The sequence below is a fragment of the Amblyomma americanum genome, chromosome 3 (assembly GCF_052857255.1).
Source record: "Amblyomma americanum isolate KBUSLIRL-KWMA chromosome 3, ASM5285725v1, whole genome shotgun sequence".
Classification (NCBI taxonomy): Eukaryota; Metazoa; Arthropoda; class Arachnida; order Ixodida; family Ixodidae; genus Amblyomma; species Amblyomma americanum.
In genome coordinates, this window is record NC_135499.1 from 21,224,647 (window position 1) to 21,368,825 (window position 144,179).

At 47.0% G+C, this 144,179-nt stretch overlaps 2 protein-coding genes and 1 pseudogene across 9 annotated transcripts; all 3 read left to right on the plus strand.

Moving 5' to 3' along the window:
• The first annotated feature begins 18,630 nt into the window (after positions 1 to 18,630).
• Positions 18,631 to 71,771, plus strand: LOC144122885 (dermonecrotic toxin StSicTox-betaIB1i-like). Of its 6 annotated transcripts, none has more exons than XM_077655857.1 (9): positions 22,086 to 22,221; positions 25,289 to 25,392; positions 40,197 to 40,317; positions 44,583 to 44,672; positions 47,133 to 47,370; positions 49,058 to 49,186; positions 55,933 to 56,058; positions 70,361 to 70,601; positions 70,862 to 71,771. In XM_077655857.1, exons 3-9 carry the CDS (start codon positions 40,246 to 40,248, stop codon positions 71,058 to 71,060), a joined length of 1,095 nt encoding a protein of 364 aa, XP_077511983.1. In that variant the 5' UTR covers positions 22,086 to 22,221; positions 25,289 to 25,392; positions 40,197 to 40,245; the 3' UTR covers positions 71,061 to 71,771. The 6 variants fall into 6 exon arrangements, with proteins under 6 accessions (XP_077511986.1, XP_077511983.1, XP_077511984.1 ...); XM_077655858.1 differs by having other exon boundaries at positions 25,289 to 25,338; XM_077655860.1 differs by lacking the exons at positions 22,086 to 22,221; positions 25,289 to 25,392 and adding an exon at positions 18,631 to 18,815.
• Positions 71,772 to 80,704: 8,933 nt separating this feature from the next.
• LOC144124474 (monocarboxylate transporter 4-like) lies at positions 80,705 to 92,833 on the plus strand. 3 transcript variants are annotated; one of them, XR_013313193.1, is made up of 4 exons: positions 89,307 to 89,445; positions 90,213 to 91,112; positions 91,200 to 91,350; positions 91,693 to 92,833. XR_013313193.1 is itself a non-coding variant. In XM_077657160.1 (3 exons), the coding sequence occupies exons 1-3, from the start codon at positions 81,068 to 81,070 to the stop codon at positions 90,302 to 90,304; spliced, it is 459 nt and encodes a 152-aa protein (XP_077513286.1). In that variant the 5' UTR covers positions 80,705 to 81,067; the 3' UTR covers positions 90,305 to 90,452. The 3 variants fall into 3 exon arrangements, 2 of the variants coding, with proteins under 2 accessions (XP_077513286.1, XP_077513285.1); XM_077657160.1 differs by lacking the exons at positions 91,200 to 91,350; positions 91,693 to 92,833 and adding an exon at positions 80,705 to 81,290 and having other exon boundaries at positions 89,302 to 89,445; positions 90,213 to 90,452; XM_077657159.1 differs by having other exon boundaries at positions 91,200 to 92,833.
• Positions 92,834 to 93,027: 194 nt separating this feature from the next.
• Positions 93,028 to 97,016, plus strand: LOC144124473 (uncharacterized; annotated as a pseudogene).
• Positions 97,017 to 144,179: the final 47,163 nt, after the last annotated feature.

Sequence of the window (144,179 nt, forward strand, 5' to 3'; positions counted from 1 at the left end):
TCTTTTTACAAAAATTTAGCAGACAGGCCCTCACCATGCAAATAACTGCTCTTGGCGCACCGCCCTGCTGTAATTGGCTGATACCTATTTGCGTCAAGCGGTGACGTCTCATAATTTTGTCATTTTGACGTCACTGTCAATAACTTTTGACAGAATTTGTGACAGTTGCGTAATACGGACCCAGATGTCCTCTGCTGGGGTAGAGAGAGAGGAGGTGCCTACCAGCGGCGGGTACATATATATACATGCGTTTCGCCTCAGTGTATTGTACGGTAGCTACCACCGTAACTATTTGACACCTGATTTAATATCTGTAGCGGGTCCTTGGACCCAAGATATTAAAATTATTTTTGAATATGGCGGAGTGCATGCCTTGAAGCACTCTGGCACGGGTCGGCCCGGTATTGCACTGCCTCTGGGATCGGTCCGAGGCATTTTAGCACGCGCCTTTTCTTTATGTCTGCACTCGCCTATCCTTTACTGTCCTGCTTTCAGCACGCGGCAGCTAGCGTGCATGGCCAGTAGGCAGGCCCATGCACTTTCCTTTCTATTAGCAGCAGCGGTAGTAGCAGTGTATTGTAGTAGTTATGGAGAGCGCGAAAGATACGCAAGAACGACAGTATGAAGCGACCCGCCGCGGTGGCTAAAGTGGTTAGGGCGCTCGGCTACTGAGCCGGAGTTCCCGGGTTCGAACCCGACCGCGGCGGCTGCGTTTTTATGAAGGCAAAACGGTAAGGCGCCCGTGTACTGTGCGATGTCAGTGCACATAAAAGATGCCCAGGTGGTCGAAATTATTCCGGAGCCCTCCACTACGGCGCCTCTCTCTTCCTTTCTTCTTTCCCTCTCTCCTTTCTCCCTTCCCTTACGGCGTCGTTCAGGTGTCCGCCAGTGGTGATGGGGGCGTCCAGACTCTCATTTGGGACTCCCGTGTACGAGATGGTGCTGGGAGGATGGGGGGCGCCGATGTATTTGGTTTTGAGGGCGGTGAGGAGGGCCGCGTCGTCTCCGGGGTACAGATGGGCGATTTTCTTGAGTGTACGGTTAGTGGCAGACCGCGATGTTTGCAGATCGACGAGTCTGCGGAGGATCGCCCAGGTGCGGGAGGTCCCCAGCGTGCCGCGTAGTGACTCGCAAAATTCCTGCCAATTCTGTTGAGAGAGATGTTGTGCATACTCTTGTGCTTCTGCCGTGATCTGTGATATGCGGAGTATCAAGGGACGATTGAGGCGTTGGCGTTTCCATCTGCGAACCAGAGTCCGTCGGGTCTGCCACAACTTCAGAGATGTTTACGCCGCGGCTCGATCTGCCACACGCAACACGGCAGCTGGCGCGGACAAGATCACAAATGGGATGATTAGAAACCTGGGCAAGTCGCAGATCGAGGTCCTCACTACCTACATAAATGACACCCTATGGGAGGCGGGAGAACTCCCTGCAGAGTGGAAACACTCTGAAATCGTGACTATCCCAAAACCAGGCAAACCACCAAGCCTGGAAGCATTACGACCCATCTCCCTCACCTCTTGCCTGGGCAAACTATACGAGCGCGTTATCCAGACCCGCCTCCAAAACTACATAGAGGACAACAACCTCTTTCCACCTACTATGATCGGCTTCAGGAAAGGTCTTTCTACGCAAGACGCTTTCCTCCTTCTCAAGGAAGAAGTACTCAGTAACATCCCGAGAGGCGGCGAGCACCTAATTATGGCACTTGATCTGAAAGGCGCTTTTGACAACGTTTCTCACGACGCCATATTGAAAGAGCTCAACGCCCTCGATTGCGGACCCAAGACCTTCAACTACATCAAAAACTTTCTCAGCAACCGCACGGCCACGATTGGCATGGGAGATGTCCGCTCCGGCACAGAGCAGACACCCAAAAAAGGCACTCCCCAAGGCTCTATCATTTCTCCTCTCCTCTTCAATATAGCTATGATTGGCATGGCAAAAGCACTCGAGGCTATTGAAGGCATCGGCTATACTATGTACGCTGATGATATTACTATCTGGTCCACCTGGGGTTCCCTTGCCGACAAAGAAAAAGCCCTACAAGAGGCAGTCAATTGCGTAGAAAGACAAGCAGCAAATTGCGGCCTCCGCTGCGCACCCGAAAAATCCGAAATTATCCGCATTCAGGGCTATACCTACAAATCTCCCGGCGACATCGAGGTTTACCTCGAAGGCACCAGAATAAAGTAAGTCCCTCTCATCCGCATCCTGGGCCTTTGGCTTCAGAGCGACAGGAAAGCCAACCACACGTTAGAGCGTCTCCGGACAACTGCCCTCCAGATCTCCGCATGATTCGGCGCATCACCCGCAAACGAAAAGGCGTGAGAGAGGAGTATACAATTCGACTGATACAGGCTCTAGTTATGAGCCGCCTGTCATACGGTCTCCCATTCCTACCACTTCTGGGGAATGAGCGAGACAAAGCAGATGCCATTATCCGTACCGCCTACAAACATGCGTTAGGCCTCCCGATGTACACGGCCAACTGCCACCTCGAGGACCTGGGACTGACCAACACAATAGAAGAAATTCGAGAAGCCGTCCTAGCATCGCAAAAGGAACGCCTCCTCACCACCAAAGCTGGACGCGCAACCTTGGAAAGAGTGGGTTCCCCGGCTGTCATACGCGCCGTCCAGGACAACCGAGACCTACCCTCAACTCTGCGAACTCACGTGTATGTAGCTCCACTCCCGAAGAACATGCACTCGGACAAAAAGGGCCGCGTTTTCACCGAGGAATCACTTGGCAGCAGCAAGGGCAGCCTGACGAGACCATCTAAATCTTGTCCCCCATCAATGCAGGCTAGAACGTTTTCCAAACAGTGAATTGCCATTTCTGTCTGCTGCCAACGTCGTTGCTTGTGTGCACTGTTTTGTTGCATTTTAGATGGGTGAATCAGCTGAACTTAGGAAGTAAATGCGCGAATTTCAAGTTAAATTTGAACGGGATCTAAGAAAAGAGCTAAGGGAAGTAAAGGCAAGTCTCCAATTTTGCAATAAAGAGTTCGAGGACAGCAAACAAGAACATGATGAGCGTGCAAAAGTAAACAAATAGCTCAAAGCAGCTAATGAAAAGCTATTAGAAGAATGCCAAGCGCTCAAAACGCAAGTTTTAAAGCTGGAGGATCGAGTGCCTTTCTCGGAGAAGTATTCAAGGAATCGGAACCTTGAGATTAATGGGATACCTTTCTCTGAAGATGAAAACCTTCCTGATGCTCTTGATGAAATAGGGGAGGTTTTAAAGGAGCCTATTGCGAAAGGCGACATTGAAATTTGTCATCGCGTCCCTGCAAAAAACCCCAACACTGTACTGAATATTGTTGTGCAGTTCAAAAGCCGTCCAACGCGAGATGCTGTGCTCTGAAAAGCACGTAAAATGCGCTTGTCAACTGAGGACCTGGTTTTTTCACCGAGCTCGCCCCTGTTCATCAACGAACATCTTTGTCCAGCACTGAAACGAGTACTTGGCATGGCTATTGAACACAGGAAAACAAAAGGGTGGAAAAGGGTGGAACAATCATTTTCAAGAAAAGAACAGCACACTTAAGGGTATCAAACCTGATCACAAGACAAGAGAGAAAGACATTACTATAATGTTAAAAAAACAAAAACATGACATCGTTACGCCCGAACTGTCTAATCATAAATGCAACACAGATAATAACTAAAAAAACGAAAATAATTAGAAAATTTGATAACAGGCACTGGAGTATAAATATACAGACAAAAAAAAAGAATCAGTACCAACTAGACTCAAGTAATCGCAAAATTACAAAACAGGAAAGAGCAACTTCAATTTTTTCCTTAAAGGCAATAGAGCTCGTAGCTTCTTGAGCCATTGTCACTAAAGATGGGTGCGCATTACATAAGGCTGCAATTTGGTTAGTTACACTTTGTGTTCCATAATTCGTTACATAAGTGATCTGCGATCCCTTTTTACCCGGTCCTACCCACATCTATGATGAAAATAAAATAAACTTGAAACTTGAAGATCCAATATAATACTGAATTTTTAGATGCAATTTTGTGAAACGGCATTTTGAATTTAATAACACCTACTAGGCCTACAGCTACTTCTCCAAGTACCCATGGTCTTTTGATAGTGTACATCTCTTCTTGGTTCATCTGTGCTAGAACTGTAGAGTCTGATATTAGTGACCGCTGGCCAGTTTTTTACTCCCTTGTTTCTCAAGCTGCTGTAACTGCCATTTGTGATGCGACGACTTTCTTATCCATGTATTACTGAAGAATAACTTCACCGCTTTGGGTTATCGATATTGCCGCGAATATTTGCAGTGTTTATTCGTTTTTCAAATCTGCCGCGACACCACCTTATCGCTTCGTTTGCGACGCAAGACGCGACTAGATTTATCTCGATTGATCGCAGCCAGGCAAAGCTGATTCTACGTTGTTCCGGAATGTTCTAGTAACTTTGCGCCTTTTATCTCGAATGTTCGCTATCAGCTTTAAATTGAGCACGGCCGACAGCGGCGGGCATTCTGTTCGACGACCGCCGAGCACGCTTGTCGCTTCGCCGCCGCCGAGTGATTCAGTCCATTTTGGGTGCAAGTCAGCCCAATAAACAGTTCTTTTAGAAGATACTTTCGTCCGTCTTCATCGCTGCTTCGACTGCCGTCACCACTACGTGACATCTGGTGGAGGTGCGGGGTAGCCTTCCATGTTCCGGACGCCCCCTTCAAGTCGTGAAGCCAGCCCTGAGCGCTTCGCACCCGAGGACGAGCCAGCAGCTCAGCGAGCCAGCCGACGTCTCCAGGGAGAGGAGCCTGAGTTCGGGAAACTGCCGGACCGCACAAGACAGCGAAAAGACGCGGCTACGAGCACCGCAATCTCGCCGAATATGTCGACACCGATCATACTGCAGCAGCCGCGGGTGCCGCCAACTTTCAATGGATCCCTAGGCGAAGACCCTGAAGATTGGTTGGACCAATTTGAGCGCGTGGCGTCATTCAACAAGTGGGATGATGCGGCAAAGATTGGACACGTTTTTTTCTCATTGGATGGCTCCGCACGCACGTGGTACGAAAACTACGAGTCGTCCCTTACGACATGGGAGCTATTCAAGAGAGAACTATTGAAGGTATTTACCAGTGTCATGAGGAAAGAAAGAGCCGAACGACTCCTCGAGTCCAGGATCCAGCTTCCGAATGAGCCCGTCCGCAGTTACGTCGAGGAGATGAAGCGCCTATTTCGCCGCGCCGATCCCGGGATGACCGAGGAAAAGAAAGTTCAGTTCTTAATGCGCGGCGTAAAAGAACAACTCTTTGGCAGCCTCGTCCGTCAGCCGCCAAAAACGGTCGAGGAATTCATGCAGGAAGCCTGCACGATTGAGAAGACCCTCGACGTCCGAGCTCGGCAGTACAACCGCCCTTCCTCTGCCTATGCAATCCGTTCGGACACGCCGGCCACCACCAGCGACAGCTTGCGGGACGTTATCCGCGAAATCGTCCGAGAGGAGCTACGCCGATTACTGCCATCCTCCCCACAGCCACAAGCATCGACTCTGATGGACGTGGTACGGGAAGAAGTGCAACAGGCACTTGGCACCCCGACGGCCACAGAACCCCAGGTCATGACCTACGCCGCTGCTGTAAAGACTGCTCAGCCCCAAAGACAACCCCCACGTCCTCCCCGAGATGAGCCACTTGGTCCACAACGCCGCCTCCCAGCCCCCGCCCGCCCAGCCTATGACCGACCCTCAAGCCCCAGGAAATGCGACGCCTGGAGGACTTCCGACAACCGGCCGTTGTGCTTCCATTGCGGTGAGGCCGGCCATATTCTTCGTCACTGCCCGTACCGACGTATCGGTCTTCGAGGATTTGCCGTTAACGCCCCACGACCACGCTTCGGACAACGTCCGCACGAAATCGACGAGTACCTGCGTCGAGAAGAGTACACGCCGAACCGCTTTTCGCGCTCACCATCGCCGTCAACCTCGCGCTTTGCGTCGCCACGCCGCAGCTACGCAGCCGCGGTACGAGGAAGGTCGCCCAGCCCCCGTAGGGGAAACTAAAGGCAGCAACCTCTGGAGGTGAGGTTGCTCACGAGCTAAACGCCGAAGATCCTCCACCGACCACGCCCCATGAAGACGCTGCACCCGCGACGCCGCATGAAGAACCGACACTCGCTGCACCGACGCCGCACACAATGAGAACCTCGACCACGACGCAAGCTACCTTGAAATCGACGCCGCCACCCAGAGGAGCTTCGACCACACGCCCAACCCGTGACTCGCATACGCGACGAAGCCGTGACCCGACGCCGAGAGCGACATGCAATGCAAGAGCCAGGACCTCCGACCTAGAAGTGACTATCGACGGCCGGAAAGTTACCGCTCTAGTCGACACAGGAGCCGATTACTCGGTGATGAATGGAAGATTCGCTGCGCAGCTCAGAAAAGTCACAACGGCTTGGGACGGCCCACAAATTCGCACCGCTGGGGGCCACCTCATTACGCCATCAGGACAATGCACAGCGCGAGTGACTGTCAAAGGACATACCTATCCTGCGACCTTTGTTGTGCTACCGCAATGCTCCCGCGAAGTTATCTTGGGTATGGATTTCCTTAATGAGCATCAGGCGATCATCGACCTGCGATCCAAGCTGATCACGCTTTCGACGGACGAAGCCATCGCTTCGATGAAAACTTGGGAAAATCACGTTGCCCTAAGTGTCCTGGAGGAAGAAGTGAGCGTCCCACCCCGTTCAAGCGTTATCGTGACCGTAGGCGCCACGAAAGCCATAAACACTGAAGCCATCATCGAGGGGAACATGCAGTTGCTACTAGACCGAGGAATCAGCATCGCAAGAGGCATCGCACATTTCCGCAATGGCCAGGCCGAAGTACTGCTGACTAACTTCAGCGAAGAATACCGGCATATTAACAGAGGAACGACGATTGCTTTCTACGACGAAATATCTGACGTACGAGATTCCTTCGCCCTCTCCGACCCCTCCGCAGAAGATCCGCCTGACCAAGAGAACTCGCCCACTTTCGACATCAACCCAGCCCTGCACCGGAACAGACAAGACCAGATCCGCAATCTGCTTCAAAAATACAGTGAGTGCTTTTCGACATCGCCGAAGGTGCGACAGACGCCAATTGCCAAGCATCGCATTATAACGGATCAACACGTCCGACCTCTCCGTCAAAGCCCCTACCGTGTGTCTCCGCGAGAACGACAAGCCATCCGGGACCAAGTCGAAGAAATGCTTCGCGATGACGTCATCCAGCCTTCAAACAGCCCATGGGCGGCACCGGTTGTTCTAGTGAGAAAGAAAGACGGCGCACTTCGATTCTGCGTGGATTACCGCCGCTTGAACAACATAACAAAGAAGGACGTCTACCCCCTCCCCCGCATCGACGACACACTGGACCGCCTCTGCAACGCCAAATATTTCTCATCAATGGACCTCAAGAGCGGCTACTGGCAAATTGAGGTCGACGAAAGAGATCGCGAGAAGACAGCATTCATAACTCCGGATGGGCTGTTTGAGTTCAAGGTGATGCCATTTGGTCTCTGTTCCGCACCAGCGACGTTTCAGCGAGTAATGGATACAGTGCTGGCAGGCCTGAAGTGGAAAATTTGTCTGGTATATTTAGATGACGTCGTTGTCTTCGCCTCGAACTTTGAAGAGCACCTCAAAAGACTTCGAACAGTACTAGACGCAATCAAGTCGTCTGGCCTAACCTTGAAAGCAGAGAAATGCCACTTTGCCTACGAAGAGCTGCTGTTTCTAGGCCACATCGTTAGCAAGGAAGGAGTACGCCCAGACCCGCAGAAAACAGCCGCTATTGAACAGTTTCAACCGCCGGCCGATAAGAAAGCAGTGCGCAGATTTCTCGGACTATGCGCATATTACCGACGATTTGTGAAAAACTTTTCGCGCATCGCCGAGCCCCTGACCCAACTGACGAAGGCAGACGTGCCGTTTAAATGGGAAGCGCCGCAAGCAGAAGCCTTCAAAGAACTTCAGCGTCGTTTACAGTCCCCACCGATCCTTGCGCATTTTGATGAAAACGCCGATACTGAAGTTCATACCGACGCAAGCAGCGTGGGACTAGGCGCCGTTCTCGTTCAAAAAAGTGACGGGCTGGAGAAGGTCATCGCATACGCTAGCCGTTCCCTTTCTAAGGCCGAGGCTCACTATTCGACCACTGAGAAGGAGTGCCTTGCCATCATCTGGGCTACGTCGAAATTCCGCCCCTACCTCTACGGACGGCCGTTCAAGGTGGTCAGCGACCACCACGCGCTCTGCTGGCTTGCCAATTTGAAGGATCCCTCTGGCCGACTCGCTCGATGGAGTCTGCGTCTCCAGGAGTTTGACGTCACCGTCGTTTACAAGTCCGGACGCAAGCACACTGACGCCGATTGCCTCTCACGAGCCCCTGTAGATGCACCGCCGCTGGAAGACGATGAGGACGCCTTCCTGGGACCCATCAGCGCAAGCTCTTTTGCTCAGCAGCAACGCTCGGACCCCAACCTAAAAGGCCTCATCGAGTACCTGGAAGGCAAGGTTTCTTCACCCCCCGCTTCATTCAAGCGAGGACTGTCTTCTTTCTGTGTGCAGAATGATGTCCTTGTGAAGAAGAACTTTACAGCGAACAAAACAGCCTACCTCCTTGTTGTACCTACTTGTCTCCGCGAAGAAGTTCTACAGGCTTCACACGACGAGCCGACAGCTGGACATCTCGGGCTTAATCGCACCCTCCGCCGCATTCAAGACAAGTATTACTGGCCCCGACTGTCTGCCGATGTCGCACACTATGTGAAAACATGCCGAGATTGTCAGCGACGAAAGACTCCTCCCACACGACCAGCAGGATTTCTGAACCCCATTGAACCTCCCTCAAGACCCTTTCAGCAGATTGGCATGGACTTGCTTGGCCCTTTTCCAACGTCAACATCTGGAAATAAGTGGATCATCATAGCGACCGACTACCTGACCCGCTACGCCGAGGCGAAAGCCCTACCGAACGGAATAGCAGCAGAAGTGGCCAAATTTTTCGTGGAGTGCATTCTTCTTCGACACGGTGCCCCCGATGTGCTCATCACGGACAGAGGAACAGCATTTACGGCGGAACTCACGCAAGCCATCCTGCGCTACAGCCAAACCAGCCACCGGAGGACAACTGCATACCATCCGCAGACCAACGGACTGACCGAGCGCCTGAACAAAACCATCGCCGATATGCTCGCTATGTATGTCGATGCCAAACATAAAACATGGGATGTCATCCTGCCTTACGTCGTCTTCGCCTACAACACCGCAGTGCAGGAGACCACCCAGATGACGCCTTTTAGGCTCGTCCATGGCAGGGATGCCACGACCACGCTAGACGCCATGCTGCCCAACGTTACAGAAGAAGAGAACGTCGACGTTGCCGCCTACCTTCAACGCGCAGAAGAAGCTCGAAGGCTTGCCCGATTACGGATCAAAGATCAGCAGCGGTCCGACGCCAGACGCTACAACCTACGAAGACGCAACGCGGAATACAAGCCAGGAGACCAAGTCTGGGTGTGGACGCCCATTCGCCGCCGTGGATTGAGTGAAAAGCTTTTGCGCCGCTATTTCGGCCCGTACAAGGTTCTTCGTCGGCTGGGTGAACTGGATTATGAAGTCATCCCTGACGCAATGACTGCATCCCAGCGACGCCGCGTACGACCAGAAGTTGTCCATGTAGTCCGTCTGAAGCCGTATTATGCGCGCTAAAGGCCGCTGCATTTCCATGCTCTATTTTCGCAAGATCCGTTTTTTTCCCTTACTAGTCGCATTATTTGTCTTAATGCATCGGGTCGATGCTTCTTTGAGAGGGGAGTAATGCCGCGAATATTTGCAGTGTTTATTCGTTTTTCAAATCTGCCGCGACACCACCTTATCGCTTCGTTTGCGACGCAAGACGCGACTAGATTTATCTCGATTGATCGCAGCCAGGCAAAGCTGATTCTACGTTGTTCCGGAATGTTCTAGTAACTTTGCGCCTTTTATCTCGAATGTTCGCTATCAGCTTTAAATTGAGCACGGCCGACAGCGGCGGGCATTCTGTTCGACGACCGCCGAGCACGCTTGTCGCTTCGCCGCCGCCGAGTGATTCAGTCCATTTTGGGTGCAAGTCAGCCCAATAAACAGTTCTTTTAGAAGATACTTTCGTCCGTCTTCATCGCTGCTTCGACTGCCGTCACCACTACGTGACAATATTTTCTGAATATCGCACCTCAATTTTCTATTACTGTCAGCCGGGCGACTGTCATAATTATTTTCTGAACAAATTAAAAGTACGCTACGCATTATGCATCGAAGACGAAATCTAAAAAATCTATGACCCCAGAGCCTTTGGTAACTCTGCTTCATATTAAATAATGCAACAGAAAAGTAAGTTCTTTAAGCTTTTTACGCTCACTAAGGACCCTGCTGATTTAGCTTCATTCAAAACTTATCGTAATAATTTAAGAAATGAGCTAAGGGGTGCTAAGCAAGCCCAAAAACAGCGCCTACTTAGTACTAACAGGTACAATTCCCGAAGGCTAAGGAAAATTCTAAATTAATCTTTTGTTCACAGAAACATGATTAAAAATTAGGTGAACTATTTGTTGAAAATGAGCTATTATACTGGGCTTTACATTCAGAAAAAGTTGTTTCTTTACTGACTTTCCGCTGAGTGGTTTCCTGCAACTTATATAATGATTATTATTAAAAATAAATTTCTGTTCTTATATCGAACGGATTCGCCAGGAGTTTTTGCAGTATTAATGAGTTTGAAATCTGAGCGCTGTGTTGATTATGACGAGCTGCAAACAAAGCTCGTTATGTCTTGTGCGGACATAGTATCCCCGTATGTAGCTTTCATTTTTAATCTATCCCTTTCATCTCCTGTTTTTCTTAATCAAATGAAGAATGCCCAGCAAAGGTTATGTTTAAACGAGGTGACAAAGCCGTATTAGCCAGTTACCGTCCAATTTGTGGACTCGGCGGCATTGCGACGGCCAGGTTCGCTAATATGCCTCACCTATGGCTCGTGCAGCTGCTTATCCTGACATGCTCCTGGCCATCCGGATCCATCCCCAGTTGTGCTGCGGCCCGTACCGCTGCGACTTCGTGGTCACGGAAACCAACCACCATTGTGGAAGAGCAGTGGCAGCTGCGCCGCCCACCATCGTCCCAGGAATCCACCGCATCTGGTCCGAATTCATGCCCTGCAGCGCCGCCACCGGAACCGCCAAGCTGTCTACCGGAACCACCTACGCACCTTGCATCACCGACAACGTCACCGCATATAAGGCTCCCCGATATCAGCACCCACTTCAGTGGACTCGGCGGCACTGCGACGGCCAGGTTCTCTAATATGCCTCACCTTTGCCTCGTGCAGGTAAAAAAAAATTATTAAGCTCTTTTCGCCAAGCGATCACGTTACGCTAGTCTGATTGTGCTGCCGAGTCCACAGTGCCTTTCTGCTCTTGTTGCTGACTGTACACATGTTTGGCTAAATCTATTACTTCTGTGTGGTGATGTCGAGCTAAGTCCTGGGCCTTCCACCCGCGCTGGCGTCGCCGATAATACCAGTGATAGCAATAGTGAAATATGGTGGCACTGAACGATATCAAAGCTGGACAGGCATCTCTTCTGATCGAAATGAAAACAATTCGTGCAAAGTTGGCACATCAAGAAAAAAACCTTTGACGAAATTAAAACACACGACTCGCGAAAATTGAAGGCTATGCTTCATTAGGCTCCCTTAAAGCAGAATTTGATAACGTCCAGTGCCTTGCCGAAAATAATGCGAGTCAGGTTGCTGATATAGTCCAACGACTGGATGACTCGGAAGACGTGCTCGTCGTTGTAATTTGTTATTCTTTGGGCTCAAAGACACCTGCCAGGAAACGTGGGTGGAATCAGAAAAATTAATCACCTAACTCTGCAGTACTAACCTCAAGATTTCAATTCAACCAATGGACATCGAACGGGCACACCGCCTCGGCCGTTTTGACGAAAATAAGAACAGACCCATAATAGTAAAATTCGCGCATTTTAAAGTAAAAGAGCAAGTCATCACTAACGCAAAAAAATTAAAACGGACCAACTACAGCATCTCTGAAGACTATTCTCCCAACACTCGTATGGCCCGTAAGAGCGTCATCCAATTTGGAAAGAACTAGAAAGAAAAATTCACTCTCCGTCACAAAAAGATGACCATCGGAAATGCCACATATACTTTTGATCACGCGTCACAGCAGATAGTACCCCGTGCCTCGTAGCTGTCGGCTTGTCACTAGCATAAAGAGACTTCCAACCCAATTTCATTTCTGTACACTAACATCAGAAGCCTCCTACCGAAACGCGATGTATTGGCTAGTGTCATTGACACAACTGAATGCAACACAGTCATACTAACTGAAACCTGGCTAAATGAATCCGTACATAACAATGAAGTGCAGGCCATATTTCCTAACTACGATATTTTTCGTCGTGACCGCATAGGCAAACGAGGGGGTGGCGTCTTGATAGCCACTCATAGCAACCTTCAATGCTACAGCTTAAAAGTAGAGTCACCTTTAGAAATATTATTCATCTGCTCTAGTGCATCATTCCCTCCCACCGTAATCTGTGCTTGTTACCGTCCCACCGATTGCGACGCTTCCTTCATCTCTCTATTTCACAGCACCCTTCACACGGTAACCACAAAGCTTCCACATGCTACTATTTTCGTACTGGGTGACTTCAACTTCCCCGCAATAGATTGGTATAACCCGTCTGAGACGTCATCAAGTTCCCCTGAGTGCGATTTTCATCAACACGTGTCAAACCTACGCTTTAACCCAGCTGATATCCTCTCCAACAAGAGAAACAGTTCAATCATCTAGCATACTTGATCTAATTCTAACGTTGCAACCAGAAACCCTATCTTCACTTTCTTATTTGCCAGGACTTAGTGATCATTAAATAATCCATGCCACATTTTTCAGTCACTTGCCCAAACCAAAGAAAGTAACCAAAATAATCACACTTTACGATAAAGGCGATTACACTATCATTAACCAAGAACTCGAAGCTTTCTCTAGTTCGTTTCTAATACACGTTGAACAAGGCACTCCTGAGACTAACTGGGCACTCTTTGAAAACAAAATACACAGCCTCACTAAAAGATACATTCCTACAATTGCCGTAACTGGGCGCCTTACATAACTTTGGTTTATTAATTCACTAAAGCGCCTTAACAAGAAAAAAAAGGATTTTTCGATCCGCTACACGTTCTAAGAACCCGAACACATGGAATAAATATTATGAAGCTGAAAAATCTTATACCTCAGAAGTTCTCAAAGCCAAGCATTCATTTTTTTCATCTACACTGTCCAATATGCTATGCACAAACGCCCGTCAATTCTGGAAGTACATCAATCCTAAATCGAGCGGTACGATAACACTTTGCGACGATGACAATGATCCAATCGTGGAGCAAGACGTTGCAGAAATCTTAAATTTAACCTTTAGCTCTGTTTTCACTCGCGAACCAGATGGTGACCGTCCTGATTTCCCTTCCTTTGATTTCCCGTCCATGCCTGATATTACTTTTGACCATAAGGGTATTGTACAACTTATAGACTCTTTGAAAGTAACGTCATCTGCAGGTATCGACAGCATTAACACAAAAATACTCAAAAACACAAAGCATACTACTAGCGTCATACTGTCCCATATTTTTCGCCAGTCTCTTTCATCAGGTGTCATACCACATGACTGGAAAGTGGGCAGTCATTCCAGTTCCTAAAAAGGGCCCATCGTCTTCTCGTCATAATTACCGACCGATATCCATCACAAGCATTCATTCAAAGTTAATGGAGCATGTAATAAACTCGCATATTATGAAATTACTAGTTTCAGTTAATTTTTTTCAGCCTGCTCAACATCGTTTTCTAAACGTTTTATCGTGCGACATTCAACTAGCATTGTTTGTTAACGACTTAAGCTCCAACCTCGACCTTAACATTCCAGTTGACGCTCTGTTCCTTTATTTCGGAAAAGCCTTCGACAAAGTTCCTCATAAGCGGCTCTTTCTAAAACTTTCACGTCTAAATCTTAATGGCTTTGTCTTGGAATGGATTCGGAACTTCCTTACTAACCGACAGCAGTTTTTTTTTAGCTAATAAGCGTACATCTTATGCTTCTATTCTGTCTGGGGTGCCACAAGGCACCGTCCTGGGGCCCCTTCTCTTCCTAATATATATTAATGTCTCACCAGCTAACTTGTGTTCTAACGTGCGCATGTTTGCAGACGACTGCGTTATTTACCGCCCAATAACCAAACAGTAGTGACATCCATCTCCTACAATCCGACATTGACTGTGTAATAACCTGGTGTAACAAATTGCTTATGTTTTAAACGCGAAGAAAACATCTCTCCTATCCTTTCATCGACGTCGCTTCCAACCTGCTTCAAGCTACTCAATCTCCAATTCCGAAATCACTGCTGTAATGGAGTATAAATACTTGGGTGTTCATTTAACCCGCGATCTCAATTGGTCACATCACGTAACGAACCCTTCGCCTAGCTCCTCCATCAGTAAAGTTGTTAGCTTATTTAACATTCATTCGTCCCAAACTTGAATACGCATGAGCAGTTTCGGACCCCGATCAAAGTAACCTTTCTAACTTACTGGAAGCAACACAAAACCGCGCAGCAAGATTCATCCACTCGGCCTATTCCTATCTTGTGTCACTGAACTAAAACGTAATGCTCATCTTACAAACTTGGCAGGCCGCCGTACTATTGCAAGACTATGCCTTTTTCATAAATTTTACTGTCACCCCATGACCAAGTCTATTATCAGCCCTGCCCACCGCATCTCCAGCCGCACGAACCACCAGAAGGCTGTTTACCCTCCCCCTGCCCGGACTAGCGCTCACCTGTCATCATTTTTTGTCCTCACTGCAAAGGACTGGAATGACTTGCCCAACACCTTCGTACTTCACTCCGAGCCATCATCATTCAAAAAATCCATCGAATCAGCTATGTGCCCTGAATTCCACTCCCTCATGTAATACCCCTTTAATGGGGCCTTTGAGGTTGTATTAAATTAATAAATAAATACATTTCTGGACTTCTGGTTTTTTCATAGGTATATGAAAAGATAATGCTAAAAAGAATGGGCATCTATTTTGCAAAACACAGCTTGCTAACGGATTCACAGTTTGAGTTTCAAAGGGACGCTCTACTGAATCTGCTGTCCATCACAAAAAGAAGTTTGCTTGCAAAATTTTGTACGCAAATATCTAACTCTCGGCATCCTCCTTGACTTCAACAAGGCTTTTGACTTTCTGAACCGTGGTATTCTGCTTGCTAAACTAGAAAAATACGGTGTGCGAGGAATTTGTCTCCATCTTCTATGCTCTTGCCTCACTAATCGAAAGCAGGCCTCTGTCTTCCGTGATTGACATGGGCCCAGTCCTCAGGCCATTAACTGTGGTGCGCCCCAAGGTGGCCTTTTAGGCTTTCTTTTTAGCGTCTACCTAAATGACCTTGTAAACCGTGCCAGTAACGAGGAACTCATTTTCCGCGTAGACTATTTACTAATCGTGGCAACACTATTCTTGAAACACTGCGCGCGTGATCCGATTATGACAGGTTGTCTATTATTACCACTAAGTCAGAAGCTGTTTTTTTTCAGACCCTTTAGCCTCAAAATTGACTCAAGCCAATATATCCTAATTGAGAACCAGAAAATAGAAAGAGTGGACAGCTCCTAATCACCAGGCGTAGTATTTTACTCCTGTATGAGCCGAAGTGAGCATGCAAGACGTCTGGTTAAGAAAGTAGCACCTTCCGTTGGCTTTCTTGATCGCCACCGCACTGAACTTCCCCATGTGTAAAACTAATGATTTATCATACCCTATTTCAATCACACATTAAGTGCTGCCACCTAGTTTGAACCACCACAACTGAAACGAATATTCAGAAAACTACATCTTCAAAAGAGAGCTATCAAGCTTATCGCAGGTGCTAGTATTACTGCCCATACGGCTGGTTTGTTCAAACGGTATGAAGTACTTCGTGTAAATCGCTTTCTCGTGCATCGTCTCTTATAAAGCTAAATTTCATGCGCCATCAATTTGTGACTTTCTGCTTAATGTCGCAATGTTAAAGCTCAAGGAGAATTATACCCAAACCCGTTCCACTGACGAATGGTCACTTCCACGCACTAAAACAAATAACAGTAAAGAAACACTTAAATTTCCTATATATGATGTTCTTAACAAGTAGGAATCGAACCGAATTAGCGTGTGCAACCTTCCGCGACATTATTCCAAGTGGTACTTTGTACAAAAAGTCTTATAACCTCTGACTCTTACAGTGTGTATGTGCATCCTTTTGCCGTTCCCGTTATCATCACCCCACGAGTGCGTGACAATTAAAATGCATTTTATTTGCACCTAACGTGTTTTGTAAGGAGTTTAATCGTAATTTCCCCTCATTACTGTACTGTGTATGTTTTTTCATTGTTTCTTGTCATATTTGGCTCCCAATGTGCTCGTGTGTGACCTGTTTCGCTGCATGTTTCTTTTGTTCACGGGTATTTTATAGCGGCGTCAGGTATATTCAAGCGATTTACTAGCTTTTGGCCAGTCGCTTGTTTGGAATGCAAAACATTTATTTCTTCAGAAGGCAAAATGCAGATGATCCATGCTAGGTGGTGATCAGTCCACGGCTAACAGCGACCTGAGTAGTCCATTCAATGGCCCAGGTTTGAACGCCCAGATGTGAGCTGACCAACACGGCCTCCCATTGTTCGAGACTGGCGGCTACTCTTTAGAGTTCCACCGTCTGAACATGTACGCATATTTCAAAATAAAATAGTATTTCTTCTTCTTCTACACTGTCACCTGCGATGGGAGGCATAAATGTATTGCCCAGAACAGGAAGCGTTGCAAATAGTGGGACGATAGCAGTGGAGTTTTTTTGCGAATTTTTGGTTCACTAGTGTGGGATATTCGCTGTCAGAGACGCTTTGGCCATTTGAATCTGATGAAATGGCGGAGTACTCATTTGAATTAATAGAATTACGGATCTCAGTCATGCATCAAGCGTCCAGGGCACTTCGACAACATGGACTATTCTAAATGTTTCATACGCAAACGTAATGATCAATGGTTTCCAGGTTCCGCTGTGGCAGTAATGAGCAGTTGAAGATGCCCACTGCTTTGGACTTCATACCCACGCAATGAACCACAGTCCCCTCTCCTCATCCCAAGAAAAAAAACCGCAGAAATCTGATATATTCTAGACGCCTAGTATGCAAATTTATAAGTCTCTTCATTGATTTAACTCTGTAATGTAGACTAAAGTTCAGTATAACTTAACGAGGGCCTTGGTTCTGGCAGTGTTGATGGCATAAGTAGCATAAAAAGGTTCTCGCACAGTTTCTGCCTTCACCGTTTGATGACGTTCCACGTCACACTGGCGGTAATACAGGATGTCCTACGTTCGCCACTATGGACGAGGGTGGCGCTCGTGAACACTCTCAAGGTTCGCTTACACCCAATAAACATAAATACCCACGAGAGCAGCAGATTGGACAGCCGTCGCCGTATCAAAGTTGGTAGAGCACCGGACGCGATATTCGGAGGTCGTGGGTTCGGATTCAACCCGCGGCATGGTGGTTTTTCTGCTGCTTTATATTTATTGGTCTTTAAGCGACAGAGTAATACAAGTATTATTCTCCCATTTCAGCACTACAAACTGAAAAAAAAATAGAAACTTTCCCCTATGCACCTTGGTTTCGGTGACTGTTAGCTTCTTTCATGCTTGTCAAACGAGCCTCTAGTGTGTGTGTGCGTGTGCGTGTGTGTGTGTGTGTGTGCGTGTGCGTGTGTGTGTGCGTGTGCGTGTGTGTGTGTGTGTTGCACTTGCAATAAACATGTAGTTGAAGTTTGCACTTCTGTGTTACCTTTCTCGCCTATGTTTTTTTGTGTGCGCAAGATTTCCATCTACCGTAGGTGCCACGGATGCCAAGAACATGGAAGCTCTCATCGAGGGGAACGACTGTCGTACCCACAATTCTGCACAAAAGCATTTTTGAGCGGGAAACCGCTTATGTACAAAGTTTTTAATATAATATAACGTTTCACTTTAGCAATAAATATAATCGCACATCACCCGACAGCAGTCTTCTATTTTTTTTCTATTCAGGTTTTTTCTACCGTCAAAAGCCTGCTCCATTGGTTTTCTAAAGAGTCGTAACTGTTGATGCAATCGAATGGAAACACTTTAAAAGAAAGGTTTCGCCACATATCATAATAATGGACCATTTCTAGCAGTATTTCCACCACACTGTCTTACAATTTTCCAATTTTCAATATTTTTCTCCGAGAAAGCTGGACATGCCTTGGCGCCGCGGCGCGCCCGCTAGAAACTTTCCTTGGCTAACAACCTTGCGCCTTCGCACGGTCATTATTGTGACATCGCAGCAAGTCGACCAAGACGCCCACATATGTTAGTAAGTCGGTTAATACGCCCACGAGCCGGTCTTCGCGCCTGCGTAGGCAACGGCCGACCGAGCAGCGAGCGAGTGACAAGGCGGATGGCACGGACGGGAGGAAGCGAGCTCGTCCAGCGTTCTAGGAAAAAGTACGTGCTCTTGGGGCACGACTAACGTTGATAGACGCTCACGGATACAAGCATCGCCGTCAGTTACGTCTGTGCTCCTGGGGGACAGCATCGCTCAAGCGGCCACCGGTACCGCAGCCGCACGGAACGCCAACAGCAGCCCGAGCGGGAGAGCTCTTCGGAGAAAACTTGTGAGTAGCGAACTTCTGTATTGTTCCCAATCTGCCCGGGAACACGGAAAAGTACTTCTGCTTCAGACCCGCCACTTTTGTCTTCGAGTGTAACCTGCCCAATTTCCGGCCAGTGTAGTTTAACTCGTTATAGCCAATTACGACCAAGCAGTGCTGGTAACCGCCTTCCGTTCTCCCTTACAACAATGACAGGTAGCGTCATGCTCTGATTTTTGTACTGAACAGCCACGTCACACTGTCCTTTAAGTTGTATCTGCTGCCCAGTATACGTGCAAAGCGACATTTTATACAGCTCACATTTAGATGCTAAAAGTGAGACTGGTACACTTATTATGGAACAATTGTGACGGATGCCCCCGTGTCAGTTTGCATACTAAGTGTGTGCCCCTAAATTTTACCACCCACTTCATAACACGATTGGTCTGAGTTAACCAAATGATACAGTTGATTCTCACAGTCTTCCTCGGAACATTAGAGGGCATGCGTGCGTTTTGATTTTGCCGCAGAAGTCGAATACATATTTCTCAAGTGGCCCACTTTTGAATACTCGTCACACAGTTTTTGTACAACAAACTTCCGACGAGTGTCCCCTCCCGCACCTTTCACATTTCTCGCTCTTGCTGGCTTGACCTTTATTGTGCTTTGTTTGCCTCCAGTCTTGACGCGGTCTCTCCAGAGGAAACAGATCAGTAGCGAACTTCTGTACTTCTTTCAAGATGTCGTCAGTGGGGAAGATATCAGACTTCAACCCTACAACGCAAAACTTCGGATCATACTGCGAGCGGTTTTAGCGCTTTTTAACGGCAAATGGGATAGCCATCGAGAAGTGCCTCTCCGTTTTATTGACAGTGATAGGCCCAGAGGCTTATGAAGTACTTAGAAGTATCACGGTGCCGAAATCACCGGGAGAAAAGTCGTATGAAGAAGTTAAAGTCTTCAGAAAAAGCACTACAGACCCAGAACTTCCGTCATAGCGGAGCGGTGTTTGACAGACGCATGCTACAAGTGGGTGAAAGCGTCGAAGGGTTCATTGTGAAACTTAAATACTTGGCCACGAAGTGCGACTACGGCGACTTCTTAAATGATGCCCTCCGAGAGAGGCTGGTTGCCGGCATACGGGATGAAGAGACTCGGCGTGCTCTGCTCGCGGAACGAGACTTGACGTATAAACGCGCAAGCTAAATCGCTGGAGCAGGGGTGCGTGACCTGGGGTGTAAGAGTGGTAATCCCACAACAGCTGAGGGAACGCGTGCTAACTATTCTACATGAGGGGCACCCGGGCGTCAGCCGCATGAAAATGCTCGCGCGAAGCTTTGCCTGGTGGCCCGCGATCGATTTAACGATTGAACAGTACGTGCAGAGATACAAAATTCGCCAAGCAGTTGAACCTGTTTCCAGGCCGGTCCCTCTTCACCCCTGGCCATACCCCGTGCACAGCTGTTCACGCGTGCATGTGGATCTTGCACAGCAAGGAAGGAAGCAATTTGTTCCTCGTACTGGTAGACTCGTTCTCAAAATGGATTGAAGTATGGCCAATGCCATCAACGTCTGCATTAAAATCCATTGAGAATCTTAGGGGTGTTTTTGTCGCTTACGGCTTTCCTGAAGTATTGGTGAGCGACAACCGGCTACAGTTTGCCTCACCTGGGTTTATTGACTTCCTTAACACCACCGATGTAAAACACTTTCCTACCCCGCCTTATCATCCAGCATCCAATGGGGCTTCAGAACGAACAGTACAAACCGTGAAAAAGGTTTTGCTAAAGCACGTGGTTGAAAGTGAGGCATCCCATACGAAGCCGTCGTTTCAAGAAAGAATAGATAGCTTCCTCATTACTTATCGTACCACACCAAGTAGTGTAACGGGCAAATCAACCGATTAAGTTTTTTTCAAGCGTCAGCCACGCGTAAAACTTTCTTTACTCAAGCCTTATTTTGCAAAGGACATGCAACACAAACAGGAGCTGTTAAAGGCAACATTGTGATTTCGTTCATGGGCAAGAGCGCGTGTTTGTTGTGGGCGACCGTGTTTTTGTGAAAACCGTGCGCGGTGGAAGTGTAGCCTTGGAAGAAGGTGTTCTGTCTCAGAGTGCCAGTGTTGTGACATACATGGTGCAACTGCGCGATTAATTGCTCTTCACGCATGCCGATCACCTGCGTCCTCTGCACGACGACCTCAGCTCTACTCCTCCGCCCAAGAATGTGGGTGCTGAGACAGCCCGACCGGCGGAAGGGTCACCCATCCCTACCTGACACGGACCCGTCACTGTCGCCATCGGAGCCTATCAGCGCCGCAGCTCTAGCGCCTGCCGGATTAACCCAGCCGGCCACGGTGGAGCTTGCGCCGCAGGAGCTGACGGAGGCTCCCTTGCACAATGCGCCGCGCCAACACTGTCTACACCAGGGGAGGAGCCAGCGCTACGTTGAAGTGCTCGCGTGCGAAGGCAACCAGACTGGTTTCGACACGAGAACTACTGAGTGACGGCCTATAACCTAATTAAGCGGGAAAGAGTGTGATAGCGCAGCAAGTCGGCTAACACGCCCACATGTGTATCTAGCGCGACCATCGCGTGGCTTGAACCGTGTGACGTCACATATCAGTATATATATATGCCTGCTCAAAATAAAGATGATCTATTTTCCTGGCATGCCTTTGTCCTGATGTTACAACAGTTATTGTAGGTAGTAACCAGAAACTAAAACAATTCGTAGTTAATGAAAAGGGTAAACTGCGCGAAAGGGTTAAGACAAGAGAAAGGAACACAAGCGACACTTACTAACGCACGTGTGTGTTCCTTTCTCTTGTTTTAACCCTTTCACGCAGTTTACCCTTTACATTCAGATTCAGCCAACTAGCCCGACATATCCTATTGCAGCGTAGTTAATGTTCCTTCACTTGAGGATATTCGAAATAATACTAACAACGACACGCCAGAATTTTTGAAACAACGCTGAGCCTCACTAGGGCACCTATGAATGTCCTGTAGTCTTTCTGGAGGGAGCCGTGACGGGCAATGGGAGTTGAAAAGGTAACCGTTGAATGCATCCCTGCATTAAAAATCATCCGCTTCCATTTTATTGCCCGTGCCTGCACTACGCACTCTGTAACTACGCACTCCTCTATGGCGCTCGGCCCACTCATCTGGCACGCGTACTCTTCGCTGAGCGATGGCGGCGTCTTCCGCTGCTCTTTGCGCCATGCCTTTTCTTTTTTTTTACCCTTTCTCCGGTAGCCCTCATCGCCTGACGTACAGTACGCGTCGTCTCTTCATCGCGGTGGCGCTTCAATGAAGCGCGAAGCAACGCGATGATGTAGTTTCTATGGCACGGCCGAAGTAACGCATGGTTTCACCGCTCACAGTTTTGTGCTGTTCTGAGTGACAAATCTCACTCCGCTTCGGATGAGGTAAGGGCTTGCAAACGTTACTGCTAGCTCTGGCAGCTTTCAACAGCAGTTTGTTTGTGGAGAGTGAACATCAGTAGCCCATCCTGGACTGTAGCCTCGTGGTTACCTAATTTTTTTTATATAATGCCCTTCTATGTATGCCGATACAGTTAATACCAGGCATTCTTCAGTGCAGCGCGTAATAATCCGGCTCATGGCAGATGCACGGCGTGTGTTTGGCAACTAATACCGTTTTTTTCCACGCCAGTATAATTCCGTGGATATGCGGACACTGGGTGAGGGCGAGCTAAGAAAAACATACCAGGTAGGCGAACAAAGGACGAATACAACGTTACTTTGCAAGCGTGACGCCAAATGGCAAGTGCGCTCTTCTAAACAATTAAGCAACAAATCGGTGACAGCTGCAGAATTCGTTCAGTCCCGTTTGCTTCTTCCACTTGAATTGCTCCACACAAGGCATACTTTGCGTGTGTTTCTCAGATTAAAGATGTGTGCCGAAAACAGCGACAATTTCGAAAGCTACGAAAGTATCAACCCTGCGACAGCAATGCGCACACTGTGCAAGCTGCCGCTGCGTTAGGATCGGAGAATTCACCTTTCCGTTAATATTGCGTAAGTTTTTAAACATTGCGGTGTTTATTAGCGTCATGGCAAGCGTCTTAATACCCGCATATGTTATGAAAGGCAACAACTCGCTTAGTTCAGTATATAACGCCCCTACGGTAGAATGTCCTTGCTTCCTCTAGAGTTTCCATGTCGATCGTCGGTCGGCCTGAAGGCGCGGAATCTGTGTCTCTATCAAGATTTAGAAAAAAAAGTAACAGTCCCAAGTTGCTTGGGACGTTTTTTTTTTTTTTTTGCTCAGCCAAGTTCTAATACTTGTTTTTCCTCTCAAATCAGACACCCGTAGACCGCTCTAAAAGGATCACGATCATGTCCAGCAGCTAGTGCAATTTTCACACTTCGAGGCGCTGTTGGGGCGTTTTTTGAAAATTCAGAACCACCTTTAAATCGGATAAAGCAGAGTGCCACGCTGAGTGTTATACGGAAGAACACTGAGTGCACCCATTGCTATTACCACCACCTTCGGGTTACTTTGTTTCGTTATGAGCGTAAGTTTCCACAAATAAACTTAGTTTCAAATCGTATGCATTCGTGCCGTTTGTCTTCGACGATCTGCTAGTGCGGACGATTTAGCCGCTATAGGAAAACCCTATTCGCACTGGCAGCAGTGTCCATACAGACACGGGGAGAAGGCCAGACTAGGAAACATCGATTGAACGGCGCATCAATACGTGTTAAGGAAGTCGTACTAAGGTTTCAATTCACCGAAAATTTTGGTTTTAGAAAAGAAATAAAATCTAAGCACTAGCTAATCTACATACAAATAAATGTTAGTGGCCGTTTAGAAACATAGGAATATTGTGTACCCTGGTGCATATACGGTGTTTTAAGGCAAAAAAAATTGTAATAAGATTTGCTCAAACTAGAGCTCTTTGTTTCAAATGGTATATGTAATGAAATCATTACATTCGTTTTCATTTTGAGTGCACATGTGGCAACGATACTTGTGAAGATGAAGCGGGTGGTTACTTAAAAAAATTGCGTCCTTCACGAAGCGTGCCATGAACTTTTTCAAATGCTTGGTATTATACCTCTGATATCTATCGTTCTCACATAATAAAGTTTAAACCGTACCGTGGTTGTTTTCAGGGCCATGCTCTAAATTAATTTCGTCATTGCAGCATTATTATTTTTTCTCAGCCCTTCTGAATTACGTTTTATTTATACAATGTTTAATGCACAATTTCGTCTTTATTCCTGTTGTCTTAGGCAACTAACATGTCGGCTCTGGCTAATGACATTTTTTATGTAGACAGCGAAAAATTGTGTAATGCTCACTCTTGGCAATAAAGCAAAGTGGATTATACAATAATTCACCATATCTATACGAGTGCACCGAGCTCCTAAAGCTATTATATTCGCTAAGCTGGTTACTCACAGGAGTAGCCTCTATTAAACAAACATTAGAGAGCAAACAAACTTTTACCAACCTTATACAAGGTGCTTCAAGGAAGCCTGCAACAAATTTTTAAAAGCAGGGTTTCATGAAGTAAAAGAAGCTTTTTGCTGCATAGTAATACCAGTGTTGGTGGACATCAGATAAGAGCCCAATCACGTTAACTAGTAAAGTGTATAACTAAATTTTAATAGTTGTCTTTTTAACCACTACAGGAGCCTGATTGATGCTTATTATTTGTAGCCTGCCTTTAGTGATAGCCGTACATTTTATACAATTTTAAAAGCGCGATTACATTCTCTGCTGTAGCTCAACAAATTTGGGCAATTTCTTGCGCAATTCGAAAACCACCTAATGACACAAATTTGTTGACCCACAACTGCCAGGGTAACTGCGTGTTAGAAATTCCAAAAACGAATAAGGGTACTACTCATGGTCGGCTACAAACCTCTGTAATCGAGCGACAATCTGCAATATTTAAAAGACAAGAATGAAAATGTCGTTAATCACTCTCCTAGTAACATGGTTCACCTATTTTTTGACGTCCGCCAGCATAAGTATTAGTATGCCGAAAAAAGGTTCTGTTTACCTCAAAAACTCTGTTTTAAAAATTAGTGGTGGGATACCCAAAACACGGAGTATACAGAGAACGTCTTTTGTAAAAAATATACTACAGTGTGCAGTAGGAAATAAAAAAAGCCGCTTTAAAAGTGATCTTTGTGCGACTGCAACATTTACGACATTTTTTCAGATACAATGATCCTGCCCTAATATGATCTGTTCCATCCCTTAGAAGACTTTGAAAATTGTTATTTACAGGTATTTTAAGTGCATGTCAACTTAGATTCGAGTAATATGCATCAGCGAACTCAACAAACCGCTTTTTCTTGCTGGTGTGAGATGGCGGAAGGAAAAAAAAAACTAATCTTTTTGAATTACATCATTTGTAGATGGTCTATGCATTCAAATAACTTTTAAGTTAATTTTAATCAATTGTGATAAAAGAACTAAGCTTGAATATTGGCTGTAATTGTCTTCTTTTTCCAGAATCCAGTATTGCATTCACCTGGAGACAGCAAAGCAGAATACTACCCAGAGTGCGTAGACAACGAGCCGACTGAATTCATTGGTGGCGCATTGTTATCGCCAGTGTACGGCGTAGCATTGATTTTCATTGAAATACTTATACAAGTTTATTTGCACCCTCGTCGGTGGGGCTAAAAGAAAATGACGCACTCTACACGAATATCCATGCAGTGTGCATGAGCATGAACACGTAATCTATGTTATTTGCACTGCCAGAATAAATTACTCATTAAATAGCTCGATTTCTTCAGTACCCGATTGTATTTCATTAATGTTGCTCTCGTAGATAAAGTAAAGGAAGGTTTAGCATTACAGACTTTTTTGTAAACACCTTTTAAATTAAGCGTTTAATCAGCACTAGGAATTAGCGGTCATAGTGTCACGTATGGCGTTTTTCAGTTATTTAAACTGCGAAATTGCTCTTTGCTAGCAACATCTCGCATTCATAACCCCGAGTGGGCGTCCGCGTCACTTTTCGCAAGTTTTAGACGTTGCACAATTATTTTTTATTGTCATTTAAATGTAAGCACACTGAACATCCGTGCCGTCCTAACGGTTGCGTTACTACGAAATGTGAACTTGGAGTGATTTTGAGTATAGATATTCTGAATTGAAGAGGAATAGACTCATCTAAACGTTTCTATCTTACCTAATATTACCAGGCCTGTGAGGTTCTGCTATTCATTCTTTAAATATTTTGTTATCTGCTCAACAATTTCCTGTTTTAAGTTGTGTTTTTACTATCATCCAAGTAGAATGATTTATTAAGGTATAAAAAGTCGACAGGTGATCCCATAGGTCCGAATAATCCGTTTGGCTCGACACAAAATTTCGAGAACAAATCCCAAGATTTCGTGATGTTGCAAACACACATGTTTTATTATTTCTAAATACTGTTAGCCCTTGCGGGCTGTTACAGGGTGATAGCGTACAATCGATGAATACAACACAATTCCAGCTCTAACAAAGGGTGCAAGTGAACAAGTTTTGACTAATACGTGTCGGTAAAGGTTATCCCATTCTATATTTGTTTTAGGCAGAAACCAAAGCTTATAGACATACACTCTCGGCATGCATGACATAACTGCAAAAGGATGTTTGGTACGCGACGACAGTCTTCCGTGTGGCAGCAAGTAAAAGCTGGAATAAGGCTGAACATACTGTGATAAAGCTGATAAAAAAACTTTAGACTAGACATTTTTTTGCGAATAGCCAATGGTGGTAACTGTGCTCGTAAAAGAAGTTTTTATAGTGACTGCGTTCTTTCGTAAGACGAAAATATAAACCTTACTGCCTCAAACTACAAACCTTACTATGGTTTATACTGGTTTCAAAGTCGCAGTACACCATGCTGAGAGAAAACCACTTTGAGCATAGCGTTCTGCACGACGGTTTTATATAACCAATATTTCCCACACGAATTGAAAAGAAGCAAGGCTATCCCAGTGTTTAAGAAAGGCGACAAATGTTCGCTCTCTAATTGCCTACCTATTTGCTTTCTTCCTTTCTTCAGTGATGGTATTGGAAGGCTAATTCATTGAAAGTTGTCAAACTACTTAGAAAAGTTCCATGTTTTATATTCTAAACAATTTGGACTTCGAAATGGGTTTTCTATTAACCTTGCAGTAATATACTATAACGACTGGCATAAATTACATACTGTTAAAAGCAACTTTGTTGGTTCGGTATTCTTCATTTCTCAAAAGCCTTCGACACGATTAACTCTGATATTCTTTTCTCTAAGCTTGAATATTGCGGTATCTTTCGAACCCCTCTAAATCGGTTACGCAGCTACTTATCTAACCGGGAGCAAATTGTACGCTTCTCTGGCTTTCTGTTTTACAAAAAAAAATATTAACATCGGGGTCCTTCAAGGTTCAATTCTTGGTCCTCTTCGGTTTTTGATAATAATTAATCAACTCCCAAGTTGCCTCACTAAATCTAACTGCATATTACATGCGGATGATACCACTCTGTCATCATCTAATAAATGTTTTGTTTACCTAAGACCTTAATCAAGATCTTAATAACGTTTCTGCATGTTGTACTAAAAACAAGCTTCAGATTAATCTTCTCAAATCAAAATTTATGATATTTAGCTCCAAGGCCGTAATTAGAGAAGACATTTCTCCGCTGTATATTAACTACTATCCTATCCATCCAACTGATCAATGTGTGTTTCTTCGTATAGTTCTAGATTCTTGTTTAAAATTTGACCGGCACATGCAGATATTTCAGGAAATGACTTCCTCTGGAATTACACTATCACTAAAAGCTCGTCGCTTCTTTAACCTGCGTACTTAAATCACTCTGTACTATGCGTTCATAGATAGCCATCTAAATTATTGCAATACTACTTGGGGATGACATGCCGTTCCCATTTATCATCTCTCCCACTTGTTCAGAACCAAGCTGTCAGAATGCTAACATGGATTAACCGGTGGTTTCCTACATCCGCTTTGTATAACGAGCTTAACATACTCAATAATAATACTCTCATTAAATTAAATGTTGGTGTATTTGGTTTTAGAGTCATTAATGACCATAATCTTCGGCAATTCATACTCTCAAAGGACATCACGAACTCAAATGTTACACACTTTTCACATCAGAATAATTTTTTGCTTCCGAAAGTTTGCACTAACTTCGGAATTCATACAGTTGGACTTTCAATCATCAAGCTTTAGAATTCATTTCCTTATAATATTAAAATAGCTACATATTTGTCGTCATTTAAGCGCCAGCTTAATCTGTTTCTTTACAACTCGTAGGCTAATTGTTTTTTTTAATTGTGTTGTGTTTCCCCTATCGGTGATATCTCTGGTTTTGTGTTCCAAAATGCACTTTTACCTAATATGTCACAGTGTTTACCTGATATACTTTAACTCACTACTGTTCGCTGTTGCTATTGGAAAACGTTTTCATTAGTTTATCTGTTTTATTCTAAGAGGTCCCATTACAGCATATTGCTCTGAGACCTCTTCTGTATGATCAATCAATGTATGCCTGCATTGCTCATGTATCTTAAGAAATAAACTAAACTTCAAACTTCAAACTGCATGCGAACGGAAAAGCGGCTGCTGTAGCCAAACTTTTAGCATCAACGCCCTCTATTGTTTATCCGAACTTACTCATATCTGCGTGCCACAATGAAAGGGTAAATGGATACAGTCCTGCTCCGTATGAGTGCAACTTTGCAGAGCACTCTGCTCTCCACAGCTCCAGAGCGTACCTTTTCTGCCCTAAGTGTTCAGGTTTCGAAAGGGTGCACCGGCTCATACAACGGGTTATTGAAATATGCCCCTTTAGGGAATAAACATTTTTTAACTTTGTTCCGTCACCAAGGGACCCATTAAGTGAACACGAGAGAACAGTCGTGCCTTCTACATTATGACGCTGCACACTCCAACGCTGTGTAGCGCCGCGCACGGGGATGCACCCAGATTATGTTATCAGCGCCGGCCCATCAGCGCTTTTCTGCAACCACTTTTTTTTTGCCGGCAGGTGAAGGGAAATATTTTTCAATATGGTATTCGTCACAAATGGCGCTGGACTAGAACAAAGTTAAGTATTCACCTGTCAGCGTACGGCTTCGTCAGGTACAGTCCCAAAACGGCGAAATGCAGAACTCCAGTAACTAGACTAATCATGGCGCCTGTCTATGAGAAAGAGACGCGCATTCGACATCTTGACACGCAGGGAGCTGAACTGCTCTAATCGCAAGAATTTTGGCTCGTGCTAAGCACGACGGTGACGTCACGTCCACCAGGGAAGTGCCTGCTATAAAAAGGGCCGCGTTTTCACCGAGGAATCACTTGGCAGCAGCAAGGGCAGCCTGACGAGACCATCTAAATCTTGTCCCCTATCAATGCAGGTTAGAACGTTTTCCAAACAGTGAATTGCCATTTCTGTCTGCTGCCAACGTCTTTGCTTGTGTGCACTGTTTTGTTGCATTTTAGATGGGTGAATCAGCTGAACTTAGGAAGTAAATGCGCGAATTTCAAGCTAAACTTGAACGGGATCTAAGAAAAGAGCTAAGGGAAGTAAAGGCAAGTCTCCAATTTTGCAATAAAGAGTTCGAGGACAGCAAACAAGAACATTATGAGCTCGCAAAAGTAAACAAAGAGCTCAAAGCGGCTAATGAAAAGCTATTAGAAGAATGCCAAGCGCTCAAAACGGAAGTTTTACAGCTCGAGGATCGAGTGCCTTTCTCGGAGAAGTATTCAAGGAATCGGAACCTTGAGATTAATGGGATACCTTTCTCTGAAGATGAAAACCTTCCTGATGCTCTTGATGAAATAGGGGAGGTTTTAAAGGAGCCTATTGCGAAAGGCGACATTGAAATTTGTCATCGCGTCCCTGCAAAAAACCCCAACACTGTACCGAATATTGTTGTACAGTTCAAAAGCCGTCCAAAGCGAGATGTGCTCTAAAAAGAACGCAAAATGCGCTTGTCAACTGAGGACCTGGTTTTTTCACCGAGCTCGCCCCTGTTCATCAACGAGCATCTTTGTCCAGCACTAAAACGAGTACTTGGCATGGCTATTGAACACAGGAAAGCAAAAGGGTGGAAATTTGTCTGGACAAGCAATGCCAGGAAGGAAGAGTCTTGCCAGGAAGGAAGAGTCGTCATCGATTCTGTACCTTCGCAATGCTCAGGAGGTGGAAAAAATGGTTTAAGTGTCTTCATTTGTTTACATTTTGCATTTCGCCTGTAAAATGGCTGAGTCTCCGCACGACATAAACCCCACATTTAATACATCGAGAAAAATTGGCTTGAGTTCTTTTCATCTGAATATTAGATCAGCAAGGCATAAAGAATATGAGCTTACTATTCCTCTAAATGAATTTGTTCTTTATTTCGATGGACTGATGTTGACAGAAACGTGGTATTATCGGATACAGATGCTTACAGGCGGGACGGATATAACAGTTTCTTCCCAAACAAACCTAATAAACAATGTAGGGGGATTGAAATCCTTATCAAAAATAATCTAGAATGTGAAATAATTTTTGAACTGTCTCTGTTGACTGAAGATTTTGAATGGCTATGCTTGAAATCGAGAAAATACATCTACTGCGTGATCTACCGACAACCAAACGGTCAATTCAATAATTTCATTTTCCGCATTGAACTGCTATTCAACTACGTGAATGTAAATAATTTGGAATTTTTACTTGCGGGTGATTTCAACATTGATGTGCTAAAATCTTGCCTTGCGCAGGAGACCTTTCTTTTGACAGTAGAAGCAAATGGTCATGCTATCTTTACTAAAACTGCAACACGTGTTACAATCTACACAGAGACTTTGATAGACGTTTTTATCACCAAAATTGATGCAAAAAATGTAATTTCAGGAGCTGTACCTAATGAAATAATTGACCACTTTCCGATATACCATTTTGATGAATGTGAAGATAAAAGAACACATGCGCAAACTTCGACGACAGCAATTATCCAGAACATTACCCCTGAAACCATGGAATCTTTCTCCTCAAGTCTTGTGAATGAAAACTGGGAAGGTGCATTCCACTGTGGCACTGCAGATGAGGCGTATGAAACATTCATATCCATTTTTAAGCGAATTTACTGTGAACAATTTAGAGAAATTATTTTAAAGCCACATCATAGCAACTGAAAGCCCTGGATCAGCCGTGAATGTTTAAGACGAATAAAAAAGGCGGCTAGATTATATAAACATTTTGTCAAAACGAGGTCACTTTTAGATTTAAAAATATTTAAGCAATATAGAAATAAGCTGAATTCATTCCTGAGGAATAAAAAGCGGCGTTTCCTGCAGCATCAGTTCTAACAGCAATCCTGTAAAGATAGGGCAGACGTATGGAAGAAACTAAACAAGTTGCTAAACAGAACCCCATCGTCGCCAGTCATCAAAGATATCGTTTTTCAAGGCCGCCGCATACAGGGCACAGAACTTGCCGAAGAATTTAACAAATGTTTTAAAGATGTTGTCAGCAGTTCTCAAAACCCTCAATCACTCAGCAGCACAATTCCTAGGAATAACCGCAGCAGTTGTTTTGATCCGACAGATGAACGCGAGGTATGTAATATATTCAACTCGTTGAAAAATAGCAAATCACGCGATATTGATGGCATACAAATTATTCCTGTTAAATATCTGCTTAACGTTATTGCCCCCTACTGACTTATATATATATATATATATATATATATATATATATATATATATATATATATATATATATATATATTATCTGCCGTTATCAACAGGTTCCTTTCCCAAATTAATGCAGATCTCCAGAGTAATTGTACTTTTCAAGAGTGGTGATAAAAACGATATGTCCAACTGTCGACCGATTTCTATTCTGCCGATTTTTTCTAAGGGCCTAGAAAGAGTAATTCATAAACGCCTCATGAACTTCTGCAATAAACTTAACCTCACTAATTCGTCACAAAATGGATTCCGCCCTAACAGGTCCACTGAAACAGCCTTACTAATGCAAAAAGAGATAATCCTCGAGGCACTTGAAAACAGGGAGATGTGCATAGGTGTTATTGTGGATTTCTCGAAAGCTTTTGATCGCCTAAACCATCAAATACTACACAACAAGCTAGAGAGACATGGCATCCGTGGCACTGCAGCTTGTCTACTTAAGTCCTACCTACAGCATCGATATGAATGTGTAACAATAGATCAGCATGTTTCAACCCTTCAACCTATAACCACTGGAGTTCCACAAGGAAGTATCTTAGGACCGCTACTGTTTATTGTATATATAAACGACATAACAGATATCAGGAAGCTTCAAAAATATCTTCTGTATGCAGATGATACGAGTCTCTTATTTAGGGGCAATAACATTCCATTGCTCATTTCAAATATAAACAGTGTACTAGAAGAGTTGAAATCGTGGAGCGCAGCAAATTCCTTGATAATAAATAGTAAGAAAACAACAGCGGTACTTTTTCATTACCGGCAGAGTGTCGTTACATCAGATCTTAGGCTAAAAATAGACAACTCTATTATAGAGATGGTAGACACAGTAAAAATCTTTGGAATTCTCTTTAACAAGAACATGAGCTGGGACCGTCGCATTAGCTCCACTTTAACCAATTTATCAAAGTGCGTCGGAACGCTCGCGAAATTTCGCTCCTATCTACCCGTATACCGATTAAATTAATAATATACCACACATAAATTATGTCATATGTTAACTACTGTTTCCTTTTCTGGGGCACTACTACTCAAACTAACCTGCACAAGATATACATCCTGCAAAAAAAAGCAGTACGTTACATAACAAATGTTGACTGCCTCGCACATGTATACCGAAGAACTGTTTAAGCGATTTAAAATCATGCCCGTTCATAAGCTATACGAATTTTTCTTAGCCATAAGATATTAAAAATTCATTTCTCACAGTGACAACTTCTTGATAGCATTGTCATCCCTCGAATCAAACCCAACGCCATACTCGTTTCGAAAACACGAACGTTGGACCATTCCCTTTTGCCGTACAGAGCATGGCCTACAGATTATGCGTCATGCAGTTCCAAGGTTGCTAAATAAATCAATATTTGAACGTTTTTCTCTTGAGACATCTAGTACATAAACACTAAGAAGTCATTTTTTGTAAGCCGCTGTATTCCCTTTGCGTCAAAGTGTGACAAGTATGAGTTTTGCATCTCTGTTAACACCTATGTATTGCCTATTAATGAGCATGTAGCAAGAGTTTATAACGATTGTTCTCAATTTCTTGTATTATATTCTGTTATGGAGTGCGTTAATTTTGTATTTTTTTAAAATTTTGCCCTTGCTGTACGCCATATAGGGGGGCTCGTGCTCCCTCAAGCGAAAATGGTTCACTTTTTGCCCGAGCCTTCCCACATCATAATGGCGTAAATAAAATTGACTTGACTTGACAAAAGCCAAAGAAATATTTTTATTGTTGCCAACACGTCTGCTTTTAAGTACAAATGTTTGTTTGGACCCTTCAGACAAGGTCCCTGCCGGTGACTCTAAATCCGTCATGGTGTGTGCTTTCGCCGTAAATGGTTTTTTTTATACGTCTTTATTTCTGCATAAAATAGGCCTAGCCTTGCGGCAGAAATGAGGGGCTTCATGGGGGTGGAGGTGGGGGAGAGGGAGGAGGGCCGGTCTCCACTTCTTCTTCGAAGTGGGGTGGTCCTGTGGTCGGCTCTGCGAAGAAACGGCCAGGCCCTTCTTCCTTGAAGTATAGGAGAAAAGCCCGCCAGAGCCGGAGTGCGTCCGATGATCCGATGTGTAATGGTGGATCGACCCATTCCTGCAAGGGGCCAGGTCGGTGCCCGCCCAGGGACTGAAGTGCTCGCTCCCGCACCACGTCAAAAGCAGGGCAGCGCCACAAAAGGTGTTCGGCCGGGCCTCTGGCCGGGCATGCCGGGCATTGAGGGGTCGGGTGTGAGTGCGGGTTGATGAGGTTGAGCTCTGCTGGCGACAGAAGCTGGCCAGTCTGGGCGCGGCGGAGGAGTAACGCCTCTGCCCTTCGGAAAGTTCTAGGTGGGCGGCGGTATAATTGCTCAGGGTTCGCCACGTGCTGGAGGATACGGCGGCGATAGCATTGTGCACGATGCCATGTCTCGGCCCTATCCATAGGAGGTGACGACGGATGTGCAACGTCATCACGGGCCCAAGAAGCGGAAACGAGTGTGCATCCAGGCAAAGGTGCGGAAAGAGCTGCAGCGCGCGCTGCCTGGTGTGCCTTTTCGTTTCCAGTGATTCCTTCGTGTGCAGGAATCCATCTAACAACAATAGTCTAGCCCTCTTCTCGCAGGCGTCGGGCTTCAGTTCGAATTGCGCTAAGAACGGCATAGTCTGCTCCCCCCGCGCGGCATGCGGTGTACGCTGCTTGCGAATCAGTGTAAACATGGTAGGTGCATGGAGCCGGATCCTATCGATCTACTATTCGAATAATGGCAAGGCGTATGGCAATGAGTTCGAGATTAGTGACAGTGTGTTCTTCGGAGAGCCGTTCAACTATTGTGGTATCTGACTCAGAGTCGTGACAAGCTATTGCGGCGCCAAGTTGAAACTGAGTGGCATCTGTATATAGTTGGATAGCCCCTTCCTGGGCTAGCTTGTATGACATCTTCTCGTGACGTTTAGCGGCAGCTTTGCGCCTTTGGGGATTAGCTGAACTCATGTTCTTTGGTAGTGCCATACCCTCTACTAAATCGATTAGTTCCCATGGTGGGGCAGGAGACGACAGCAGCTCTAATTTGTCAGTGTTGTAGCCTAATGCCCGCAGGATCTGCCGGCCAGCCGCCGTTGTGGAGAGACGGACACGCTGGGCTTGCAAGTGCTGCTCTGCCACATCCTGTAGGGCATTGATTTTGCTGCATGCGTGTAGGTCCTCTACTGGGCAGAACTGTAGTAGGCCAGTAACAAGGCGCATCGCCTTCCGATTGATTCGCTCAAGCTGAAGGCGTTGGGCCGCGTTAAGCCGCATGTAGGAATATGCATACAGTATTTTTGATGTTATGAGTGCCAGGGCTATCTGACGGAGTCCCACCTCTTTGATTCCCCACCCATGAGCAGCGACGCGGCGCATAAGATGTAAAGCCTGATGGCAACTAAGCACCGTGTTATGAATCCAGCTTTTGGCTCCTCCATCCTCGTCAATAAGCATTCCGAGTATACAGATTGTTTGTTTCCGGCAGTTAACCGAGTCCCCTAAATGAAGAGAGATAAGATTTCGTTCAGCCTCGGCTCGCAGCCGCGGACCGTTTATGACAGCCACGTACTCGGTTTTTTCCGGAGAGGTTTTCATGCCACATTTCTTGATGTAGTCGTGGACGGCATTAAGGCCTGTCTGCAAGGCTAATTCCTGCTCCGCAGGGGACCCAGAATTGGTCAAGAGCATTATATCGTACGCATACACGGCAAAATTAAGGCCGGGTATCGACGTTAGAATTGGCGGAAGACCTGACATCGCGATATTAAAAAGAGCCGGAAATATGACGGTGCCTTGGGGTACGCCGGTTCGGTTAGGTTGCCGTGCACCCTGAGTATCCCCAACCATTACCGAGAAAGTTCTGTCCGCAAGAAACGCTTTCACGAAGCGGTAGAGGTTCCCGCGTATCCCCACTTCCTGGAGCCGTTGAAGTATGGTAGAGTGGGGCACGGAATCAAAAGCCTTTTTGACGTCAACCCCAACAACCACCCGGAGCTGTGCGCTGCTAGGGTATGCGAGAACGTCGTTATGAAGTCTTCTGAGAATATCTTGCGCGCAGAGTCCTCGTCGAAAACCTACTTGCATAGGATACAGGACGCTGAACTTGTCTAAGTACCATTCCAGTCTTCTCAGAGCCATACGTTCCATGACTTTACAAAGGTTGGACGTCAGCGATATCGGCCTGAGGTCTTGTAATGTCCGACTTGGCTTACCGGGTTTTGGAATTGGTATGACACCTGACTCCTTCCAGGCAGGGGGAAGAGCACCGATGGTCCAGCATTCGTTGAATACTTTCAACAGGGCAAGTTTATGTGATTTGGGAAGGTTAAGAAGTGTTGAATAGCGTACACCATCCGGTCCCGGGGCACTTTTATGGTTTGAGTCATACAAGGCTGCCTCCAGTTCGTCTAATGTGAAGGGAACGTCGTAATCATTCGATGTATCTGAGACGGGGTCCGCAGGCAAGGCATCCACCTTTTCAGGTTGGGGAAAAAAGACCTTCCCTGCTTGTATAGCTAGATCAGCCGGGGAGACGTTCAATTTCAGGGCCATGCATTGGGAAGGGGGAATCGGCCTTTTGCGTCCAAGGACAGCTCGAAATATGTGCCAGGCGTTCGACAAGTTAACTGTTCCATTGAGCGAGTGGCACAGCAGCTGTCAATCTTGGAGAGCGAGCTGCATAGTATACTGCTCGACCTTTTGAGTAATGCGGGTGAGGGCGCGCCTACGGTGGGATGTCCGACCAGAGCGGCGGTACGCCTTGAGAGCACGAAGCCTACGATTCCACAGACTTAAAAGGTGGGAGTCCGGCTTCGGGGCATCGTATTTAACTGAAAGCTTCGTTGTGGCTTTCTTCTTAGCACCGTTGATCTGAGTAATGAGTTCGTCTAATTCTGTGGGAACGTTCACCTCACCGAGCATTCTGCGAAAATCGTCCCATGAGACGTGCTCCTCTATTCGATGGCGTTGTTGCCGCTTTAGTGACTTTCGCCCTCGAGGGGCCCATGACACCACCACGGGATAGTGATCACTGCCCATGACATCATCAGCCCGTGACCATATGATCTCATTAGGATGGGAAACAAGTGTCAGGTCTGGAGAAGTGTCTTGTTGACCTTTGTGCTGGCCACAGCGACTGGACAGCGTAAGGTCGTTAACGATGGTCAGTTTGTCTTTGACAATGTGCTGCCATAGATGCCTTCCCCTAGCATCTGAGCGATGATATCCCCAGCTGGTGTGCATGGCATTAAAATCACCCCCAACTATAACGCGATCCTGAGGATATATCCTTAAGAAGTGTTCTATAAAAGATATATCTACTCGATATGTCGTAGTACCGAAGGATCTGGCATAAACCGAAACAAACCAATGCTTGTTGGTCCCCTTCTAATGTAAGGCTCATATTTGAACAGCGCAATAAAACAACGGGACACGACGAAGAAAGGACACCACAAGCGCTGACTCGCAATGTAAGGCGCACTCCCGCTACCTCTTGCGTCTGCGTGCACCACGCGGACGTATCAAGCTCGGTGTGGGCAGCGCGAGAGAGAACAAGTACGCATGCCTGCCCATAGGCTACTGGATTCGCGGATCGCGATCCTGGCCCCGGACGTCGGTGCTCTATGGAAGGGGTGCAGTAAGGTTTGTACCCTATTTGAGTGGGCCTATTAGTACCAGTCTCCTGAAGCAGGATAGCTAGAGGAAGCGTCGGCGTGATGGACAGTCTCCTTTGAAGTTATGCTTGTTTGCGACGGATTCCCCGGCAGTTCCATTGTAAGAACCATATAGGAGAGCCCGAAGCAAAAATGTCATGAGGTTTCGCGCTAGTGCCCGCCATTTTGAAGCTGGAAGGTGCGCGGAAGAGATGATGTGTGCCCAATTCCGGGCTCTTGATTCGGAGAAGCCTGCGACAGTCCGAAGAGTGGAAGCATGCGCTTGATCACCTCAGTAGTGACCATTTCGATAATGTGCTTGAGTTGGTCTTCATCTAAGTGCACCGTGCGTGAGCGATCTTGCGCCAGATGCGTTTCTGCACCACGCTGTGTAGCACGGAGAGTTTCAGCATAAGCACGGTGTATGCGTGCTTGCTTTGGCGCCGTCGCGGAATACTCAAGAGATCTCGTTAGGCATGGAGGTGTGGCATTCCTGACACTAGTGCTCTCAGTTTGTGTAGAGCGGCCGTGCGCATTTTTCCCTCTAGTTTTATGTTCACTGCCTCGTTCCTTTGGTAACGGCTGACTTTGTATTGGAGGGAAGTCCTCCTTAACAAGCACAATTTGCTCCGAGGGTGATCGCTGTGCGCTAGCAGGGCTCTTGTGCGCAGCCGTCGAAAACGTTTCGTTGCCATGTAGAAGCTCGGCTTGTTGCTAGCTCTCCTTTCGTCGCGATACTCGGATTCGGTGGACAATGCGGTTCCTCAGGGTTTTGGTAGCCTGTCGCCGAACAGGGCACTTCGGGTCTGTAGCTACGTGTTGACCTCCGCAATTACGGCATAGTGGTTCTGTCGGGCATACCTCGAGGTTGCCATGTGCGGGGCGACCGCAGAACGAGCATCGACGTTGGTCGACTAGTGGACACGAAATTGTCCTATGTCCGATTTTATGACAGGTCTCACATATGACAGATTTCGGGTGATAAGGTATGACCGGCAGGAGTATGCTGTATAGATAGATTTTGCGGGGAAGGCTGGAGCCCTCAAATGTTATGAGAGCTGCTCCGTTCTTGCCCATTGGTCTGGCACTGATTACCTTGCACGAGTAGCACGTGAGGTTGGCCATGAGCTGTTCGCTTGTTAGCCCCTTGGCCCGATATATGACCCCGCGGATCTGGCCGGAGCGAATGGTTTCATACGCTTGTATAGATGTATGCTTTCCAGAAATTAAGACAGACTGCAGTCCGAGAAGATGGTCCCTGGCATGCGTATGCGATACGTCGACCGCAAACTGATTGCTTCTTTCAAGAGGCCGTACTTGAAAGCCTGAGTGAAAATGGATTTTTTGAAGCTCATAGGCAATGGCTCTGTGCAGCCAGTGTGCGGGGAGTGAGCCTAGTTGTCCAGGTGAAGTTAGCTTCATTATCACAGTATGTTTAACACAGGTTGGATAGGCAGCTGTAGCTTTGTTCTTTCGCCTAACAGGCTGCCAGTCATCCTCTTCAGAGTCGTCATTATCAGCCGAGTGATCGGTTCTGCCGAATGTGGTGACCATGGGGGCCGAGGAAGGGCCCCGCGATTGAAAATGCGTATCCGCGTAGCAACCATTTATTGCTGTCTGCGAGCGGCCAAATTTTACGCCATGTCGTTTGTTCACCAAGCGAGCGTTTTCTTGAGTTATCTGAGAAGTGCCTAACCCCATCCTAGGCTGCTTGGCAAATTTCGAAAATGGAAAAGTGCAAGATCCTACCTGAGAATGGTTATTTCCAGGCATGTTTTTCGTGGAAAGAACAGAGAAGGGATTGGAGAAGGGATTGGAGACAGGTATCGCCGCAACCACTTGGCTGGATTCGTCGTCCGTCATGCTTGCGTCGGCGTCAAGCACAGCGACAGATTGCGCCGCGTTATCTGTGCTGCTACGAAGCGATGTTGCCTCGGCGGCTTGCTGCGGCTCCCCGGGAGCCATGTTGGCGGCATCGGCGGTGGGCGTATCGGATGTATCCGGATGGTTTCCTGTGGTAGTCTTCGACATGGAAGCGTTGAAACTGTTGTCCACAGGTGACAAGGAACACGATGGCACTGGCCCATCCATTTTTGGGAGCCTAGCCCAAAAACGTCTGGGCCAAAAAGCTTCGAAAAGTCGGAGCGATGCGAACGTGCGTCAGTTCGAGACGGCTGCTTGCAGCGCCCCCCCGTAAATGGTTTTGGCTCGCATTGGTGCCGCCACGCTCACGCGAAACCCCCTGACTGATCCGTGAGTTGCGAGGGTGGGCCTTGCAAATGCGAAACGGCAAAACAAACCAGTTGCTTCAGCAGCTTGCTGAGAAGACCGTAATTTTCCTTCGGAGCCACCACGGGATACGGAGTAGGCGTATCACGTCACGTCATTGAGCTCTGTACTAGTGCTTTGAAAGCTAAAGAATTGCAAAAATACATTTGCGCCGGTGTTCATTTGTTAATTTTTGCTTTCGCCTTGATCCTGGGAGCAGCAGGAAAAACTCTTTATTGAAAAGTGGCGCGTAGAATAAATCTAGCAAGTTACATACAATGCTCCAATTGTGGATTACTTAGTGGGATGACTCACTAAAGGTTGTGCATTCCTTCGGTAACGTTTCTGCGTCAGTAGCACAGCAATAATGAGGTACCGCTGCCACCTTTCAAGGTGGCAGTATTCACTATTCCGTTTGAAAACCTCTTTAGCCCCCCCCCCCCCCCCCCCCCGGATATGAAATCCGGAAGGAGAAAGGACAGCTGCATATATGCGACTATTGCGACTCATAAGAGGACATTGAGCAGGCGATGGTCGGTGAGTGAGAGCCCGCTACGTTCCGCCAGCGAGATCGTAAGGGCCCACGACGTCCGAATTTCGCGCACGGTGCTCTACCTTACGCGAGCAGCGTATGTGAAATTTCTGTGCATATAAAGGCGAAAGCATCACTCCACACAAAGCAGACGTTGCTTTCAGCTTGCATCACTTTCTTCTTTCGACCCGCGTACTTAAGCATTATTTTTACGTTATAGGTGGAAACCCAACCAAGCACATTTCTTTATCTGAGCCTGCAATTCAGTGATGTCTACAGTCTTTGAAACAAGTGGAAGCATGTTGCAGAGGACGACAATGTTTGTGCTGCTGGCTTATACGGTGAGTATACCGTTCTCTTGCAGGGATCTACTATATCGGAAGCATTACGCTGAAATTAATATGTGACATTTGTTTGCATCACCTCTTGTTTTTGTAAAAGATAAAATATTTTGTATAAAATATTATATCATTATGTTAAGGGTTATCGCCGTGTCTTGTACTGCAGCTGTGAAATGAAAGTTTGCAATCTGCAGCGATAAAAATATACCGAAAATGCTTTTACCTCAGCATAACCACCTTCCGAAGCACTATTTGCAATCTGCAGCGATAAAAATATACAGAAAATTGCTTTTACCTCAGCATAACCACCTTCCGAAGCACTAGAAAACATAGTGCCTGATCCGTATTGCAGTGTGAATGTACTACGAAATCATTCAAAGAATATGCTTTTCATGATTGTTGACCAAGCCCAGCATTCCCGAAACGCGGGTACTATCACTACCATCATGCGGATGCAGCAAATGGTATCGGAGGCATGAATAACCTGGCAGGAGTTGTAATAATACACTTGCCTAGAACCTAAATACAACTTGTAAATCCCTACTAGATATAAAACCAGGTGCTTAAACCGTAGCTGATAAGAAGCTATTCTTGGTCTACCTCAGGTAACAAAATGCTTAAGATATCCAAAATATCCTTATTTGAGGATTAAAACCTATATTTATAGTTTCTGGGCATTACTGAAGCAACTATAGGTCTTAGAAAAGCATCGATATGAAGAAACGGCCAGAAGCAGAGGTTCTCACCCTGCACTAATTATTCGTTGAAGAAGGCAGGCAAAAAAAACAGACAAGGAGGTTACAATTTGCGTCGAAAATCACACACTACACACCCTTCAAAACCTTGTCCGTTCACGCATTCAAAAGAAGTTACTTGTAATCCGGAGAGGCAACATCGGCTTCACACAGGGCTTTACGGGATGGCGAGTCATGTGCTTTCACTAATGAGTACTTACATACTCCCGTACTTTGTTAGAAAATGAGGCAAACAGCCAGAACCTTCACATCACGATTTGAAAACCCAAGCTTCGGTTTTTTGCGGCGAATGTTACTTTCCACGAATGAAATACTAACTTTTTTCCTTGTTTTAATGCAGCAATCTTGTATGGTGAAAAGTCAATTGAAGTCTATATCGGTGATATTTCGTCGTGAACAATTTATTTACTAGTAATTAGGTAAAATAACAGTACTTGGAGGTGAGCTGTAGAAGAAATAGCTACCCTCAGTAATAGAGTAACTCAAGTGAGTGTCCTGCATACAGTTGATTGAGCTACTTAAGTGACTAATTGCTCTAAGCAAGCCATCATATTGAACAGGGCTTAGCCAACAGGTGGCGAGGAGGTGGTGCTTCCCGGTCGTCAGAGGCGCCTACGCTAGCGAAGCAATGCTTAAATCGTGCAACTGCGCTGCTTATCCAACAACACCCATCGTCGTATCATGTCCCAAGCTTCCTGCTTGCTCGCTTTCAGTTTTGGCTGAGTGTAACTCGCATTCAACAGCCAATGGTGCCTGTGCCTTGTGTGCCAAGAATGTTGACCTTTTTTCGGCTAAACCCCAATTTCTAAAACTGAATTAGGCGTACACTAATTGGTTTCCTTCCGTTTCAACCGAAATGTGCAACCCCTAGACATAAGGTGCTCGCATCCGCATCATCACTTCACTACTGCCAATGCCATACAGCGCCACGTGTGTTCCTAAAAATAACGACAAAACTTCTAATTTAATCGCACAAATTACGTACCACAAATGCGCAGTAATAACGCACCATCGAATGCTGTATTCGGGGTGTGAAATCTCGATATCTTTTTAAATGCATACGCAACTGCAGAGCAAAACTTGTTAAAAACAGCGGTTAATAGTAGCACGCCTCTAATTTTTTAAAATCTTCATTCAGCATTGTACCCAAAGCGTTCTGACACTTTAAAAGCCTGTTCAAACGTGGCATCTCGTCGCCGCTGTATCCTGAGCTCGTGAAAGGTCGGGTATATATGAGGTGCAGTGATTTTTCGTCCCTCAAAAGCTAGTGCTAGTGCAACTGTAACCTAATATGCCTAATACATTCTTCTCTGCTTTCCTGGAGTCCTTCTTTGATGCACCAGTCTCCTCATGCCATGTTTTGTTATCCTTATTGCTAGCTTAGCTGATTACGTGTTTCGGCTACCATGCTTTACAAAACGGTCTGGAACAGTTGATGAAAAGTTTGTGTCGTAGAATGAACAAACGGCGTAGATAAAGGCCGCCAGAAACATCAGACAGCCAGCTGCCTTCTAGGGGCCTCAATATACCTGGTGTTTCAGAGAAGACTTTCAATAACTCTCAAAATTTGTATTTTTTAGGTAAAAATATGGATTTTTCCGCTTACTATTACCAGTTTTGGCGGACAACAGAAAACAGGTGAATCGTCTTAAGTAGCAAGCTCAATACCATTTTTTAACAATGACCTTTTTAACTAGTAGAGTTACGCGCCTATTTGTAATTAGAGAATTGTAGCCATATCAGTTTCTATAATTTTTAAATCTGGCTCGGCAATATTTGGCTCTTTTGACTAGTTACATTGCTTGGCCTGCGTGCTTTTAGAAAGCGCATGTATTTTTGCACAACGTAGCCAAAGTTTGTCGAGCAAGAGCGCCGAGGACAATCGCGTTTTCGAAATTCTAAACGCTGATGTGGCTATTACTAACCACTGGCTGCAAATCCCTAATAAAAACTAGGCGCCTAACTCTAATAGTTAAAAAGCTAATCATTCAAAATTCGCTAGCCAGCTTAGTACTTAGGACAATTCACCGACTTTCAGGTGTCCGCCAACACTGGTAATATGCTGAAAAAGCCAAATTTTTAACTCAAAAACCTTATTTTTGATAAATATTGATGTCTTCCCTGAAAAACCTGGTGTATCCCTTAAGGTGTTTGCAGACTAAGCAAGAAAATACAACGGGCATGCTCATACCAGCAGTTCTGGACAAAAGCATTTTTCAACAGGAACGAATTTATAGACGCAATTTTTCATACGTTTTTACAATTTCAGCACAAAAATCAATATACTGGCAGATCTGCCGTCAGAAGACTTGCATTATTTTGGTATTCACGTTTTTGCTTTCCTCAAGTACGTTCACCATCGGTTCTTTATGGCAGTCTTAACTGGTCGATGCGAGCCATGGAAAAATTTTAAAAGCAGGATTTTCCTACGCATCGGAAGGTTGGACCATTACCTTCAGTATTTGCACAAGAGTACCTTACAACATTCCAATATTTAAATTTTTTGTCCAAGGATGCTGGATGTTTAAGGTATTGGATTTCAAATATGTAGGCGTGCAAATTACCAGGGGCCTTTAACGAAAACGTCAAACCACACTAATTTTATTTATATAATGTTGCCTCTGTGATATGGCTTCAGAATTTTTTTTAAACACTAGACACCGGACTAGGTGGAATGCGTTAAAAGAGAAGCCACCCAGTCTTATCAAGCACATTTCACGGCATTCTTTAGAAAACAAGGTTTCAGTAAGAATAGGCATCACTGTACCTCCTTGCAACTCTATAATGCTCACTAAAATGTTGTGCAGCTTATATCGCAACGTTCTGCTGAAGATAAATTTAAAGAAGATTTGGGATGATGCTAAAAAGTATACCGCAGCCTCAGCTCCGGTAAATCATTGCCTTCAGAATGCAATTTCTAACTACTTCCCAGTGTGATTGCTTGCTATAGATAAGAAAATCTGCCCACAGCATGAACTGGTCTGCCCGAAGTTCGGCGAGATAGAGATTTTTGTATCCCATTGCGTTCTGCCAGTCCAAAAATGACTGTTGTTTTGAGAATGTTTGAAAAATATCTACTGTCAATTTGAACACTCCCTCTTAAGCGCACGAGGGTACAATCAGTTTGTGAATATTTGAAAAAAGTGTGAGGTAATGGTGTGCATCACTCTTCATGGCCGCGCGCGTCAGTTTCACACTGAGCACTTTAAACACAAAGAGCTTGTTCATGGACCTTCGTCGCTTCCAACATAAGACGACTATGCTTGTTTAGCACTTCTAACCCTATATTTCCTTGAAGCAATGTTTTAACCTAACCGCAAAGAAACATGTCAAGTTACTCTCAGTAGGTTTCCAAACCTAGAAATTCCCCTACAAAACAAAACGGTGACCTTTGCAATGTCGCGGTTTCAGTCCGGACATCAGAAGCTACACATTCGGCAAAGTATTTTGATTCATGAACATGGCAAGACGTGAAACTAACAGCAAACTTTTTTGCTATTCAAACTGTAGGTTGGAAACAGTACGCCGGGTCAAATCGAAGGATACCTAATTGACGTTCAAGAACCCCGGAGTCACCAAGACCCAGAACATTCCAGCCAGGTATCAAAAGCCCTTCTAAAGGGAAGCTGGGGCCACAGAAAAGCCGCCCAAAAGCCTCGACTGAACTCCAGCTTGATATTTAATTGAGTTATTTGCAAATACTCTTGGCCGTGGGGCCGTTATTGTGGTGGCACGTCACACTTGAGGAGTAACATGTTCCCTTGTGATTATACAAATATACGAAATTCATCTACACAATCACACTTCTTGCAGTGCAATGGTTTTATTTTACAGAAGCAGTGTTAAAGGCCGCCGCGATGGCTCGGTGGGAACGGCACTCGGCTGCTGACCCGAAAGACGCGGGTTCGATCCCGGCCGCGGAGGTGGAATTTAGATGGAGGCAAAATTCTAGATGTCCATGTACACTTCGATGTCAGTGCACGTTAAAGAGCGCCGGGTGGTAAAAATTTCCGGAGCCCTTCACTACGGCGTCCCTCATAGTCCGAGTCGCTTTGGAACGTTAAATCCACTAAATGAAATCAAATCAGAAGCAGTGTTGATGAATATTCACTTTTAAATCAGTTATATCACACAGAAAATAAAACAGAAAACCATTTGTAAATTTCCGGTCTTCACCTTAGGCGAGATGCAATCATCAAGCGGTTAGGCGTATGACAGTGATGAAACCTTTTAGTGGGAAGTAGAGACAGCTTTTTCAAACTTTATTAATGTACTGCACTGTAATAGAGACGCTGGTAAATGAATCCATTCTGCTATCGTCCGCGGAAAGTAAGAATTAGCGTACAGATTAATGCGTGTATTCGGGGTTTCGCAACAGCATTTATTGCTTGCTCTCAGGTGCGTAAGTTGCCTGGGGACCAACTAATGGGAACTATTGATATTGATGATGATGAATACTGATTTTTATGCCGCAAGGGCATTTATGGCCAGAATGCGGCATGAAACGAAGTATTTTCGTTTACTCAAGGTGGGGTCAAAGACCCATTTATCCAAGGAAATCACCCCTGATAAGCCGACCACCAGGCCAGGCGAAAGCTTGTTCCGATTGTAACGCTCGTGGGTACCTGGCGGCACTGGGGATCAAACACCGCACCTCCTGCATGCGAGGTGGATGCTCAACCACTTGGCCCCCGCTGCAGCAGCTATTGAACCAAAGGAATTTCTTGAGAGCTGAAATAAAAATTTTAATCCGGTCATTTGGCGACGTTCGGCTAGAGGTGGCAAATTGAGAAGATGCAGCATCTCTCTTACAGAATGAGTACGCGTATATCTGGGCATTATAAATCGAGCCGCTCTTCTTGGCACACTTTCAATTTTTTTTTATTAAACCACTTTCTCTCGGATCCATATAATCCGGGCATATCCTAATGTTGGCCGCACATAAGTTAAATAGGCAGCTAATTTGGCAGATTGTGAGGCCAGTTTTAATCTTCGAAGCAAAAACCGGAGTTTCTTCTTAGCGTCTGAACAAAATTTTAGTACGTGATCTTTCCAGCTTAGATGTCTAGAAATGAGGACTCCCAGATATTTAACTGTTTCTACTGTGGCAAGTGCGGTCGATGCTAGCATATAACAGTATTCATGGGCACGTTTGGTCCTGTTCGTGACACGCAGAATTACTGTTTTTTCTTCATTGATCTTCATTTTCCAGCCTTGGCACCAATTTTCAACCGCTACAAAAACATCATTAAGTGTATTTTCAATATCTCTACTATTTATACCACAGTAGAGCAGGCAGTCGTCAGTGAAATTTCTTACTGTGTATTCTTTATTAACATCAGAAGCAATGTTGTTAATATAGACTAAAAATAAAACGGGACTCAAGTCGGACCCGCCGCGGTGGCACAGTGGTTAGGGCGCTCGGCTACCGATCCGATGTTCCCGGGTTCGAACCCGACCGAGGCGTCTGCGTTTCGATTGGGGCGAAACGCTAAGGCGCCCGTGTGCTGTAATAAAGATCCCTAGTGGTCGATATTATTCCGGCGCCATCCACTGCAGCACCTCTTTCTTCCGTTCTTTTTTTCACTTCCTCCTTTATCCCTTCCCTTATGGCGCGGTTCAGGTGTCCGCCGATATCTGAGACAGATACTGCGCCATTTCGTTTTCCAAAAACCAATTTTCCATTTCATTTTTCAAGTCGGACTCCTGATGTGCACCAGAGGTTACGCTTCGTAATTCTGATTACTGCTCCTCACAAGAAGACTTCATGAAAATCCTTGCCAATCTCTAATATTCGTGCACATCCTACTTAAAAGAGATATCGGAGGCTCGAGCCAGATGCACACGTCTTCAAGTGCGAAACAAACGATTCCTTGACTTCTTCCCTCCAGGTACAGTGCATGCCTACGTTATCTGTGCCAATTAGCTGAGTCTGTTCAGAGGCCGCACGCTATGGTAAAGGTTTCAGTAGCCGTTAAGTGCCGCTCACGACCATCGTAAACAAGAAACTACACCCTTTCGACCTTACCAGCAAACTTGCGGGAGCGTTGACCTCTGCAGGTGCACGACGTAGCCCGTCGACCCGTGTATGTGATCGGGCACATGGCTAACAGCATTGCCTATCTGGACGCATTCCTGGCCCAAGGGGCGAATGCCATCGAGGCCGACCTGTCCTTTGCCGCCAACGGCTCGGCGACCAAGTTCTTTCACGGTGACCCCTGCGAGTCGCCACTGAACTGCTCGGCCCAAGAGGAAGTCGTGCACTACCTGACCTACGTTAGGGACACAGCGAGCGCTTGTGAGTAGCGTTGCGTTATGAAACCAGGCCGCAATATTTTAGATTTCGCAGTTACACAAACGTCGCTAAGCATAAGGATCCCTAAAATGTCGAGATAAAAGTGATTCAGAGTACATCTCTGGGAGCGTAATGTGCTGCAGTCTTGATCTGGAGCGCAGGGTTTAAGGGCTTTTCACGACGCTTCTGGCATTTGTGGGTACAAATCTCTCCGTATGAATCACCATGACAAAAAATAGCAGGAGATATTCAAACTCCGCATTAAGTGTGTAACACGATAGCGTTAAAGGGTCAGGGCTCTTATATGAGGAATTGGTCATTTCCTACTTAACATTCATAGATCCCTGGGAATCCTGATACCACTCCTGGCGCAGTGTAAGCGATGCGCCACTGCCATGCAATGACAGGTGCTGCCCCGGTGGGGCTTGTGCGACCCAGGTTCCTCTTCACAAGCAACCTCTCGCGGCAGATCATTAATTCAACTTTCGCCCACCGTGGTGGCCAGATTCCTATATATCCGGTGGGTAGGTTGTGCTGACAGCACAAGATCACGTGGCCTTGGTAGTCCACCTCTGTTGCCTAGAGATTTTTGCGACACGGGCTACTCAACGCTCTTTCGTTAAAAAGAAAGTGGGGTACGTGTTGAAAAATGGAAGTTAGTAAGAGGCTATGTGTGGAAATATTCACCACGATGTTCCAGCTCTAGATTTAGCGGTAGAAGTAGCCTTAAAGCGCTATAAACATTAAAGAAGGGAAGCGTGCGTATAGATTTCTTGTATAAAATAGAACTATAAAATTCCAAAGGCTCCCAACCATTTATATACAATAAACGTTATCTTAAACATACCACAGATATGGAAGAATCTGCATTATGCCAACCGCCTTGAAAGGTGATACCAAAGGCTACTGAGAACTGAAAACGACACTAGCAACTTGTATGCCGTTTATTCTTCGTGCATAGTGACCGAGGCACTTAGTAAGGTAACTGCCAATAGAACCAAGTCAACACTAGCTTTAACAAGCCTACAGATCATAGGATGAAAGGGTACCCGAAAAGATGTCTCATTCATTTCATCAACAGCAGGCGCCACGTCTCTATCCACGCAATTCATCGGGTATCAGCAGGTATTCAGAACGGTAAACTATATAGGTGTACGGTATGAGGCTCAACTGAAAAACCGCTAGGAAACCACCAATTCCAGACAATATATTCTTGCTAAGCAACTCGCGATTTTGTTTGTCGTGAATCAGTGAAGAACTAGGGATAGAAATTGTAATTTTTGGCATCAATATCAATCGAAATACACAAAAAGTCTTAACCTTGCACTGTCACGATAGTAGACAGCATGTCTGGCTCCGGAGTACTCTGGAGTGCACCTTGACGTCATGGTTTACCTGTCACCCTGGGCTACCATATTGCGGTGACATCGGCGTTGCTGAGAAGTAATGGTTGTTCCTATGAACAACCACTGGGTTTGATGACGTCACAAAGCTGGGGCAAGTGCACATTGACGTCACCGGTTCGGATTGAAAAACGCCCCTTGTGCCCATAAAAGAAATGGCAACCTTTTTTGCATTCGAAATTTTGTGCCTGTACCCCTTTCATGTGAATCCTACATTCCTTTAAACAGAGTAGCAACTGGTGTAAGTTCAGCTGATGGCTTCGCGTTCCTTTGCTTCCCGTTACAAGATGCGTCCAAGTACTATGGCAAGATGCTCCTTTTCATCATCGACGTCAAAACTGACGGAGCTCAAGGAAATCTAGGATCAGCTGGTGCTAGCCTCGCAAACAACCTGATCGACCACCTCTGGAATGGTAGTGAGTACGCATACTATTTTTCTCAAACTTAACCAGCACGAGAATGGTAATAGATAAGTATTGCGAATACCACTGTCCAGTTAGACTTGAAAAAAAAAATGTTCGCGTGTGTTGAACCTGTAGCACAACAGTCGGTAGCAAATGCGTGGCTTGAGACTAAGATGGTTTGCTGTTTTGTAATTTTTTATTACAATTACTCCTCCATTGATGAGATTTAGAAGTCCGAATATTCGATGGGCGTGCTTGTTAAACGTTCGCTTCACTTAATTTCAGCTACTTTAGTAAAGTTAATGGAAGCAATAAAAAGATTTTATAAGCGACTCACCTCACTGTCTATAGTGGAGAACATGGATCATGATTTCAAAGCGTGGCACTAAGGCACTGCTTACTACTGGCAATGCGGGCTCTAAACGAATAAGGTTGCCTGGCCAGCGCTTTCTTTTCCGTTTTTCGTACATTTCTGATGATCTCATGAGCGCAAACTGAAACATGCGCGCCGAAATGCCTCGATCTTTGACCGTGCAGCATTTTAGCGGCTCCCCTAATTCAGCCCATTCCATATCAAAATGAAAACCAACCAGCCTGCATCCCGTTTCACAATGACTTTATCATTGGTCTTAAGCGAATTCATCTGTAGTTTAAATCCCGAGTCTTCGGAAAAGCGCTGGTGTTCGTCGACTGCGAAAAAAATGGTGGAGATTTAGCATTGTTAAGCACGAAATATTCCGCGAAAGCCCTGTTTTTTCGAGGTGCACACCACCGCCACGTACCTGAAAGTGCGGTTTAGGTGTTCACTGACTCAGGAGGTCAGTTATGCGCGTCTCGAAGTGTTCATTGTCAATGCCAATTTACACAATGCACGTCGGCGGCCTGTGCTCCAGTGCTGCGTTTTTACATCAATGTTGCCAACGCCAACGCGTACTGCTCTAGTGCCGTTGTTTCTCCCACAACGATGTCCACACCAACGCATGCAGCGCTCATCTCTCTGTCACTACTGCCACATAGCTCAAAGCGCCAATATTAGCTTTATAGTAGTATTAGTTGACAAAGAAGACGATGCGCAATACACAGAGCGAGTGTGTGTTTAACACGATGCGTGTTCTGCTGCAGCTATAGCCTAGTGCTCTCGCGCACTGGCCAGCGGAGCTTATCCTTTCGCTCCGCCACGAGTTCGAATCCCAGTCGCGGATACTTATTTCAGCTATCTTTATTTCTTTCAATTGGCACAAACCCACAAACATGCCAAGTTCCTGCTAGGGGTTTACCCATCTGAATTGCGCTTTCTCATTATTAGATTGTAAAGTATGAGCTCAACGCACGCGAAATACAAAATGGAAAATCATGTAAATGAGCTTGTTTAGTTCCCCGGTCGCTAAAGATCCTCTGAATGGGATTCTACGCAGTGATATATATGGAGTTTTTTTTTTTAATCAGCCAAATCTACTTATACCGGAACTGAGCATAGCTCGCAAATTTCTGATCTGCATAAACCATAGTACTATCGAAGCTGTTATGTGACTTACTTTACATGTAAGTGAGAACAGCTGCACACCTCCGCGTACTGAACACATTATGCATATAATTTGGTGAATATCAGCACGTGAAATTTGGATTTGACGCTTTTTGGTTGGGGACTGTATTTGAACTATTTTTTGTCGAGAATTTTATTTCGATAGCAGTACTTCAATCTCTCTTTATAGAAATAATACTTAAAAATAGCTATGCTATGAATTGTACAGAAATCCATTTAGAGCATTAACTGCGTGCAATCAGCGCCACTGCTGCGCGTCAACATCGGCGAGTGAAAGTGGACAACAAGCTTGTGTCACAAGCGCTGTAGAGACAGCCTTCTGTTCTCGTGTTCGACAACAGGAAAGTACTCTATAGCTAGAAAGCATAAGGATATAGAATTTCTCTTACTTCTCTCTAGTATCTCAGATCCAGGAATACTAGCGGAATGGCAGACGCAGACAGGAGTGAAAACAACATAAAAAACCGCTAGTTCTGTCGCTTCCTGCCTACGTCTGCCATTTCGCTGCTAGTAATTAATATTAATGTCCAACATCCTTAGACTAAATTTTTGAATATTGCAATATATTAAAATAATTTTATGCAGTTATTGAAGGTAATGGTACAGTCTTCCGATGCGTAGCAAAATCTTTCTTTTAAAGTTTATCCCTCACTCGACGTGAGCATTTAAGACTCCCATAGAAACCCGATCAGGAAGGTTTTTGAGGATAGCAATAACTTTAACAGCAAAAAAATGCAAGTCTGCCGAGGGGAAATATGCAGATATAATAATTGTTATTCTGAAATCTTTAAATTGTGAATAAACTACGCTCATAAACTCTTTCCCTTTGAAAAATGCTTTTCTCCAGAATTGCTGGCTACATGTCACGTGGTGGTGACGGCAGTTCGGCAGTAAAGGAGGCAGTGAAAATGGCTACCAAAAGAAACTGTTTATTGGAGGGACTTGTGCCCACATATAACTGATTGACTCGGCAGCGGCAATAGCAAAAACGTGCTCGGCGGTCTTCGAACAGAGTGGCCACCACTCTCCGCCGCGCTCAATTTAAAGCTAGCAACGAACTATCGAGATACCCTAGTCTGGAAAAGAATATAGATGAGCCTGAAAGAAGGAGGACTCCCCGGACCACCAAAGTACCATGTAGAATCTGTTGCGCCTGGGTGCGATCCCTGGAGATGAATCTCTTTGCGACTTCCTCCAAGGCAGTGCACAGCTTTTTGATGACTTCTGGCCTGCACGATAGGCTGTGACTTTACTGAAAGCTGTGACATTGCGCAGTGACTTTAATTTACTGCAACTGTTTTTTCTCCTTCATCTTTTTCTCCCATAGCCCCTTTTCCCGCCGTTCAGGATAGCAAACGAGCTATTCTTCTGGTTAACCTCCCAGCTTTTCCTCCTCCTCCTCCTCCTCCTCCTCTTTGTGACTTGCATTAGAAACAAAGCGAAAAAGCCGCGCGCCGGCAGCTTTGAGGGATGAACAAAAAGCCGTTACAGAGCTTTACACGAATATAGGAAGCCAATGTCTACAAGCCCAAACTTTAAATTAGAATGCAGCAGAGACGCATGCTTGCTTCCTTGGCAAATGGCTCCTGATCCTTTTATTAATATGCTTTTTGGTTTCAGATCTTCCGTCCATCTCTACGCGGTCGATTCAGAAGTAGCGCTGGAAAAGGAATAAACAAAACCACGCTCGCGACAGTTCAAATTATGAATCTCAAGTAGACAAAGAATACTCTCCCGAGTGCATCAGGCTGACTGTGATCCGTACATGAGCAGGATATGGCTCGCTTTATTTTTTATTCAAAACAGAATTTGCGCTTGGGTTTGCTAGTCGTTACGAGAAAACGTTCGTATTCATTATTTTTTCAAAGAAAAGACGTACGGATATGCCTTTCATTCCAACGTACTTCCACTCAGCTTCGGTTTCTGAATTTCGCTCATTTCGAAAAAAAAACAGAACTCCTCGCATAGCCAAGGTGCAGATGCTGTGGCTTGCCAGGCGGAACCAGCTATTAGCGCCAAAGTATTACGGCAAGGTTTAAGTTGGTGTCCTACTAGTTGTCGTCTTCCCTGCCTTTGACGCCGCACCGGAGCCCCTCGCCCCTTTCTGTAAACGCCACCTACTCCGCACAGCGTCCGCACCTGATAATCACCAATGGAGCATAGTAAAAGCATTGCAAATACAAATAAGTTGTATTTTTTATAAATTTGAAATAAAAAAGTAAATGAAGGGGTTTTTAAAAAATCTATGTTCCTCTATCCATGCCTCTTGCTGGGCAGTGAACCTGCTGTGCCCGGTCACAAAATTATAATAAAAATTTAAACTAATTCAGCCGCTTACACGCCGTTTAGGACTTAATGAGATGGGCAACAACATTCTCTGGCCGAGGTGTACCTTTGTATATCAGTGCGGCCACCGAGGGCACACGGTACTTGCCACTCACACCCAACAATTTTGGGCAAAAGCATTCTTGAGCGGGAAACAGTGTATGGCAGCAATTTTTTTATATAATGTAAGATTTCACTAGAACAATCAATTTATCTGCAGATCATCTGACGACGCTGTTGTAGTTGTTTTCTTCTGTTAACGCTTTTGCTATCGTCAAAAGCGTTCCCCCGATTGTTTTTTGTTTATGGCAATGTTAACTGTTCGATGCGATCGATGCGACTCTTTAAAAGAAATATTTTGTTACATATCAGACGAACGGACAATTACCTTCAATATTTCGGTAACAGTACCTTACAATTTTCAAATTTTCATTTTTTTTGTCAGAGAATGTTGGACATGATCCTGATCCTTTCTCGATAACGGCCACAAAAATTACCTAAATCTTCACATCGCAATTTTCAAGCTTACCAACCGTAAATATACCCTCCTTATTTGAAACCTTTAGAGCTTAAGTCGCTCTGGTGCAATATATTCTAAAACTTCACCGTCATCATTGTTACCTTTGAATTTAGCTTCCTGTTCCTCCCATGTGCCATAGGAGTGCGCTCTGCTGCAACTGTACATGCTGCTCATTCTTAACGATTCCTCCGCTGCACCATCCGATAGATATCAAATTATTTGCAGTTGGTTTCGCCCGACTTCGTTCTTTCCGTGGACACAATTCCCGCCTGAAGTCTCAATAAATACAAACCGCATTAATGTGCAAATTGTGGAGGCAGCCTTCTCGGTTGCTCTGGTTAAATAGATATCATTATCCATTATCTTAGCAAACCATATGACAAGATCCCACATTCCGGTATACTGTTAAAGCTTGATGAGCTGTGCTTATCTCGGACTGTAGTTAGCTGCATATCGTCATATCTAGGCATGCGCCAATAATTGCTTGATTTCGAATGCCATCTTTGTGACGTCCTCTCTTGACAAATTGCATACATTAAAGTGTTAGTATTCATTTATTTGCAAATGACTGCTTACTCTTCAACGGCATTAATGCAAAAGTTAAGGTGGCTTAACATAACTCTCAATACTGCTTATAACTGGTGTGATCTCTAGGACATGAAACTTGATGCTGATTGAACTGTTCAAGATGCATCACAAGCAAAAGTCTCCTTTTCCTTTCCAGTATATTCTGAAGCCGACCCCGATTTCTCAAAGTGGCTATCTCGAAATATTTTGCCGTAACAATGACAAACCACCTGAGCTGGTTCGCCCAATTTCATAATATAATTCTCCTTCTACACGTGGTATGCTCAGTTAAGTAATGCACAGAATCAAATAGTGACCTTCCTGCGTAAAGCTGCTGGTCCACTTACTAATACGAATTCGCCTGCAGCACGCCTGCCACATTTGGTATCGTTTCACTAAAAAAGACATCACAGGCTTCAACAGGCTAAAAAATGACTAGTTCAGTTTATATGCAATCGCTACTATCGACATAATTCCCCATCTGAATTAATAAAAATTGATAACATCAACTTCTTAGTGATCTGGAGAACGCTAACCTGAATAAAATTCCTATTTCAAGAGAGGTGAGACTTTTTGTCAAAAAATTCAATGTTATATTTTGCACCCTGCTGATAAAGCAATAGAGGGTTTCTTTAGCTTTCAGGAAATATATTACACTAGATTATTAGCGACTTCGGAACTGCTTTTTTTATCTTTTTTAGCGGTCGCATCGAGCGGAAAGGTGTGGGTTTTCATGTGTTTCATCCGCATTGTATTCAACAAAGTATGCTTGAAAGTTGATGCACTTTTTAACACGAACTGTTTGTCATATGCGAGCAAAATATTTCCCAGATTTCACTCAATGTATTTTACTTGGCTGATACCAGAATCAAAAGCCCAAGTAAATTTATATTTCAATGATAAACAAAATTCATGTCAAAATTTTATAGCACGCATAAAGGAAAAAATGTTATAAACCTTTTTTATTCATTCCGCATGCTTCTGGTACCGGTTGAGTAGAACAAGAAATTCTAGTTTCATGCAATAATTTAAACATACTGCATTGTGTATATTTCAAGGAAAGGAAGGTGCTTTCGTAGAAAAAAAAAGAATAATACTAGAAGGAATTTCAATCCAGCTTTTCTCGCTAATAATATCTGCAACTATCTAGAAGATTGCTAGCAAAGTTCATAGCCCTAGCTTTTATTACAACTGTTCTAAAGCCAACTTTCGAAAACCTTCGTGGAAATCTCACCCCGCCTTAAACTCTACCATTTCCAATTCCATGTAAACCATGCAACATAACTGCAGTTTCTTTTATACGAAAGTAACGAAATATTGACAACTACAAACCCTACTTTCATTACTGGCCGGCGCAAATAAGTTTAGATGTTCTTCATTTCCTACGAATACAGCCGAAAACCCAGTGACATGTTTGCATCCGAACAAGTTCGTTCTTCGATGGAATGAATTTTTGACCGATAACCTTTGTCGCTCATTAGTCGCAATTTGCTTTCTGTTTTTCTTTTGTGTTTTCTTCACCGCTCGTATAGAACCGTACACTTGGCATCGTGTAATACTGATACTGACCTACTGTATGGTGTCCCACTGCTGATTGGGCCTCCACGGCCTGCAGTAAAATAAATAAAATCGAGATTTATGTCGAATAAATTCGATCCGCACGGATGGACAAACCGTGGTGCAGCCTTTTAAGATATTCATGACTGAGAATTTAGAATAACTGCCTTTCTTTATTCTACGCTCACACAATGCCATGAAGAATCACTTCGTTTCAAAAAATGCTACGTATTCTTTTTCTTTCAGTTGAACCAAAAGACATGATGAACGTGTCAATCTCGTGTTATTTTCCTGAAGACGTGGAACTGATTCGAAGTGCATATGATACAATTTTGCGGCATCAGTTGGCCCCGGTTCTTCTTGACCATCTGGGTGAGTGCTGTTTGTTGACCGCCCTAGAAGTATAGAGGAGAAGTGTTTCCACAAATTTTGCGGAATTTCTCATAGAGAATTTACATTGTAGATGTGCGTTATCATCTGCCCCTCCACTTCGGCTAGATGACACTTCGTATTGGACGGCTCCGCATTTGTTTCGATTACTTGAGGGTTTTTTTTAAGTTACGCTGAAATCGCTACACGCAGGAATATATCTGTCCCCAAATCGAAATCTGCTTGCCGTAGTCACGATTCGATCATTCCATCTTTAGCTTAATTAGCAGCATTATAACTCAGCCACTGCGTAACTAAGGCGAGCATACAATGCTCGGAAACACTAATAAATTTTACATGTACCATACAACAACAACTTGTCTAACTATCGTCCGGTTTTGCTGCTACTGATATTTTAAAATGGGCAAGAAAAAATTATTCACACTGGCATCACCAAATTTATTTAAAAGCACAACTTATGAGCATCGACACAACTCTGCTTCCGGAAATCGAAATCAACTGAGATAGCGCTATTAACACGGAAAAAAATTAATACTACAACATTTCATAAAAAGAAACTAGTAGTTGGTATATACACAGAATTTTAAAAAGTGTTTCATCATCCTAATATTCAAACATTGTTAAAGAAACTGAAATATACAGAGTGAGAATAAACGTTTTATCACTTCTAACACCATACCTTAAGCATTGAATGCAAAGCGTCTCAATAGATTACTACTTGTCATCATGCCGACAAGTTAATACTGGCGTACTACAGGGAGCATTCTTCACCCTTTATCTTTACGTAAATGACATAATTACGCTTACCCATATTCCATATTTTGTCTCATAGGGAGATTACACCACCATAATTAATAGCAACAGTAACTTCCAGTTATTAGAGGCTGAGATCAACAATCTCCTTTAAGGTCTACATAAGTGGAGTGCTTCAAAATTCTTAGAAACTAGCACTGAGAAAACAAAGGCTGTCATTTCTGCTCCCAGGCATTCCTAGATACCGAGCGCTTTATATATCACATTAGGATCAGAGTGAATAGAACTCGCCGATACAGTTAAAATACTGGGGTATATCCACACAAAAACATGTCAAGGAACAACCATGTTAATTATATTATACAACAATGTCGAATTCTGCTGAAATTTCCGACGAAATTCCACTCGTTCCTGCCACAACCTGTGAAGCTAAACAAACAAAATGAATTCATTTTTTTCTCATATCAGCTATTGCTTTCTGGCATGTGGGACAACAACCATAACCAATATAAATCGCATACATATACTACAAAAAAGTTTATTCGCCATATCATAGGGGCTGGCTCACAAGTTCACGCTTGCGTTCACACAGCCCTGCGGCCAACACGGACAAGGAGGAGGTGCCACAAAGCGCTGACTTCAACGAAGGTTTATTGCTGCGCGCAGCGTATACATATGCAGTACAGCGCGCATGAGCAGCAGCGAAAGGACATGCGAAGAGTCAGGCTTAGACTGGGCAGTAGCACCAAACTGCACGAGGACACACCCTTCATCGATACAAGGAACAAAGCAGGCAGCTAAAAAAACTAAAGAGCAAGCTATCACGAGGCAGAGAACAACAGAATCCCCATAGTCCGGACCCACTGCTAAGTTAGAATTCGCAATAAACGACGCTCTTTTTCACTCAAGCACACCGGTGGTGTGCTGACACAGTCGTCTGCTTTTCTCACGATTTCACCAGTCTCAGCTATCTCTCTGGCTGACTTGTTGACATACTTATGAAGTAATGCGGTTCTTCCCAAGTAGGGACAACGTCAATAAGCTTGACGCTGTCGGCATAACTGGGCCTGCAATTTCTCTAATTAGAAGCTATTTATTCAATAGAAAACAAGCCGTGGTCATCTCGGGAACATGCTCAAAATTCAAGACTACTAACGTTGGAGTTCCGCAAGGTTCCCTTCTTGGCCCTCTTCTATTTTTATTATATATCAATGACCTCCCTCGCTGTCTTTATAATTCCAAATGTTTTCTTTATGCTGACGACACAACAATCTTAACCTCAGATTCACAAATAAAGTGATCGATAAACTTAACATTGATGCACAGAATGTATTCGATTGGTGCAAAAATAATTTGCTGTTCATTAATGCATCCAAATCCAGCTTTATAGTTGTTAGGTCACCTCAAAAAATTCTTTGCGAAAACCCGTCTGTTAGCATAGGCTCAAACTCAATCCTTTCAGCTGACCACGCATCCTTTTTAGGCGTAGTACTGGACAAACATCTTAAATTTCAGACCCACATCTCATCTATTTCTTGAAAAATGGCGTATGGTATTAGAGTATTATTTAAAGTTCGCCCGTATTTCCATGTTCCTATTCTCATTTCCCTCTATTACTCATTCATCCACTCCTATATTCAGTATTGCACTTCATCTTGGGGAAACACGTATCATTCGCATTTATCTTCTCTGCAAACTATTCAAAATCAAGCAATTCGAATTATCACTTATAGTCACAACTATGCAAATTCCCCTCGTCTGCTCCTATTATACAATATTTTATCAGTGCCCAAAATAATCGAACACAAATTATGTACCCTTATGTACAAATCTGTTAGAAATCTACTTCCTTTTTCGTTAACTAGCAGTGATAAAAATCCGCGTAGCAACGACACGCGTTTTGCTAATAACATTTTTTTTACTCCCTAAACCTAACAATAATTATGGAAAGCAAACATTTCGTTTCACTACCAGTACAATGTGGAACCCAACCAGTTAGCATTAAGCAATCACCTAATATCTGCGCCTTTAAATCCACTCTCCGTCAGTTTTTACAACCCCCTAATAGTATTCTTGGTATATGGTACTAGTTTTGTCATTTATATTATTCAATGAGTTGTCTTTTGTATTGGTCTGTATGATATTAGGCGTGTAATCATTTTCATTCAAATAAGGGTTTGCATTATTTCTCGTATTTCACTCACTGCTCATTTATGACGCCAACAACTTAAATTTTTTTTGCATCTGCTGTCTGTAATTCATTTTTACAATTGTTCTCACAGGAGGTCCCGTCCACAGTCTCTGACTTTGGGACCTCCTTCTGTATACCAATGTTTTTCTCTAACCTTGTACCATAAACATGTAATAAACGAACCTTGAACCTTGAACCTTGAACCTTGAACGTTTTTTGCACTTTCCACAGTCACGGCAGCTTATGCCCAAATGCCCAGATAACATTATTGTTGTGTTCCAAGAGCCCCTGGTTCAGATATCTGCCCGTCTGGCCAATGTAAGTTCGGCCACAGTGCATATGTATCGAGTAGACCACGTTTCTTTGCGCCCTCTACAAACGTTTGCTGGTATCTAACAGTGCAGTTATTGTTCACAGTGACAGCGGAATTTACCTTCCTACAAAATTTGGATAGCTTATCTGGTGCAAGGAACACCACATGTACGCCTGTTTTTTTTAGATTGTGGCCGGCAGCGTGCATGTAAGATATCAGTCTGTGTCAGACCCACCGCTGTTTGAAACCATTTTTACTTCCTCTGAGCATGTCCTCTGCATCAGAAAACAAGAGCGTACACGGACAGCCGGAACCCCTCAACCGGATCACCTACCTGGCTAGAGAATGCAGATTCCAGTCAATTATTGCACGTTTTCGCGAGGACATTACAAAAACAAGACTTTACAAGTGCAAGTTTCACTAGTTTGGAGTGGGCTAAAGCAAATGGAAGTACGTGTTTGTCTCTTCGCGTTTCGTAAGCCCAGTACACATCGTCATTGGAAAAATAAATTCCCAGGTCAGGAAATCTGATGGGTTGTTCACGGCGACTTATTTGTCTATGCTAGTTGTTGAAGGCAGTCTGACAGCACTGACAAGACACTGCACATAGCTGCGGGATCGGACAGATCGCCCAGCTCAGCATGATCGGGCAACAATACAACAACGTCATCCGGGCATCTCGGCATACACTGCCGTGACTGCGAAAAGTGCAAAAAACGTGGTCCCTACGTGGGAAGAACCACAATACTTCATAAGAATGTCAACAAATCAACGAGAGAGGTAGCTGAGGCTGGTGAAATCGTGGGAAAGGAGACGACTGGGTCAGCACAACACAGGTGTGCTTGAGTGAAAAGGGGCAATGCTCTCGCGAAAATGTGATCAAATTGTCAGGCTCTCAACATCTAAGCCTGGCAGCAAAATATTACAGAAGCTGAGAATCAGTCCACCCCGGGAAGTCGCTGACAAGATCAACATGCCCATGCAGATGAGATCACACATTACGACTCACCCCATACCAAAACGCATGGATGAGGAATATAACAGAGGACGGAGACTAGCCAGAGCTAGACAGCTCTCTAAGCGCTGGGATGGAAACAAGGACACGATCTACGTCGATGCGGCTGGACCCGTTAACGGAGTCGCGGCAATTGCAGCAGTTTCACCCCGGGGGGATATCATTGCAAGCAGCCTTATCCAAGCGGTGGATACATCGGCTGAAGAAGCAGCTATCGCACTAGCGATATCAAAGAACAGCGAGGCAACGGTTATGTCCGACTCACAAGCAGCGGTACGCAATTACCTCAGAGGCCGCGTTGGCGCTCCGTGTTGGGAAATTTTGGAAAGGTCTAATCCTTCAAACATCCAGATCTTCTGGACGCCAGGGCACCTCTCAACGACGGGCAATGAGGCGGCCAACACAGCTGCTCGAGCTCTCCTCCTCCGAGCATCTGGCACGCAGCCTCTCTCTGACATAGTTGACAACCCCTCACCCTTACTAAGCTACGCAGAAATTACGGAGTACTATAAGATCACAAGAAGGGAATATCCTCTTCCTCACAAAACCCTAAGTAAATATGAAGAGCACATAATCAGGCGACTACAAACTAATACTCTGCCCAATCCTTACCTAATGAGTAAATGGTACCCAGAAACCTACAATTCGTCCTGCCCCTTCTGTGGAGCAGTTGGCACACTCTTTCACGCGGTTTGGGAATGTCAAGAAAACCCAGACTTGGACAGCAATCCCGATCCGACTCATGAGCGCTGGGAGGCAACCCTTCATAGCCACAGCCCACTCGACCAGAAATTGCTGGTTGAGAGGGGCCGCATTATGATGACGACCAATGGGTTCTCGTACTGAGCCCACACAGTTTTTGTGCTCTGAATAAATGTTTTTCCTCCTCCCTCCTCCTCGCGAAAATGTGGAAGCATCGACTGGAATCTGCATTGCATAGCCAGCTGGCCCGGTTGAGGGGCGCGGGCTATCCGTGTACGCCCTTGTGTGTTCTAGGGGGTGTGCTCAGAGAACCAAAAATGGTTCAAAACAGTGGTGGAGCTGACAAATATCTTGGAAAAAATTGATTAATACCTTACCTGCACGCTGTCACCCGCAATCTAAAAACAAAAACTGGCAGAAGAGCAGGTGTGCATCCGGTGCTCTCTGCACCAGATAAGCTGTCCAAAGCTATGCATCCTGGAAAATTTAGCGCAACAAATGGACGAGTACAAAGAAATAAGACACAGACGGACAGATACAGAAGCCCAGCACAAATGCTCATTAGAATAATAAATACCCAGGTCAGAAACGTGGTCCTACGTGAGAGAACCACAATACTTCATAATCTCAACAAATCAACGAGATAGAGAGAGAGAGAGAAGACGAAGTTGTTCCAGACCAGAACGCTATCTTTTTGCCGCTGAAGTTTTATCGTGCTTTTTCCACAATAAGGGAGGCGCCGCTCCCTCTTCGTGATGGCGATGGACGTGGTGGACGTCGGGCATCCTCTGGAAACCGGTGGGTCGGCGGCAGCCGCCCAGAGGAAGCGCTTCCACCAATCGAGCGAGGCAAGCAGCCAGGCCACCGTGCTGCACTCAGCCACAAGCGAGGACTCTTCGGCGGACGACGGGTTCGTCCCAGTGATGAGCAAGAAAGCCAAGAGAAGACTTCGTAAGAGTGAGGACTCATCCTCATCAAGCACATCTACCGTCATCACGATGCGTAGTGCATCGGCGCATACAGTCCTGTTTACACCTGAATCGCCCACCGACCACCTCAACCTGCTGGACAGGCAGGCTACGTCGGTGTTCCTCGAGGCTCGCGTCCCGGAGGTGCTCAATGACGTCAGGATGAACAGCCGAAGGAAACTCCTTGCCATCGATGTAACGGAGCGGAGCGCCTTGCAAAGTCTAGCCACCATCAAGATCGGAGACATCCTGGTCCGCTCTCTTGTTCTTGATAACAATGGCACAACCGCTGGCGTCATTTACGACATCGATGCGAACATCCCTGACTCCGACCTGCCGATACTCATTAAACCAGCGACGAACAACATCGAAATAACCAAGGGTCAGCGCCTCGGCAAGTCAAGGTGCGTCAAGCTCACTTTTAAACGATTGTATTCCATCACACGTGATGGTTGGCCACTTTCGACATGCAGTTCGCCCATTCGTCCCGAAGCTGCTTCAGTGTCAGAAGTGCATGAAAATTGGGCATGTAAGCGGCGTTTGTAATAACACTATAGCGTGGCCGCGCTGCTCTGAAGCACATAGCGGTGACAGTTGCCGCACTACTGCCTTGAAGTGCGCCAACTGCCGTAGCCCTCATGACGCTTCTTCGTCTGTCCCCGCCTGAAGAAAGAGGCGTCGTTGGCGTCGTCGACGATCTGCTAGACGAAAGGCCGACAGCGGCAGGGAAGCCCCCATCGCTCCTACTACTTGTCCTCTCCCTCCACCGAGTAATGTAAGCCCGGTGACTGGTGAAGCCGGAACGAGTGCTTCAGAGGTGAAATGGCCACCATTGCCGAAGCCACGCTCGAACTTGGTGTCTGAGCAGGCACCACGCCCCCACTGTCTCACGCCTACAGCTGACCGAGCCCAAGGCAGAGATCCAGCCCTGGGAGAGGAAGTGCAGGTGTTCGCCATCTTAAGATCTCTTATGAACGCCATGCGAGTGATGCTGTCTAGCGTTCACTCGCCAGCAGAACGGAATGCATTGCAGGTACTGGACGTGCTAAATCCAGTTCTTTCAGCTTTCCAGTAGCAGACACAATGGCTCTCCCAGCGTTACCATTTGAAAGCCAAGTCAGAGAAGCGTCAATTTTCCAGTGGAATGCCCGTGGACTCAATTCCCGCATTTCGGACATTCGCGAATATGTCTATAAACACAGATTTCTAATCCTTGTGATTTGTGAGCCCAATTTACAAAATTCCATCCGAATTTCTGGCTATGAAGCTTTTGCATCCTCCACGCACAGGAGAAATAGCAAGGTCATCCTCTACATTCGAAGGGAGCTTGCTTACGTGCACCATACGGTTCCCCCTCACGACCATAACCAGTACGTCTGTGTAACGGTGAAAAGCAGCACCCTGACGTTTACGCTTGTGGGCGCGTACTTATCTCCAACAACAAGGTTTGACGCCGACAGACTAAGGGACTTGTTGGCTGCAACACCTGGGCCTTGAATTGTCACTTCTGACTGTTATGCGCGTTACGCCATGTGGGGAGGCATCCGTATGAATTCGAAGTGAAGAAGTCTTGTCTGTTTCGCATCTGACAACGACCTACACAGCCTTAACGACGGTTCTCCGACGTACATTCGCGGACTGTATTACAGGAGTTGTCTGGACTTGGCGTTGTGTCTCGGTGTCTTGCGAGACGCATCCGGTGGTTTGTCGACGTGGAAAGGCATGGAAGTGACTACATCCCCACATATATTATTGTTCCTGGTCTCGCTGGATGCAGATCTGACAAACGTTTGCAACGAATAGACTGACCTATTTTTAAAACTTATATGGAAGAAGCGTGCAGAGAAGACATCACAACATGCATTGAAGAGCGCATCTAGGAGACTATGAAACACGCGAGATGCTTCTTCACTCCAATGCCAAAGTTCACAGACTTCGATGTGGAGCTGCAGCGCCTCCGATCAGTTCGACGAAGAGCAGAGAGAAGATACAGGCGCACAAAGTCGCTGCACGACTTAACGGATGCAAGGCGCACACAAAAGAAAATTCAGCGCAGAATTCAAATCTTGCAGGGTTTCCGTCGGAAAGAATTCTGTGAATCACTGGATCCACGAAAGCCTCTCTCACGCATCTGGAGTATGGTGCGTGGTTTGCGAACATCTCCTGAACAGCTCCAACCATTCAAGCCTCTCGCACTTCACCAAGGACGTAGCGAAGCGGAGATTGGTGAAGATTTTTGTGCAAGAATAGCATGTCCCAGGAACCAATCCACAACTCTGAATTGCTGCGAAGTGCCTAGATCTAGGGATTCACGAATGGACCTTCTTTTTTCCATGGAAGAACTAGACGCCGCCATGGCCAGTTGCAGACGTGCTTCATCGCCGGGGCCCGATGGAGTAACATACTCTGCACTTGCAAACCTTGGTCAGGAGGCTCGACATGTTCTTTTAGACCACTTGAACTCATCATGGAGTGCGGGTACAGTTCCGGACGTGTGGAAATCAAGTCGTCTGGTTCCAGTCCTTAAACCTGGAAAATCGCCGCTTGACCTAGCATCGTACCGCCCAATCGCATTGGCTACTTGCGTGGGCTAACCTATGGAAAGGATGGTGCTTACGTTAATTGAGTGGTATCTGGAGCGCTATCAAATATACCCAGATGTAATGTCCGGGTTTCGGCAGGGACGTTCTTCTATTGACAGTGTGATTGCCCTGGTTTCTACAGTTCAACATTAGAAGCACCTGAACCGCTTGACCGCGACGTTATTTCTGGATGTTAAAGGGGCGTATGATAACGTCACTCATCAAGATATTTTGGACTCTCTGGAAGCTGCAGAACTTGGTGGTTGCATGTTCTTCTGGATACGCAGTTATCTATCCAACCGATCACTATTTATGCAGACTGAGTACGGACCAACATCTTCACATTACACTTCCCGTGGGGTCCCACAAGGTGGAGTACTCAGTCAGCCCAACGCTTTTCAATCTTGCGCTTGTCGGCGTTGTCGATGTACTACCACAATTGGCGTGAGTCTCATTCTATGCAGACGATATTTGTATCTGGGCATCAGGAGTTACGCGACCAAAAGTTCGAGAAAGGCTTCAAAAAGCGGCAAGCATTCTTGCGGCCTACCTCCGCCTGGAAGGCCTGGAGATTTCTACTGAAAAATGTTCCGTTGTTGCCCTTACACGCAAGAGCATGTCCCATTACCCCGTAAGCATAAATGGGTCAACAATACCCTATGAAAGAAGCCATCGCTTTTTCGGAGTAATCATCGATCGTAATCTAACATGAAGTCCACATGTCTCGTACATGAAAAGGCGACTGACATCGATCGTTCACATTCTATTTTTTCTCGGAGGGAAGTCGTGGGGAGCATCAGTGCACTCGATGCTCCAGCTGTACACCGCATTATTCATGGGATTCATTCGGTACAGTATCCCTGAACTAGGAAACTTTAGGAAAACGAACATACGGTGTCTGCAAAGTGTACAGGCTCAAGTTCTGCGGACGTGCCTTGGACTGCCAAAATGAGCGTCTACAGTCGCAACAGTACTCATCGCTCAGGAGAATCCAGTGACTGCCTATGTCTCAATCGATGCCTTGAGATCGCATATTCGGCACCTCTCTCGGCTTCCCACGCACCATCTTGCCAGTCTTCCCGCTAACCGGCCGAGTACATCGTTTGCGAAAATTATTGATGCCCATCGCGACTTCCTACAAACCCAATTTACACCAGCCTCTAGACCGTCTTCTCCATTATGGAGTCTGCACCAACCTTGTGTGCTTCTTTCCATACCGGGCATCAAAAAGAAGGCTGATTTATCTACGGCAGGACTGAAACAGACAACCCTAGAATATTTTCATGAGAAACATGGACACCGACTGTACGTATACACCTATGGCTCAGTGACCCCTTCCAGTTGCTCGGACTCCGTAGTCACCCCCTAAGGACCATAGTTAAGAAAGTGAAAACATCACGCCGGACTTCATCGACTGGCGCAGAACTTACTGCTATTCGTGTCGCCATTGAGCATATCAGTGAAGAAACACCCCAGCAATGGTCTGTTTTCACTTATTCAAAGGCAGCCCTCCAAGCGTTACAATCTGCTCTTCGTCATGGGTCCTATGAACAACTTGTCACCGAAATCCGAGAGCTCCACCACACAGCCATCAACTAAGGGCACGAAATTGTTTACCAATGGCTGACAGGACACAGCGGCATCGCAGGCAACCAGCGCGAAGACGAGGCCGCACGAACTGCACACCATGAGGGTGATTGCGTGTCCATCCTTATCTCGAGAGCCGACGCAGCGGATAGGCTTAGACCACTGTCGCGTGGAATTCAGGCCAATTCTCGCATTCGCGTTCAAAAACTTTAATCCCAGAACTGAAGCTTCGGCTTCCATCCGGCCTACCACGACGTGAAGCAACTTTGTTGTGTCGCCTGTGGCTTGGTGTAGCTTTCACCAAGCACTACTCCTTCTTAATAGGTATGGCTGGCAGCCCTGCATGGGCCGTTTGCGGGTGTGATGAGACAATAGCCCACATCTTGTTGAATTCCCTGCCTACAGCGCCGACAACAGTCTCTCTGCCGTACACTGGAGCATCTCGACCTGCGCCCACTGACGGAAACGAAGATTCTCGGCCACTGGCCGCGGTGGTCGTCGGCGGTGAAGGCGTCCAAGGCACTGCTCCGCTTTTTGAAGACTTGTGGCCTGCACGATATGCTGTGATTTTACTGAACGCTGTAACTTTACATAGTGACTACTTTCCTGCAACTGCCTTTTTTCCTTCATCTTTTTCTCCCCTGACCCCTTTCCCCCGTGCATGGTAACAAACCGGCTATTCGTCTGGTTAACCTCCCTGCCTTTCCTCCTCCTCCTCCTCCTAACTTTGCAGTAGGTCCGGACGATGGGGATTTGTTGTTTTCTGCCTCGTGATAGCTTGCTCTTCAGTTTTTTAGCTGCCCGCTTTCTTGTATCGATGAAGGATGTGTCTCGTGCAGTCCGTTGCCGTTGCCCCAGTCTCAGCCTAACTTTTCGCATTTCCTTTCGTTGCTGCGCATGCGCGCTGTACTGCATATGTATACGCTGCGCGCAGGAATAAACCTTTGTTGAAATCAGCGCTTTGTTGAGTCTCCTCCGTGTCCGTGTTCGGCGTCGCGCTGTGTGAACAAAGGAAGAAAGACCAACTCGCCCAGCAACAATTTTACACAAGCTGATACTGGCAAATATTTTACGTGGCTTAAAATAATAAGAATGCATAGTTTATACGCATATTCATTGGCAAATACAAATAACTCTGCTATAACCAGCAAGAACTTAATGCAATAATAGAACAAGTAAACAAGTAAACAACCCTTCAGGACCCGCGTTTGTCACAACCTTGGAAAACTCTTTTGACGGACAAAGCTAGACAAAAAAAATGCTACGTCATTTTCTCCCAACATTACTAAACAATTTTCACTGCAGTCAAATTGATATTAACGACATTAACATCTCCGAGCCTAAGGTTTTTCTTTGGAAGCAATGTTCAGGTCATTGAATTTATCAACACTGTAAAAACACTACTGTTTGGTTTTGCCTGATCAGATTAACCTCACGTCCTTGTGTATGATGTGTTTTAGAAAAAAAAATGCTTTTTGTATAATTTTTTTTCGTACTTGCATATTCTACGTAGAATTGTTAACTGGAAAGATGGCACGATGTGCCTTATTTTTCTCGGTTCTTTCTGTACAACTTATACTTTTTGCTCTCTCGTTTAAAATGTAAATGTACTTGCATATTGTTAGAATAGAATTCTGCCGTCAGTGTATGACATGAAAAGGGGGCTTGCACGCAATCAAGTGAGCTTGGTCCACATTTCGTTTGAGCTTTCTTTGTTGCTTCTGACAGAAAAGAACTGATTCTGAATTTGAACATCTTGAGCAGAAGCCAGAAAGTGGGCATGCAGGGCATACATTATATTCAAGGTCCGTTGTCTTATACATTAAAGAGCGCATTGATGGTTTAACTATGTCTTGAGCAGTGCACGTATTCTAGTGATGCCGTTTCGCAACACAATCTGCGCTAGATCTACTGCACTGCGGTGAACTGCTGGCAGTGCCATTTATAACAACTTTTTCAACAGTGAAAAATGTTGTTGGGTTGAACGTGGTGGCTTTTAGTCGCTAGCGAATAAACGTTACTCAGCAAAGCGGAGCAGCAGGGCCTATTCTGCAATGAATGAGCGAGATTGGCTGAGTCGGGACCCTCTGGTCTGACAGCAGCAGTTTTCATAAAGTCGCTTTCCCAAGGCTGTCTCTTCTAAATTGACATTAGTCTCTCTCCGAAGCAGTGCCGAGCGCTGAAGTGCTTTGCTCGAATTCGGTCGTAAAAAAGCTGGCATCCAGAGCGTGTTTCACAATACAGGAAAGAACGTTTGCCCCGAGAAGAGGCTGTTTGCGTTCGAAGCGGCATACATGCATCCTGGATTTCCAAGTCTCTGATCTGGATTTCAGAAAGTATACAACTTCCATTATAAGTGAGCAGATTTAGGGCTGTAATATTTGTGTATCTACCCTTCTTAGCAACAAACTAGTTCCTCACGGAAACTTTCGGCCAGGTTGGGAATGATATTGCCCTGTAGAGAACCTTCCTTGAAATTATGCTTAAGGAGTGTTTGACATCTCAAAGCGACACAGGCTATGAGTGACACCGCAGTGGAGGGCTGTGGATAATTTCGACCACCTGGGGTTTGTGCTGTCACATCGCCCAGTATTCGGGGTTCTAGCATTTCGCCTCCACCAAAATGCGACCGCCACAGCAGGGATTGAACCTGCGCCTTTTGGGTCAGCAGCCGAGTATTATAACCACTGAGCCACCGCGGCAGCGGCGGCCATAGAGAACCTTGTCTAACTGGCAGCACGGCGGTTCTCCCCTATTTTAGTGGACCAGTTAAAACTGCCGATGGAACAGAATTCACTGGACGTTTACCCTTGTTGTAATTCGAATTTAAACGACAGCTCGGAGGGGGGGGGGGGGGGGGGGGGGGTTGAGGGGTGAAATGCTGATGTTAATCGGGATGCTTGGGAGCTACCGGAGGGGTGTGGGCTCTCGGTTGCAATTTTGCCTCAAAACTGTCATTAGCTTCCCGCGTAAGCTCCAGTGGATGCATTTTTGTCAAAGTGTTGAAGTAGCCGGGTACCGTAACCAGTCTTGAGGCACAGGGTAGGCGTTGCGCATGGTCACGCACACTGTGAAGGCAAGGCGTGAAGCGCTTGCCACCCCGCACGCGCGCCTTATCTAGCAATAGGCCATCCGCCGGGATTTGCCGGACGTCTCATATGCTGTAAAAGCGCGCACAAACGAGAAATCGCACATCCTTGTTGGCATCAGTCTTTCCTCTCTTTCACTACACGAAGCTGCAGGCTAATCGCCCGATGCGCTCCTTGAGACAAAAGTACAAAAAATTATTCCGGTTACTAAGCTATTAGAGTACAGGTTCGCCTGCTCTTATAAAAAAATCACGGCAGGAAATGACCCTTTAACAGCCGCATAGTTCCTCTTATACCATACGCCACACCCTATGCAACTAGTGGCCATGGAATGTTTGCAATACCCAGATGCAGAACAAACTACGGTTCTGCGATGTTAAAATATATTCTACCGAAATGTTTGAACACCCCTCTCTATAGCAATCTAACAAAAATGACTTCTTCTGCACTTAGGGCACTGTTCATTGATTAGGTTGTATTTTGTTACTGTGTTGAAATGTTTTTACTTGTCATTTCTATTTTTTTTTCGTTTTTCTCTTCTTTCTCTAACAATGCATAATGATTCCCCTGTGTAACTGTCTCTGCTAATGCTGCCGACTTCTACGGTTTACGAAGCTTGCCAAGCGGCCATTGCGAACCGCTTTTTTTTTGTCACCCACGGTTTTTGTACGACATAAATTGAAATAAACTTGTCCACATACAAGCGAAATACTTGTTCGCGTAATGCTCACTTCTCGGCCCTCCACCTCTGGTTCTTCAACGATGTCGCGAAGTACATCTACAGGGATTTCAGGCTAGCCGCCAGCTGTCAGCCGGTAACAAAACACGTATTACAATGATCCACAGTTTGGACGTCCTGCATATATGACATGGTAAGTCTGATGGTGATGGTAGTGATGGCGAAAGAGTGACCTTACCCACGTAGGGATGTGGCAGTTCATAGACTACCGTCAGCGCTGACAAGTAGGTGGCTGATGCTAAGCTGATGCTCGGCTAACAAATTCTGTGAGGCGCTGTGTAGACTGTGTATGCCGCAGCATGAACCAGTCTAGAGAAATTAAAGATGCACAATCTATCGTCGCAGGTTTTGCCGTCACCAACGGAGAGCTGTCAGTCATAGCAAATATCTTTCATCGACTTGGCATCAGACGTCATGTCTGGCAGGGATTCGCATTTCAGAATGAAAGCTGGAAGGAGGATAACTATTCAAGATATGTTCGCAGCGTCACCACCCTCAGAGCCCATCCCGCATCCGCGGAAAACTACGCGGACAAGGTCTATGTGTACACAGTCGACCGAGCACCTCCAGTACGACTGTTACTAAGGTAGGGGTAAACGCTCTTTATCGGACAACATACTCACGGTGTAAGCAACTCCATCTCTACTAACGGACATTTCGAAGTTTGTATTTGTTTTTACTTACCCTTGCTGAAAAGGTCAAACGAAGCGATTCGTAATTTTGTTTTCTGCTTTTATCTAAAAGTGAGACGTCAGCCTAAAGGCGAATCAGACGTACAGGTGCTGCGTTTTTAATCATAAGTTTCCAATTTTCAGGAATAGTCTAACTGGCCCCTCTCTCTCGCAGGCACCGGATCGACGGAGTAATTACCAACGTTCCACCGGTGGTTCTGCGTGTGCTGGCCGATCCAGGATTCACCGAATGCTGCAGACTGGCCACAAGCGACGACGACCCTTGGAAGAGGATTCCCTGCGAAACACCACATCAACCCCCAGATCACTGGCCATATCTGCAATTTTGGAATAAATCTCGTAGTCTTGTGTGACGCTAACGAAAACGAAAGAAGACATTAAGCAAATTGATCCCTTGCCAATTGGAGGTTAGCGATGTGCGGTGGAGACCAGTATCAGTGTGTGCAAGTTTCCTTACCGTCTAACTTGAGTAAGGGGGCTGCATTACTTGCTGCATAAGATAAATTCTTTGCAGCGTTAATAATGGGTCAAGATTGCGCGGCATTGTTCCCAATGCCTGGTCTCTGCGCACCTGCGTACTGCTCGCACATAGGAAAACAAGGTAGAGGCAGCTTCAGCAATTAAAACACCGCTGATTTGACGCCAAACACAAGTGAGCAAGAAAACAGGATGCTAGGAGTAGCTTTCCTGCATTATCCCAGCAGAAACTGCCTTCCGCTGAAACTCTGCATATCCAGGACCTCCCTTTGTTTCTTATAGAAATATCTTATATATGTGACCTTCCTTCCTACTTCCTCTCCCAAAAAATTAGCCCACTGAGCTATCCCATTTGAAATAAAGGGTTTCAATCAATCAATTATTTAGCCCTTAATAAAGCCACTTATTTCTTCTGCTATAAAAACCGTTAGTTATCCTGGGCTGGATGATGTTGGGAAGGAAGACAGACAAAAACAAGGAAAGAAGCTTTACTGTGCCATTTTTTAACTTCGGATCCTTTTGGTTCGAGTTCGTGATTCATGCAACTGTTTTCATGTTGACTGATTATCCAACTATGGAAACTGAATTCCCGCACGTCTTAACGCATTAAAATCACTGTTCTTGGTCGCTGCACTGCTAAATTATTTTTTCTCGTCTGCGTGTCTGTCACCAAGAAGCTAACATTATATGATGGTAGTAATAATAATAATAATAGTTTGTTACCAGGTAAGTGTACGCGATAGTAATCAGCCCGGTTAAGCATTAATGGTAGAGGGCACGGCTGGGCAGCGCAGCATTATTATCCCAGGACAAACCATGCACAAAATAAACGTTATATTGGAAGTACCCAGCTTCCAAAGAGAAATAAACACATATTATGAAGCAGAACACTCAAGGCAACGCATGCGCTTGGCGTCACACATAATAGTATCAGTTTGAGACCCGATTTCATGAAAGATTTTTGAGAAAGATTTTTTTCAGCCATAATAGCGTCGACTTCAACTTCAGCGCAGGCTTTGGAATCATATAGCGCTTCTCAAGGGAGAACGTCCATGTTCGAGTGCTGTGAAACAGAAACGTTCTCTTGGAGAGGCGCCTTCAAGAATGAACCCTGTGCAATCATTCGGCCAAAGTGTCCGAAGCTCGTATGAGTCTCGAAGGAGCCACTGTGATAAGATGGCGCGGGCTACGCAGTGTAACTACTGCTGAGTATTGCTCGCTTTGAATGAGGCTTCTAAGTCAAATATATCTCTTGAGCACAACATGCCGCGTATAGAATGTCACCAGTGCAGCGCATGCAGAATATGTCTAAACCAACGTTTACCCTTATTTTGGAGGTAAACTTAAGAGAATTGGGGCTTTCAAGCTAAGTGAGAATGCAGAACCGTAAACTCCCCATACACCGGTTTCCAACACCGAGAATACGAAGTGTGAATGCTCCCTATAGGCGGCGCGCAAAGCTACGGCCGCGCTGCAGGTGGCGGCTTTGCTCCCAACTTCCGGGAGAGACGCCCGCTGTTTGCCGGTCACTTCTCGTGTTGTTGCGCCGTGGCTTTTTCTTTCTCTGCTGTTTCTTCGATAAAATAAGGTTTGTCCGTCGCACCTTCATTCCGACAGGAGCCCGAAGGCATATCCAATAACAACTGTTGTGCGGTTGGTTGCTCTAAGACATATAAAAATTCGCCGGAGACGCGATTCTACTCGTTCCCAGAGCCGCCCTATGAGCGGGAGCGACGACAGCAATGGATCGCCGCTGTTCGGGGGCAGAAGTGAGGAACTGATTCTATTTACTTTAAAACGTCAATTTTTTTATTCACGCCTCTTCTTTTAATGATGCTAGGAAGTGTTTGGGGTAGTCGTCGTCCCATCATAAATCGCCACGCTGCTGCGTTGAAAGTACACATTGGTAAGCAGTCGTGCTGATTACTGCGCATCGCAGCTCAGGCATGTGCAGGGCGCTTCTGCTTTGGTGGTGGTATTTTGAAGGCACTCGTTGCGGGTATTGCCTGCACCATGTGTAATTTTCCCCCTGCATGAGTGCATTTTGGTGTCATGGTCGGGATAGTTTCGCTATCGCTCGAAAGTTGCGCATGTCGATTTTTATCGCGCCTCTGTGTTTTCGTGTTGAAACGTTTGCTTTTTTAATGGCGGTATTTTTAATGCACTCGTTGTGGGTATTGACTGCTCCGTGAAAATGTCCTTTATTTCTATTAGAGTACGCAGCATGCTGCGTATGTGGTCCCCTGCACAAATATGTCTCGGCGTCATGGATATAGTTTCGCTATCGCTATAATCTTGATATTCATTATCCGCATGTAGATGTTTTGGGAATGTGTGTTCGCGCATTGAAACTTCAAATTTCTACCGCGTGCAAGACCGGTGCTCATTTTGCAAGCATGCGGCCTGAGCTTCCTTTGTGACGTGATGACCGCATGCTTCCATTTATTTTGTGTCCATTTTTTGTAGTTAATTGGGTCTATAGGCAGGACAGCACATTGCATTATCATGTTTCTTCCACCGCGGTGGTTCAGTGGATTTGGCATTCGGGTGTTGATCCCTAGGACCCCGCCCGCAGAGGCGGCATTTCGATGCAGGCGAAATAAAAAAAAAAGTGCCCGTGGGCTGTACGATGTCAGCGCAAGACCCCTAGGTAACATCATAATCGCTTCATTTAGCGCAAAGCACAGTACAAAAGACGAACACGTTGTTCTATGCTGTTCAATTAGATAGATATGATGTCAAAGCACCTACTAGCCCAACAGCAAACTGTTTTGAACCCCAGGTGCTAAATTAATCTGAAGCCCTCCGCAAGGGGACCCTCATTGCCCATGTAGCCATAAACTAAACAATTTATTCCCTTTTGCTGTAATGGCTGTTTTTATGTCTGCTTCTGTCATAAAATTATAAGAAAAAACAGGACCCTGTGGGAGCCGACCAAACACAGCAGGATCTGCGGCAACCATTTTGTAAACGGTGAGAAATCCAACGACCCTTGGAGTCCAGCATATATGCCGGCCCTATTTCCAAGTGAATACAGACGCACCAAGACGCCTTCTGCTGACAGAAATAAACGGTAAGATATATCGCTAGCAAAAAAAAATTAATGAAATGGTGTGCTTTGTGGGAGGCATTATTAAATGTGGATGCAATGGAACTTGGAATGAATGAACTGTGACAGAACCAAGCAAGGCAGGCGATACTGGAAATGTTAGTTATGATTATTTTACATATTGTAGGTACAAGTGGCTAGCAGTTGTGATGGTAGGATTATAACTGCGCACTGTGTCGTCTCACCAAGTATTGCGCACAGCTCATGAGGTAATGTGGCTACAGCAGTTGCATCTTGAGGCGGCGGTACTGCTCGTGTCATTGGTTCAATGTTTCAACCGTCTTCCCAAGAAAATTATCCAAGCAAGATCCCTTTTTATACGTCCACAGTGACCGTACTGAAGTCTTCCCCCCACTATTGGTCAACTTGTACATGAAGCATTTTCTTCTGCGCTCATTTTCTTCTCTGTTGTGTATTGCACTAAAGCAGCAACGTGCTTCCATCGTCCACCTGGTCCTGCCTTACGGGAGCAATTGCCATCTTCTAGTTACAAGTCGGGTACTGACGCCTGCCAAGAAAATAATAAAGCACTGAAGTTAAAAAATAGGTATTACTCTCTCTCTCATCACAAGCTGCCTGCATGCAAGAATCATCAGGTAAAATTGATGTCAAAAATTCTTTGTGCAATCAGTAAAGTGTGAGATTTTTAACATAATTGAGGCCCTGTAATTTCAGAAAGCAGGTTTGCTTGCAGCGGTAGCTAATTTTGTGGAACACGTCCAATGCCCAAAAGCCTGCAGGCATACAGAAGTTGTATGCTGCAATTAAAGTTTCCTTGCATAACCACAATGCTCCAAAAATTTTTTTTAATGTGTGAATCTAGTATCAAGAGGAAATTGCCTTTATTTTACAAAGTAGAGCCCGTGTGGCATGCAGGTATTTAATATTCATATTATGAATGTGTTTTAGTGAATGCAAGAAATACAGAAAAAGAAATGTTCATTAACTACCACCCTCCGTACGCGTCTCCACGTTACAGAACGGTAATTATGTGAGATTTGCGCCGGAAAAGGTGAAAGAGGCAAGGAGAGCATCTACTTGGGCGGTAGACAAGTGAACTGGGCGCGGCAATGACAATTCCCGTAGACGCACGGACATCATGATGGAAACGGAGCACGCTGTGCTGTTCTGCGTATCTCGATGCAGCAAGAATGCGCAGTCGCGGATATGCATACGCGGCAGCGCAGCCGACAAAACTACACCTGCGTATACACAGCACCTCCCGTTCTTGCCTTCCGAAGGAATGGTGGGTGTTGATTAATGTTGACAGCGCGCTAGTCTGCTTCTGCCTTTCGTGTATTCCGGTCGCCAACGCACATCAGTGCGTCAGTGAAGCGATGTTTTGAGGGCCGGATACATGTACTTCAGCACGGTGGCTGGGTCGATTTGAGACGCGCGATTCGTATGTGCTCACCAGATTAGTGCAGTGCGGGAGCTGTGATTAAAAAACAAGAGAGGCTCTGTTGATGTGATTACTTTATTGACAAAGCCGCTACTCACCACGATCTCCACTTCGTAGCTGGGCTTCGTTACGCTTGTCTGCGCCACGCACTTGGCACATACATGGACCGGGTTGTCCCAGACGGCGGCGAGGTCGTGGACATGCTCGCTCTCGAACAAAGCCCGGCACTTTCTCTCGCTGTATCCACAAAAATATTCGTCGGGGATCGGAACAACCGGGAAATCGCAGCTGCAAACTTCAGCCATTCTCGCAGTGGCGACGGAAGCCGCCGAACCGGACTCCCGGAAGATGGGCCGAAAACGGCCGCTAGGCGGCTTTCAGTGGCGCCTCTATAGGCGGTGCGCGGGGCGTATATCCACCGTGCTCGCCATATCTCGCCCCAGTGATTCCCACACGATGGGGTCTGCTGAAAGAATCCATAGGAGGCAAATCCTTAAAGGCCTGCGGAGATGTGAGCAGGCTAAGTACGGCTACACTCCTATGAAAAACTCAACACGAGCTATCCAAGCAATTTTGAAGTGTCCACGAAACCACGCCTCCAAGCGATGAAACAATATCGCCCTCATATATATTATATCATGATATAAGATTTATTTGAGCTATCGTTGTGTAACTGTGGTTCAGAAGTCATCAGCCGTCTTCGAAGCATCGCTGTAGCATGCGATGTGATTCATATCAATTCATGAGTCATGAATACGTCACCCATCGCCGCTGCACGAATCTTGACGTGGCGAGTATATATATGAAATAAGCCAACAGCCGCAGAAGCCAAGCAGCATAGGGGATTTTTCGCAATTTGTGGTGCTGATTAATGGAGATTATTAGTGAAAATTTTATCGCGTAAAGATAGTAGATTTTAAAAGCCGAATCAATTCACTTAAAGCAATAAAATATTCAATAACAATCTCCACTCATCAACGCCAAAAATTTAAAAAAAAGTGCGCTGTGCGCCTTGGCTTTTGTGGCTGTTGTTTTCTCGCATATGCATAACGAGCCCCTCATTTCCCTTCCCTTGTCTTCTTAAATTCTTAACGAGGGCCTCGGTTCTGGCAGCCTTGATACCACAGAAAGCATAAGAGGGTTTAGTCCGAGGTTCGAAATAAGTTTCTCTGATCAGGCATGGTGTTGATGAAGTTGAAGGTCACTGACCATTTCGAGGTTATGATTGACATTTCGGAACCTGTACGGGTTCCTAGTTCACCGAGTTGGCCAATATTCGGTCGTCCTTTAAATATGTAGCATGTGACTCAAGGAGCGTAAGTAAACTGCGGGCAGATAGATTTCCATATGTCTAATTCATTGCGTTAGTGGTTGCCTGAATGATCAATGATTCCAGTAGCAGCCTTGGTGACACATTCTTCTCTTTAGCTATGACGGTGGCATTCCCCCAGTCGATATTATGATGATGTGTTACAGCGGGAAGGGATATGTGCGACACGCAGATTGTAGTTCGAAAATACGTGCGCTAGCGCTGTGCTCACTCCTGAAACGTAGGGGATTGCTGCTTTGGTTTTGAATGTGTGCTTATCTGGTTTCGGGGCTCGTACACGCTTCTCGGCTCGCGTCAGAAAACGCCCTGGATAGCCGTTGCCGGCAAGTTCATCATGAACCGTTCTTAGCCCGTTCTGCGCCTCGCGTTCATCATTGCATGCAGGTGTGGCACGCGTCATTAGCGACGATGCAGCTGACAGCTTGTGGGCGAGAGGATGGTTCGAATTAAACTCCAGATAACGGCCGGTGTGAGTAGGCTTCCGGCAGACTGTGAAGCTGAGACTGGTCGTAGACTGACGAGCCATTGCGCCCAAAAAAGGCAAACAACCGTCCTTCTCCATTTCAACTGTGAATTGTATATGTCGTTTTTCGGAATTCGAGCTGTTGAACAATCGCTGCACGTCCCGTTTATTGGTGACGCAAAAGCAATAATCTACGCACCGGTAGAAGACGTTTGGTTCCGTTTGAAATATTCGAAGTCCTTTGGCTTCCAGGGATTCCAGCACTAATTTCGCTCTTGTGACTGAGACTGAAGCAGCCATGGCTGTACCATGCGTCTGCTTGCCGAATTTGCCGCCATACGAGAATTATGCGTTGCCTAGGCAAAACCGCAGTAGGTCACAGAGTTCTGGGACATAAACGGGTGTGCAGTTGGGAAGGCTTTCTGCCGGGGTTCCTCGCACGAGCTACCAGCCGGATCCACTGGTACACTGGTGAAGAGCGACGTTACGTCAGAAGACACCATTACTTCGTCAATCGCGAGAGAAACACCTTTTAATTTTTTTACAAACATGGCCGAGTTTCCAATGTCCTTCGAAGTGAAGTTTTTCCAACTAGAGGGCTCAACACTTGGTGGAGGCAGTCCGACAGCCGGTAAGCGGTGACCTTGCAACGATGCTTACATCGGCGAAACTGGCAAGTTTCCACGACGCCTGCAAGAGCACAAACGGGACGTGGCGAATGGCAATCAAGCATCGAACGCTGTCGTGAAACACGCTGTAGCACACCATCATAATATCGACTGGGACAATGCCACCGTCATAGCTAAAGAGAAGAAAGTGTCACAAAGGCTACTACTGAAATCATTGACAATTCAGGCAGCCTGCATGCAAACACTAAGAATAGGAGAAATGGAAATCTGCGGGCAGTTTACTAACATTCATTACGCCACATACTACATACATAAACGACGACCGAATCTTGGCCACCTGAGTGAACACGGAACCCTCGATCATAACCTCGACGTGGTCAGTGACCCTCAACTTCATCATAAGGGGCTTCTTACGAAGCTCCGGCCCTCGCCTTTCGTTGACGTTCCACATCACACAAGCGGTAATACAGGACATACTACGTCCGCCACTGATGCACGATGGTGGCGCTGATGAAAACTCTCAAGGTTAGGTCACACGTAAACTTAAATGTCTGACAGCAAAAGATCTGACAGCCGTCGCCGTAGCTCGGTTGGTAGAGCACCGGACGGGTAAATCGGAGGTGGCGGGTTCGGTTCCGACCGATGTCATGTGGTTGTTTTCTCTCCTGCTTTTGTAATCAATTATCTTTATGCGACGAAATATTCGCTAGAAAGCTCCATTTATCAACAACACAATTTTAAAAATTCCCTTATGCTCCTTGGTTTCTGTGGTTGTTGGCTTTTCTCATATGTATAATGAGCCCCTCATTTCCCTTCCCTTGTCTACTTATACAGGGTGTTTCACATAACTAAAACCACCGATTTAAAAAAAAAGCGGTAAACCACAGCCCGCTGAAACCAACGATATATTGTTTGGCATCATGTGCCACTCTTCAGAATATATTATTTTCCGCTTAATTAGTTTAAATAACGGTGTAAATTTTTAAATATTTTAGCGCCAAGAGTGTTACGTTAAGTTGTAGAGCAGGCTTAGAAACAACCGATCTAGTTTATTGTAGCATCGTATCTCTTACGGGGTCCTTTTTTCCGGCATCTAAAGAAAAAATACCACGTGACTGCGCTCGTGCGCTACCATATTGCAGCGCTCTCAACGGCGTTGCGACTAAACTGAGCGTGCTCGCTGACCGTGGCGAATTGAGCGGCAGCCGCTCTTAGCAGCGGCTTGACAGCGCGCCAGCACTTTCCGCACTTTCCGCAGCGGCGCGTCTTTTGCGGCGGCCGTGCACTTCGCCACGGTCCGCGAGCACACTCCGTTTAGTCGCAACGCCGTTGAGAGCGCTGCAATATGGTAGCGCACGAGCGCAGTCACGTGGTATGTTTCATATTTTTCGGGCTCTTTAGAGGCCGTAAAAAAGGAGCCCGTACGAGATGTGCTGCTAGAATAAACTATATCGGTTGTTTCTAATCCTGCTCTACAACCTAACCTAACACTCTTGGCACTGAAATGCATATTTGAAAATTTGGATAATTCATCTTAGTTAATTAACTATTTAGGCAGAATATAAATAATATTCTGAGGAGCGCCACATGATGACAAAAAATGTATCGTTGCTTTGAGCAGGCTGCAGTTTACCAGTTTTTTAAATCCTTGGTACAAGTTACGTGAAAACCCTGCTTATATGTATACACACACAAAAACACTTTTTTTTCGCTCAAGTCGAAAACGTTTTCGAGAACGTGATCGTTCGAAATTCATTTTTGAAGATAGCATGCAAAAATTAAATTGCGTACTATATGAATGCACGCAAGGCTAAGGCATAGACCATAACAATGGTTTTTTTAGGGCTCGCACTGACTACAAGTTTGTTTTTTTTTTATATATAAAGGTTCTAAGCAGGGCCCCTATTGTGTTTCGAGCTGAGGACGCTATATTGGAAATCGCTGCTCAGTGTTCTGCATAAACGAGCCGTAAAATGCAATTTTTTGACGGTGCACATCCATTTTCTCTGTGTTTAGCCCCGTCGCCTGAGCACTGCCCAGCTGCGTTGAATTAAGAGGACTGCTCCTGCGCAAAACGTATACATTCCGGAGTTAGCGCAATCTTCAGCGAACGACGCGTGTGCGTCAACCGGCGTTTCTCGGCTTCTTCCTTGAAGGGACGCGCACGAACGCGCCGTAGTCTCCTATTGGGCAAGTAAACCTGTCAATGGGGGCGTCCGAAATTGCGACGTACGGTTCCGCGACAGAAAGCAGCACTGGGCAGGACACGAAGGGTGTTTTAGCGAAGGCCAAGAAAGCGTTTCGCCGCGGTTGAGTGCCCTCATGCACTCACGCACGCACAGAAAAAAAAACGACAGCGTAAGAAAGGGCCCGGCCGGGTCGTTTTCGGGGAAGTTCTCTCTTCCGCACGTCGCAAACGCGCGTGTCCTCCTTCCTTTTCCTTTCCATCGTCCTCTTTTCCACTCCTATGATCAGTTGCCAACTGCGGTTCTGGGATCTGCCTAGCGCTAGACGGCCACAACGCGGTCAACAGGTTTGCCGCATCTTTCTCACTCGCTCTCACTCTCGCCGCTCTCTCGGGCGCACCAAGGCTGTTCTTCATGAAACGTACGGCGAAGGAGCCGTTGTGCCGTACGCGCCTGTGCCGCGGATCCAATGCACGCGCGCGCGCCGACATTCTTTGCTCAGCTGCGTCCGCAGACGACGCCAATAAGCTTTTGACACCAGGTCGTGTCGGCAGAATGAGACGATGTAGGAAGCGCCATTCCCATCGCAGCTGTGCGCGCGCTCTCTTGATGTCCGATGTCGCAACCCTCTGGATGAAAAGTGGTCAAGCTGGAGAGCGGTTGGGCGACCCGAAGCTTGGAAGATGAGTTCTGACAGAGCTCGCTTGCGTCTTTGAACGAGCGAATCAGTTCAGCATAGCCTTCCTCCCAGTTGTGTGACCGTAATGGCTCAGCGGGGCCCTGAGTCGGTGGATGTCGCGAAGCGGCGTGCTCTTACGGACCGCTGCTGGGGCGTGCCTTTTGCCGTGGCGTCGTCCGCCTTCTTGCTGGTCATGGTGAGCTCCTGCTACGGCTACCTGGCTGTGCTGTTTATGGAGAAGTACGCCATCAACCACGAACAGGTCTACCGGATCTCCAGTGCTCTGATCATCGCGCACAGCTCGGCAGGTGAGACAAGGACCACTGTGTGCGGCGTGGCGAGCAGCACTGTGTCACAGTTTGAAAGGGTGTCCAGTGCTTATAAAGTGTTTAGCGTTTTTAACAATTTTTTTATTAAGAAAGAAGGGCAATTCTTATTGAACAAATATCAACTGTCTGGAAGACCACCGCAGAAGGGAAGATGTATCCAATGCTTTTCTTCTCACGTTATGAATACCGTAAACTTTCCGCATGTGCCTGCTGGTTATTTCAGCGACCTGTCTGGCCATTACTTGTGCTATTGCCATAAGTTATTTATTCGTTTCTGATTTTGAGTCGTTTATCTGAGCACGTGGCTTTGCAGCTGTCGAAGGAATGAAGCATATTTAGGGCAGTTTCGTCTGTATAGTGGTGGGGGTTGTTTGCAAGCTCTAATTTGTGAGATAATGTTGCAATATGTGTTTAAAATTTTTTCCAATCAAAACGTTCGTTCAATCTGAATTATTCTGCTTTATCGTATTGCATTTTTTCTATATCTAACGCCTTAGCTCCGACTTGAGGTTTAGCAATTCGACTTATAAAGGGCCTGTTTGGTCTCAAGTGGGCGACTGCTCTGTGTCTCTGACTAGATCAGCACCTATAGCATTATCTGAGTTCCGGTTTTTCCTATTACCTGGCGGCATGTGATTTAATGTGCGTCAACGAGTAACGTTGTGAGCGTCTTAGCTGTGTAAATAAATGCTTCCTTATTTGTTGAATTGGAAAGTTCTGTGATCCAGAATACACTGTGCACCTTTGTAGCGGTCATTTTGTGAATTCCTTTTATCCATGATAAACTCTAAGCCGTCAATGCGTTTGCCTCTTTCAAACACCACTACAAACCTGAAGTAGTGCTCCGTGTCCAGTTATCGAATGACAACTGCTTTCTTTAGCTAAGCAGACGCCCACGAAAGAAAGGGTTGAAGCTGTTATTAGATAGTGAAAGAAAGTGCTCTGCTCAGCCGTCTGTCCCACGGTTTACTGTCGCTCAAGAAGGACCTGAAGCAAGCACCGACAAATCAGCTGCCCAATTCTCCCAACCGTTCGCAAAATATAGCGGTTCCAGATCTGGTATTGCTTGGTTATCGTAGGCTGGGCTTTTTAAGATGAGTCTTGCATCCGCAAGCCAGTCTCGAACCGCCCTTAAGTGCAAGGTGTGAGAACTGGGCAGCTGATTTGTATCCGGCTCGATATGGCTTCCAGCGCACTGCACAGCAAGTTCACAAAAAGATTAAAGCTGCTATATAAGCCCGATTTCATAAAAGCACGCGTTTCTTCTATTGTGTTTTTGCTCCTTCGCTGCAGTTATGAGTCAAGAAAGTTACCAACTAGCCCAAAAACTTGTTTCAATCAACTCCATGACATGGACAGCAGATGAAGACTTCTGCTCTTTTTCACTGAATTATTTTTTCCGCCCAATCCACCGACGTTGTTTTCCTGTTTTGCGTGATCTCTCTATAATTCATGAAGACGTTGAGGAACCTTTATCAGAGCACAACAGAGAGAGGCCAGTAAGATGTGTTTCCTGATAATACAAAACAGATTTAATACATGTTAACTGGAAGTCTGTACGCTCACCAATGTTTCGACAAAAGACCGGCTCCCCCTCAATCCTTGTTCACTTTGTTTTGCGTTCCTCAGAGCTAGGCAGTTCTTTCCAAAACTAACGTATTCTTGTAATAAAAGTTTCTTGAAATCTTTTCTGAGATCTTAAAATATAGAAAAGAACATTTATATTCATTAAACACTCTTCAATCCACAATTTTCGTAGTGCTTGTTTTAAAGCGTCAAACACTAAGAAAAATAATGTGGTAGGTGGTTGGTTTGACCTTTTCGCATGATGTTTTGCGAAACAAGCTGGTTTTGATGCTCCGTGTCTGCTTTCGATTGTCTGTGTCAGCCATTAGCCCCGCACTATGCAGGACTCGGCTGAAGCGACAGAGTATTTCTTCATTCAGCATTTTCCTCACTTGTTTCCGATCAGATTGCATTAAACCACGGTTACGCAGCTTCTTTACAAAGAACGTGTGCCACTGCATGACAGGCTGTTTGTGAAGCGAAAGAAGGCAACCCGCTTCAGACAAGCGCAAAAATTTGAACGGCAGAAAAAAAAACTGCCCTTTTCACAGCAGCCCCTCTCCGCTCTTGTGCTGCCAGTAACCAGAAAAGAATGCTGAACTAATATAACACGCAGCTACAGCGCTGTGCATTGTTACCTCGCCGCCGCAGATGCCGACCTGCATGATATGTTTACATTAGAGGAGCCCGCCAAATACACGCTAGCGCCTCTAAGAATGCCTGGAGCAACTTTGGAGGCAATTTGCTTTAGTGCAATCAACCGCGGTAGATTGTAGCGGTACGAGCCGCCGCGGTGGCTCAGTGGTTACGGCGCTTGGCTGCTGACCCCAAAGACGCAGGGTCTATTCCGGCGGTGGTGGTAAAATTCCTCATGGAGGCGGAATTCTAGACGCCCGTGTACTGTGCGATGTCAGTGCACGCTAAAGAACCCCAGGTGGTCGAAATTTCAGGAGCCCTTCACTACGGCATCCCTCATACCCTGAGTCCCTTTGGGACGCCAAAACCCATAAAACAAAATCAAAACAGTGCTGCACATAATGCACTGAAGACACAATTGGTGACCCATGACGAAGTGAAGGCAAGACAGGTTCTTGAATAGCAACCTATTGGATTCGCAATTCGATACATCTTCAATGAACCAGTTACGACATTCCAGCCACAATCTTCATTAGAAATAAAAATAGGAGAAGAAATTTAATCCCCGCCTTAAATGGGCACTGAGGACAATGCTATCAACTTTTTTTGTTAGCAAAATTTGATTTCTCGGAATTTTATGGCTTTGTTGCCGCTGCCCGGCAGCGAAAGGTGCATTTATTGCAACGTGATTTGGATTAGGAAGTGAAAAACTTTTTGCCGCCGCTACGATTCGAACTCGGGACTCTCTGATGACGAAAAAGGAGAAGAGTGACGTAAAGTGGCAGAAACGGAAACGAGGACTCTCCGTGATTGCTGGAAGCGAGCGCTGTGGTACGGCTTAGCAGCAGCCGAAATTTAAACTACTGAAGCCCGGACGTTGAGGACCTCCATCAGCCGTGATCACTTCGTTTACGTTTGCACCAGTGTTACGGTGGATCCTGTTTCCAATTCCTACTATGAAGATCTCGCAAAGAGCTGCGGCCTGCATTCAGCGACTCAACCTCTCACAGCGTGTGATGCTCTAGAGGGCTGAGGCGGCGCGTCCGGCGGGAAAGTCCTAGCACCGAGGTGTCGGCAGCGTCGCTGTCACCGCAGGGCCACCGTCACGTGTGATGTGTAGCGACTGGTACGTGCGGGCATATTTAAATTCTCTAATAATACTCCTCGTATGCAGCCCAGCGTCTTGGTACGTTTATGATGCGAACACGTCGAGCGGTGCGTTTGCTAACGTGAACGCTCGTTGAACATTGGATACACACAGCTCTTTTTCCATGTCGTAGTTGCATGCCGTTGCACGCACTTCATTCTAGGAGCACTTAGAGAGGCACTTGGATGTCCTCTCCTCCTCTGCCATTGAATATCGAGGTGCATAACGAAACCATGCGGGTACGCGGAACGCATAGCCGCGAAGCACCACAAAACATACCAAAACTCAGCTGGCCACCTGTTGCGCAGCCAATTTCAGGTTTTCTTTGACTGAACATTCAGGTTGTCTTTTCTCCGTCTTCCTCGTGGGATAAAAGTGCAGTAGTGGTTTAAAAACAAAACTTGTATACTTTAATATGGATAAAACACGTAACATTTATGTTGCAGCAAGACTTTCATTTGAGCTAGTTGGTTGTAGCTTGACATGGTTTACGCAAAAAAGTGTACAGGCGCTAAAAGACGAAGACAAGCACACTCAAGACAGGACAGGCACGTTTTGCACGTTTGTTAGCCTCAGGGATCTGTGGCTTCTTTTTTCCTATCTGATCATCATGCTTGTACTTTCCAGATTGGTCTGAGGCAGCAATATCTGTATTTTATTTCTTGCTCTTTTCTACCTTAACAGAGCTCTGTTTTCAGAAAGAGCGGTGTTTTTATGTCTAGGAGCTGGTATTCTATTGACACAAGCCAACTACAGTTTCTCCTCAGTGTCCCTTTAAGAGTAGGACGCGATAGCGTAGTGGGTTAATTCACATATAATATAAATAATAATAATAATAATAATAATAATAATAATAATAATAATAATAATAATAATAATAATAATAATAATAATAATAATAATAATAATAATAATAATAATAATAATAATAATAATTGGTTTTTGCGGAAAGAAAAATGGCGCAGTATCTGTCTCATATATCGTTGGACACCTGAACCGCGCCGTAAGGGAAGGGATAAGGGAGGGAATGAAAGAAGAAAGGAAGAAGTAGGTGCCGTAGTGGAGGGCTCCGGAATAATTTCGACCACCTGGGGATCATTAACGTGCACTGACATCGCACAGCACACGGGCGCCTTAGCGTTTTCCTCCATAAAAACGCAGCCGCCGCGGTCGGGTTCGAACCCGGTAACTCCGGAAATTCACATATTGCAGAATGTCATTCTCTGCTTCCCATTCGTAGATATATCGGAGTCCTCGTACCCCTCCTGGCTCTCTGATGCAGCGGTTAAGCGATGCACCACTGCCCTGCGATGGCATATGCTCCCAGCGGTGCGCCTTGAACGGACCAGTTGGTCTTCACGAGCGACCAACCATTAATTTAACTGCCATCTCCCATTGTAGAGAGAAATTGGTCAGATGGTTCTTGATAATCCCACTGAACACGGGAGAGAAAACTTTTGGGTGCTTGCCAACGTTTCGGCAAGAGGACTGGTCTTCGTCAGGGCAGAGCGTTCATCATTGATCGAGCTTAAATAGGGCCATCCTTCAGAGGAGGAAGGCCCTGTAAGAGGCAGGAGGATGTGAAGTGGGAATGGTCCAGGCATGATGGCTGCCAAAGGTGATTAACCCGTTGACCTGCAAAACTGTCAAAAGAAAAAGGCCAGTTCAGCAGATAAGACACCTGGGGTGTGGACCGTGGATTGACAGCGGGCGTGGGCTTGAAAGGCTGTGTCCAGCTGCGACAGGTGGCGTTGTATGACTATGTTGACCTGAAAAACTCAGATAAGAGATTAGTCAGCACGGCGGAACGAAATAAAGAGAAAAAAATATAATAAAGGAAAAAAGGCAGAGAAAACATCAAAGAAACGGAGGGGGTGGAAATGAATGCTGAAGACAAGTGTTCCTGAGCAGTGATGGCAGGAGAAGCAGGACACAAGGTAAAGGTAAAATTGAACAAAGAAGAGAAAGAAAGTTACCTATGGGGAAAAGGACTGGTCAGGGCGGAAGGGTGAGGTAAAAGACACCATTAAGCAGCGGTATGAAGTGCTGGCAAATGCTCTGACTACCCGAAATGCTTGTTTAAACAATTACGCCTCTGCCAGAATGTACTTGAGAGATACCAAGTTTCCTCTGGATATGTTAACCCTGTTGGTCACAATTTCGATGAACTTAAACTATTTATTCTTCAATCAGGCTTGAAATCTGCAAGGAACAGAAAATGCAGTGAGGCAATTCTAATCCACAATTTTAAAATCCTAGAACCAGCAGGGAATAACATATCCAGAGGAAACTTGGAATGTCTCAAGTACATTCGGGCAAAGACTTAATTGTTTAAACAGGTCCTGCACAAGGTCAGAGTATTTACCAGCACTTCATACCACCGCTTAATCGTTTCTCTCACCCTACATCTCCGCCCCGACCCGTCCTTTAACCGGGTTTTGCTAAACGTAATGGCAGCAGACGAGCGTCAATTGTGGGCCGCTCCTCAAGAGAGTAATGTCAGAAGCTGCCCGTGACATACCAGACTGCTTTGGTACATGATATGTTCCGGTACCTACAGGCGGGTAAACTGCGCTAAAACATCGTAACTTTCGGGCGAACGCCTCCTTCCTATCCTGCTGCGATGTCGAGCGTCGTCCACTCGGCCACTCTTAATGGAGGACACAGGACTAACAATCGTGCAACATTGTACGCCACTTCGATTCCACCCATCTGCATGGAAGTAACTAAACAATGAACAGTTTCCAGGCGTTCATATGCCTGATGGTGCTGAGACAAACGTATGGCTGTCATCGAGAACCCTGAGGGGTCCCCAACACAGCGACGATCAGTGTCACAATCACTCTTGAAGTTTTCAGAGTGCACTGCTCTTATGGAACAGTGGTAGAGCAACATTTATTTAAATCAGTGACTCAGGCGGAGCAATTTCCGACAGGTTACTTTAAGTGTAATTCATTTCTCTGGGCACATTTTCGCTAGGGGTCTTTTTCCGGGGGCGCTTCCTCAGGGGACATTTTTTCTGGTGAATTTTTCTCCGGGGACGTGTCTTCCGGCGACATTTCTTCCGTGGACGTTATTTCCTACACAACCTTTAAACCCGCAATGACATTTTTTCTCTCTTATTTGTTCAATTTTATCTTTCCCTTGTGCCCTGATTCTCATGCGGTCATTTCTGAGCAACATTTGTCTTCGGCATTCTTTTTCACCCCCCCCCCCCTTTTCTTTCATGTTTTCTCTGTTTGCTTCCTTTCTTTATTATAATTATTCCCCTGATATTTCGTTCCTCATTGCTGACTAATCCCTTATCTGAGTTTTTCAGGCTAACACAATCAGTCACAACGCCACCTGTCGCCGCTGGACACAGCCTTTTGAAGCCCACACCCGCTATCGCTCCCCGCTCCACGCCTCAGGATTCCTTTCTACTGATCTGGCTTTTTTCTTTTCACAGTTTTGCAGGTCGACATTAATCAACTATAGTGATCAACTTTAGTAGCCACAATGCCTGGACAAGATTAACCCTCCCCAACACTAACACCATTCCCACTTGACACCTCCTCCCCTTACTGGACCTTTCTCCTCGGAGGGATTATCCTATTTATACCCTGTCAATGATGACCGATTTGCCCAGACGAAGAACAAATGCTCTTGTCGAAACGCTGGCAAGCACCCTGAGGTCTTCCCTCCCTTGTCCTGGTCCATCAGAGTCCTTCTCATCCTCCTCCACCTCCCTACCTTGTTCACTTTGTGATTGTGACCTGCCATGGTGGGCAGTTTGCCTACTATTCGACAGGTAGGTTGAGATGACGCCGCAAGGTCACGTGACCTTGGTGACCCAATTGCCTCCTGTGTTGCTCTCTGCGTACCACCTGCCGGAGCCATGCCCATGATCTTCCGCTTACAACGCCAACGCTGGATTTTCTGCTCAATGAGTCCATTAAAGCTATAGTGTTAAAGAGAAAAAAAAGAAAAAAAAGTGAAATGCTTGCAGCTAATGCCTAGCTGTTTAAAGCATTTATACGTTAGCGGAACACACCAATTTATATGTGTGCCCTGCCACTCGGAACTATATTTTTGCTGCGTGCGGTGCGTGCGCTTTTTATGCTGCCTGCGGTGCCTAAACGGAGGTGCGAAAATTTGCAGACAGTCTGCTCGTAGAGTCCCCGTGTTGATAATTCGTTGCCCTCTATTATTTTCTCTTCACAGATTCTTACTTTACATTTCCTATAAAAATATAAATAAAAATTAATTCTAAAACACACCCTTATCTATGTTAATAGCTAGGCTAACTTAGACGTCACCAGGCACACCACCCACTCATCGGCACCCTCTATCCACCCCACACCCACCCACCTACACCCTCCAAGAGCCCCGTCTACCACCCATCAACCCAGCTTTATCCTACAGAAGCGCTACGCACAATGAACCACTTACAGATGCTCACAGAATAATTCGGTACGCCAGACAGTCCGGCGAAGCGCACCGGCGTAAAAATACGGAGACCGACTGCACCTGCGTGGGCTCCCTACCTTTTTGCGTCGTGCGTGACGTCATCACTGTGTCAATCATTTCGCAAACTAGCCACCGCTGATCACTCCTAGTAAGCTGGCGATAAGTCGCTATACTTTTCTTCTCACACCGCAGGTATCCTTGTGAGCCAGCTGCGGCGCAAGCTGTCCGTTTTCCAGATCAGCCTCATAGGAGGCTTCCTGGCTTCTGCCGGCCTTGTCGCATCTGCCTTTGCGCCCAGCGTGGGCAGGATGACCTTTACGTTCGGCGTGGTTTACGGTAAGTTGAAACGCGCATTTTGTGGCGAGTCATTAATGCGAACCCATTAGATGGCTTATCTACACCAAAACCCGGCATCGACTAAGAATTGGTGGCGTTACAAAACTCGCAATTGCTCGAAACGGTGTTACGTTGTCGAAGACGGTAAGATACTAAGTGTTAACCAGTAATAGTTAACAATGTGCTTACAACTGCGCCGACCACAAGGGCATAGAATAAATTTAGGATATAATTGAAATAATCTTGGAATAAAATTGGAATCGAACTATAATGAAATTGAAACAGAATGGGAATAAAATTACAGTCCTTTTTCATTACTCAGTCTTATGGTTCATAAGTGCCCCAGTGATTCTGTTGAACTTTGTACATGTCTGTGCATTCCAGATAGTACATGCGCAGTCTGCGTCACTTTTCATCAATGGATATCTTTCGATGGACTTACGAAAAAACAGATCGTCAGCTTTTGAAACGCAGTGATGTCGCTTGCTACTACTCAGTGGATTTCTTTCGGTTATATAAATGTTTTCTGAGCCCTCACAAAAATTTTATGAATGCATTGCTGACTGGTTATAATTACTGTCTTCGAATTACTGCCTCATCAGTATGGTGCACTGCCACCCTCTTAATCACTCTAACACTATATCTACATACGCCCGATGAACTTACCGGTAGAGCAGCACTCCTGCTTCTCTGAGCCGACTAAATTCCCGCGTCTAAATGTCGGCTATCAAGAAATTCATGGTACGTTTTACCATTCCATTCCACAGGAACCGGCATTGGAATAGCCCTGCTGGGTCTTTCCCTCTACTTGCTGATTTACTTTGAAGAGTACAGAGGCACTGCGACTGCCATCTTGTAGATATTCAGGGCTACTTCTGGAATGGCCGCCCTGCCGCTTTTGTGGAAGCTCACAGAGACGTTCGGAGTTCAAGGCTGCCTTCTTATTGCTGGCGGGTTGGTGATGCACGTGCTGCCAATCATCATGCTCATCAAGTACCCTCGACCTTGCTGCTTGCGCTTCTCTAAATCAACATCCCAAGGCGGTGATGTTGGCACAAATTTGAACAAAGAGAGCGTTGAAAGCGGTGGCAAAGATGCAGCACCACCTTGCTCACAGCCGCAACAGCAGCTGGAGCCACCGTCGACGAGCCCCGAGAACCAACTCGAAACTTCGACTTCTTCCGAGAACCGCATAACTGACATCGCTCTCGCGAGCTTCAAGTCGCTGCCCTTCTACGTAATGGTGCTTTACTCGGTTGTCACCGAGTACGTGTTCGTGACGTTCTCTATAACCGTCGTGGCTTACGCCGTCGACAAAGGTTGGAAACTTCAAAAGGGCAATCAGCTCGTGATCTACAACGCCATGGGACTTCTGGCCGGGCGAGTGGCCGCGCCTTTCGCCACGGACAAAATTCGCTTCAGCCGCTGCCCTGTGGCCGTGGCGAGCATGTCGGCGGCAGCGGGGCTCTTCCTGCTTCTTCCTATGGTGACAACGTTCGCTGGTCTCGCTGTGCTCGCCTGTTTGATGGGTGTTGTCATGAACTACATCCTGTGCATCAAGACCGTGCTGATGGGGGACTACATGGTCGTGGAAGGAGGTAGTTTCTGCTGTGGAGTGGCCGGTATACCAGCCATTCCGGTGTGGCTCGCCGGACCGTCTGTCATTGGTGAGTATCATATCATGCCTCGGTCATTCCCGTTTAATATTAACTGGCGCGTGCGTTAATGTGAGCGGTGTTTTCGTTGCTCTGCAGGGTTCTTCCGAGACACGAAGGGCTCGTATGATCTATGATCTACTCTACATGACATTCTCGGCGTTGAGCATTTTTGTGGCGCTGCTGTTGCTCATGCTTGCTTGCTGGGACGCATCTCGGCGAAGACGTCAGCACGACGATTCCCACCGCGGTACTGGAACGAATGAAATGCAAGCCGCGAATAAACCAAAAGTAACTTCCACTTCCAAAAAAGACTGCAGACTTTAACAGCTAAAAAAAGGTTTTATAACAAAGCCACAATGTTGCCAATGGGTACGTCCGCTCCACGCCGTAAAAGCGGCGTAGGAGATTTATGTACCGGAACATTCATCAGCCTAGTGCTCAGTAGAGATGTGCATAATGAAGCATTTTGCTAACCGTGAATCCATTCACTCTTCGTTTTCTTTTTTTCTTTTCGTTTTGCCGCGAAGTGCAAACTGACTAGTCAGAACGGGAGGCTTCTTCAGCATTTTTCGTCGTTTGCGTGTTTCAGATCCTTACAGAGAACTCTCAAGGCACCGCCCTTATTGTGCAGTAGCTGCCGCCTCAATAACGCCAACCTTCTCGGGACTTGTGGAAGCACCATCTTTGCGTTGCTCGCGACGAAGGCCTTTCTTCTCTTTTTCTGGGATGTAGGCCTCATTCATGTCTCGTGAATTTTGAGTGTGCGTGACTCTGTGTGTTGTGTGCGAATGCCTTATGTGATGGCGTGATAAATCGTGCCAGCTATGTCTCATTACCAAGCAAACCTTGCAAAGTGTGTGAAACAGTGTGTCTGTCTGTCTTTGAACCAATAAAATAGCCAGGACAGAAATTTTGAGACCTGTTTACGGAAAGCGATAAACCAATGTGCCTGGAAGCACTCGCTTCTTAGACGTCGCTCACAAGCGCAGGATAGTTGCAAAATGCGATCGCTGTAATCGCTTGCAAATACCCCTGTAATATCAGTCAATCATAATATCAGTATTATCAGCTTGCAAATATCAGTCACCATGACTGATACACATTGGATCACAGGTGGCTGCCTGGCGACATTGGGGATCGAACCCCGCACCTCCCGCATGCGAGGCTGATGCTCAGCCGCTAGGCTATCGCAGCGGTTTTACAGAGTGGGTTAAAAGCGTCGTCAGCGGTTGGAGCCGCACGCTCCCGTCACTTTCCGCGGCTGGCGCACGGGGATCCGTTGTGCCGTGCCGCTGGACTTCTTGTTCCAGGCAACGAAGCGAGTGCAGCAAACGCGCGCTCTGGTCGCCTTCCCCAGCAAATGCTAGGGAACGGCTTTGCCTCAAGAATTCGGTGCGCACAAGAAAACCCGGCCGCCATTGTCGGCGCATACAAATGTTCGCCGCCGATACTTCCGAAGTCGCGGCCCTACCCCAGCCGGTAAGTCGGAAGTCCTTCTTACGTAGCCTTCTATTTCCGAGGAATGCCTCGTTGATATTTTGTTGCTAGGTGGCCCGCCCTGTGCAATATTGCAAGTGTAATAAATAGCATATGAGTGTTAACGCTTTTGTCGTCCTTCCCTTTGTCCCTCGAGCACGAATCCCATCCGCGGTTAGCGAGCGGGAACGCTGTATTCGCGGAGTGGGAGTGCGGGCGGGTCAAAAGGGTATTTCCTCCCCCTTTCGGCCCCCAGGTATTTCCACAAAATTTGTAATCTTTTGTCGTCATTCTCATCCGTAGTGCTGACCTTTTAAAGCAGAAGTGTACGGATGTTCCCGCGTGCCGGGGCATTACCCCCTGAACAGCTTTCAGGCCTGCGCCCAGAATTTTGACGTCACATCCGGCAGGCTGACACAGAAGCCGCATCGCCAGCGACATGATTTTAGTTCCTGCTGTTCTTTCTTTCACGCTCCCTGCGCCGCGCGGGCCGGTTGGTTGCAGCGGCGTGGTCGCGTTTGTCGCCTCTCGTCGTTGTTTTGCGGCAATTTTGTTTCCGTGTGCGATGTTCAGTGGATACTAAAATGCCGAACAAGTGTTGTGTGACGAGGTGCACCTGCAATTACGATACGGGCGGGAAGATACGAGTGTTTTCTTTCCCAAAAGACGACGACACTTTTAAGAAGTGGTTACGCGCCATTCTAAGGAAGTACTTCGTGCCCACTTCGTACACTATGCTAAGTAATGTTTATGGTACTGTTATGTGCTCCTGGTTGCTTTTACTTAATCAGCACGTTTATTGTGATACTTCCGTAGCCCAGATAGATTTGCTGTGGCCACATTTCTTTGCTGCAAACACGCTTATAGACAAAGGGGCCATCATTAGGCTATTGTGGATTCTGCGATGTTTACGAAACGTTTGTACGTTTGTGCAGGTTTGCGCCGATCATTGCGACACTTCATGCATCGAGACGACGACATCGTACACGGACCCAAGAACAGGAAATGTTCTTACAGTTCGATTGCCAGTACCGCGGTTGCGCCGTGGATCGGTGCCTACCATATTTCCCAACTGCCCTTCGTACCTTTCAGCACCAGAAAACAGCAAGAGAGAAGCACCTGGTGCTAAGAGGAGCCGACTAGAAGCTTCCCAACTCGCCCGTGCGGTCAAAGGATCACTGGCGTCATGTGAAGCGGAGCAGGAGAGAGACCAGTTCTCGTCACTCGAAGGACTAAATGCGCGCCTGCAAGTGGCCTGAGTGTCAGTGCAGTGGACTGTGATTCATAAAGAAAAGTGTACGATGTTTTTGAACATCACCAACGACCATGAACGTTGGTTGAAGGCGTCATTGACAGTGTTCGAAAAGCTCCAAGTCTCAGCCTGCTACCAAGGATCCGCGATCAATAATCTTGGTAGCGCTTGCAGTAAGTTCCCTTCTAGACAAATTGGAAGCAAGCATTAATGAAAACAAGAAAGGGGCTGTGAAATTTTTAAAGGAACAGCTAACACTGCTCTCTGCAGAACGTATTCAGTACTGCACGCAGGTCATGGTGTTTGCATGCATTCTCCACACAATATCGCCGCATGCCTACAAGTATTTGATACAAAGTACACTAGCCTTGCCCCATCCGAGCACTATTAGGAAAGTGTGCTCATCTGTACAAATGTGCCCAGAAATTGATTCTTGTGATGCGACTTTTCTTCAGTATGTTTCCCAGAGATTTACACATCTGCAGCCACATGAGAAGACAGTGACGTTGATGCTTGACGAAATTCATATCAAGCCTTGTTTTGATTATAAGGGGGCAGCATATGTGGTGCTGAAGTGAATTCCAGCGAGGCAGCCACATCTGTGCACGTGTTTATGATACAAAGTCTGCTGAGCTCATTCAAGGAGGTAGCACACATTCTTCCGGTAAAAACCATACAGGGCGACCAATTTCATGTCATACTGAAGAAGGTGATCATACTCTTAGAAGAGATTGCAGATTGGGTACAGGGTCATAGCCGTTGTTTGTGACAATAACTCTCTAAACAGAAAGGTAATGAGGATGCTTCTGCCAAAGCCAATGCTTCGTCATGTTTATCCACATCCGGCAGATCCAGATCGGCCATTATTTTATGTGGTAGATACTGTACATCTTTTGAAGTGTATCAGAAACAATTGACTGGATCAGAAAAATGCGGGGACTTGCTTTTTCTACCCACGCTTTGAGCTTTCAAACAATGATGTTCGTCTTGAATGCAAAATGACTGTCTCATTTAAGAATTTGAGAGATTTACATAAAGTGGAGTCATCTCTACTGATAAAGTCTGCATATGGCTTGACATCCAAGGCAATTAATCCGAGCAACTTGGAACGGCAAAATGTGAAGCTGGTACTGCAGATTTTTAATCCGCACGTAGCCACAGCCCTGGCAGCTCGCAGTGGTGAAGCTGATTTTCAACATGCGGCAGCAACAGCAGATTTCATCAAAATCATTCTTCGCTGGTGGAGTATTGTCAACGTAAAAACGCCAAATAAAAGCTTACATTATCGTACTGCATAAGAAGAACCCATGTCTTGCAGTGCAGATGACCCAAAAGTAGCTATTCTGAATGGTTTCATTACCTGGCTTGATGTCTGGGAATTTTATGGGCATGACACTAGGGTCCTTACCCAGGACACATTGAGTGCTCTAAGGCTATCTGCTCAATCCTTAACGGCAGTGGCAAAGTAATGCATAAGTGAGCTTCATTTTAAGTACGTCCTACTAGGGAAAGTTCAAACTGATCCTCTCGAGAGTCGTTTTGGACAGTACCGGCAAATGGCTGGTGGGCAGTACCACATACATGTTCGACAGCTTTGTGAGACAGAGGGCAGGATTCACTTTCAAAATACCCTGCCAAAAATGAGCACTGATTACTTCAGAAACATCGAAGAGAGAAACAGTGTCAAAGATGCAGGAACCTCCTTTAGTGTTCAAGTTGTAGACGCTGACCTTGATGCACTCAGAGAACGAATGCCAGTTATTGGTTATGTTGGCGGGTATTGTGCGCATGCTACAATGAAAGTTTTAAAGTGTGAAAGTTGCCGAGGACCCTTGGTCGTTACCGGAAGTGAGACGGAAATGGAATAAGACACCCATTCCTTAATCGCACAACTGGACAGAGGTGGACTCAAGTTTCCCTCTGCCCTTGTGATTACAATAGTCATGTACACAGAGGTTGTAGTTACAAAGTTTGTGACACAAAGTGCCTGCACACAATTTCTCCATGGGCCCAACCAAAGGAATGTCGTTCGGCAACTGACGCTGAACTCTCTACCGAGGCTTGAGGACATAGATGCATGTGAAAATGGGCATGCCTACGAGCTCCTTGTCACACTTGGTGGAAACTGTGCAGCAAACATAATGCTTAACAAATTATGCAAACAAAGGAATGATCAGCTTCATATTATAAAAGAACAGAAGGCAAAAAACAGAAAAGCCCAAATCTTTCTTGAAAAGTAATTTTCCATAACTTGGACACCGCACATTTAATTACTTTAAATTGCACCGCAGGTATTTTATTGCAGTTTCCTCATGTGATTTCTTTGGCGAACTTCTGCCTGTTGTAGTGCAATGAGCCTTCTTTTATTTGCTTCATGCATGCTTTCTAGCCCAGAGTTTAGATGACAGTTCTTTGTTTTTAATCTGAAATTTTGAAGTATTTTGGCATTTAAGTGCAATGTTGTTGTTTTTTTACTGAGCTGAACCTCAGACAGTGCCTGCTGTGGTAGGTGAATGACTTATTTGTCACACCTTTTTTCTGTATGGGCTATTCTTGTGCAGTGTCTATTATGTATTATTGTATTATTGTCTATATTATTGTGCAATGCAGTTTGTGCAGTTGATTCCTTGTGCATTCCTGTACCTGCAGCAGTAAAATAAGTGGTTCTTTGTGTCACTTATTTATTATAACCTAGTCCACAGTTTAGTCACAAGTGTGTTTAACGTACTATGGTTTCTTTGCATGTCTTCGACTCTACAAAGTAATATGATGTGTTTTATGCCATTGAGGGCGGCCACCTACTCTGAAAAATGGATGAAATAATATTTTCTTCTAACCTACAGTTAAGATGCGAGTATAGGTTTCGTTTTCTACCTCTTGGCATTGCAATGTGCTATGTTCTGCTTCCTCTCATTCATAAGAAACTCGTACCGTGCCATAGGGCCTATTTTAATATACAGATTGGTATTTTAACTGTCTGTATCTCTTATCGGTGCAACAACTTGTTTCCTCTGTCAGTTGTTTACGATTTTATAGCACGCAGTATAAAAAGCAACATCCGTCTACATTACAGCGCAATTCGTTTTCTGTCTGTCATGAATTTGGCCGCGAACGATGTGTAGTCGTAAATATCTGTAAGTATGCATACAGACAGAGTCTGCTGTAATAAATAAATATGTATAATTCTGTCCGTAATCTTAATTATTTGTCTTTGCCCTGATAAATCGCGATGACCTGGTAGTCGACGAGCCTGCCTGTGGCATGAGTTCCCGCGAGGCGAGCGCGCGGCAATCGCTCGCGGCCCTCAGCCGGCGCGCAGTAACGTCGTTGACGTCGCGTCACGTGACGCGCAGGCCTGAAAGCTGTTCAGGGGGATTACTAATGGCCCAGGTAGGCAGACGTACAGAAGTGCCGCTGGCAGCGGAATTTGTATGGTCCGTTGTTGCGGTCTTGTGAAGCTTCAAGGCAAGTGTTCGCACGAGGGTACAGAAAGCACACTCCACAATCGACTGAGATGGAGAGCGTGAAAAAACGAGGACGACCTAGAAAACTGCCTGGCGAGCAGAAGGAAAACCACCGGCCGGTGTCCGCAACAGACCGGACAAGAATTGTCGATGTGTCGAGGCACGGTGGCGACCTCAACAGGCTCGCTGCCGCACTTCGTATAAATATAAAGAGGTAGATTACAGCGACTGATAGAAAAGAGGCAAAAAAACGTGGAGGCTCAACCCAAAAGTTCGGCCAGACTGTGAAGAATGCTTTGTGCGACATTGTTGACAGCAATTCTGATTCTACACTGGATGAGATAAGAAACTACCTAATTGAGAGGTTCCCGGAGATTAAGATCAGCAAGTTCACTGTTGACTGCCTTCTCGACGGGCACGGCTACACACTATAACTTGCAGCGCCCAGGCCAGTTGAAAGAAACCGCCTTGATGTAAAGCGCGACCGCATAAATTACGCGCAATGGCTGCAGAACCAAGGAACCGCTCTGGCCCGCTACTATACGGATGAAACGAGCTACAATGTTTGGTGTTCACGAAGCATCGCGAGAGTACAGCGCAGCGTGGCAGCTGTGAGGCTCGTGCCAAGCGTGAAAGGCGCAAACCTGAATATCTTGGTTTGCAAGTACTTCAGAAGGACTGGCATACTACAGCATAGTGGACTAAGTTCACTGGGCCACATTCAACGACTTCCTTGCTGAGACTTCCCGAAAGGTATGCGAGCAGGAACCCGATACAAAGGCAGTGTTCATATTCGACAACGCGCCAGTGCACAGCCGCGCCGAAAGTGCGATCCTCGCTGCGGAAAACCACCCTGTGAGGCGGCTTCCTCCATACAGCCCGTTTTTCAATCCCGCAGAAGAATGTTTTTCAAAATTCAAATCCTCCGTAAAAGGCTTTTTCCGTGAACATGAACACGATTTGCTGACAACCCCAGTGAATCTCACAAAGAAAGCCCACAGGCGTGCAATGCTGGGCAGGGCCGCGGAAGGATCCTTGCAACAAATGATGGAGGTGGAATGAATGCCGTGAGCAGACGTACTTAACCTCGGCTCCGTGGATTTTTACCTTGGACGGCGAATTTTCGACCTGAAATGGACTGATACCACCCATAATCGGTCAGTGAAGGTGTTCATCACCCGTTCCCACAATTTTCTGTGCAATTCCGACCACTTTTGCCCGAAAAAGACTCTAACGCTCCGAGCCAGGCACGGAACGCTAGGCCTCGCGTTGTGCCTAGCACAACAAGGGCGGTCCTCCAGCCCATGCCTCGCCCCGCGCCACGCTGCGCGGCGCTGAAAATGAGCTCGGAGGCGCCCCTGCTAACCACAACAAATGAAGGCTTGTATTCCGACATAGACTTAACCGACTCTCAAGACCGAACGGAAAACGGTCCGACGACCAGTTCGACCCCGGCCTCGCCACCGCCTACTACCCCTCTGCCCAACGGCTGGAAGATAGCCTTGAGCAGACATCAAGAAAGGAAGCCTCGCAAAGCAGCCCGGACTGAAACCAACAGCCAAGTGCAGGGCAGCACCGACTCCCAGGACCCCCCACCAAATCACAAACATCCTACGCCAAAGAAACGCGGCCTTCGAGTCCGCCTCCCGCCTCTACCGCAAACGGACATCAAAATCGTGATTCGACCTCGCCGAGGACTCGCTTTAAAGAACTCAAATCTCGATCTTGCCCAAGCAGTAAGCAACGCCTGTCCAGAACCGCTGCAGGTGGAAGGAAGGTACCTCCTCCGCCCCCACTACGGATCAAATATCCTCGTAGCGGGCCCTCCGCACGCAGAAGTTGCCAACAAACTTCGACAAATCAAGACAATGTCCCTTGGAGACCTCACTCATGACGTGAACGCCTACATACCTTTCACAGAGCACGACAGACGGGGCGTAATCCACGAAATTCCGGACCACGTGACACCGGAAGCTCTTCAGACGGGCCTATACATCCGCTCACGCGGGACCACCGTACTCGACGCACGACGCATGGGCAAAACATCGTCGATGCTGATCACTTTCAACGGCCCGACCACCCCCAAAGTTGTGTACTTCAAGAGCGCGGAGTTTCGTTGCCATCTGTACCGCCCATCAAGACAATTCTGTTGTCTGTGCATGCAGCCGGGTCATCGCTCCGATGTGTGCCCCACACCAGACCTGGCGGCCTGCAGGAAATGCGGGGCCCAAAATCCTCCTGACGGACATCAGTGCCTGCAGAAGTGTGCTCTGTGCGGACGAACACACGAAACCGGCAGCAAGGAGTGCCCCAATCGGTTCAAACCACTCAAGCAAAAGCCACCATCCGTCCGATCCTCCACCCCACCCATCAAGGAAGAACACCGGTCCAGGAAAGACAACCAGGCCCGAACTTGGACTCTGCGCTGGTTCAGCACGGACGACGAGTCATCCAGCCAAAGCTGCAGCAGTAGGAGCAGATCGAGATCCGCCTGCACCAACCGGTCAACCCCTCCTCCCCCTGCACCCAAGCAAAAAAAGGAAATTAGCCGGCCACACCAGGGGCAAAGCCAAGGCAACGGACAAAAAGGTGAGTTGGGCAGAGCTCGTTAGGAACTCTCCCACTGTTCCTTCTAACACACCCACTCCACCCAAATGCTCGGACTGCGCAAAAATGGCACACACTATCGACAAACTACGATCCCAGGTAGCGGAGCTAGCCCGCAAGTGCACTCCTCTCACCACCCCCCACGTTCACCTACCCCACCTCCTGCGCCCCGGGACGTTGAGACTTCCCCCAAGCCACTGCTACTACCAGTGGCGACACCCACTCCCACGCCTCGCCAACCGACAACCACCCCCCTCCCCAACACATATAAAGAAACAGAGGGACGTCTCTTGAATAACATTATGAACAACATAAACCCCCTTCTTACAACATTCACCTCCCAGCTCTCAGCCCAAATCGCACAAATAGGCGCGCGCCTTGACGCACATGACGCCCATTTTTTTACCCTACAAGCACTGATAAACACCAAAGCCTCTAGCGGAAAACGTGTTACCAGCTCTGACAACCTTCGAGCAAAAACCCACCGGTCCGCGACCGCGGCGGTGGCTATGAGTAACGACAACGAATCTGTCAGGAGCTTTACCAGCCACCAGGATGGCTCCACTCTCTAAATCAGGCACTCCTGACCGCGTAGAGATCTGGCAATGGAATCGCCGAAGTTTCAGGAGAAAACAAAGCCTCTTGAAACAATACATCAATGTCACCCCCATTCGACCCGATATAATCTGCCTGCAAGAGGTAGGAGCCGACCCGGCGCCGACTCTCCCAGGATATTACACAGTCAAACAACGCGAGCTCGCCAAAAGTTGCCACCCTTGTTTTTAATGACATCACGGTGGTCGAACACTCCTTGAGAGAACAGGAGATCAACTACAACTTGATCGAGGTCATTGCCAACAAGAGGGGCCGCAAGAGCACCTTCGTTTTGAACGTGTATCACCCCCCACGAGCAACCAAGGCCGATTTCTCTGACATACATCAAGAGGAAGATCAGCTAGCTGTTTCGCATCAGCTTATCACACTCGGTGACTTTAACGCCCCCCACAGGAAATGGGGCTAAAAAACGAACTCGCTTCGTGGTCTGAGCGTGGTACGAGCTCGGGATGCCCTGGGCCTGGAAATACTTACTGATCCTTTATACCCAACCCGCAAAGGAAACAGCGTCACGCGCGATTCAAGCCCTGACCTTACAATCGTCAAGAACATCCATAACGCTACGTGGACAAATCTCGGAGAGAGCTTAGGTAGCGACCACTACATCGTAAGCACGTCTATCACCTCCGCAAACATTCGTCGCACCCTGGGAACAGCCAAAATCACGGACTGGACTAAATACCGTGCACAGCCCGTTCCGAAAGACCCCATTCAATCAATCAGTGAATGGAGTGAACAGATTCGGAAAGCACACAAGGAGGCCACCACCGAAGTACAATGCACACCCGATAATCCGGCGGTCGATCGTCACCTTCTGAAGTTGTGGCAGACCCGACGGACTCTGGTTCGCAGATGGAAACGCCAACGCCTCAATCGTCCCTTGAGACTCCGCATATCACAGATCACGGCAGAAGCACTAGAGTATGCACAACACCTCTCCCAACAGAATTGGCAGGAATTTTGCGAGTCACTACGCGGCACGCTGGGGACCTCCCGCGCATGGGCGATCCTCCGCAGCCTCGTCGATCCGCAAACATCGCTGTCTGCCACTAACCGTACACTCAAGAAAATCGCCCATCTGTACCCCGGAGACGACGCGGCCCTCCTCACCGCCCTAAAAACCAAATACATCGGCGCCCCCATCCTCCCAGCACAATCTCGTAGACGGGAGGCCCAAATGAGAGGCTGGACGCCTCTATCACCACTGCCGAGCTTTACGCCGCGGCTCGACCTGCCACACGCAACACGGCAGCTGGCGCGGACAAGATCACAAATGGGATGATTCGAAACCTGGGCAAGTCGCAGATCAAGGTCCTCACTACCTACATAAATGACACCCTATGGGAGGCGGGAGAACTCCCTGCAGAGTGAACACACTCCGAAATCGTGACTATCCCAAAACGAGGCAAACCACCAAGCCTGGAAGCTTTACGACCCATCTCCCTCACCTCTTGCCTGGGCAAACTATACGAGCGCGTTATCCAGACCCGCCTCCAAAGCTATATAGAGGACAACAACCTCTTTCCACTTACTATGATCTTCTTCAGAAAAGATCTTTCTACGCAAGACGCTTTCCCCCTTCTCAAGGAAGAAGCACTCCGTAACATCCCGAGAGGCGGCGAGCACCTAATTATGGCACTTGATCTGAAAGGCGCTTTTGACAAGGTTTCTCACGACGCCATCTTGAAAGAGCTCAACGCCCTCGATTGCGGACCCAAGACCTTCAACTACATCAAAAACTTTCTCAGCAACCGCACGGCCACGATTGGCATGGGAGATGTCCACTCTGGCACACAGCAGACACCCAACAAAGGCACTCCCCAAGGCTCTATCATGTCTCCTCTTCTCTTCAATATAGCTATGATCGGCATGGCAAAAGCACTCGAGGCTATTGAAGGCATCGGCTATACTATCTACGCTGATGATATTACCATCTGGTCCACCTGGGGTTCCCTTGCCGGCAAAGAAAACACCCTACAAGAGGCAGTCAATTGCGTAGAAAGACAAGCAGCAAATTGCGGCCTACGCTGCGCACCCGAAAAATCCGAAGTTATCCGCATTCAGGGCTATGCCTACAAATCTCCCGGCGACATCGAGGTTTACCTCGAAGGCACGAGTGTAAAGGCAGTCCCTCTTATCCGCATCCTGGGTCTTTAGCTTCAGAGCAACAGGAAAGCCAACGACACGTTACAGCGTCTCCGGACAACTGCCCTCCAGATCTCCCGCATGATTCGGCGCATCACCCGCAACCGAACAGGCATGAGAGAGGAGGATACAATTCGACTGATACAGGCTCTAGTTATGAGCCGCCTGTCATACGGTCTCCCATTCCTACCACTTTTGGGGAGTGAGCGAGACAAAGCAGATGCCATCATCCGTACCGCCTACAAACATGCGTTAGGCCTCCCGATGTGCACGGCCAACTGCCACCTGGAGGACCTGGGACTGACCAACACAATAGAAGAAATTCGAGAAGCCGTCCTAGCATCGCAAAAGGAACGCCTCCTCACCACCAAAGCTGGACGCGCAATCTTGGAAAGAGTGGGTTCCCCGGCTGACATACGCTCCGTCCAGGACAACCGAGACCTACCCTCAACTCTGCGAACTCGCGTGTATGTAGCTCCACTCCCGAAGAACATGCACTCGGACTCACAAAAGGGACGACGAAAGGAGCGAGTGGACTATCTGCGCCGCACACATCGACAGGCACAAAAAGCTGTATACGTCGACGCAGCCATGTACCCCGATTCAACAAACGCGGTGGCGGTCGTCTTGGACACCAATTTCAAGGAAATCGCCAGCGCCTCCCTTCGAAACTGCTCTCCCACAGTAGCAGAAACTGTTGCAATTGCCCTCGCAATCCAGCACGGCGATGCTACGGGAAATCAGTTAAAAATTATTACCGACTCCCAGTCCGCGTGTTGCCTCTTCCTCTCTGGCAGATTTCCACACTCCGTCGCTCCCATTCTGACTACCCCACAAGTTACAAAATTCCACATGCAAGCACCAAATCACTTGGACTCCTGGGCACGAGGGGCTCGAGGGAAACGAGGCCGCGGACAGTCTAGGTCGAGGATATACTAACCGAGCGACTATCCTCCCCGACCTCACCCCTCTCCCCTCTACGTACGGCAAGCGCCTCCTCCTTCTCCGAACACAAAAACAAGTCTATCCCCCACCACACCGTAAGCTAACGGCGGCAGAGGCGAGGGAATGGCGACAACTACACACGAACACCTTTCCTAACCTACACAAGTACCACATCATCTTCCCCGACAGATATGACAGCATCTGCCCCTGGTGTGGCGGAATTCCAACAACATATCATGTAACATGGGGCTGCTCAGGTCGCAAGCCCCCCGAACTAGACAAACATCACTCCGAGGAACAGTGGGAGTCTGCCCTGCTCAGCTCTGACTTGGCGACGCAGCGAAAGCTGATGTCCCAAGCAAGAGCAACTGCGGTAGACATTGGGGTCCTGAAATAAGGACTCCACCTAAAATCTGTATTTTCGCCTCTCTATCTCCCCCTGTCCTCTATTCCTGTCCCCTCACCTCTTTCATTTCATTTCTCCAATCTGCCTGCTGTCCTTTATTTCCGCTGCCCCAGCTCAGGTGCTTCAGTATCGATGGCAGATGCCGGGGCTAGCAAAAATCTTTTCCTTCCTTTTTACTATTATTTTTAATAACACCACTACCACCACCACCTCTCTATCCTAGCCTTCTGGAATAAATGTTTTCTATTACTACTACTTGCAACAAATTACTCCTTCCGAGTGCTCCGCATAGGAAAGGCACAACTCCTTCGTGTATCCCGCGCTGAATTGTGATGACATGTGAAATGGAACTAGCAGTGCAAGGCGCCCCACACACGTCCACTATGAACTGCAATTAAATTACTCTTCGCATGTAAGCAATTTGACTCTCTCGACTAACAAACCAGTCCTGCCTCGTCTCCCACGAATAAGTTTGTCCAGTTTCGGAACGCATGTTGAGTCATCAAATTCACATGCTCATGAATATATACAAAGTTTACAACAAAGGTATGGAGCTCCTGTAGATCCCTGAAAGGCTAACACTTCACACTGAGGCTGATTTGGCGGCGAAGTACTCTTGATTATTCTGTGTGTAAGTCATTCAAATCATCCACTCTGCGCCGAACCGGCAACACCTATTGTGGAACAAATTTGTGTTTCCTGCACTAAAATTGTGTGGTGCAGACCTATCGACAGTTCATTTACTGTCTGAAAACAGATTGAATGCATGACAAGAATACTAGGATTTCAAAAGCGATGTGTTATGGTGCACGATATTACATGTCACAGGGTTGCCAAAATAGGTTTTCCAAAGTGACGTGTGGTGGTTCACGACACTCCAAGTCACGTTACCCCGCATGATGACTCGGAAAAGTGTATTGTCTCCAAGACAGACATATTCTGCACGAAAAACCGATTGGTTTGACTCCCAACTTCATAGGGTTGACAAAGTGACGCGTCGTGATGCATGACACTGCAAGTCACATGAGCCCGGGTGATGACTCGGGGAAAAGGTTCCATCTTAACGACAGCCTCATTACGGTAGAAAAACTGATTCGTTTGACACCCAACATCATAGGGTTGCCAAAGTGACGTGTCGTGTTTCACGGTCCTCCAAGTCACGTGACCCCGCATAATGACTCGGCGAAAATGTATCGTGTTCACGACAGCCTTAATTAACCGGGAAAACAGAACCCTTTGATGTCCATCACTGCAAGGTAGCTATAAAGTATCGTCATGATTAAAGTCGATGTGAGGTCAGAGCTCATAGTGCCGCATCAAAAGTGTATTCGACCTAACGGCAGCCTTATTCTGCACGAAAAACCGATTCGTTTCGTACCCAACATCATAGGGTTGCGAAAGTGTCGTGTCGTCATTAATGATACTGCAAGTTACATGACGCTGAATAATGACTTGGCTAACACGTATCATCGTCACGACAACCTTATTACACAGGGAAAACCGATTGGTTTGATACCTATCATTGCAAGGTTGCCATAACGTCCCGTAATGACGACAGTCGCTCCTTGTGACATCACAAATGTAATGGCGCAGCGAAAGCGTTTAGAGTTAGCGATAGCGATAAAATTCAAATAGAGACTTGATGTGATGCATGATACTGCAAGTCGCGTGAGACCGGAGACTGGACTAAGCTCTGTGCAAAGGATAGCCCTATTGTTCAGGGTAATCCGATACCAATGTTGCTGAGTCGCGAAAGTGCCTCCCCTTTCCTGAAAGTCACGTGACTTTATAAGGCGGGAAGAATTGCACATCTATGTGCAGTTTATTAGTGCCATGTAGGAACACAGTGAATGTGCTAGCTAAAGGTGTGTCGGAGTGATAGCGTCATTACATTCGATATAACGTTTCGTTCCATACCCCTCATGACTTTGGTTGAGAATGTGGGACGCCATGTTGGAAGTGATGCGAAGTCATGCGAGTGGACTATCGACTGATCCCAGGGAGTTTATCTGAGTCATCACCTTAGTGTGAGTCGCTCATCTTATCAGGATAATAAAGGTGTGACATGATGCGAGTTGCAAAACACCGCCGATGCATATCTGCAATTTGCTTCGCGCTCACCTTGTACTTTGGTTGATGTGGGGGGTGGTATAAATACCCGGCCCATATTTGTAATGATTAAAAAGAGTTATTATTACTTGCTCATTGAATGTCTAATGCTTCGTCAGTAACAACTCATCGATAACGCCTTTGGGATCAGTAGACCACGTTTTAAGTTTCAGCGGTCTAGTGCTGAGAATGGATGGGGATTAAATTCTTTACCGTTTGAATTAAATGCCTGGCGCTTCCATTAATTTCGGTGGGACCTGGATTAAATTGAATGGCACCCATATGAAATATTCTGGCGTTTGGACTAAATTGAGCGGGAAATACTGTAGTCGGGTTTTATAGAGTCAGCGTAAATTACCTCACAAGCGTGTGTTGTAAACGCAGCTCCTTCTTACTGCATGAAAGCCGCAATAAGAAAATAAATTAAATACATTCACGCCTGTCAACTGCCATGAAATATGACCGATGTCAATCCTTGATCTGAGATGAAGTCAAGGCGCTAACTAACATCGCATTACCTATTCCTCACATTCCATGGCATCACCCTTTATCACCGCAACTCCCACCTATCCTTCCCTCCCCCCTGACAAGTTCTTCTCTAAGGACCAACAAAGCACGTGGCGCCATTTACAGGCGCCCATGCATACTTTCCTCTCTCCTGCCCGCCTTGCCCTTATTCACCCCGGTGCCTTCTCACCGGAATGCACGCTCTGCAGCCACCCCCTACCCGCCGCGGTGGCTCAGTGGTTAGGGCGCTCGACTACTGATCCGGGGTTCCCGGGTTCGAACCCGACCGCGGCGGCTGCGTTTTTATGGAGGAAAAACGCTAAGGCGCCCGTGTGCTGTGCGATGTCAGTGCACGTTAAAGATCCCCAGGTGGTCGAAATTATTCCGGAGCCCTCCACTACGGCACCTCTTCCTTCCTTTCTTCTTTCACTCCCTCCTTTATCCCTTCCCTAACGGCGCGGTTCAGGTGTCCAACGATATATGAGACAGATACTGCGCCATTTCCTTTCCCCCAAAACCAATTATTATTATTATTATTAGCCACCCCCGAGCAGACTGTGCTAACTTTATTTACTCATGTTCGGCACTTTCGGCCTCCGCCTCCTGGCCCTTTTAAACACTCCGCAGCCGTGGGAGGGTGCTTTAACCAGCTCGGAGCCGTATATTCAAATACGACTTAAGACCTGGCCAGCGGAAGTCGCCGCCAGGCATGACATGGAGGCCACGGCCGGCAGCCGGAAGGCCTCTCATGGAGCGGCAGCATCATAATTTTCTTCTCTTTTTTGGCCTTCGCTAAATAAAGTTTTTCACCAGCACCACCAGCTATTAAAGCAAAAGCGTTAATGATCGCGCTCCAAGAAAAACCCCATCGGCGCGAATGGGAAATCCACATTCGTAGAATGGGTGTAGTGACGTAGAAACGCAGGTTCACTGCAAGGAAAAAAGTGGCTGCGGCTTAGCTCCGCTAACCCGAGTTATGCAAGGAAAAACAAGGAATACACGTTAAGTCCCTTCCTAAGGTTTTCGTGGCCCAAGCACAGTCTGACAGATAGACGGAACACGTGGGTCGTTGTGCATTCCGCACTGCGAGAACCCAGTTCCTGCGGCTGGCCAGTTTTCGCCTCGGCTGCTAACAAGGCTCGTCGTTGTCTTCGTTGGTCATCTTACTCTCGCCGTCGAGCCATGCGAAGCTCCCGCCCTCCGTTGCTTCCGGCTGGCCGTTTAGCGCGCTTACGCTCGCTATCCATTGCTAAATCCCTCGCGTGGTTGGCAATGTCGACCGGGTGATCAGACTCAGCCCGACGTCTGCGAGTACACACTCTAGAGGTCGCCGGCTCCGGCTGACTTGCTTCGTCCATAGCAAAACACTGCGCGCCGTCGTCGCCGCGCCCGCGCGCGACTGCAGCTGCTGCGAGTCACGTGGTTACTTACGCAGCTCCGCTCCTCCTGTTTAAGGTCATTCGTGCAGACGCGGCGCAATCAGCGCCGCTAGGCTAGTATAGCCTTCGCTTCGAAAGGTTGTCCAGCGGCAACGAACCGGTGTCCCTTCGTTCAAGAGCCGTGCAATCTACTTCTTCACAAATGAGGATGTTCGTTGAGGACGATTAACAGAGGGTTTGTACAAGCAGATCGCACAGCAGCGTGCGCAAAAGGCATTCAAGGAAAACTTAGTTTTAAGGGCCACTAATCAGCGTCAAGGACTATTCTATGCGATAACGTGTAATACAGCAGGATGTGCAGTCACATGAAAAGCGTGCCGATATCTGCGTAATGGTGCGCCAAGGAACCCCGACCGACCGCGCGGGCACTTTAAAACTATCGCGCAAGTGATCGCATATTTCGGAAGGGTTCATAAAAATAAATTTATGAAGACAGGCTGTATAGCCATAGCTACATACGCTTATTAAATACAAAAAGAGAAGTCTGACCGCCAGACCAGCACTCAAAGTGAACAAAAAAGGGTATTAGAAAGAACATAATATATCTGAACGAGACAAATAGTATCAAAGCCAACTGGCGGCGACCGTGAACACGAACTTTTAAGCCGCGTTGAACAATCGCTGGCAAGTTGTTACCGCAAATGAAACCGCTGCTTACTTGATTAGACACCGCTTGATAATTCATTCACAGCACAAAAAATTAGTGGTTCAGTAAGATGCTTCTGCTGCACAGATTCAACCGGTAAGTGGAACCCTTGCTTGCTCTCAACGCTGATTGTGTACTGGCGGAGATGCATCGAAGTTTTAATCAATGTCAAATTAGAACCGGAGATTTAGGCGAAGCGGAGATTTCATTTTTACTCTTCATTTTGCTTTACCCTGTTGACAACGAACAGAAAAAAAAAACAGCCGTGTGCTGTACAATGAAAATTGGCCTTTGATAATTAGACTGTTTGAGGAAAGGAGACGGTGCAGTTATTGCCTCATCTCGGTGGACACCCAACCGCACCGTATGGGAAAGGAGGAAAGTGGTACTGAAAAAAGAAACAAACAGTTGCCGTAGTGGAGGGCTCCGGAATAATTTAGACCACCTGCGGATCTTTAACGTGGACGACATGGCACAGAACACGAGCGTCTTTCGCGTTTCGGCTCCATCAAAGCTCTGCTTGAGCCTACTGGATTGATCCCGAGCACTCTGGCGCAGCAGTTGAGTGCCATTATAACTGAGGGCCTAAAGCTTCATGGACTTGATGGACTACAAAATTCTTCGCCACCCTCGCCTCATATCCACATTTTAAAATGTTTTGTCGGCCTCTGACATCCTCACATTCACTTTCAGCTGTTTATACATGTGGATTGCCGCATAATACCATTTGAATTAAGGACAAAAAGATTTATAGCGAAAATCCTCAACCGCTACGCGAGTAAAATAATCCTGAGCCTATCATGCGAAGGTTGCATTCAAAGTTTGAAACCTGTATTCTTACAGATCGGTGAACCCGACGTCTACAATGCATGTAGCGAAGCTAGGTGGTTCACCACGAATGAAAAGGAAAGTTCTTTAATGACAAAATTTACTGCCGAACACAAGACGCGATATGCATGGAAAATTCACTGGTTGAGTTATTGTATTCAGCTATTTGAAGTGCTACTTTGCTGAGGCTGGCAGTTAGGCAATTCTAGAAGTTACAGTGAAGACGATGCACCTCTTTCACTCAGAAATCAGTGTGATCTTACCACGATAGAAATGCAATAAGAAAAAAATGCACTTTGCTTGCCGCACTTTTAGGTGAGCAAAACCACTGAACGATAGGCAGACAAAGGAAATTAAGATGCGCACGGCACACGAAATGAAATTTTTGTGAACATTCCGAGCGATAAGTTCTCACGGACGTCAGGCGTGAGTGGCGCGGGCAGCTTTCGAGGAGCTGCCGAAAGTGTCCCATCGTTAGCCGAGCGTTGAAGTCTGGGCAAATGTTCAAATTATTCCACATGAGAATCAAATTATATTTAACCGGGTTGTGGTTCTACTTAACTGCAGGATTAAACTATGCCGAATCGCAAAACAATTCAGACTGCCCAGAAGGTGCGAACACCATTCCGTCCGTAATAATGCTCTGGGATTTGTCACTGGCAGTCATCATCTTTAGTTATTCTTCTTGTTTAAAAATTCACTGCAACGCCTCCCGTGCATTACGGAGCGCAAAATTAGCGCTGAGCGCTGAAATTACGCTACAGGTAACAAAAGAGTTCAAGATGGATTCCCTATATCACAGACCGCGGGATAAGCTGAACAAAAGAATTTCTCGATGCAAGAGTAGCACAGCTTGCATCAGCAAACATACCATGACCATGCAAGGTATTCACTGAGGTAATCGTTGCAGAGTTTGAGGAATCTTAGACTTTCATTGACCAAAGAAGGTGGCTGGCCTTCGTAACAGCGACTGGCTGCGGCCCATATTCACACCTTGAACCAGGAGATAAAGATATAGGCAGAATATAGGCAACCCCGATATTGTCTTACGTATAGTAGAAAACGCTTCACTTCTTTGAATCCACAGGAGTCCCGTGGGCATTGCCTTTCTAGTGTTTAGGAGATAAGTATGCAAAGCTGCTGAAAAATACAACTATAGCGGCCTTATAGGTACAATATACATCCGTAAGGAAAGTGATAAAATCAAAGTCACAAAGGACGTCAGTGCAGGGCGACAGTGTCTATTCAGTACTATTCAACGCGCGTTAAAATACGTATTCAGGACACTGGACTGCGAAGAGTTAGCGGTAAAAGCTGATCGGTAATGGCCAGGCAATTCCCGATTCACTGATCACACTGCCTTGATAAGTATAGCTTAGGAGACTAGTAGCAAAACAAAATCGAGTATCCAGACAGGCAAAGTATGGCCATTCAAAATATTTCAAAGATGTACAAAGTTTTTTTCAGTAGTCTTGGAAGGCCAGAGTATTTTACTTTTGTATGCGAAACATGAATGCATCTACTAAGGGCAGATAGCCGCTCATTATGACTACGCGATGGAAATAACCAGGAAATAGAAATTTTTAATTTCGTATCATGTATTTAGCAGCAACTCTCAGGTCAGGAATAGCTCCTTTCCAGTATCCTTCACGAAGGAAGCATTAAACATTTCTATCTCTCCCGCACTTACATACGAAGCAGGAACATTGCCTATAATTACGGAAAGACTTGTAATTAGGTTGCGGACAGCACAGCGGGCCATGTAAATCAACATAACAGATGAACCGTTAAGACAAAGAAAGAGAGGAGAATTGGCCAGAGAACAAACTCGGCTTAATGATAGCGCATTTGAAATCAAGAACAAACGTAATAGCAAGTACATGTGATGTGAAGGCAGATAACCGATGGTCATAAGTGGTAGCAATGGATCGTAGGAGGAAGCAAGCGAAACAGACGGTCGCAGAAAATTAGATGGACAGATGAGATTAAGTAGTTTCCGGGTGTAAGGTGGCCGAACATGTCAAAGGCCACGGCTAGTTTCAGCGATATGGGACAAGCCGTTGTCCTTACCTGGGATTAGTCAGGCCGATTTACAAGAGGGTGATGATTAGAGACATATATAGAGCACGCAGCCTCATATGGGACTCTAAGAGAAGATTGTGCAATTCAGGAAAACTGCAGAGGTTCGAAGGCCTGCTGGAATGCATTCGCTGTCACAACACGCAATAACTGCCACATTTTAAAAAGACAACACCATCAAAATGACGTGGGCAACACTTCCATGCTGTTGTCAACAAATCTGTCTCCGGCGAATGACGAGTAGCCATCCGGATATGTGAACTGCGAAGTAACGAAATTGTTTTGGAATATCTTACCGATTGGTTTGACACAATAATTAATTAAACCAAAGGGACATTAGCGTAAGCCTGTGATTAATGTACGAAACAAAGTTCACAGTAGCGATGCATTTAAAAAATTACGAATTATAAATCACCATGTTTCGGCAATATCGAATATACAGTTTGTCCCACATAACTTGAGCCAAGGTTTTAAAAATGATAAGGACGTCGTACGCGAATGGAATCAAGTGCATAATGTTGGCACTAGCCTAGAGTTACTCAGGCTATTTTTTTATCTTCTCCTTAACTGATTCATTAGCTTTGTTTAATTCATCAACTTCATAAGTATTCGCTGCAGACCCCAAGTCTGGTACTCAAAGTTGTAGAAAACCTTCAGAAACCTCTAAAAAAATTGTTTCCTACCCGATATGTCTCACGTGGTCCTATTTTTCGCGTTCCATAGCAAGCCCGCGAAATATGAACAATACCACGTGACAGGGCGCTTGCGCTCAGTTACTGTGCTGATCTCAAGCGTGCAATGAATGAACATTGCTAGGTCGGCTGCAGCGAGACTGTTGCCCGCGACAGGGCATTATGCCTAATGTGGGTATCTGCGCATGCGGCTCTTATCGCATGACGCCGAAAATGCATGCTGCAGGCCGAGCGTTGCCGAAGCGGCCAAGCGTGCAAGGCTGCGAAAAAAGAAGAAAACAGCATTTTGATTCTGTTTTTAAAAAAGCAAAGGCCGAGGCACGTGCGTACGATGGAAGGTGATAAAGGCTGCAACGATTTTTCCGCTATAAACAAATTACCATGCAGTAGTTTTCGAATTGATCGAGTATACTACAATTTTACGTTAGCGTTCGAATAACAGCGCATAAATCACACAGGGACAAAACTGAGTAATGGCAAGAAAAAACGCTTGGCTATATTCAACCAAGTTTACGAATGTGTTCTGCAGACGACTACTCTTTTTCGCACTGGTCCCGCCCGCTCTCCAGGCATCCACGTGGTATACGCCGGGCTTCGATCCATAGTGGCGGGTCAGGTTTTCTGCCCGCGCCTGCACCGGCCATTATGGTCCTCACAGTTCATGTTCGCGGGAAGAGGGCGTGCGTGGAAGACGCATCTCCACTGGGATGGAACACGTACGCGCTCTTCAATGAGAGTGGTGTGTTGGATGTGTAGTCGGGCAAGGAGGCGGCGACTCGGTGATGTCTTGGAGGCACGTGTAAATTGGTTAGTCAGATGAGCTTCCCAGAGCTCCAGAAATGTGTTCGCCATGCCCAGCCCAGGAGGCGCTGGTTTGAGGTGCTCGCGGGGAGGTCAAGAGGTCGCCTAATAATTTTGCGGAGCATGACTTCGAGTGGAGGTACGGAATCAAATATGGAGTTCGACTGGTTACAAAGGCATTCGCCAGCCGCAAGGCGTCCTTGCATCGTAAGCCCCGCCCTTGTTAAAACCCAGCGGACTATGCGGCCCACCTGGTCCCCCCCCCCCCCCTTTACTGAGTTTGGCCAGTCATTTCTTACTGTCTGTGTTGATGTATAAAGAGGTGATGGACTGGTATTTTCAGGGACTGGACATGTCTCAAGAGACAATGATATTTTGACTGGGAACTTTGTTGAGAGGCGTACGTGCACAAATTCATACTTTTGGGGAGAGCATTGGAGGCCGTTGCGGCGGCGATAACGGTCCATTATGGCCAATGACTCCTGCAGGTTGGCCTCAGTGTCTCCGCGGGAGCCCTGCATGGCTCATAGGGTGATGTCATTGGCATACAGGGCATGCTGCACACTGGCGACAGCACCCAGCTGGGCTGGTAGGTTCATCATAGGTAGATTGAATAACATGGGAGAGAGCACCGCGCCCTGTCCTGTTCCCCTGGTTCCTAAATGAAAAGGACCATGTTCGTTATCCTGGGGTCATACTACGGAACTGTTACAAATTCTCTCAAAAGTTGTTGATAGGGACGTCAAAATGACGAAACAATGAGACGTCACCGCTTGATGCAACGAGGAATGAGCCAGTTATAGCAGGGTGGCATCCCGAAAGTATTTATATGCACGGCGAGGAACCGTCTGCTAAATTTCTGTAAAAAGACAAGACATACGCAGCGATCAAAATAACTTTTATTTTATTTTGTCAGAACATTGCGTTTAAAGTTCGAAAATATAAAGGAAAACAAAGATCGTTCGGTGTAGTGCTGTTAAATTTGCTGGTGGGCAACCTTTGCTGCAGCAGGGATGGGCTTGCGGCTGTAAAACGTCAAGCCGCTATACACGAAAGCAGCCGATTCCACGCCGTGTTCTTGTCTTTTACGCGGCGTCTAAAATCATGCTACTGTGCAGATGACCTCAATGCGCGGAAACATTTGAATGAATGCAGTGAAGGCTACGTTCCAACCGAGCGAACTTGCAAGAACCGCTTGGTAGGAAATCGGCGAAAACAACTTGTTGAAGTCTTTTGTTCGGCTCTTTCGATCAATGACAAAAATGCCAAAAGGTGAGGCGTTGCAGTATGTGATGTGTGATTGTCTGTTTCTTTTCCTTTGGGCAGCAGAAGGCGACCACGAAGTGCGAATCGCTGCGGAAAAATAAAGTGCTCTGCCAGCATAAGAGTGCCTTATTTCTGTGTAACTGCGGCACAGGGGTGACCGCGGGAACCCACCCCTTCTGCGCGTTAACTTTGTAGATTGCCTCCGACACCTGGCACTCGCATTTACTTACCACCGGTTGTGAGATGCTGACGTGCGCCTCGTTACCAACGGCAGGTTGAAAGCCGCCGATAACAAAGAACCACAGTGCACACAACACTTGCCGCTGCACCGACAGCGCGCTCGCACTCAAACTTCCCAGTTCATCGTCGACCTCGTCGAATAGCCACTCCAAAGTCTGATTCTGAGGACGAAAGAGGCGCCAAAACAGCTTGTCCGGAATGTCAAACGTAGTCAAACGTGTCTTCGTGCGCTCCCCTTCGCCGTTGCTCGCGCCGGCGCAGCCGCCTCACTCGTATCGCCGCGTACACCGCCGCCATTTTCTGTCAAAAATGCAACGGTCAAATTGACCGCCTCGAGGCTGTCACAAATAACTTTCAGTTAGCGCCCGCATAATTAGGAGTGCAACGTCACAAATTCTGCAACATCCGTGACGTAATCTGCAGCCACCCATCACGCAAAAAAAGCAATATGGCCGCAGGCCACGACCGACCAATAGGAGCGAGGATAATTGACAAGTTTTTGACAAATTCGCTATTTGACAGTTCCGTAATACAGCCCCTGGATTCGAATGTAAGATTGTCTCTGGATCAAATATTGCCGAATGTATTGAAAATGGTGTATTGGAGGAAAGGATGACCCGCCGCGGTGGCTCAGTGGTTAGCGCGCTCGGCTACTGATCCGGAGTTCCCGGGTTCGAACCGGACGGCGGCGGCTGCGTTTTTATGGACGCAAAACGCTAATGCGCCCGTGTGCTGTGCGATGTCAGTGCACGTTAAAGATCCCCAGGTGGTCGAAATTATTCCGGAGCCCTCGACTACACCCCCTCTTTCTTCCTTTCTTCTTTCACTTCCTCCTTTATTCCTTCCTTATGGCGCGGTTCAGGTGTCGGTCGATATATGAGACAGATACTGCCGCATTTCCTTTCCCCCAAAACCAATTATTATTATTACTGGGGGGAAAGGAAACGGCAAAGGTCTCACATATCGGCCGACACCTGAACGGCACCGTAGTGGAAGGCATAAAGGAGGGAGTGAAAGAAGAAAGGGAGAAAGAGTTGTCGTAGTGGAGGGCTCGGGAATAATTTCGACCACCTGGGGATTTTTAACGTGCACGACATCGCAGAGCACACGGACGCCTTTTGCGTTTCGCCTCCATCGCAACGCTGCCACCACGGTCGCGTTCGATCGCGGGCAACCCGATCAACAGCCGAGCGCCCTAACCCGGAGAAGACCAAATCCGAACATCCGAGGACGTTTCCTTTCCGGATAAAAACCCAGGAAGGGTGCCTTAAGCTAAGTAGGTGCTTTAAGCTAAGCGGCGGTAGACAGATCTGCGCTGCATGCGCTGGCATTGAGAACGTTGTGGCAGAAACGCGGCCCTGTAGCTATTGGCAGTCGGCGTTCATTGTGCTAATTGGCGATGCCGTTGACAACCTTCCAGACTCGGTTGATTTTGGGCAAAGGAAGGGAGCTTAACTGACTCCCTGGATCATTGGGTGCCTGAGTCGCGCTTTGAGGTACATGGCGGTGGTGAGAAATGTGGGCTGCATGAATTAGGCTTGACAACGTTGCGGCAGACACGCGGCACTGCAGCAATAGGCTGCAGCGTCCATTGGGTGACCAACCTCTCGCGATCAACCATTAACTGCCACCAACCAGGGTGGCAGTGTGGGCGTGCTGCCTATGCAGTGTACGGAACGCACTGAACATTATAGACGCCAAGCCGCGTCTACTTGCCCGATAAACGACAGCTTCCGCTGTCTAACCAGGTTCAGCAGTAGTTAAGCCGCTGCAATTTTTTTTTTTACTTGAAGCGTGGTGCAGAAGTTACGATGTGTACCGAGGCGGCTGTAATCGGGAGAAAAAAGGCTGTGACGCGTAACGAACCGTCTCTAATCGGGGGAAGAATGGTGTCGGGGAACGGTCGAAAGATGTAAAACTGGTGCGAAAAAATGGGCAATTTATTCAACTGCGTAACGGCCCTTTGCTTGAGGTGACCTGCTGTGTGTGTGGTGCTGCTGGCGGAGATCAATCAACGACAGGCTGTTGTATACCCGGCTGTTTTGCCCACATCAGAAAAGGACAGCGGCTTTTTCGCTTTGCTAGTTATAGCACGTGCAGCCATAAATCAGGCTGCGTATTAGCTCAGCAAATCTAGGATATACGAAGCAAAAGCTGCCAGCGTTCATTGTGTTCATTTGGCGTTGGCGTTGACAACGTTATGGACGCTGATGATTTTGGGGAAAAGAAGCGCGCATAACTGGCTCCCTGGGTCAGTGGACGCCTCATTCGCACTTTGATGTAGAGTACGTGGCGGTGGTCAGAGAGAGAGAGAGAGAGAGAGAGATGTGGACCGCATGCATTAGCGCTGACAACGTTGTGACAGACGCGAAGCACTGCAGCAGTAGGCCGCAGCGTTTGTTGGGTGACCGACCTCTCGCGATCAACCATTTACTGTTACCTGGCAGGGCGGCAGGGTGGGCGCGCTACCTATCCAGTGTGCGGTACGCACTAAACATTGTAGACGCCAAGCCGCGTCTGCTCGGCAAGATCACATGGTCAGGCAGCAGCAGCCCCGCGGCTGTGGAGCCCCGGCGCTGCGACGACGAAGACTCGGCTCGGCGGCGCGGTGAAGTTACGTGATGAGTTGCAATGGCAGCGGCGCAGCGAGGACGTTCAAGGTCAAACGTGCGGCGACGGCGACATCACTCCGGCGGATGTAGTAAAATCTTTCGCTTTGAAAAAGCAGGAATCGCAAATCAAGCAAGAAAGCTGGAAAACCACAACATATAGATCAAAATTATTCAAGCTAAGGCATGCGAAACACGTTTATTCCAGAGCAGTACTTACTGGGAGCGAAAATACAATGCACTGTTTTAACTTTGCATGCTCATAATTACTAAAATTTTAGCAGCGAACGAACAGTTGTCTGAGTGGAAGTTTTCGACAAATATGCAAATGCAGCTCGGAATAAGTTATTGTGGCCGCTATATCCAGGTATATTGGAATCCGAGTCAACAGACTGCTCTCGAGCATGCCACGCCCATTGCATGAATATCACAAATGTTCACAAGGCGGCGAGTTTCTCGGCAGAATAGCTGCGAAAGATGATATAGATCAGCGTAACTAACTCAGGTACACTGTTTAAATAACGTCTTGCATCACCCTGTCTTCGCAGGACACCAAATTTGCGAATTCTATGAGGTAGCGGCCATTTTCTTTTTGAAACGGGCTGCCGCATTGCGTTCAAGGCAGCCAAACGGATAGCGGGGCCCAACATGCCTCCGTCGAGAGCGGTGTATTCTCCCTGAAAGCGGCACTGGTCATCGAGGCACCCTTATTCTAAGACACAAGCAACGCCATCTACCCCTTGGATTTTGCACTATTATCGCGATTTACAGCCACCTTCACTATATTCGGTATATTTCCTCGTTGTATCAGTGAATAAAATTATGAACGTCTGCATCACAACACGACGACTCGTTTAACACCATCCATAACCCCCTGCGGCAAACGGTTCGGCCGTAATGGTCGTCTGAAGGCCGTCGGAATGCCCGGTCTGGGGGCGGTAACATCGTCGGTGCGAATCCCACACGTATTTCAGGCTTCATCTCAGTAATTGTATACTCAAGGACGTGCCAAGTGATTTGACACCACTTCGAACATTCTAGGTTAAACGGGTGGACCCCAAATTTTATGCAAATGGTGGTCAAGGGGGGGGGGGGGGGAAGGGGCGCACTTCGACGGCCTCTATACTGGCACATATATAACGGATCGAAAGTGTACATACTAATTGACTGACTGACTGACTGACTGACTGACTGACTGAAAAAATTAAATTCAAATATATACAGGGAGCGAGTGGGGCGCGGTACTTGAGGGGCCGTTCCTTACAAACGCTAGGTGGGTTACTCATTTCAGGAGCCCATTGGCTGTAGCTGCTGCTCGGGCGCGCCCGACTAGAGCATTTTGGCTCGCCAGGTCAGAGCAGCCGAGCAGGGCCGCCTCCCAGTCCTCCAGCGTAGGGTTGAGGATAGGGGGAAGGTGTGTGGTTGATTGGCATGCCGATACCATGTGGTAAATGTCCGAATACTTTTCCCTACAGTGCGGGCATTGATTGTAAAACATTTTATTCGCCGGGAAGAGCTTGGCAAGAGGTCGCGTTAAGTGGTCGAGAGTACATAGCCCTCGACGACTTTGTCAGCCCACTCCACCGCCAAAACTTGCGTTCTGGGGTCAGAGCTAGCCAGCACGGTCTCCCACCGCTCGAGAGAAGGAGCTGTAACTAGATCACCCGGAGGTGGCTCTATTTTGCAGTCCCACAGGATGTGATCGTAGGTAGCACGTTGGCCACAGTGTTTGCAGTTTGGGTTGTAAAGATCTGGATAAATGTGCGCGAGGAGTGATGGGGTGCGTATCGATCTCGTCTGTAGACGACGCCACGTAACCTCTTGTTCTTTAGTAAGTCTTTTGTCTGGAGGGGGGAAAATTCTCCTCTCTAGTTTAAAATGATTGGTGAGATCATGATATGTGATCATTGAGTCCTTCGTGAAATTCAGGGAGCCAGACTCATCCACTGCCCGGTCGACGAAACCTCAGGCTTTATTGTGGGCTGCCTCGTTCCCCGGATTCCCCGAATGGGCTGAGACCCATATCAATTCGGAATAATTTGGTGAGGTGTTTGTAATTCGCCCTTTAGCGAAATTATTGATACCCATTTTGGAATCGCTGAGGATGATGCTCCCTTGGGTATGTGCTAGGGCGAGGGCTATAGCCGCCTCTTCTGCCGTTTCAGAGGATTTCGTTTTGATTGTCGCCGAGACGATGTGGTCACCATTCTCGTTCACAACCACAACTGCAAAGGCATTGGTATTTTTTGTATTCTGCCGCATCTACATAAAGTGTTGCAGCGCACTGTCTGTATTTCTTATGTAAGGCTTTGGCTCGTGCTTGTCTTCTACCCTCATGGTGTAAGGGGTGCATGTTTTTGGGTAGTGGTTTGATTAGTAGGGCCGTCCTATAGGCGCGGGGTAAGTCTACTTTAGCATCGTTATTCGTAGGTTGAAAGTTAATTCCGAGCCTGGTAAGAATACTCCTGCCAGTACTGGAATTGGCTAATCGCGCTGTTTGAGCCATTAAATGGGCTTCTTTCAGTTCATTGTAGGTGTTATGTATTCCTAACCTCATAAGCCTTTTGGGTTGAGGCATTTAGTGGGAGTCCTAACGCAGCCTTATAGGCCTGCCGTATCATGCTATCCAATTTGTCCTTTTCTGCTTTCGAAAATTTCAGATAAGGGGTGGCATAGAGTATCCTGCTCAGCGCAAAGGCCTGCACTACGCGGCATAAATCTCTTTCCCTCACCCCTTGTCTGCGGTTAGCTATGCGGCGGAGTAATCGCGCCGTCGCTTCTACCGTGCGTTTTAGCTTAGTGAGTGTGTCAGTATTTTTTCCATTTGTTTGTAAATACAACCCCAGTATTCTCATGGTCTGTACATCTTTGACAGATCGTCCATTAACATAGACGTTTATTTGCGGGGGGGATGTCGTGGTACGCCTACCTCTTTGTTTACGACGGATCACGAAGAGTTCAGATTTTTGCTCAGAACAAGTGAGGCCGGAATCCCATGCGCATGCCTCGATGATGTCCACTGCTGCTTGGAGTGTGTCTTCTATGTAGCCTTCGCATCCTTTGGTTACCCAAAGTGTGATGTCATCTGCATAGAACGTGTGATGTAGGTCTGGTATTTGTGCCAGTTTGGGGGGAATTTTGATGAGGGAGAGGTTAAAAAGGAAAGGGGACAGGACGGAGCCCTGTGGCGTTCCTTTACTTCCTAGTTTGATTGGGGCAGACTCTATTGTTCCGACCGTTATCACTGCTGTTCTGTTAGTGAGGAAGCATCGGATGTAGTTGTACGTCCTTTCTCCGGGGTTGATTTCTGACAAGTTTGTCATGATGGCTTTATGGGTGACGTTGTCGAAAGCTTTAACAAGGTCTAAACCCAATATTGCTTTCGTTCCTGTTCCCTCGTCAGCTTCAATTATGTCCTTGTTAAGCTGCAAGAGAATGTCCTGGGTAGATAGTTGGGCCCTGAATCCTAACATTGTTTCAGGTAGGAGGTTCATGTCCTCCGCATAGTTTTGGAGCCTATTGAGGATGACATGCTCCATGTGGTTGCCTAGGCATGATGTTAATGAAATTGGGCGTAGATTCTCAGTGCTGAGTTTCTTACCCGCTTTAGGAATAAAAGTGATTTTCGCGTGTTTCCACTCTGGTGGTATGTTGCCTGCATGCCAGTATTTGTTCATAAGGTCTGTAACCGCCGCGATCGACGTTGCGTCTAAGTTCCTGAGAGTCTTATTTGTTACTTTGTCTGGTCCTGCCGCAGATGTTGTCCGCAGTTTTCCAATTGCGTACCAGACCTCTGCGTCTGTGATGTCTGCGTCTAAATTTGGATTAGGAGTCCCCCGGTAGTCTGGGTGTGTGATACTATCATCCGTGTTTAGATAACGTTCTGCTAGCTCTTTGATTAGGTCTTTAGTTGTACCCTCATATTTATGTATGAGTCTGTACAGTTGACTTTGTTGCACGGGACGTGTTTGTTCTGGATCGAGCAGGTGTCTTAGAAGATGCCATGTCTTCTTATTTCCGAGCTGTCCATTGACGCTTTCACATATTTGGCTCCATTGTTGTGTTTGGAGAGTAAGTGTATGTTCCTCGATTCGCCTCTCGATTTCAGCGATCTTTTTGCGTAGTCGCTTGTTGTGTTTTTGCTGCTTCCAGCGTTTTTGGAGGCCTTTTTGTGCCTGGCACAGGTGTAACAGTTTTGAGTCTGCAATCTGCTCCTCCTTCTCAACTGGCACCACAACGCTAGTGGAGCTGACATCCTCATTCAGGGAGATAACCCAGTCGCTAAGGTTAGAGATCTCCTTTGGAGCTGTTTTGTCGCGAAGTTGCCTGACTTGTCCCAATCCGTGGTTCGTATTTCTTTTGCTTTGTTTTTAAGTTTTGTCGTGGGGAAGGTGATGCTAAGGATGAAGTGATCACTACCAAGGTTTTGCCCGGTGTTGACCCACTTTGCGTCCTTGACGTTTTTAGAGAGGGATAAGTCTGGAGATGTGTCTACACATACACTGTTACCCATGCGTGTGTGGTCGCTCGGGTTGTTTAGCGTTGTGAGCCCTAGTGACTGTATGATTTGCCAGAGCAGGTTCCCTTTCGGAGTTGCTTTGGTATATCCCCATGCTGGGTGTTGAGCGTTGAAGTCTCCCACAATTTATAGTTGAGCCCTAGCAGCCAGCTTTACTGTGTTTATCAACAAGTGTGGGAGTCCATTGCCTTTGTTTCTGGGAGGGTTGTATACATTAAGGATGAAGAGATTTGAGCCTCCTTTTTGCCTTGGTACTATTTCAAGTAGGGTGTAATCTTCTTCCGAATCATTTATAAAATGTTGAATTGCGGTGATATTTCTATGCACCAGAGTGGCTGTGAAGGAGCCGGCTGCGGTACTAGTATCATAATGAGGTGGCAGATATGCTTTATAGCCTGGCAGTGTAGCCCTGCCGCTAGCTTCTTGCAATGCAATCATGTCTGGGGTTGGAACAGACGGTGCTTGTTGGATGTGGAGCTGCAAGTGGGCCCGCTTGCGGCGGAAGCCTCTGCAGTTCCATTGCCAAATTTCAAATTTTTGGCGTCGTGCCATGTTGGGTTATAGATGGTTGTGGCGTCGTGGACAGATCCAAGGTGGGGGGTAGGCGGGCCTCGATAGTTGTAAGCCTATCCATTATTTGCTGCATGCAGGTGGCTATTTGGGATACCTGTCCCTCTAGTGTTGCAAAGCGAATATCTATCTCTGCAAATTTGGTAGTAACGAGGCCTTGGAAGGGTGCTTGTTCTGTTGATATAACGCTAGTTCTCTCTGACAGAGTATTGATGTCTGCCCTGAGTTTGGTAGGCGCTTTCGACGGCTGCGGGGTGTCGGCTTCCGAAGCCTCGGCCTTTCTTTTGGATTCCTCGCCTTCTTTTGTAGGATGCGGTCTTTTAGTTGCTATTCTGGCGTCTGTGTCCGTCGCGTTATGGGCTGAAGACTGGGACGCGTTGGAGGGAGTGTGGCAAATAGCGTCTGTTTCCATCGCATTATTGGTGGAATCCTGGGACGCGGTGGGTGGCATTCTAGCCGCAGTGGCATTCTGTACCTGATGCGCTTGTAACAGGCGTTTAATGTCAGCCAACTCTTTTTTAAGGCTGGCAATTTCTCTGTCTCGGGATTGTGGTTGGATCTGAAACTCCTTCTCTCGAGCGTCAATAGATTGGGAGGCCTCTGCTGGCCAGCTCACCTTTTTATTGGAGCGGCTATCGCTGCGTCTGCGGCTTGAGCTTCTCTTGTCGTTCCCTGCAGGGTTCCCCAGGGGCGGGAAGGAGCTGGAGTTGTTCCGGCTGTGGCTTCCTCCTTTTCCGGTAGCACCGTGTTCCTTCTTCCTGGGCCTAGACTGGTGTCCGTGTAGTGATGAGTCGTTGTCCCCTTTCTTGGGTGTCTGGTTGCCGTGGGGCGTTCCTTGTTTGTTCTTGTTGATCAGCCGGAATTTGCAGTTCCGGCTGCCTGTGTTGTAGCCCCCGTTGCAGACGATGCATACGGGTTGGCAGGTTGGCTGTTCTCCCTCAGGTGGAGGCGAGTGATTTTCTCCGCAGCGGCGGCAAAGGTTCGTTGTAGGTTTGTAGCAGACATCGGCCCGGTGTCCTAGTCTCCTGCAGTTGTAGCATACCTCATGTTGCTCCCTGAAGGGGTGGACCCGAAAGACGCCGCACTGATAGATTACTTGGCTGGGTAGCTTCTTTCCAAAAAAGGTGATTTGTATTGCTCTGGATTTCCCGATCCTTCGGGCATCCACAACTTCTATTCCTTCGTTTCGGTTTCCGAAGCCTTGGCGAACAGCTTCGGGCGAGTCTCCCGCGTAGGCGTTGTAAATGACCCCTTTTACCGAGTCTTCGGGGGCCGCCACGTACGACGTTACGTTGTAGGTTTGACCTTGGAGGTTCAGTTTTTCAATATTGCCGTATGCAGTCGCCCGTTGACGATCGGGCGTGCATAGCGTAAAGGTGTTGTTGGCCGTATTGACTCTGATAATGACTTCATTCTTCACCGTATCATACGGCAGCCTGGCCACCTCGCAGGCGCAGAAGAGTAGTAGTCCGGGCGCAAAGTCCCTCCGATTCCAACCATGTGGTCGGCAGACGATTTTGTAGTCGTCGGTCGGTAAGCGCGGGAGAAGGGCTTTCTTGCTGAGTGCAAGTAGCTTCTTCCCGTTCTTTCGCGATGGAAAATTGGAATTAGACTTGCCTTGGCCGTGCCCCTGCGCAGGCTCGTCGTCGGTTGATGCGGGCCCTTTATTCTTCAGGCCTCGTTGTCGGTCGCGGTAACGAAGAATGGTTTCCCATTTTGCGGCCTCGAGCTCCGACGGCGATATTTTCTCGCCTTCCACGGCGTACTCCATCTGTGCGGGTCCCTGGGCGCTCAGTTCCCGGCGGAGAGGTGACGAGCTAGGTCGAGCTCGATGGCTATGCCGGCAGTCAGCCGGCAATCTGCCTAGGTGTCCGTAGATTGGCAAAATCCGGCTGCAGCAGGCACTGGACAATGGCCCGGATGTCGTCCAAAATATTCGAGCCCGAAGGCTGACTCTTTCTGCCGAAAAGTGGCTTCGAGGCGGGAGCCCATGCGAGACACGTCAGCACAGCTCCGTCCTTGGCTTGGCTTCCCTACAGTGCGGGCAATCCCCTGTGCACGAGGGGTCGAAACGTTTGATGACTGCCGGGCACAGCAGTGTTTTAGTATAAAGGCGAAGCAGTAAGCGTTCCTCCGCCTTCTTGAGGCCATTGCAGGGCTTAGGAAAGATTGCATGGCTGAATTGGCAATATTATTACGAGCTTAGTTCAGCAGCAGGAACAATAGGCCGTACACAGAAGACACACCAGAAAACGGGTCACTCAAGCACTTCTCCTTCTTCTTCTTCTCCTCAAGTACTCAAGCACTAGCGGCAGCATCCTCTTCGTCGACTGCCCAGCGACACAACAACGTCATCTTCGCTTCGCGACTGTGTACCATAACACTACCCCTGCCCCTCCGCCCCGCGGGAAAAGGCACTGTTGTGATCGGAGGCCCGACAGCGGGAACAGACGAGCCCGGCAGGCGCCAACGAACTATGTTTGACCCAAAGGTGCTGTCGTCCTGAGAAGAGGATTAGGAACGGCTCCTAGCGACGGTGAGCTGTGACGAAAGGCCTCTCATCCCTTCGTCCGGAGCATGGAATGCGGCGTTTCTCCCGAACTGCGCCCTCACGTGGACCGGCAGAAAGACCCGAACAAAGGCGCCGGACCCGCCTCGCTCGCTTGCACTTGCGCGGCCAGACAAAGCAGGGGCGGACACGGCTGATTCATATTACCCTCTGGAATGCCCGGGGCCGTCAGGACGCCTCTTTCCCACGGAGGGCATCACCGCCTGCTAAGCCAACGACCTTATGCACATGATCAACCCGTCGGGAAACACATTCCAGGACGCCTCTTTCCCACGGAGGGGGTCACCGCCTGCTAAGCCAACTACCTTATGCACCTCCTCAACCGGTCGGAAACCGCATTCCAGGACCTCAAGGCGCCAGGATTCCTTATCGCCTGTGCACGTGTTTGTGGGGACGGAGCGGTCACGGGGTTAGGGAAGAGACTATGAAGAGAGTGTCTGCCCATTGGACGCTTGATCAGCCGCCGGTTTCCCTAGCTAGGTGCCTAGGGAATATCCACTGTATTTAAGCCGCGATTTGGCTGGTTTCACAGCACTTCATCTCTGACTTTTGGTGTCCCTGCTTCTCTTGTAAATATGTAAATAAACCTTCAAGTTTACCAACCCTCCTGAAGGCTTCCCTCCGTCGTCTGCAGAGTTCATCGTCACGCGGTGAAGACTTCGGTCCCGATACCCAAGCATATCAAATTGTTGGCAGCGGTGGAATGGTCTGCGCCTGGTCCTGATTCTGGTATGGTTAGTGCGCGGTCTTTCTCTTGGAGCATTGCCAGGTTTTACAACTTTGGAAGATTGTTAGCCTAGGTAATCGAAGTTTCGTATAAGAGGCAGCCGGGGCTCCTCTGAACACGTGAGAAGAGATTTGCCGTTGCTTAAATAGTCATGGACTGGAAGAAGCTGGGCAAACCAGACGTAGTTCTCGTATGCGGAGAATTGGGCATTGATTGTGGGTCGATCCGTAGAAAACCTGAATTGATTAGGGCAATTGAGGATTTCGGTGTGGACGAGGAGGAGATAGTAGAATGTTGGGAGCTAATTATGGAAAGGGAACAAAAGAAGCGAGAGGATGAACAAAAGAAGCGCGAAGAGCAGGAAAGAGAGCATGAAAGAGAGATCGAGAAAAAACGGCTCGATCTACAGATAGCTCAGGCTGCACAGGCAGAACGCACTAGGCTAGAGGTGCCGAACACAGTGGCAAGCCAGGCAGCATCAAAAATAAAAATAAAGGACCTCTTGCAACCGTACAAGCTTGGAGAGGGCATAGGGCTCTTTCTCGTGAACTTTGAGCGGGCATGCAAAAGTTGCGAGTTCCCGACCGAGTCTTGGCCGCAGAAACTTCTGACCATTCTTCCATGTGAGGCGGCCCAAGTACTCGCTCGTCTGGCAAAAGAAGAGGCGGCAGACTATACTAAAATAAAGGCAGCACTCCTAAAAAAGTATCGCCTCTCCGCAGAGGCCTTTCGGCGCCGCTTCAGGGAAGCCAGAAAACAGCCTAATCAGTCATTTCCGGATTTTGCGTATAACCTTAAGGCAGACCTGAAGGAACGGCTAAAGGGAGAACAGGCTTACGGAACTCACGATAAAGTAATAGAGGTGATCTGCCTGGAGCAGTTTTTTGGCTCTTTGAGGGAAGAAATGCGCGTGTGGGTGCAGGACAGGCCGGGAAATAAAACCCTAGAAAGTGCAGCAGAGCTGGCCGAAGAGTTCCATGCCAAGCGCGTAGCAGAGGGTGCGCGTGCCCCCGTAAGCCCCAAAGTAGAAAACAATTTCCACGGATCCAGACAGGAGGGGCAGCAAGCCGCAACTGGGAGCGGAACGAGGGCCACAAAGCAGAATCAAGCAACCCCACAAAGGGGGCGACCGAAAAAGAGAGGGATAAGGCTTTTGAATCCAGAAAGAAACCATTGTGTTTCCGTTGTCACGAGCCCGGTCACTTCGCCCACGCTTGCACGAAGCAGGAAATCGTTCTCTCCTTGGTGGAGGCGGGCGATGAGAACATGCGCCTGCTGGAGCCATACCTGAAAGACATGCAGGCTAATGGAAAACAGTGCCGGGTTCTGAAAGACTCCGCGGCCACCATGGACGTAATCCACCCCACGTACGTGAACGCAGCTGATTTTACTGGGGAATGTGCAGGGATTAGGCAGGTGGCCGAAGAGAATAGCGCGCGCTTGCCGATCGCACGAGTTAGAATAGAGGGCCCGTTTGGCGTTATGGAAACGGAGGCAGCGGTATCATCTCATCTGCCGGAAAAATTTCCGTACCTCTTTTCAAATCGGTCGGAGCAGATGCTCCAAGAAGGGGGTCGTAGTTTCGGCGATCGAACCGTCCAGGCGCTCACTCGTGCGAAGACTCGCGAGATTGCAGCTGAAGTAAACCGTAGGAAGAACGAAGGCTCTCCCACGACGGGTCGGGCAGGGGAAAACCCAGGAGGCGATGCTTCTGAGACGATTGGAGAGGGTCGCGGCAGGAACAGATGCGACGCCGAGTACAAGGACTCAAAGGGGGTCCAGTTCGATCAGCTCGTGGTGCCACAGAAATACCGCGCAGGCATCCTTAAATTGTGCCATGGTGGGGGTTAGTCTTGCCACCTTGGAGTGAAGAAAACTAAAGCTAGGCTTCTACAGGAGTTTCATTGGCCTGGCTGCGTCAGGAATATCAAGCAGTTTGTTAAGTCCTGCGACACCTGTCAGCATGTCAGAAAGCCAAGGGATTTAAGGAAGGCTCCGATGAAGCTAGTGCCCGTGATTAGCGAACCCTTCCGTCGATTGGTGGGGGACGTAGTCCGTCCTCTACCAGTGACTCAGTCGGGCTACCGCTACCGAAAAGGGCGGGAAATCGGGAATGCCGACGGTCTCAGTAGTAGCTTTCCTGCATAATCTGGCGTAAAATGCCCTAATGCTCCTGAAAAGCTACCGTATCATTTTTGGTTTTTGTTTTGTTTTTTCTTGCTTCTCCGTCTCTACCTAATTGCCGAAAAAAAAAAGTTTCTTACCAAATTTCAGACAGATGTCTTTTGCGAAAAAAGGAAAAAACAAAGAGGAACTAGTTTTGGTTCAGCAGACTTCCGGGCGTGAGCTGTTGGCGAGGGTTGTCATCCAAAATTTGCAGCCATATTGCTCTGTATTAAAGACCTGGTAATGTTCTGAGGCTGGTCGCGTGCTGCCTAGCTGGAGGTAGGGGCTGAGCTCAGATCTGATCGCTAATGCTCCGTTGAGGACCCTTGCCAGCTGTGCAGGTCAAGTGGGCTCACTACTACGAGGCCGACTGGGACCCTGACGCCCATTTGTGGTGCACCGACCAGCTGCAACCACTTCGTGGCGTCTTCTGGGCGGCGGACGGATTGTTGTGGTCGGAGGCCCGACAGCGGGAACAGACGAGCCCGGCAGGCGCCATCGAACTATGTTTGACCCAAAGGTGCTGTCGTCGTGAGAAGAGGATTAGGAACGGCTCCTGGCGACGGTGAGCTGTGACGAAAGGGCTCTCATCCCTTCGTCCGGAGTATGGAATGCGGCGTTTCTCCCGAACTGCACCCTCACGTGGACCGGCAGAAAAACCCGAACAAAGGCGCCGGACCCGCCTCGCTCGCTTGCACTTGCGCGGCCACCCAAAGCGGGGGCGGACACGGCTGATTCATCTTACCCTTTGGAATGCCCGGGGCCGTCAGGACGCCTCTTTCCCACGGAGGGCATCACCACCTGCTAAGCCAACGACCTTATGCACATGATCAACCCGTCGGGAAACACATTCCAGGACGCCTCTTTCCCACGGAGGGGGTCACCGCCTGCTAAGCCAACGACCTTATGCACCTGCTCAACCGGTCGGAAACCGCATTCCAGGACCTCAAGGCGCCAGGATTCCTTATCGCCTGTGCACGTGTTTGTGGGGGCGGAGCGGTCACGGGGTTAGGGAAGAGACTATGAAGAGACTGTCTGCCCATTGGACGTTTGATCAGCCACCGGTTTCCCTTGCTAGGTGCCTAGGGAATATTTACTGTATTTAAGCCGCGATTTGGCTGGTTTCACAGCACTTCATCTCTGACTTTTGGTCTCCCTGCTTCTCTTGTAAATATGTAAATAAACCTTCAAGTTTACCAACCCTCCTGAAGGATTCCCTCCGTCGTCTGCAGAGTTCATTGTCATGCGGTGAAGACCTCGGTCCCGATACCCAAGCATATGAGCACACACCCGGGGAGGCCTAGGGGGGTGGGTGCGAGTGGTAGGGTTTAAGACGGGCGATGTGCACAAGCTGTTTGGAGGGGGCCACTGAAGGAGAGTGGGGGTGCAGCGGCGTGAGTTCATAGGTCACATCGCTCAGTTGCCTCAAGACGCGGCAAGGACCGACGTAACGAAGCAGGAGCTTCTCACACAGTCCTAGACGGCTTGCAGGGAGCCGGGAGGGTAACGGACGTCACGATGATTAAGGTCGTAATGACACGTCACAAGCATAACTGCTAGTAGAAGGGTCAGAAGACAGTAAGCTGTCAAAGCGTAGCAACAGGTCGCGGCCAAAAAGCAGGTAGAAGTGGGAATATCCGGTGGTATCATGGCGTGAGGAATTGTAGGCGAACGTCACGAAGAGTAAACTGACGTCCCAGTAACGATGGTGGTGGGAGGCATACATGGACAGCATGTCCATCAGGGTGCTGTTAAGTCGCTCAGTAAAGCCGTTAGTCTGGAGATGGTAGGCCGTCGTGAACTCGTGACAGGTAGAGGAGGATCGGAGAAGGTCGTGGACCACTTTAGAAACAAAGCAGGGGCCTCGATCTGTAAACAGGTGAGGAGGAGCGCCATGAAGCAAGACGACGTCACGAACGAGAAAGTCTGCTACATCGGAGGTACAGCTGGTCGGGATAGCACGCGTGATAGCGTACCGGGTAGTGTAATCGGTCGCAACGGCAATCCACTTGTTCCCAAATGTTTATGTGTGGAAAAGGCCCGAGCAGGTCGAGCAGATATGGGCCACCGTTCACCAGAGCCATCATCTGTTCCCTAGCGGAGACCAGCCTTTCAGGTATCTTTACCCCCAGAACCTACCATAGCGACACCCGCCTATGCACTTATCATCTATGGAAGGCAAACGCTGGGCTTTTCTGTGTCATGTTACACGACAGAGGACAACGAAGCACCGAAGTGTGCTAGAGGAAACGCGTGCAATAGACCCTACTGCCAAAAACCCCTGTCGTTACCTCCTGCCATGTTACCCTGTTCTTTTGGCTCTCGCCGCTTATCACTGATGAAGCCATTTAAAAAGAAGTACATTTTTATCTGGCCAAATACAGGTTTACCTTTCACAGACTACACATCCGGCGTTCTGCCAAGTTGCGGTCCGAACGATTTTGTTGCGCTTGGTAAATACGAGCTTCCTGTATTATACAGCTATGGAAAGTGCCTCATCCTGGGCAATTTGAAATCGCAATGTAAGAACAAACTCATTAATTGGCCTCTTTTTGCAATATTGTTTTTTCTTTTAACACATAATTGACAATTTCCGTGGAAGTACAGTAAGCACGAGGGACTAGCAAAATGGCACGGCGGAATTTTAATGTAGTAGATCATGTTAGAACTGAATTGTGAGATGTACATGTGCTGAAATGTTACTATATGCCTTTAGTCCAATAGCACACGATTGTTAAAAATATTGTCTATGTTAGGCCTAAACTAAATTTAGATAAATTCATATTAAACTCAAGCTAGAAGGCCGTAGTTTCCTTTGGTGATTTTACTAATGGTAAATTGATCATAAAAAATCTCTGCAGAAAAACTGAATGCAAGATGCACTGTATAAGTACGATCCAGCTGTTCCTAAACAGCTGGACGTGTATTACTGCTGGGTTAGAAATTTGAACGTGAACATTTCGCAGAAATCTGCCTGATGGGGAGGCGACTTAGAAAGCAAAATACATGTAATTGCCTCATTTGCGACCAGCATCACGCTCAAAAAATGAAAACTGAGAACTGGAAAATATGCGGCACCCTCACGCTGCGATTTCCGCTGGTGTTGCCATGCATGTATGTGTGTGCGTGGGGGCTGGAAGCGGGGGTGATAGTATGAGAGGAGGGTAGGTGAAATGAAGCATCCTGTCTGTCGTCGCCATGTTGAGCTGGATTGTGGCGATAGGGTACAGAGGGGGCGGCAGCTTCGTGCGGCTCTGTTCGTAGAATGTGGATACGTAGATAAGTAGAAAGGACCGATGTGGCCTGTTGCGTGAGGTTCGGTGCTTGATTTTCCGGGTCCCTGGAGGAGAGCTCACGAGCCAGCGCATGAACACGCTGGTTACCGCGGATCGAGGCATGCCCAGGTATCGGCGTAGGAATGACCATTCGGTCGCGAGAGGGGGATGTGGTGGGAATATGATAGGTGCAGGTGACACCGTGCTCTGTAGGTAGCGGTGGTATGCGGCATGAGAATCTGTGCAGTGATTCCTTTGTCAGTGGTGGATTGGCCAGCGCAACGTCAATGGCGGCTCCTGCCGCCTCTGCCTGGAAATGAGTTCTGACAGTGGCGGCAGCCCGCACAGTGCCGTCTTCGTATGCTGTGCCTGCCATGAAGAGTCCTAGCTTTGCGTGCTCTCAATCGTCTGCATAGAGGCTGCTGGAACCTTCTCTGTACCTCTTGGTGTAATAGCCCACTAAGCCTGCCGCCTCCCCTGATGGAGAGTGTAGGTCATGCTGCGGTGGAAGAGCTTCTGGTGTATGCGAACCTGCATGCACGGAGTAATTATAAAAGGATGCTTTAGTAAAACGAGCTTTTGGGCAAGTTGGTTACTTTGCTTCCACATAACTGCAGCGTAAAAAATTACGAGCACAAAAAAAGGGGGGGGGAAATAAAATCAGTTGTGAGTGCAGCTTTTGTCCGTGTCGTATGTGTTTCTCCCCTTTTTTGTGCTCGTAATTTTTTACGCTGCAGTTATGTGGAATTATAAAAGGAGTAAGACTTCCTGGCGAGGAAATGAGTGGACCCAGAAGCAGACGCAGTAGGTGCTCTCCCTTGTCTGTGCGACTCAGACGGAGCAACTGGTTGGTGCGTTGAGCCTCTATTACTTCTATCACAGTACTGTGGGTATCCGTGGCCAGGAGACGAGCCGGGCTAACTGAACGTGGAAGGAGCAGCACGGAGGTTACGGCAATGCGTATCAGGATATCCGCTGTTGTGCTTACCGTTGATTCAGTACATGATATGGAAGATAATATGTGATGCGGCTCGTGATTAATACATTGATCATATTGAGTGTCTCGAGTTTCTACAAACCATGGTTGCGTGCTGCCACACGTCTTATGAGTCCAGCGACCTGCTTGGCCTGCTTGTTGTCTGAGCTGGAGGCTAGGGGTTGCATCCAATGTGTTGCAGATGAGGAGGCCTAGGATCTTGACCTCAGAGTGAACGGGAAGCAGATCCACATACATGTCTAGTCACGATACATGTGCTCAAGGCTTATCGCGTGGAAACCCCGGTGTGAACCCAGGGCCTTATGGCTCGTACAGAGGCTCCGCGGTGCTTTTGTATAAGAGAGTCTCTCAAGTGCGAGGAGCACGTCCAGCGCCGAAGCATACTGCCTTTATCCGTAAAGTTTTCAGACAGATTGATTTTCTTCTCTAGAAATTATGAAACAAATGTTGGTGCGTATGTGTAGCGCCATCTTTTCGGGATAACTTGAGGTATTTATGTTAATTGCTGTGGCAGCCGCTGCACGGCACTACATGTAGAAAAATACGTTGTCACTAGTCTCCGCATTCTACTGTGAGTGAATGCGGAGAGATGGACGTCACCTTGTGTGGTTGGTACGATCCCATGCCAAAGTGTTGAGTGGCACTTCACCCACATATCGCGTGTTCGGGCCAGAGCAAGCCGAGGGCACTGCCAGCGTTCGCCGCGCGCCTCCGCTCTCGTTCCGAAGGAAGGAAGCCGAAGTTATTATAGAGCACAAGTGTTTATTATACAGGAAGCTCCATTACATAACACTGCAGTGATCCCCAGACATCAGTATACACCCACAGCCCAGCCGCAGCACCCGAAAGCGAACCCGCGGAGCCACGCGCGCAAAGCAAAGACTAAACACATACGCGGGTGACGGCACAGCCAAAGGCAATAGCATGCTGCACGGCCGACCAAAAGGTTAAATGGCTCGCGACACAACACGAGGGAGGACGGGGAATGCCCGGAGCACATCTTGACAACGCAGGTCGCACATCGATGGTCCATCGCGCGTCGTCACCGGCAACGGCCGGCGATGACGGAGAACCAGCCAAACCAGGCCCTCCCGAATCCGGAGCGCGTGAGCGCCGCACAGGCGGGCGACGGGACTCCGGAGGCTCGGTCCTGGACTCAAGCGTACATACTACTATGTGCACAAGGTCACACCACCCGCGCTCTTGGTCCCCCGGCAAAGGCCGGGGCACCCGGGAGGCGATACCACACACCTTTCTGCTGCCCGAGTCGGTGGCGATCTCCCCGTTCATTTACAACCGATTGCGGGTCGGTAGGCTGGAAACGCTGATTGGCCCCAAAAAAATGACGTCACGCCTGTAACGTCATGGTCACGTGACTTTTAATGACGTCATGTCCGGTTGGGGACAGACACATTTTCCCTAGAGTTTTCTCGGAATTCCCCACGTTTGTGACAGCGTGCGCGGGATAAAGAAGCGCATCTTTACCTCCACCCCACCCAGTTCGACCACTTTGCCGAGCGGGGTGCAGTTGAAGAACCCTTGCCTAAATGCTCCCGCCATTCACGTTTACCCCCCGCCACCCCCCCCCCCCCCACGACACTTTCCCGAACTCGGATGTTTGTCGCCTTTATTTTTCTTTTGTGTGTATGTGTTTGCATGCACAGTGCACGTGTGTCTACTTAAGCTAACTGCGTCGCTGATTCCGCATTGACTATTCCTGCCGAAGAGGCTCCAGGGAAGTGTCCTGCCATGTCTGCGCTTTATTCTGTTTTTTTTTTTTACTTGTTTTGGCCAGGGGCACGCGTGTACACGCATCTCTGCGAATCCACCACCGTCTGTTTCTGTACTCGCCGCCGCTCTGCCTTGAGGGGCGACCATTCTGCCCTCCCGCTCCTCGTTTTCCTTTTTTTTATTTCTCTTTTTTTTTTCTTCACGCTCCCAGGGGCTTTTCGGTGGACAGGGTGCGAGAGCGCGTTTTCTTTTTCTATTTATTACTCTTTCTCCCTTTTCTAGTATTTTTCTTTTCTGTCCATCTTCTTTCCAGCACCCGATTGCTTGTTGCTTTTTTCATGTGGCGGACATGACTGCCAATTACAACTCCTCAAGAACGGGAGGAAGATCGCTGTAACTTAAGTCTTGAGAAAGGACAGGTTCTGTCCGAAACGTCGACTCAAAATAAATCTGTCTAAATGAAGCGTCTCTCAACTTTGCATATATATATTTAGTTACCCTTGATGTAGTGTCTCTGTACACAAACATACCGCATGATGATGGCATCCGATTCTGGTCGCATCCTATGGAAAACACAAAAACGCTGATACTCCTAGCCAAAGTACCATCGCTGCACTTACTGATCTGGTCCTCAAGCTCCACTTTTTTGAATTCAACAACTCATTTTACCTACAAACGAGTGGTACCACTATGGGAACGAAAATGGCGCCAAACTATGCCAACATATATGCATAGCATTGAATCGGAGTTTATCCGCTCATACCCAACAAAAACGGCTTTTTACAAACGCTTCCTAGACAGCATATTCTTGGTATGGACGAAAACAGAGGACCAATTCATCCAGTTTATTTCAGCATTTAACAACGTACATCCAAACATCTGTTTCACACACCCTTACTCCACCAGTCAAATTAATTTCTTGGACGTCTCAATTCGAATGGAGAAGGGTACCTTAATCACCAGTGTCTATAGGAAGCCCATGGATAGGCAACAGTACCTTCATTAGAAGAGCTGCCGCCCACGCCACTGCAAAACTTCAATTCCATATTCCCAAGCCATCAGATTCAAACGGATCTGCTCACGACCAGAAGACTTCGAAGAAAATTATAGCCGTATGCGGGAGGTTCTGAGGGACCAATGCTATCCGGCCTCCATTATTGATGATGCCGTTACGAAAGCGGAAGCAACAGATCGTAATGAAATGTTTGGGGATCCCCCATCAGCAACCGCAAATGAACACCGCTCTAATCTCGTCATAACCTTCGCAAAGAACCTTCCTAATGTCAACAAAACTCTAAAAAAAACATTACAACATAATCGAACAAAACTATCGACGGTCAAAAATTTTTCCAACAGTTCTACAGGTTACCTACAGACTACCAAAAAACATGCAGAATTATGTAGTTCACTCTACTGTCAATAAGTAAAAGCCTGTGGTTTGCCTACCTTGTAGGAAGAATCGCTGTCAAGTTTGCCAGCACATGCGGACAACAACACTAGCTCAAAGCACACACTCTAACTTCAAACACTCCATCCGTGAAAACTTGAACTGTGACAGTAGTAACGTAGTATGCATGCTCGAGTGTAGCGATTGTCAGATGCAATACATTGGCCAAACAGAGAATTCCTTCCGAATTAGATTCAACAACCACCGCGCGCACACCAGATCTCTTTCTCTCCTCCCCCTGTCGAAACATCTTTCCCAGGAAGGTCACGAGTTTCACAAACTAAATGTTACGCTGCTACAGAGCGGCTTCCAAAATACCCGTGAGCGTGAGCAACGAGAGTCATACTTTATATATCAGTTTAATACTGTGCAGGCCGGTATAAATGAAAACCCTGGTACTCTCTCCACACTTCAGAGATCATAGTCCTAGCCCTACTGAAATTCACAGCACCCCGACTGCATCGCCTGAGGTCATGCCAATTTGCGTGCTTGCTTCCACATACGTACCGCCCTTCTCCTCCCCCTGCCATTCTTTCTTGCTCATGACCAGATAAAACAGTTCTGAGAGCAAAGCATATTGCCTATTCCCCCCCTCAACTTTTTATATTTTATATATATTTTATTTATTTCTTTTTTCCTGCTTTGCAGATAATAGAGCGTGATGCTCCATATAGGGCAATAGCCCATTGCAATAACGCACACTTGGGCGATTTCGCGCCTTCGTTCCCCATTTTCTTTCTGTTACTTTCCCCTCTCTCTCAGTTTTTAGGAAGGAGCCCTCTTTTTGTCTCCGCGACGGAAGGCGGGCGGAGGCACCTTCGACGCATCTTCGCGTTTCGTAACTTCACTTAATTGAGGTCTCCTTCGTTTTAAAATTGCGCTCGTGGCAGGAGGCGTTCCGGAACGACGCTGACCTCCGACGCCGCGCGAATGCAGAAGCATTTATAGCTTTGCGCCGGGATGCAGGAAACTCAGGCGCCAGACGCCTCTAAGTAGGTAGAAAACAGTGCCTTCCACTGGTTCCATGGTATTGGTGGCTGATCAGGGGTTTTCAGGAATGTACGAGGGGGCGTAAGATCCCGTGAAACTCATAGTAAAGGTTTACCTCGTCGGCACGTTGTTGTATTGTAGGTGCGAGATCGAACGACACACCGGAGCGAGCAATGTCATGCTGACGCCAAGTTTCCTCCGACCCCCACCCCCCCTCTACTTTTCCTGCGTCACGTATACGCGGTGTCAAGCAACATGCATGTGACTGAAACTGAAACTCTGAAGAAGAGAAACTGAAAGTAAGAGAATTGAATTTAAAAATAAGAGAAGAGAAACTGTAACTGCCGGACCGTTCATTACCTGATGGACACAACAGTATCACGTATTGCTTAACGTCTTCATAAAACCGCTGTTTGTTCGTCTATAACATTAGCAGCATTAGCACATGTTTGCTATTAATGACACCCAGGTAATGAACATGATTTACCAACTTAAGTAGTGTTGGTTCTGGTGTAACGCACGAATAATTTATAGACATGCCTTTGTGTATACGCCAGAAATTAAAATGTGAAGCAAGCCTTGAAACTGCCTGTGCATTTCTCATAAAAAAAGGAAAAAAAATTGTCTTGCTTTCATAGCATGCGTGTCATCTATATCAGATGTGATTGTAATCTTGAGCTATAACTTGAAATGACCCATGCTGGCTGCCAAGAAAAATCACTTTTTTAATTGTTCAACAAACCTCATAACTCATTTACGTCATGAAAGGAATGAAATGCTTCACTTATGTCTCATTGCTTTGGTACAGTCATGGTTCATTATGCAATGTAAAATCTGATTTAGGATTATTTTGTTACTTGCATGGTTTGTTCCTGAAATTCAGCACATCCGCCAGTGTTGTGTTCCAGCGTGGTTTTCTTTTTTGTTAATTGAGTACAGATGAATAGCCACCGGATTATTCGCCGATCGCCCAGTGTGGGTATGTGCGATCTTTTGATAGGCTAACAACAACAGCAACATTGGCCAGGCTATCAGCTTCCGCAAGTTAGGTTCACGCAAACTCCGCTTCAGGTTGATCTGATCTCCTTGCAATGAGTTCCTGATACGCAGGCTGACCCCGTCTTCTATTACGACCACATTTACCCGTTCCATGCGAAACATATGCCCGCAAATATCCTAAATAGTCTTCTTTCTGAACACCTACACAATTTTCCTCATCATACTGTTCTCTCCACTGATGCCTCCGGCAGCTGTGAGAAGGCGGCGATTGGGATATATTCGCAGGATCTGGCTTGGAGCTATTCCGTTCGTATCCCTGATTATACTTCTTAATTCTTCGCAGAGTTTTTGGCTATTGGTTTGGCTCTTGTCAAAATTCCCAGACATGTAGCACGGGTTCTTATTCTTGCAGACTGCCTTTCAGTTTTAGGCTCTCTCCAAAACTCCGGAAAATCTTTATTGAATCGGCCGATTAGGTTTTTGTTCCGTGCACAGTGCGTGAGATCCGCTTTGTCCGGGTACCTGCAGGCATTCGGGTGTCTATTTTAACGAGGTGGCTGATTTATTGGCAAGGTCAGCTCTCAGCGCTCCTGTAATCTTAATCTATCCCGTCGCTCACCTCATTCTGTTGGAAACTTCACGTTTCCAGTGGTTCCAACATATTTCAGCCAGCTTGAGTGCTCCGTTGCTCAATACCGTGAATTTTCACCACTTAAAGTATCCATACGATGTCCGGTGGTGTAAATCAAGGCGTTTTGAGGTGTCAATGACGCTTCTGCGATGCAGAATCCCTCACTTAAATTTGTACTTACGCAGATAAGGATTCCCTGCGACAAACCTTTGTGTCTCATGTGGGCAAGTTGAAACATTAGACCATTTTCTCCTCTCTTGCCGGCGGTTGTTCAAGGAAATCAATATTTGGAGGTCCCTCTTCCAGTCTCTTCCAGTTCTTCTCTCGTTCGGTGCGAGCGCCAAGGAATTCCCGTTAAGCAGTGTTTGTGGCTACCTTCATGATTACATAAGTGCAACTGATCGGTTACCTTGGTAGCTGTATACAAAATTCTGTCTCATGTCCGAAATGCTTGGTTCTATTCCTGGTAGTTCATATTTCTTAAATTTAATTGAATTTTCCTATCTTTATATTGATTCATTTGGTTGATTAAAGTCTAACGTTGCCCTGACTCTATTAGCGATTACCTTAGTAAATACTTTGTAGGCAACGGATAGTAAGCTGATCGGCCTGTAATTTTTCAAGTCCTTGGCGTCTCCCTTCTTATGAATTAAGATAATGTTTGCATTCCTCCAAGCTTCTGGTACAGTCGAGGTCATAAGGCATTGCGTATACAGGGTGGCTAGTTTTTCTAGCACGATGTCCCCTCCATCCTTCAACAGATCTGCTGTTACCTGATCCTCCCCAGCTGCTTTTCCCCTTTTCATTGCTTCTAAGGCTTTCTTTACTTCATCTTTCGTTACTGGCGGAATGACGCATTGCTGTGCACTGCTGTTCTCATTAGCGCTCTGATTACATTGGCTACTGTACAGGTCTGTGTAGAACTCTTCGGCTACGTTAACTATCTTATCCATATTGCTAATGACATTGCCCTGCTTGTCTCTTAATGCATACATCTGGTTTTTACCTATGCCTAGTTTCCTCTTCACTGTTTTTAGGCTACCTCCGTTCTTTGTAGCATGCTCGATTCTCTCCATATTAAACTTCCTTATGTCGGTTACCTTGCGCTTATTTATTAACTTTGATAGCTCTGTTAGCTCTATTCTATCGGTAGTGTTAGATGCCTTCATGTTTTGGCGCTTCTTAATCAGATCTTTCGTCACCTGAGATAGCTTCTCGGTATCTTTTCGAACTGTCCTACCGCCTACTTCTACTGCGCACTCCGTAATTATTGATGTCAGGTTATCGTGCATTGAATGAACATCAAGATCATCTTCCTCAGTTAAAGCCGAATATCTGTTTTGCAGCCCTATCCTAAACTCCTGTGCTTTCCCTCTTACGGCTAACTCGTTAATGGTCTTCTTCTTCGCTAGCTTCTTCCGTTCCCTCTTCAAGTCTAAGCTAATTCTAGACCTTACCATTCTATGGTCGCTGCAACGCACCCTTCCGAGGACGGCCACATCCTTAATGATGCCAGGTTTAGCGCATAGTATGAAGTCGATTTCATTTTTAATCTCACCATTGGGGCTCTTCCAGGTCCACTTCCTGTTTTCTCGTTTGCGGAAGAAGGTATTCATGATCCGTAAATTATTTCTATCCGCGAATTCGACTAATAACTCTCCCCTGCTATTTCTAGAGCCTATCCCATAATCACCTAACGCGTGGTCGTCAGCCTGTTTCTTGCCCACCTTCGCATTGAAGTCGCCCACCAGTACAGTGCAGTGCGATTTTACTTTATTCATTGCTGATTCTACGTCCTCATAGAAGCTTTAAACGGTCTGGTCATCATGGCTGGATGTGGGTGCGTAGGCCTGCACCACTTTCAGCTTGTACCTCCTATTCAGCCTAATTACTATAGCTGCTACCCTCTCGTTAATACTGTAGAACTCCTCTACGTTACCAGCTATATTCTTATTAATGAGGAAACCCACACCTAGTTCTCGTCTATCCTCTAACCCGCGATAGCACAGTATGTGTCCGTCCTTTAGTACTGTATACGCCTCACCGGTCCTCCTAACTTCGCTAAGCCCTATCACATCCCATTTAATTCCCGCTAGTTCCTCAAACAGCACTGCTAGGCTAGCCTCACTAGCTAAAGTTCTAGCGTTAAACGTTGCCAGGTTCAGATTCCAATGGCGGCCTGTCCGGAGCCAGAGATTCTTAGCACCCTCCGCTGCGTCACAGGTCTGACCGCCGCCGTGGTCAGTTGCTCTGCAGCCGCTGGGGACTGAGGGCCGAGGGTTAATTGGTTTGATCATAGAAGGTTAGACTTTAATTAATCAACCAAATGATCAGGCAGGCTTTCGTAAAGGATATTCCACAATAGATCATATTCACACTATCAATCAGGTGATAGAGAAATGCGCAGAATATAACCAACCTCTATATATAGCTTTCATTGATTACGAGAAAGCATTCGACTCAGTGGAAACCTCAGCAGTCATACAGGCATTGCGTAATCAGGGGGTAGAAGAGCCTTATGTCAAAATACTGGAAGATATATATAGCAACTGCACAGCCACTATAGTCCTCCATAAAGTCAGCAATAAAATTCCAATAAGGAAGGGTGTCAGGCAAGGAGACACGATCTCGCCAATGCTGTTCACCGCATGTTTGCAGGAGGTTTTTCGAGGCCTGAATTGGGAACAGTTGGGAATAAGAATAAATGGAGAATACCTAAATAATCTGCGATTTGCTGATGACATTGCCTTGCTGAGTCACTCAGGAGGTGAACTGCAAATCATCATCAACGAATTAGACAGGCAGAGCAGATCGATGGGTCTAAAAATTAACATGCAGAAAACCAAGGTAATGTTCAACAGCCTAGCAAGGGAACAACAGTTCACAATTGGCAGGGAGAGCCTAGAAATTGTGCCGGAATACGTCTACTTAGGGCAGGTAGTGACAGCTTATCCGGATCATGAGAGGGAGATAACTAGAAGGATAAGAATGGGGTGGAGCGCATATGGCAAATTCTCGCAGATCATGAGTGGCAGTTTACCAATTTCCCTCAAGAGGAAAGTGTACAACAGCATAATCTTACCGGCACTCACCTACGGGGCAGAAACATGGAGGCTAACGAAAAGAGTTCAGCTTAAGTTAAGGACAACGCAGCGAGCCATGGAAAGAAAAATGACAGGTGTAACGTTAAGAGATCGGAAGCGGGCAGAGTGGGTGAGGGAACAAACACAGGTTAATGACATCCTAGTCGAAATCAAGAGAAAGAAATGGGCTTGGGCAGGGCATGTAATGCGAAGGCAAGATAACCGCTGGTCTTTAAGGGTAACGGAGTGGGTTCCAAGAGAAAGTAAGCGTAGCAGGGGGCGGCAGAAGGTTAGGTGGGCGGATGAGATTAAGAAGTTTGCAGGCAAAGGGTGGATGCAGCTGGCAAAGGATAGGGTTAATTGGAGAGACATGGGAGAGGCCTTTGCCCTGCAGTGTGTGTAGTAAGGCTGATGATGATGATGATGATGATATTGATTCAGTCTTCTACGCCGCCGTCTCACGTCTTTTTTCCCGGACCCGCCGCGGTGGCTCAGTGGTTAGGGCGCTCGACTACTGATCCGGAGTTCCCGGGTTCGAACCCGACCGCGGCGGCTGCGTTTTTATGGAGGAAAAACGCTAAGGCGCCCGTGTGCTGTGCGATGTTAGTGCACGTTAAAGATCCCCAGGTGGTCGAAATTATTCCGGAGCCCTCCACTACGGCACCCCTTTCTTCCTTTCTTCTTTCACCCCCTCTCTTATCCCTTCCCATACGGCGCGGTTCAGGTGTCCAACGATATATGAGACAGATACTGCGCCATTTCCTTTCCCCAAAAACCAAATAAATAAAAAAAAATTTCCCGTGCAAATACTTCATTGGCAAATCTCCACTGTACCTTGGCAATTCCCCCCGCGTGGGTATGTGCCATATTTACTGAGGTGAAGAAGAGTGTGGACTACAAACACTGTCTGTACTTGTGCTCTATGTGTTTTTTTTTTGTCTGTTTGCAATGTAAGCCATTACTAGGTGGAAAGGCATGCACGTAATGGGCATACCCTGTGCAAATGAATGCGGAAAGCTGGTCATGGTTGTCCAAGCATTGCCAACAAAGCAACGGGACCTTCAAGAAACAGGATAGGGTTATGACCACTAACATGCAATGATTTTCATACAATTTGAAAATGTGGCAATTTACAGCAGTCCCGTGGTTATATTGTTGCAAAACAAGCCAGCTCATTTAGGCGGAAACATTTTTAGAGGCTGCCAAAAAGGAACATGTCAAAAAGTTACACATAGCATCCTGTTTCATGGATGATGTTTATATGTGTGGTAAACGATATGAACCAGCATCTCTTTGTTGTTTAACTGCTTTGCTATCCACGCACTGTCATGCAGTACATACACAATCACAGTCCAGTGACTGCAGTGCGGTCTGCAACCAGTAACTTGCAACTATACTATGCAGCAAGCTTCTTTGCATGGTATTTGTTACATTTATTGAACGATGAGATGGAATTGGTATGGCTATTTCTACACAGTGCATTTCCTAAAGACTCCTTTGTGCCATACTATACTTTTTACCCAAAAAGCTTCCTACAGAGTCATTTAAATTGCTACGTATAAAGATGTTTGTAGCAGGTGTGTGAGCCCGAACAAAAAAAATGTTTTAATTTTCCTTAATTCTTCAGTATTCCTGATTATCACGACATGGGCATCTATATGATGGTACAACTTTTTTCAGGCATCAAAACTGATGCACCGATGTGTTTGGTACTAATTCATCTTCAGAACTTTCATGTCTGTTGGGTAAAAAAAATACGAAATAATAGTTGGCTGCATTAGTTTTCACTGAGATAACTAGCATCACACAGCATGCTCTTGAAATTCCTCTAGCTGTCTGATTGGCTTCATTGTATAGCTTCATACTTGTTTAATTTAAACTCTGCAGTTGAGTTTCCCCTTCCGGTGGCGATGAGAGGAAACTACATGATGATGAAATCGGGGTTTCTTGATGACCCGGTGGTTCTACTCGCAAACATTCACATTACTCATGGAAAGGAGAAGGTTAACTATTTATTTACAACATAGGTAAAAAAAACGAGAAGAAACAAAGCAAGGAGAAAACTATTTACATGACTAAATCATGGATCAGACGAATTCAGCCCCCGCTCAACCCAGAGCGCTTGGTTTTAAACCCTCTGTCTCCGCCCTTAGCGGGGACAGCAACCAATAAGATAACAAACGACCCATCCCGCCAATCAGTGGTCAGGGAAAGGAAAATAAGGATTTCCGCCAACTAATCAGAGATTGGGGAAAGAGTGCTGATTAAACATTTGGAAAAGGAGAGGTTGCAATCAAATAGACAAACAGCACTGTGAGGGGAAAAGGCCCCCAGTAGGTTCGAGCGTCCTCCGTGGTGGGGCCCCGGAGGATCCAGAATAGTCGTCCCAGACCGTGCACGTCCGTAGATGTAACAAAAATGGTTTACTTAATATAGGAGAGCAGTCACTGATGAATATGGAGCTGTGCGGCCGAGGGTCGAGGAGTGGCTCCGGTGTGAGGTTCCGCGGCCCGTCGCCGGAAAGGCGCCGGGGCCAGGTACCTCCGCAGGGTTGTTCTTCCTGCGGCCGGAAGCCGGGCGCGCAGCACCAGCACCGGTGGCGCTGACGACGCACCAGAAAGGTGACGGCCGCCCAGGTCTGGGCACCCGGGCACGGCCAGGAAGGCACCCTTTCACGGCAGGGGGTCCCAGCCACGGGACGGCAGGCACGATCCCACAGCAAGGCCGGCAGGATCTCCGGGCAGGCAGCACCTGCCTGTTCCCGGCACGGCGCCCGCACTCCGAGGCAGCGAGCGACAGGCAGGAGACACGAGACAGCAGGCTCCTGGTTGAGCAGAACTGGGCGAGGATGGCTTCCCCAGGCCTGGTCACCCGGGTTCAGGAAGCCGTTCAGCCGTGACCTCGCCTGCTCCGTTGCTCGAGCTCGTCTCCTCGTGCCGTTCGCGCCGCGCCCCGCGTCTCACTTCCTTTTCTTCACCTTGCTTCTCCCGCCTGAGCGAGCGTCAGGCCGCCGCTAGAGCTGAGGGCGCTGGTGGCGCATCACAAATATGCCCCCCCTTTGAGAAGTTTTTTTTTTCGGAAAAAAAAAACTTGCACCAAGCACTGGTCGGCGGACTGCACCACACCACACTGAACACTTTCCCACGCGCACCACCGTTCACTAGCTGTCATGTTACACACACACAAAACACACAACAAAAATGTAACTACACAGGCACCACCAAAGGAAGTTCACACAAAAAGATT

What these genes read in the sequence shown, in the direction of transcription:
- LOC144122885 (XM_077655860.1), top strand. Translation starts at nt 40,246, where the DNA reads ATGTCTACAGTCTTTGAAACAAGTGGAAGCATGTTGCAGAGGACGACA. An exon ending in ACCCAGAACATTCCAGCCAG is followed by an intron (nt 44,673 to 47,132) that starts GTATCAAAAGCC and finishes TGACCTCTGCAG; the next exon opens with GTGCACGACGTAGCCCGTCG. An exon ending in GGTTCTTCTTGACCATCTGG is followed by an intron (nt 56,059 to 70,360) that starts GTGAGTGCTGTT and finishes CTATCGTCGCAG; the next exon opens with GTTTTGCCGTCACCAACGGA.
- LOC144124474 (XM_077657159.1), top strand. Translation starts at nt 90,326, where the DNA reads ATGGCCGCCCTGCCGCTTTTGTGGAAGCTCACAGAGACGTTCGGAGTT. An exon ending in CGCCGGACCGTCTGTCATTG is followed by an intron (nt 91,113 to 91,199) that starts GTGAGTATCATA and finishes GTTGCTCTGCAG; the next exon opens with GGTTCTTCCGAGACACGAAG.